The following is a 144,179-nucleotide window of genomic DNA, read 5'->3' on the forward strand; positions in this document are numbered from 1 at the left end:
ATTAATTCTGTACTCGTATTTTTATCAGGAGCAGATCCAGATCAGGATTCACAGTGTCTGAACTACGTATGAAAACTGGGGTCTCCAAACCTCTTGAAGTCTCATGGCAGGAGAAAAAAAATAGTTTCTAAGCTTCACACACTCATTTTACATGCTGTGAGAAGCAGATGTCTACCCTCACCTACCTGCTTTCCAGGCCATCACTGTCAAGGATTTTTTGTAGCTCATGATATGTAAGAAACTGGTACTGCTAAAGCATCATACCTGGTTAACCCTGGTGGCCCAGATACCTGTATCAGGGCCCTCTGGAGAAAGACTTCACACTCAACTAGCAAGGTGCTAGCACTGGGTTTGTGGTGAGACAATTTCACTATGCAGTCAGTGGACTTCTCACCCTGCACTTGCTACACGCAGTTTTTTTACTGCTTATCTCTCTTGATTTTGGAACACACTTTAAATCCATGTTCTCAGTAACAACATTTAATACAGAATCTGGAAGTCAGTAAACATCAAGCTGGCCAGAATGTTCTCAGGTCCTTCTGGCATTGTCTGTTGCCATAGATATCACTGGTGTGATGTTCATACACTGTACTTTGTCTTGGCTGTTCATATCTGCTGAGCAAGAGCTAATGAGATCCCTTCGGGCTGTCTGCCCTGGGACACACACAGTTATCTATGGTCCTCATCACCCCTTTGGGTTGAAGGTGAAAGAAAGCAAAAATGAACACTGCCTTTTGTTGCCTCATAAGGCTCTAGAGCCAAATCCAAATCCAAATCATACATTTTTCCCCAAACAGTAACATTTGTTTTGACAAAATTCTGCTCTACTGACTTGCTTTTCTTGACAAGTACAGCTGTATTCTTCTGAATTTTCATCTTCTTCTTTCATTTTCAAAATGACCTGGTTGTTACAGCCTCTCACCATGCTGCAGCACTGTAACAGTGAATGGGAGAGGAAGAGATTGGTGAGAGGTCTGTCTACCTGCTTTGCTGTAAACCATCACTCCGAATACACTGTAAAGCACTTTACCCAATTTTACACTACTCCACCCTATTTTCTTTATCTATTTGTATCAACAGTGACCCATTCACATACTTTGAATGTGTAGCCAGGGGAAAATGAGTTTTGCAAAAGCCATTTTTCCAAAGGCACTCACGTGTGCCTGTAATTTGATGTATGACTTTGTGAAAGCTGTCACAGAGGTATTCTACATGCACCAGCACTGATGGATCAGCATACTGGCATGATGACACAAATACAGTCTTTCACCATTGTCAGCGCCTTTTGACTCTACATTTTAAAGCTGGACAATTTTCCATTAGCCCCTCACATACCCTTTGCCTGTGCTAGAACAGACTTAGAAGTATGAGTCATATACCAAAAGTCCAAAATTTTGCTTACAAAATGGCTAATGGGGTGGTTCTGCATCACATAGTGACATGTTTTAGGATTACAGGCAAGGAAAGGACTTCTGCTTCTATATCACTCATATAAGACATAAGGACATAAGACTTTCTTAAATACTTCTGCCCTAGAAACAGAGAGCAGTTGTGACAAGTGGTCAGTCTAAGGTGAAAGGAAAGCCCAATGAGGTTTTCCTGCAAGATGGAAAGCTCACCACTATGATCTCCTGTCTGGACTTTAACTCTGGCCACCATGTGTCACTCCGCCCTAGTTACTCAGATGTCTGGTGTGCACTGAAGTTGTATCCTTTGGCAGAAAGTTGACCTTCTTTTTAACCAAGGTGAAGCACAGCCCAGAGAAATGCCTCCTGCAAATGCACTATTGCAATAACATTCCCTCTGACCTGTCAGGCCTGGTCACTGCAAAGAAATTAATGTCCATGGAAACAGAAGTCTCCCCTAGAAGCTAGGGTGACTGTCCAGTCCAATAGCAAGACATGCTGTGGGCATAGTCAGCTCCTGCCCCGGTCCAGTGGGTGGCAAGTGGTATATTTTTAAATCAGAAACAGGACAAAGTACTGTCACAACAGCTGGTTGCAGATATCAGACACCAGACTGCTCTGAGGAAAAAAAGAAACCCTTATTGCCAGTGAGCCTGTAGCCTGATAACTCAAAGTTGCACACAAGGCTTCTCGATATCAAATGCTATTACGACTTTCCAGCAGCACTGGCGCAGCAGTAAGAGATTCCCTTCATCTCAGACAGGCTTTGCCACCTCATCAAAGGAGCCACAATTTCTCCCCTCTTTTCCCGACACATGCTTCTTCCTTTTTTTGTCCATTTACTTCAAACAGTGCAGCAGGTTGGGGCAGCGTAAACAAAATGAAAACTGCCAGTCAAGTTACCAAATAAAACCAGAGTGCATACACATGAATAAATTCACCTTCCCAAAATACATTTGCAACAAAATAAACAAGAAACAAAAATCTGCTGGAACTCTTCACCAGGGTTAAACAGATATCACCATGGAGTAAACCTATCCCTGTTCAATGTCAGCTGTATGCCAGGGCCTGTATCCAGACCACAGCTCTGCAGCTGGCTCCCAATGGAGTAAGCACTTAGGAGCTCCTCAAAAATGCAACACTGCCTGCACTATCTCTAAATCAAGATGTCTTCCCCTTAAATTAGGCTCAGCAGTTTGATATTACTGTTACAGAGCCTGATCACAGCAGGATCTGCAGCCATTGTCAGCCCCCCCATGCCTGCTGCAGGAGTTGGTGGCACTGCAAGGAAAGGCATCAGGCAGATGCCAGCAAAAGCCAAGGTAATGTTGCAACCCTGCAAATAGCACAAGTGTCACCTCTCATGGGGAAACAGAATAATCCCAAATCAGTGTCTGATGATTGCATTGCCTTGAAGGTGAAAAATACTACAACACACTTATAACACTGCTGAGCAGCCAATTTGTGACTGGTGGAGTTTCAACACCAGTGGTACAGATCTGTATGGTTCCTGGAAAAGCAAGGGCAATGTTCTAGTGGTACTCTGTGAAGCAACAATTATAACAGCATGACAAATAAAATATTAAAGGAACAGGTGTTTTGCAATGTTACCAAGGAGAATTTAGTGCTAAGACAGTGCTGTGGGCTGACACAGAGGGAGGTCATTGTTCATAGCATGTGTATTTTCAGAAGAGGATGGGCTCAGTGTCTTCTTTGCTACATGCATTTGGCCTTTGTTCTTTTTTAAAGGCAGACAGATCATAGGATCATAGTTGGAAGGGATCTTAAAGATCATCTTCTTTCAGCCCCCCTGCTATGGGCAGGGAGACCTTTCACTAGACCTGATTGCTCAAAGCTACATCCAACCTGGCCTTGAACACTTCCAGGGAGGGAAGAAAAAGGTTTTAACAGGCTCAAGTGCTAGTGGCTGTCAAATCCTCCTGCTAATGGGTTAATGCTGACCACCTTAAGGGGTTATCACTGACTGAGAAGAGGCTTGGGACATAGTACTGCAAACTTGACAGAGAGCCCTTATTCCTTTCTTTTGTGTCTAAAGCTAGTGGTGGGATCATTGAAAATGCTTTCTGGTCCTACTGGCCTGGGCCAGACTGGTTGAAAATTTCATTTTCTTCTTCTGTTATGTCGTTTCTCCGTTAGGTTCAGAATTAGGTACTGGAGTTACTGCCTGGCATCACTACTGGAACTGCTTTAAATTCAGCACAGGACTGGGATTACACTATATTTGACTTGTGAGAGACTCAGAAGGTATTTTTGGTTGCCCTGGCTTCTTCATGCTGTGACAACTCTGCTCAGTACTAACAGCTGAAGGATGAGACAAAGATAATGTTACCTATGTCAACTGAGATGGGCTTGGATCCCGAGCTCAAAACTAATTTCTGGTTCATTCTGCCCACATACCTCATTACAGTGTGGTGCCAAAGTAATGTGATGGGTGTTCAAATATCATGGTATATTGCCTGTGCAAAACACAGCCAAAAGCAGGAAAGGGAAGGAAATGAGTCAAGAGGATACACATGAGAGAGCTGAAAAATGTATGCATGTAAAGTCTAAAATAGTCATGGAGAAAAGAAGGCTTCAGAATGACCTAATTGTGGCCCTCCTGTACCTGAAGGGAGTCTACAAGAAAGGTGGAGAGAGACTATTTACAAAAGCATATAGTGACAGGAGGGGGGGCAATGGCTTCAAACTGAAAGAAAGCATGTTTAAATTAGATATTAGGAAGAAATTCTTTAGTGTGAGGGTGGTGAGGCGTGGGAACAGGTTGCCCAGAGAAGCTGTGGATGACCCAGCCCTGGAAGTGTTCAAGGCAGGGTTGGATGGGGCTTTGAGCAACCTGGTCTAGTGTAAAGGTGTCCCAGTCCACGGTAGAGGGGTTGGACCTAGATGATCTTTAAGGCTCCTTCCAGCCCAAACCATTCTGCGGTTCTATTATAAACATGGATTCAAAGAATGAGAAAATTCAAAAGCAACGTGTTTCAAACTTCTGCCAGTTATAAATGAAACTATTCACAAAGTTTCACTAAGTTTGACATGAGCAGTTCTTAGTATGAATTCTCACCACAGAAATCCACCACTAGGGTGGATAGAAATTATTTAACACTAATTTTCATTATGGTATTAATTTACAATGCAGCTAATTATTTTGTTTGAATCATTACATGCAAACCGTTGGTTTAAGAGAATGACAAATATAAGGACTTTTCTCTACATTTTTTCTTGCTATTGCAAGCTCAGTTTGTCATTAGAAAATCCTGGTTAATTAAAAAGTTTCAAGAAGTTTGGTTCACAAGCATCCTTTTCAAATGGAGGGCAGAGCCAATCCCAGAGGGTTTTGGCTCTCAGTCCACAACACCATCACTGAACAGCCAGAGAGCACAACTCTTAATAAGAGATACAATGCCTCCAGCATTCCTACAGGTTACTTAGTAACTCCCTGTGAATAATGAAGGTATCCAGAGAGAATAAAGGTCACTTTGCAAATGCAATTAACAAAAGGAGGCTGAAATTTCTCATGAACATATTTGGGAGTGACAGGTTGGAGAAGGGCAGCAAGCAACAAAATTATTGTTAATTAGACAGAGCGCAGGCTTTGCAAATGAGCTGAAATGAAACACAATGAGATGGTTAATGGTAGATGAGTGGGATGTTTAAACAAAACTTGATGTAGAGGACTTTTGAAGTGCAGTCCTAAAACACACAAAGCATTAAGGAATCTTTTTTAGATCTATAAAACAGCAGCTGATTATGGATAGATGAAAGTTAATGAACTGATATGAGCTGAAGTGTCTTCTTTTCTAGATACGGCTCTGTAACTTCCATTAGCATCCACAGACTCTTAAATACACAAACACATTAGTCATGCATTGGATCACACCATACATTTTGTTAAGTATCCAAAGACTGAAGTGACTCATACGATCAAAATTTCTTTTCCCGTGTGAATCAGATGCAGTGCTTGACAAATCTCCACTGAAAAAGGATGGTGTCTTTTGAGCAGAATTTTTAGAGCACCTAACTTCTTTAGGATCCTGCCTGCAGAGTGGTCACATCAGTTACAAAACTGGGTTTTAAAAAGTGTATGAAAAAACACATCAAAACATCAGAAAGCAGTTGTCAGTGACAGAAATGAAGTCCTACTCAGAGTTGCCTGGCCCACGTGTAGCCAATTTGCTCCACTAAACACGAATGCCTGATGTTACCAAACAGAGACGGCCTTGTTTTGCAATCACATTGTGGAGCATTAATGAAATTTTATCAAAGGCTAGAATTAAAACTGTCCTCGTCCTTTCGCTAAGAGCCTGCTTTTCCAACATTTTTCCTTCAAAACCTCCCTTTGGTTTCCAGGTTGGGAATGAGTCATGTCACGACTCCCAAGGAATTAAACAAATCAACGCATTCTATGGTGATTCACTGACAGTAGTTTTGCCATCTTCTGCATATGTCGTAACTCCAAGCAGCGACAATCGTCAGAGGATTTGTGTTTGGCTTTTGTAATTCCTAATTCTCTTCCCCCCTCCCCCCAAGCTTCTCAATCTGTTTTTAATTAAAATCAGACCCAGACAAATGTGGAATAATATGAAAAAAATCACCACACGCACACCATGTAAGAGCTGCAGAATCTGGCAGCCTTCAAGTGTGTCACTCTCTTTTAAAAAAGGCAACTGGCCTCCCTGTGTGCATACGTCACATTCTTTGAGGAGTTTTATTTTTTCTGGGTAAACATGGCCTGTTAATGACTTCACTGGGAGAGTGGCTGCAGGCACCTTCTGGAAACACGTCCAGAAAGTTCACGTGGGGCTCTGTAAAGCACAGCCATGCTGGCACCACTGGATGCAGTCCAGCAGTGGGACTGCAAAAGGAGATGTGAACTGGGTTAAAGATCTCTACCCCTAGGGTGCTCCTCAATTGCCAGGCTGAGCTCTGGGGAGCTCAAGGGGTTTTACCCCTGTGAACAGAACTTGCTCTGTGGCTGCACTCAATCTTTCTGGATCTGGGGGAGACAGCTGATATATTTTCACAGCTGAAAATCCATTCAACCTGCCTTCCCGCCTATCTGCTTGCAGCCATCTCTCTTCTATGACAGGCAATAAAAGCCACAGAGCTGGCCTGGCAGGCACAGGGGCTGTGTTTTCACTGTGAAAGAGGTGGTTCTTTACACTAAGCACAACATGTGTGCATACAGAAAGCTATCTGGTTGTACAAGAGCCATGTAAAGCAATCAGAGTTCATACTCATGAGTTCTCCTTGGAGCTGACCCATAGACCCACAAATGAAGGAACGGAGAAAAGCTGTTTCCGGAGAGAGAGGAAGGTGAACCTCAATTCAAAATTCTTTAAATGTGGGGATTTCATATAAAGATGGAGGAGCAGGAGCATGTCAAAAAAAGATGATACAAGAAGCTGGAAAGAGAAGTATAGTTGTGTTGAAGAGGGCAGAGACAAAGCAACACAAGACAGGGAAATGTCTTGATTTTGCTAAGGCATGAAGGAGACCACTGTCTTTCTTGCTCCATAGCCTGTCCTTGGCTGCCCAGTGTGGAAAGTGAGAGCTACAGCTGCTGAGGAACATACAGCAAAGCAGACAGAACCACTGATTAAACGGAAGAATACAAATTTGTCCAAGCGAATGAGTATTACTACCCTGGCTGCCACTTCTGCTCCAACTAGGCATTTCTGCTAGCTGTTTAACCTAGGCTTAGCTGCTTTGGCTTAAGCAGCTTGATGTTTCTGGGTCTTTAAGGTTTAATGCCAAAGGTAGAGGCTTTCTATCTGAAACACCCCACATGATGGAGGAGGTCTCAGTATTTCCTTCTGTTCTGGCTGAGTTATAAGAGACCTCCTTGTCTGCTTTTCTTTGTCTTTCTCATCTCCTGCTACAATCAAATTGTTAGTTCAATTTATCTTTGGATTGAACCTTGCCTGAAAGCAGTTACTAACCAGTGTGCCAGGGACTGACATCAGTCTCTACCTGACTGCAGCACTTTCTTTCACTGCTCACATTACAGGTTACCCAGTTTGAATATTCACACTGACTTCCACTTCTCCAAGCATGAAGGTCCTCAGGCTGTGAGAAGATGAAATGAGGTTTCTCTTTTGAGCAAATTGCTTTTCCTTTTTCCAGTGTGAAAAGCTGTGTACAGTAACTCCCCTTGCAGTTCCCCACTTCTCACTCTTCATGCAGACAGCAAGCAGATAATAAAAATTCTCTCCACACCTCCATAGCCTCTGCTTCAGAAAACATCTTCACTTGTTCTCAAATGCCCCATAAAGGTTTGTGTGCTCTGCAACCACTGCTGAACTTTGTGGCATCTCAGAGAGCTGATGGGTGAAAGATTTGGCTTCACATTCCTTCTCAGTTTTCCTTTATAAGATGACTCAAAGGTCACTTCAACTCTTTATTGGCCAGCTGCATTTCAGTTTCTTGAGATATGAAGATCTGGTCAAAATAGGCTCTTTTGTCAAGCTACATCCACACAGCATGACACTAAGTCAGTTCTGACCATGCTGCTCAAAGGCAACAGAAACAGTAGGCAGGCATGTTCAAGCACAGCCTTGATAGAAAGCACCTTTGTCACTCTGCTTACACTAGGAAGCTCCCATGTCAGGTTTGTCTGCTAGGGTAGAGACAGAGCTTGAAGTCAGCTGACAGGGCTCCAAGGTATTGCTGTGGAAATCTGGGGGCCAGTTTACCTACTTTTTGTCCTGGCCTCTGCATTGCTCCATTCCTCCATGGCCAGCCACATGGACCAGTTCAAGGAGCAAGTGCCGTGAACGTCCCAGTGCCCAGACATAAAAGCGAATCTCTTAGCTGTTAATCCTCAGGCCCAGCTTGGGTGCACAGAGACTTGTGTGGGTGTTTGCTTTCCACTGAGCAGCCTGTGGATGCGCTCAGCTGCAGTGGAATCCTGAGGAATGTAGAAAATTTCTGCAATAAAATTGCTAATGGTCATGGCAGGAGAGTATGTCACTTCCAAGGGAAGTAATGACAGAATGGGCTGCAAGTATAGAGCTAGAATCAAAACGAAATTTTTCTGTTTATTTCTTCAATATTTTTTCCCCGCCGTGTGGCTGAGTGAAAGGCTTCATCAAATTAGAGGAAAGGGGTGATGGGACTGGAGCCTGAAAGCTTGAGCCTGCCTCGGAAGGGCAAGAGCTGCTGGAAAACCCTCTTTACTCACCCACTCTCCATTCCCACCTCCGCCTATCGATCGTATTTTTTCCTTTCATTTGAGTGTTTTGAAACACTTTGGAGTGGGAAAGCGCAGGTCTGCGAGGACGGACAGAAATGACCGAGAGCAGCCCCTTCCTTTCCCAGCCCCCCGGGCATTCCCTGGTTACCCGGGCGGCGGGGGCTCCGCGCTGGCCAAGGGCGCCCTCCCGTGGTGGCCGAGGGAAGCACTGCCGCCAGCCTCCGGGATCTCTCCCGCACGGTCCCGCTGGAGCCCGGGACACCCGCGGCAGGGCCGGGAGCCCGCCTGTGAGCCGAGGGAATGACCGGCGTGGCAAAGGCGCTGGGCACCGTCGGCCACTACGCAAAAATCCAAACCAAACCAAACGAGCAAACAAACAAAAAAAAACCAAAAACCACAAAAAACCTCCTCCAAACAAAACAAAACAAAACAAAACAAAACAAAACAAAACAAAAAAGTGAGCCAGAAAAAAGTAAAGGGAAAGCAAGAAAATCTGAAATCACTTTGATTCTGAAAGGATGAAAAGATTTAACAGTGCATGAAAAAAAAAAGGTGGTAAATTTATATCGGCCAAAAGAAAAATGTACTAGGGCAAACAGCCTTTGCTTTGGAGTGAGACTACTTTTGAGAAGTGTTTTTATTCAAGTCTTCCAATGAATGCAATTTGTCTTGCCTAAACTTCAATGGCATATATATTTCATTTAGCTAGTAATTGGCTCCCTCCACCTTTATGCAGAGACCCAGGAATGCTGACAAAGATCCCTCCCTGAAGTGTGCAGTGGCAACCACCCAGCTCCCGGGCACTGCTTCAGCCCTTTATCTCTTGGCAAGCCCATCGGGACACACCACCTGCTCCTGGGCCCGGCGGGGAGGACCTGTCATCCCAGTCCATGGGTTGCAGTAAGAAAGGTGGCAAGTGTTGGAGCTCGGAAAAGAAGAGAATCTCCACGACTGTGCCCCTGACAGGGGGTTGCATGACCTTGTGGATACAAAGTGCCAAATGTGGCAGACAGCTGCTCTTAAACCCACTTAAGTGCCCATCCTCATCTCTGAGAATATAAAACTGCCATTGATAAGCACATTTGAAGCATGAGTGACACTTAAAAAGATATTCCAAAATAAATACAAAATGGTTCCTAACAACCAAGACTTGTTAAGAAGACAGATGAAAAGAGTTAGGCTGACTGGGATATATGGTAGCAAAGGGAACCGCAAAGAATCTGATTTTTTTAATGTATAGTTTAATAATCTGAAAAGCCTAACTAAGACTGGAGTTAAGCTTTATTACAAGACTCTTTTCATCTGCATTTGGAAGTTATATAACCCACACTCACAGGCTGCAGCAGGTCGGTAGCTGTCTACATCAGAATGCTTTACCGTGCTGCTGGAGCTCTGAGCTCAGATGTTCCTCCTTGGTTTACCTAGAACATGGCAGCTGCTTTGCTAGGAGTGTGTATTAAAAGACCAAAAGACACACTCATGCTGGCTCTGCTGTGGCCAGCTGCCCTGAAGGGATGCACACAGCTTTGCCACAAAGCAGTGCCCAACATTTCCAGGACCAGCAACACTCATTATAGTTTTAATGAAGCAAAACTGGTCATTGACTTCAACTCCATTGCATGGCCATGACTCAGAGTATGGTTTTAGCTTTCCTGTGCACAAACAGAAACACAGCAAGGATAGGAGGAAGGACCTATAGGGCACCGAGACAGGTAAACATGTCACTGACTTTGAAGTTGCTTTTCCAAACCTGAATGGCAGCATTCATGATTCAAAGTGGTACTGCTACTGAAGAGGCTTCATCTTCAATTGGCCTCTATGTATTTTTAGTATTTTTCATTGTTCTTGACTAAAGATCAAGAATCTTAGGGACAAGAGAGCTCTTGTTTCGCCTCAAAGCCTAATGTGTCCCTGGAACCGCTGGAAACTCATTTAAGGTGGCAACTGAATTTTTGTTTTGGATAAGATTAGAAATACATTTATTACAAAAAAATGAATTGTGTCATCCTGTATCTCTGTGTTTTCTTCTTGTGTCTTTTGGGTTAAATTGTCAATAGCTTTGAATATTTAGGATTAATTGATTCCCATTAACTGGGTGAAAAACTGGCTAGGTTACTGTACACACTCACAGGACATGGATATCTTCATCATCCAGCACACTTGTCTCCCTTGGACTTCTATGTCCACACTGGCTCGCAGCAAGTTCAGTTACACAGGGATGTCATCATAATGTAGACAAGAGTTTCCACATGTGGCAAAGAACTGTGACTTTCTACATAGCACTTTGTGTCTCTGCTATGAACTAATTTACAATTACCATCCTGAACCAAGCCTTGGTCCCACAGAAGCTTGTACAAGCTTTGCCATGAACTTCAAGAGGTAACTGAACTACAGGAATTCAGTCTGTAATTCTTAGCACAAATATACCCTACAAATCAGTGTAGGCAAGTACTCTGTACTATTACAGGAAGAGATAACAAAGTGATTAAATACAAGAAGGGCCTGGGGCCCGGAATGCAATTTATTACAGAACTGATTTGCTATGTATAGGTTCTTCTATTGATTGTCTCTGCCATGGCACATGATGCTTTCCAAGACTGCTTTGATTTATCACCTAATATTTGTTTTATAGTGCTTCTGGAGCACCTGAATTTATGGCTATGAATAAAGAAAAAAAAAATCACCATCTCTGGGCTGGAAATTCTTAAATACAAACAGACAAAAAGTACTGACAGCACAAAAAATGGAGCCTCATAATTGACTAAATTTTATAAACTGTGACATTTGGGAAATCCAATGTTCTGGCCTTGAGATGGGATGGACCGCCTTTAACAATGAATCACTGCTCTGGTATTCCCTGCAGAAGTTGACTGTAAAACTGCCTGAGAAGTGGATCTGGAATTGGAATGAATATCCTTCTCTTTGGAGATTACCTTAACAGTTAAGTAAACTCCATTTTCTTATTGTAACAGTACTTGAAATCAGTTAAGTGAAGTTAAACTGCATTAAGGAGTGAAGAAATTATGACAATTTCAAAGCTATGTTACCAAATCTTTCTCTTACTCTGTCACTGTGGTAAACACAGGGAGGCTGTGAGAATGCCCATGGAAAAAGAACTGGCTGATGAACACAATATGCACTCTAAAAAGAAAAAGAAAGATTCCTCTGAGTGTCTTCCAGATAGACATGACAATAATTGTTCAAACTCTGCAGGGAATAATTGTTCAAACTCTGCAGGGATGGTTTTACTTACACTAGGGGCTGTTCCTGCTTCCCCTGCTGCACAAAGGAGCGACTTCAGGAAACAAAAATGACAGGTCCCATCTCTCCCAATTTGTGGCTTGACTTCTTCAGAGAGCCTATTCCTTCAGATATTCCTCCTGCGAGTGCTTCAGTTGTTACTCAAGCTAAAGAAAGCCACGGTACTTTGCACCTCACATTGGCCATGAAGAACCAAGCATGATTTTGAGCAAGGCAGGGCAGAGAAACTTCAGAACAGCACTTAGCAGTTGCTTAATAAACCCACTGGTAGGCTGTGGGAGGTTATCTGTGATATCAGACAGGGGCTTCCAGCTGGAAAGCATTCAGGTCTCTGCCTTAGCTTACCTGGATGCACTTTTACGTTCTGATTTTTATTTTGCAGCTCTTTTGTTGATGAACAATAAAAACAAAATAGATCAAACAGCAGATCCTAATCTGGGTGTTGTGAATGTTTTTGACAAGAAATCAAAATCTGACAAAATCTGCTATAAATAAGGCTGTGGGGAAAAGAATTCCTGAAACCGTCCAAATTTGTATCACACAGGACACTTCAGTGTCTCAGCAAAAGCAAGACTAACAAACACAGTTTATAGTTCTTACGTGGTAGGAATCTGATCTGGATATCACATATAATTTTGTCTGTTTTTTCAAAACAAAACCTCTCGTACACAAAAAAGTAAACACTCTTTTGGTTCTGGCTAGCTTCCAGAATTTTACTGAAAGCAATAAGTAATACAGTTTTGAATACCTAGTTGCTAATTTTCCAGTTTCAAATGGATTTATTGGGATGCTTTGTGCCTAAGTCAGAGTCAGGGGCTTTACTTTTTTCAGTCTGAACTAACCTAGTTGTGATTTTAAAGAAAACATCATTGTTTGGCTATTACAAGGTACATCTGAAATTGCTATTTTTCTGACACCCACTGAGTGTTAGAGCCCCGCACTGCCAGCTCCCCATGGAGACAGAGCATGAACTCTAGTATGAAAGCAAAGTGAATATTGGAGTAAAATGAGGGTGGTGTCTGTAAAAGGAGTCTGGGATTAGATAACAGAGAGCTCGAGGTCCTTCTGATCAGCAGCTGAGGTCCTTCTGATCCTCTACAGAACATGTCAGCAACAGTTCCCATGTCAAGCACAATGTTTCTGCCTGCACCAGGGCATCACCACCCTTTGAATGGCTACAAAGTTTGACGTAAGTATTCCCACTGGCAGTGAATCCACCACATGCCTTGGGAATCTGGAATAATAACTATTGCTTTAAAAATGCTCCATATTGCCACTACAGACAGCTTCAGTTCAGTTCCCAGTCAGTGCCTGCTATCACTATGATGGCTGTGCTGTCCCCAGGAGTAACAATGAGCTAGGAAAAGCGCTCTCTCCTGCTGAAGCTCGTCTGCCATGAAATGTGCCTTGTGGAGCCATGGCTGGGCAGTGCTTTCTGCCTCACAGCAGCTCTGGCAACAGGTCCCTGCAGTAAGGTCAGGCAGGGCACAGCCTGTGCTGTTGCCCTCTGCAACCACTGCCTCCTACATTCAGGAACATTTCATTCAGCTGCTTTAGTTAATACTGAATCCATCTGTTTCCCTGTGAGCTGGAAGGTGGCAACTTTTTTCACACTGTTTTTTTCTTTTAAAGTTAATCAAACATTTTTCTGCTTATTCCTAGTAGTAGTAAAACAAAGGTAGAAAATTTTTTAACGCTCTATGCTGGCAATAGGGAGCCTTGGTGAAAAGTAGAACTTCCATCTCTGACACGCAGTTTAAGAAAACAGTGATAACATCTGACCCTTTACCAGTGACTCCTGGAAGGCAGTGAAGGTTATCATATAGAGTAATACAACATAATTGCTTCTTGCAAGATGTAGAGGGGACAGGTACAGAACTCTCAGAGAAGCTGAGGTGAAGTGAAGCTGCTGACAGAGGAGCTCTCTGCACAGAAGTCAAACACAACAGGGAGTGAGAAAAATCATGGTGATAACTTCTTAAGAGGTTGTCTTCCTTATATGATCATTAGTTTTGTTGATTGTTGATTGCAGTGCAGCAACTTCACTGAAATATCAGTGAAGTTACTTAGCTTGCTGGTGACTTTGCTTGTCTGCTTACACATTAGAATAAATGGTATGCTGCCTGGGAACTTCTATGAGACTTCCTGTAGGAATAGATAAGTTTCCAGAAGAATTTGTAACAGAAAGTTAGAACTCGGTTTTCACTAGGAAGGCTTTCTGCCTAAATGGTAACTCTTTCTCAAAGGCAGTTTCAATGCTTTCTGCCCCTCCTGGCCCGCATAGCAAGAGAAGTTCTCAGCCTTTCTCTCTGGTATGCAGAGAGATAACATGTTGGTAGACATGTACAAAGCCTCCTTGGGCCAGAGAGGGTGGGGGAGGAGAGAGGGAAGATACAAAAAGCCTTGGAGGAGGCAGAGAATTGCCTTTTGCTCCTGGAGGCCTGATGCGTGCAACATTGTAAAGAAGTGGTCTTGTATCTGAAATAAACCTTTTTTTTAATCCTTCCACTGCCTTGGTATTCTTGGGAAGAATACCTGCATATGTTTATCTTACACTTCCTTACTTAATATTTGACAAGATTTCACAGAATCATAGAATAGCCTGGGTTGGAAGGGACCTTAAAGATCATAGAGTTCCAAACTCCCTGCCACGGGCAGGGACACCTTTCATGAGACCAGTCTGCTCAGACCTCCATCCAACCCGGCCTTGAACACTTCCAGGGATGGGGCATCCACAGCTTCTCTGGGCAATCTGTTCCAGTGCCTCACCACCCTCATAGTAAAGAACTTTCTCCTAATATCCAAGCTAAACCTAGATTTCTAGGTTGCAACAAAGAATTTAAAAAGTAACATAATTGCTTATGAAATATGGTCTGGATTCTAAAAAGCTTGGGCTTTTTGAGCAATAACCAACAAATAAATGACTACTGTTAAGTTTCCTATGTTTATGTAGGATGAATCAACAGCAACACGTACACACACACATAGTTCAAAACCAAGAGAATGTAAGGGTAAGCAATTTACAGCAAGCTGATATTTGTAAAAGCCTGTGCTATTACAGCAATGAAGACCGGCAGCAGGAACAGAATTGCAGTTACAGGTAAGATTTGGTGTGGTTTGCTGTAGCAGAGACACGCTCATACTTTGACACCAAAATCCTTATGACACCAAAATCAGCTGTGACCCGAAGAGTCAACTGTTTCTTAGATGTCTAGTATCCAAACAACGCTGGACAAAAGACCTGTCTCTAAACCTACTATTTATATCAGGTCTGGGCCCCAAACAGATGTTCTTATTCTTGGAATGGATTATTGTCTGCTAAGGAAATTATTCAAGACCATCTTATTTGAATGTGAAGTACATATTCACATATTACATTCAGTCAGCAAAACCAACACTCTTGCCTGCTAAGCCACACAGTCCACATTAAGTATTTGTTCTAATTGTGCAAATACTGAATTGCTCCAAGTCATCCGAGTCAGCTAATACCGTTTGTAAAGCCAGCACTGCCCCCATTCAGATGTTTTAAGTTGCCAGAAATTAATGACTTTTGAAACTTTCCTTTGAAGCTGACAAAAGAGATGGGTGCACTGCAGGTCTCTCCATATTCATGTCCCTTCACAAAGACAGGCTTGTCCAGATGCCAAGGGAAAGCATGGAGAGGCATCTCAAAGGGGGATTCATCCAGAGAACAAAAAGCTCCAACCTTTGCCCTTACTGAAGTGCCAAGAGGTTTGCTGGTTTTGTTGTATTTTGTTTTTTAATCACTCCTTCAACAGATGGGCAGCAGTCACACAGAAAAGTTCACCCAACAGGACGGTCAAACTTCCAGCAGCCTCTGGTACAGCATAGACAAAAAGCTGTTTCTCCAGAATAAAGCCCTGCTCTTGGGGCAATTCCTTAGGTCATTCAAATTCAAACAGTGCCATGGTCAAGCTCAAGCATGTACAGTTCTGGTGGGCCCAGCTGGCCACATACTGAGCATAAACCCCACTAATAGCTAAAGGTCTGTAGCACAGCAGGCTTACAGTACTGCAGGCCTGGTACTGCTCCAACACACAGCTTTCAATTCTATTTTTCTGAAAAAGTTTTGATATTCAGAGTAATTTGAATGGCAAGAATGCATTCCTTTCATGGCATTGTATTTTTCTTGTACCTCAAATACTGCCACTGCACAGTTAATTATAAAGATGGTATTAGTATTATTTTCTATGGATTTAGTTAATTTCCCGTGCTTTATTTTCTTTGCAATGTTACTGAATCAAGGAACACCTCTTAGACATAAGAAAGCAATGTGTTGAAATAGAAAGTTTAGGTAATAAAATTAGTTAATTGACAGTTGAAGGCACATGGTCTCTCTATCAGTGTAAACCAACCTAAAATTAAACTGCTGATAAAAAGGTGTTCATTCTCACTCTCTCCCTGGTGTCAGAGATGGTACAAGACCTAAACTACTACAGGTGATCATTTTCAATCAGACCAAGAAGCCTCTTAGGTATGCAGCATCTTGAGGGAGGCGGTGGGAAGGTGTGAGCAGGGCAGAAGGGGAAGATAGGCCTTCCCCTTGTGAGCAGGAGCACAGCCTTATTTTAGCTTAAATTGACCAGGGAACTGAAATGATACCCTGTTGTCTGACTCCATTTGTATTTAAATGTACTGGTATGGACTTCACAGCAGTGAGCGCTCTGTCATCCCTGTGCAGCAGTGGCACCCAACTAAAAGGTTTTAAAGGTCAGGGATGTTTTGTTGATATGAGTTCAGCTGCTTGCTATGAGCTAACCACACTGGGATAAACCCCTGCCTATAACACAGCATGGCTAGGATAATCTTGTCAGGACCCCATTCTTTTTTGAAATGCAATGTGCAGTTTTTGCTCACACAAACTTAATTGCTACATGAAGAACATTTTTATAGTTTAAAATTTTGTCTTTGATAAAGAAAATAAGAAGGAAGAAGGAAAAAGAGTCTAACTGGCTTTTGAACTCTGATATACAGCACAGTTTGTGTTCAGCGCACACAAACACACACACACACACACATATATATATATATCACACATAGCAAATCAAAACCAGTTTAGACTCAATTTTTCTGCAGCTTCTTCCTTCAATACCTTTCCAGGATTACTAATGACCAGATGTCAAATACTTGAGTACAGCCTTAAATCTGGGATGCAAAGAGCCTGATCTCCTTATTGCCCTGGGACCTCATGTGCAAATTGAATTTAAGCATCACTATTGATTTGCTAACATTTTGTGTCCCTCTGCCCTTTAACCTGTTGTAGTTAATGATACAAAGGAGAACAAGGTCCAACCATATAAATACCTTCCTCTCTAACATTTTTCACCAAAGCTTCTAACCAGCGTTCAGCAATGAGCAGGATTCCAACTAAAGACTTGTAGCTACAACATAAGAGTAGAGAAAATGATGAGAAAAAAAAATTTTGAATTTAGATCTTTATTATACAGGCCCAAAGCTGTGGTCACCATGCAGTTACACTGTAATGGGAATGATCTTGCTGAAAAGATCTCACTAAACAAATGTAAAGAGACCACAGACGACAGCATTCCAAATAACTGACACTTTAATTTGTGTGAGAGCAGAAATAAATAAAGGAATGGCAAGTATGTCCTTTTCACATATGATGGGACATATACATATTCCTTCTTTTCTATAGCTATTCAAGAGACAAAATCAGCAAATACTGCCCGAAAACACAGACCTTTCAGGTGATGGTTCAGCTAACTTTTAGCTGTTTATCTCCCCTTGGCTATTAGATCAAGCACACATTTAGACAGGTGCATATGCCAAAAAAAGGAACACAATGTGGGTTTTTTATATTTTATTTCTACTTCCTGCCCTTTCCTTCTCCTTTTATGACAATAACAGGAAGTAATTGGAGACACCTAGTCAGATAAAAGCCCTGGAATTTTTCCCTTCTAGTTTTTCATTATACTCTCATAATTTAAGGATTCATCACAAATTTTAAAAAGTTGAGGTGCCTTATAAGGAATTCATCATCTCTGGGATATAGATAGCCACAGTGAAGAGCTGCACATAGACTGCACACATAGTGTTATGTAAAAGTGGTTATCTTTAAAAAACAAAACTTTTTTAAAAATTTTTAGATCAAAACAAAGCATGTCTTATTCCCTACAGGATTTTCTTGCAACCTGTTCTTCAGTTTTTTGCACTAGGAGATGCTATAAATGGTATTAGTTACAATATACAGTCCACAGTCATCTTCTGGTCCAGCAGAAGAACCTGTCTCTCCGATGGATGCAAAACTGTTCATCTGAGCAGATCATCCTCAACAGCACAAATATGCTCTAGAAACTCATAGAGTTTATGGTTTTAATTTATAAAATTAAACCTGCCTCAGACAGGTAATATTGGTATGTAATACTGCCGTCCCTGGGTTCTGTCAAAAACGGGGTACTGAGGGTGCTCAGAGCCGTCTCAGTCTGCAGCGCTGGGATCCTTCTGGCACTCCAGACCCAAGAAGCGATGTGGTGCATGCTAGAACATGGGTGCACTTCTCACTTAACTCTGCAGAGCCCAGGACATGGTAAGCTGCCAGAACTTCCTTCATCTTGCCTGTTAACAAAAGGAACAATAACTAGTCATCACCGTTGCTGGAGCGTAATTCCAATTTTAAAAAAAGCCCTATAAATGAGACCTTTCTATTGTTTTTTTTTTTTTAGTCATGCAAATGTTTCATTAAGAAAAGATTTGGGATAAATTTTACAGTTTCTCTGTTAGCCACACAATGATTATAAGGGAGAAAGGTCTTTTACTGCATGGTTCCCAAAACATTATCCAGGATTAAACATACTATTATTTTAAAAATAAGTGTCCAGTAGCTTAGTACTTTAAAATCTTCATTAAAATATTATCCCTGTAAAGAGTAATTTTTTATAGCAGATTTTCTGGCTTAAAGAGCTATATTGTCTCTCACACACACTGTACATAAGATACAGAGTAAACAATTTAGAGGACTAACAAACAATAAATAAGAATCCAACATATTAGTAAGTGGCTTATGTAAATTTGGTGTACAACTATCTCTAATACATATTAGTCATGTCCATTACGTATTTATAACACCTATAAATCCTTCATAAATGACATACTGAATGGGCTTCACAGAACCAAGGCTCAGAACAGACCACACTACATTATGCACTCCGATTTTCTGCCAATTATAATTTTCCCACATAGTGCTCTGTGAAGTCTAGGCATTTTCGTTCTCAGAAAATCAAGGCTTTTGGTATCTCAGACTGAGAATAAGAAAGACCAAGATTACACCTCCGATACATAGTTGCTGCAGAATACGTAGAAGAAGAGGCAAAGGTACCTCTGGGAGGGTGATTCACCCATTCCCTAGGTAATCTCAAGATGGTGTACATCTTTTTTCCATGGACTCTAAGTAGAATAAAGACCAAAATTTCTTACAACTATGAATGCTTTATATCCTACCACAGGCACCTGACTGTGTTCTCCTCTTTACTCCACAAAGATCATTCATAAAGCCATCAGACCCTAGCAATTTTAATCAGTACTGACATGGGCAAAATTAGAAAAAGTATCATTGCTTCAATCTAATGTGAATACAGAGGCCATGTAATAAATTCCAGAATTAATGCTAAGTTTTCTGTTACATACCCTGGAATTTTGTGGAGCCATCCAAAGTAGTTTTTGTATGTATAATTATTATCCTTATCATAATCATATAAAAAGAAATCACTAAGGAGTAGGGTTAGCAGATGATTTGAGAGATTGACTCACCCATTCCTGACCAATGTCATACCTGCTGATGTTTGTCTAATCTATTTTTAAATATCTGCAAGGTTGAAAATTCCATTAATTCCCCCTACACAACCTATTCCAGGGTTCCACTTTTCCTTGACACTTACATTTTTTCCCGATGCTGATACTAAACCATCATCGTTGAAATCTAACCTATTACTGCTTTCTTCTACTGATAGCATACATGGCAGCTAAAACCCTTCCTCTTTAGAGTCGCTCATTGCTACAAGAAGGTGGCTACCACATCTTCCTTTCATCCTCTCATGACTGAACAACCCCTCAATCTTTCCTTGAAGGTATATGTGCTTTAGATCATTGAGCACAGATTGCTTTCTTCTTGGATCCTACCTGAGCTACAGTTCCTGCAAGTGGGTGAAGCTCTTCCACTGAGGCCTCATCAGTGCTGACTAAAGTGAAATAATCCCATTTGATGCTTTGTTACTCCCCTTCCAGTAGCCTGACCTTGTTTGAAGTAGCACTTCAGCTTGAGATCCGATCTTTTCTGCAGAACTGCTTAGCCAGTTGTTACCCATCTATATTTATGTGCAGCTGATTATGTTGAGCTCTATGCACAATTCTGCATTTGCCCTAATTTAACTGCTGGAAACCCACTGTTTCCTAGACTGCTCTGCTACTTTATCAAGATCATTTTCAATCTCTTCGCTTCCAACGTGCTTGTTCTGCTCTATGAATTTATTAAGTGTACATTCTAACCTTTCATCCAAGCTGTCAGTGAGAATACTGAATAGTACCAGAACAAGGAAAAACACTTGAAGAACCACACTTAATAGTGTATCATTGAGAACTACCCTCTGCATATGGTTTTCAAATAATTTATGCACTCACATAATAATAATTTATTCTAGCCTGGTTTCCCTACATATAAGAATAATAACAACTGAAATATTTTGCCATACAGTCTTGTTCAAAACAAGCAGATAATACTCACAAATATCTTTTAAAATTAAGAATTGTATAGACTTTCAAAATGAAAGCATTATGGAGAAAAGATTTAAAGTGATAACACAGTCTTGTTGAAAATGGATTTTACATCTATATGGCTACTTTTATGAAGTATGTCCTCTACTGAAATATTGTTCACTTTAGACTTAATGGAAGTCTTCTATAGCCTCTTAAAATTGAGTTTTGTTCAATGAAAAGCTCCCCTGAGAAAGGAACAAACATATACAACTACAGTATCTCCTTTGAAACAAATCAGTTGCACAGCTTCACAAAACTCCAAGCTGCAAAATTACTGTTTACTATTTATCTTGTATAAGTTCTTGATCAGAAACATACTAAACAAGGACTGTTAACACAAACAGGATTGGTCATATTGAGCCTTGCAAAGAAAAGATTACCATTTACATTAATCTTTATGGAAATACAAGCCAACTCCATAAATACAGGAAGCACAGATCACTCTTCTTACCTAATTTGGGTTATTTGGTAGGCCTTTTCTACTTTTCACTCTATGATATATTTTGTTTGTGCCACCTGTGTTACTCCCAAAAGTGAAATAATTTGCTTCCTGACATGGAGACAGAGTCCCCACCTGCTTCTGGACTGGAAGAATGGAGGCCAGTAGAAGATGAAATACAACACAAACAACACCTTCATACAAAATTTGGTTTGATTTGCTATTTAGGATTACATCCCCTTGGATTCCCAGTGAAGAGTGAAACTGCCTTTGCTCTGAAAAATACATGGTTACAGAGAGCAGCATAAAGAGTACACACAAACACTTTTGACTTTTGCCAGCAGAAAAGAAAGAGATAGGGTAAAGAAGGATGGGCGAGCCAGCCTGACCCAGGACTGCTCATGACATGCAGCCCGCAGTCGGACTGCCAAGGCAGAGAGGGGCTCCCACAAAAAACTCGCTTGTTACAGGAAGTCAAAAGTCCTGAAAGTCAAAAGTCAGAGAAAGAAGTGATCACAAGGGGGACTGCACTGTCCCACTCGGTGGTTGACCTGTCCCGTCTCTGTGTGGATATCTTTATGATACAGGAAGGGGTGGCATGTGCTTTGAAGAGCTCTAACACATGGATAGGATACTGCTTTGTTCCTTAAAGGCCACTGAATATTCTATATGAGGTCACCTGAGTGAGTTTCCCAACCAAGAAACATGGATCTGATTACATCCCTGTGAGGAAAATGGAGTGAAAGGACAGGTGCTGGCCTGTTAGCACTGAGTGGGTCCTGCCACCACAGTGGGATGTGTCGCAAAGGCTCAAGGGTTGGCCAGGCTGGGTGCAGCCAAAGCCTGAGACACATGGGGCAAAGGTGGGCACATGACGTCAGAGGTGCACCCTACCTGTAGGAAAAAGAAACCAGGTGGATGGATTGATATTACAGTGACCTGAAATCACCTAGGCTGAAAATAAAGATAATTCTGCAGTTGTCCAAAACTGTTTTATAATACTGCTGCATGTTTTAGAAACATCCAGTGCATTTTTTTCAGAATGACTGCTGCTTTTCCACCACAGCGGCTGAAGTTGCGCACAGATACAGTTCCAATGCACACAAAATCTCTTTTTATGCCTCAGACAACTTCTAGGGAAGCCACTTCAGCCATGTGGAATGGGGTGGAGGGTCAGTCACATAACCTGAGTTGAGTGCCCAAGGAGGAGAATCAGTTATCTGTGTTAGGGTCTAGTGCCTTTTCAGATGGCCTAAAGGTTTCCTGGCTCACTAGCATGAGAACCATCAGGACATCTTTAATGGCACTACACACCTACTGTTCAGGCAAGCAAAACCATGAAAAACGTCAGTACCCAACCACTACTATCTGGAGCCAGTCAGTGATGGCAGCAGAATTTGTCCCATGCTCGCCTAAGTGCCTACCACAAGTGTCAGGAGCACAAGAGAGGCGTGTGGGTGTCCCTCCTCCACTATACAGCACTCGTTCTATACTATAGAGACAAAACAGTCAGCCTGGCAGTGTAAATGTATTGCAAGAGTAAAGTGAGATGAGTCCCACGCCTTTTTTCCAAAAGGAGAAACAGAAGCCTGTATTTAAACAGTGCAACATTAGTGTGTTGGCTGACAAGGGGAAGATTACCAACACTCAGTGTAATTAAGACTAAGGTTATGAAATAGACATTAATAGAAGTGCAAAACTTCCTCATGTTAGCAAGCACCATAAAACCTACATAATTTAACTGACTTTAAATTTCATTGAAAGTTTATGGGTAGACTGGACTACTGAAAATGCAATACCTCAATCTTTGTGTCTTGGTATCATAAAGACACCAGGGATATAAGGCTGAAGTGAAGTTACAATGTGCTAAATTCAAATTATACTTAATTACAATGGATAACAAAGTCTCTAAACTTTTAGATGATTTATTTAAAAATATATTTTTAAATTAACAAGAATCAGCCAGTTTAACAGTCACATGAAATAGTTTTGAAAAGTAGAGTATATTATAATGTAAAACAATTTAACATTATTAGAAAAAAATCCTATGTGACATGATTTAAAAATCTGACTAACTTCCAAAGCTTTTCTGAATTGAATATGGTGGTGTATGTGATATCAGTTAGAAATGAACAGTCCAGTGGCACACTACATTCTGTAGTTAAGATCTGATCAGGGTACCAAGCAATAATACAGTTGCCAGTCCTCCAAAATACAGGCTGGGACTAGATAACTTTTTATGGGAGTGGGTGAGTTCTGAGCTGGAGGGGGAATTTCACAGCCTTGCAGCAGTTTTCCTGGTGTGTGACTGAAAATGCTTGTACTGCAGTGCACAAGACAACAACTGTAGCCCCTCTGACCTCTTTACTTTCTTCTCCTTCTTTCAGATAATATATACACCTATTTTTTTTACTCCATATGTATCTTCTCTCAGTAAAAATTCTGTAATCCAAACTATAACCTTATTGCAGCTGTGCAAATTTTGGCCAAATTCAGTCCTTGGCTTTATCAAATCCAGTGTTGTCAGCTCCGGAGAGTTTCTCGTGAGCTCCACAATGTGATGTTTTCCTGTAAAGCTTCTTCTGAAAAGTGCAGCTCATGTGAGAATATGAGTTTCTGTATTTCTGTTAATTTTTCTATGTTCATAGATACACAGAAAAGGTGCAAAATGTGATTTTTAGGTGCTCATAAGCTCAGAAGAGTCTGAGAAAAACAGAAGGCAAAACAAAAGGGATTTTTAGAGCCTTAATCTTAAGATTTCAACACTTTAAAGCCAGCCTCATAATTTTTGAAGGCACAATTCTTGAATGTTTGGCATTTGCAAAACAAGAAACATCCAAATCTGCTACCTCCCAGCTTTGCAGGCTGAAGCAGTTATCCTGCTCTGCCTTGCTGTGAAGGAGAGAAAGATTTGTTTGGGGGTATGTCTACACAGTTACATGACTGAAACTTGGCCATGAGCCAAATCTTGACATACTTGCTAGAACACTTCATCTACATTCAGCCCAAACAGTGCTCATTGGTGTGGCTATGGTATGGCAGACAGTGTGAGCTGGGAACTGCAAACAACACTTCAAGGTGTTAATGAAGAGCAGCCTTAATCTCTCCTCAGCTGAGCTTGACTGTGGGAATGCTTCTGGTTTGCTTCAAGGCAAAAGCATATCCATAAACACAGCAGGGGCAGTTCAAGCAAACCCTTCTGGTATGCACTGAAGCAGTGAGGACAGGCTCAGAGTCGGGTGGTGCTGAGAGCTGGTATTCACAGCAGAAGCATCCCCATCACGCCCACACATCCTGTGGGAGAGCTGGGAGCTGACAGTGTGACTGCTCCTGTGCTGCATCAGTCCTGCAGAACAGGCCTTAAACTCATCAGGACCTCCATGCCTTGCAGGAACTGGGTCAGCCTACAGGTATCTGACTGATTTAGGGAGCTGTTTGCTGCCAGGGTCCCAGTGAATGTAATTTGTCCCAAAATACTGCTTTCCCCTGGCATTAGCCAGAAGGAGGGGGAGTGCTCAGCAGCAGCACCTCTCTCACTCAAGAGGTAGGTTGGCTGTCGCTGCCTCCCAGTTGTGGGGCCGATGCATTCCTGTAACTGGTCACACTGGGACAAAGTAAATAAAAAGTCACTGCACAAACACTGAATATCATCTAGAATTGGCTAAGAAATTGTTTGCCAGCAGCACATAGCAGCTCCCTGTACTGTCTCAAAGCAGTAACTGATGGTTGTGCTTCCAGTAACATGGAGGAAGCCAGCTGAAACTCACATCAGCATCCCTACTCTGAAATGGACTTGAAGCTCTTAGACCTCTCTGAGCATTTGTCAGGGCTGTATCACACCGATGGCTTGTGGCAATCCTGAGACAACCAACGACCCTAGATTTTTCTTCTCTCTCACAGCTGAAGTCTCTTCTTCAGTTTTTAGTGTTGTGTCTCACCTCACTAAATACCTATGAGCAACTGTTCCTGAAAGCAAACTCTGGAGCATACAAAACAGTTCATAGCCCTTTAATATGTGGAATAGGAGGGGTACAAAGTAGAGGAACAAGAGACAGAAAGGTCACAGAGTGCAGGCTTCTATTCCTTTGCAATAACTGGCCAAGCTCTATCCTATAATTTATTTTCTGTTTAATTTTTAACATCTTTTTGCTTACTCTTTCAGTAGTTCATTGCTCCAATGACTAGAATTTACAGCTTACATTTATTCATGATCAGCTTATAACCTGAGGACCTACAGGCCTGTTAGCCTGACCTTAGTGCCAGGGCAGGTCATAGAGCAGATCATTTTGTGTGCCATCACACGGCATGTACAGGACAACCAGGGGATCACGCCCAGTCAGTGGGTTTTGTGAAAGGCAAGTCCTGCTTGACCGACTTGATCTCCTTCTGTGACAAGGTGACCCACTTAGTGGATGAGGGAAAGTCTGTGCATAGTATCTACCTGGACTTCAATAAAGCCTTTGACATCATTTCCCACAGCATTCTCCTGAAGAAACTGGCTGTTCATGGCTTGGACAGGTACACTCTTTGCTGGGTAAAAAACTGGCTGGATGGCTGAGCCCAGAGAGTGGTGGCGAACGGAGTTATATCCAGCTGGTGGATGGTCATGAGTGGGGTTCCCCAGGGATCATATTGGGACCAGTCTTGTTTAATATCTTTACTGATGATCTGGATGACAGAATTGAGCACTCCCTCCATCAGTTTGCAGATGACACCAGTTTGGGTGGGAGTGTTGATCTGCTGGAGGGTAGGAAGGCTCTGCAGAGGGATTTGGACAGGCTGGATCCAGGCTGCGTGAGGCCAATTGTATGAGCTTCAACAAGGCAAAGTGCCAGGTCCTGCACTTGGGTCACAACAACCCCATGCAGCGCTACAGGCTTGGGGAAGAGTGTCTGGAAAGCTGCCTGGCAGAAAAGGACCTGGGGGTGTTGGTCAACAGCTCCTTGAACGTGAGCCAGCAATGTGCCCAGGTGGCCAAGAAGGCCAATGGCATCCTGGCCTGTATCGTGAATAGCGTGGCCAGCAGGACCAGGGCAGTGATTGTCCCCCTGTACTTGGCACTGGTGAGGCTGCACCTCAAATGCTGCATTCAGTTTTGGGCCTCTCACTACAAGAAGGACACTGAGGTGCTGCAGTGTATCCAGAGAAAGGCAACAGAGCCGGTGAAGAGTCTGGAGTGCAAGTCTTGTCAGGAGCAGTTAAGGGAGCTGAGGTTGTTTAGACTGTAGGAAAGGAGGGTCGGGGGGACCTCATTGTAGCAAGGTGGGGTCAGTCTCTTCTCCCAGAGGAAATGGTCTCAAGTTGCACCAGGGAAGCTTTAGATTGGATCTTAGGAAAAATATTCTTCATCAAAAGGGTTGTCAAGCACCGGAACAGGTTGCATAGGGGAAGTGGTAGAGTCACCATCCCTGGAGGTATTTAAAAGAGGAGTGATGTGGTGCTTAGGGATACGATTTAGTGGTGTACTTGGCAGTGTTGGGTTAATGGTTGGTGTTGACGAAGTTAAAGGTCTTTTTCCAACCTAAATGATTCTATGACTCTATGATAAAGACACTGATAACTGTACTACCTCTGCTGGAGTTACCTTGCTTGATAGGTCCTAAGATAGCATTTCCTTTTCTTTTTTTTTCACACAGTTGTATTGCACTGATGGCTCAGAGATATTTCAGTTAATAAAAATACTTATTTTTCTCCTTCATTTTGCTGTCTCCAAAAAGTAATTGCAGAAATTATGTTTATTTCATTGAATGACTGACTTTATATTTGTACTACCAAATTTTATCCCAGTCTTGCAGCATCTCCTTTGGATGAAAGGTACCCATCTGTAGTTGCCTGCTAGGGTTTTATCCATCTGCAGAATCAATGTGTTTGCTGCGTCCACATGCCCTCTGCTGTCTAATAATAGTCTTCTCTCTAGGTTTAGCTATCCAGTGAAGACCATCAGCCTCCTTCCCACACGCCCTTCATAGTTCCCTCTTTGCAGGGGAAATACTCTTTCCAATAGCTGCAGTGCAGGAATTATGTCCCTAGTGAATTAGAAGTGTATGAATAGCCATGAAAGGTGAACTGTACAACCTGGAGTTTCTCTTATAGGTCCTAAAAACCGCTTGAAAATATCAGTCTACATTTTAATGCAATTACATATATTTAGCTTTATTATTTCCTTAAATAATTTTATTTTAGGTGCAAGTTATGATCTTACTTGTGGTATCTCTGTGACCTGAGCTGCTATTGATCAGAAAGCCAATAATTCCAGTGGTGATTCTGTCTTGTTGTGCCTGGCATTAAAAATATTTTGGCACCTTTACTTAAAATTTATAAGTTATGTAAACAGAATGCCTCTTACTTCCATGCTCTTATTATTCCATAAATGTCTCCGTATTGATGGCAGATCAGTCCAGCACTAAATAAGCAGAAGATAATCTTTCTGTAGGTCATTTTGTTTCAGATCATTACCTCCATTTTCTAGTCAGCTGTTCCTCTGCAAATTCTAAAAGCATTGACTGAATCTACATTGCTGTAACCACTCATCCATTTCAGTTATTCAATCAAATGCCACAACATGTAAAAATTGCATCAGATAATCATTATGGGACAACAGAGCTCCAGAGAATACTCAAAGCTCTTGCACCTGTTGAAGGCTACTGGCTGCTATTATGCCAGCTATGGTCTCCCAATGATTTACTATTAAATCAGTCCTGGAGGTTTAATTGGATGAACTGTTAAATACATTTTGTTTCTACACTCCCTCATATTACATTTTAGACATTTTGGCAGGCTTAAATCTAGCTCCTAAAAAAAAAATAAATCTTTAATGTCCTTGTTAACAAAAATCAATTGAAATAGCTCTGTATAAATGATTATAATTGGCAAAAATAGAATTTATTATTTTACCAGCTACTGATCCCACCTTTCTTTTCTGAAATACACAACCAGGTACTCTTCATGTCAACAAACATCTCCATCACCGATACTCTTCTCCGTTAACTCTGACAAAGACTCTGATCTGTTTCTAACAGTAGTGGTTGCATTCTCTGGATACCACTGCTCTTAAAATTATCTCTTTTGCACATGCCTACTTCTAAAATATTGTGAAGTTTCATAGTTATCAGGCAGTCAATATTAGGTCCTTCAAAATTCTTAGCTTTTTCAAGCACACTACTGTCAGTAGACACTATTTTTTTTTAAGAAATGGGAAAATTAAAGTAAAATTCAACTTCAGTTGTGAATAGACATTTTTTTTTTCTAAAAAAAGACAATCACTAGAGTTACAGTCTTTGCTCCTCAGCTCCATCACAGACCACACAATCTACAAAAAGTTATCCATCAGCTTCAGTCAGCCGAGGAATGCAGCCTGCTCTGGATGCTGAGGATCTCCAGAGAGCAACATAGCCAAATTCATATAATTCCTGTTCACCAAGGGATTTAAATCAGAAATATTCTTGCTAATTACTATAATATCTTCTTACTGTAACTACCACCAGTATTTCTGAAGAGATCTGATATTATAGAAAGCATGAAAATATATTAACAAGTTATTTGAGAGAGGAAGATAAAGAAACTTTAGAGGGTGTTTGGTTTTTAATCAGATTCAACTGTCAAGAATATTAAATTAAAAAATAAACTGAAGACCCTTGAAAGCCCTTCAAGTTACCTTGAACACATATTCTGTTTCTTGTTTTGAACAAAAATTCAGCACAAAGGAAAATTCTTTTACTATAAGCAAAGCTTTTAGTAAGTAACAGCAGGAATTGCAATAGAAGGTGTTTAAGATGTACTAAAAAGAGCAATCCTTTTCAATGCCAAGATAGCATTAAAAAAACCCAAACATAAGTAAAATATGGTAAGTAATTTAGTACCTGTTAGGTTGTGCTCTTTGGCTCAGATCACTAACAAAAGTCTTGCTAATCATTAGTAATTCTACTATTATAAAATGAACAAGGAAACTTTTTTCTCTAGTTGTAGAACATATTTCTTCAGTGATATAAATACTTGGAAAAACATATGTAGTATAGAGAACAAACACATCTGACCAGAAGTAAAAAGGTGCAATAAAATGGAGATAATGGAGTGAGAAGGTTTAATCAATCCAAAGAAAACTTCATGCCCACAGTTACTTTAATTATTGAATTCCTACATATGTCAGTATAAGATTGTTTAAATATATTAGCCTAAATTATATACTTATTATATTTCTTGTACAGTTACAACCTAGGAAAATTGAGTCTGGTGGCTTTAAATACAACTTCTTTGGAGATTCCTAAGAATGTAGAGGACTTTCCAAAAATGTAAAGTTTTGGGGTTTTTTTTGCAAGTGCAGTGCTGCCAAATATTTTTGCCACTAAATAAATGCTATTTCAGCTGCATTTGAGCAGTAAGAGTGGTAGCTAATGGCCTATTCAGTTAATCATAGTTATTCGCTCCCTGGAAATGTCTCAGAATATAATAAATGCTTTGTTTTCGTTGTGGAGTGTTAAATTACAGGCATTACATAATACCCATGATATATAACCTATCCGTACGAATACAAACTGAATCCAAAACCATTCCCCTAAAATAATTGTAATACTTGGAGCCTCCAAAGAAAGAAAAATGCTGTTGTTACCCACAGAGCTACTGAAATAGCTCTGATAGCAGGGTAAGAAATGGCTATAACGAAAGTTCTGTTTTAACAAAACGTGCCTATTTGTCATCCATTTACAAAGGTCTGAATTAACTATTACGGAATATTTTTCAAACAAAGAAAACAAGAAACATGCTCAAATAGCTGAACCACATACATCCTTTCCTAAAGGAAAAAAGGGTTGCAGATGTAGGGTTGTAAGCTGCCCCATAAGAGACAGATCAAGCACTCTGAGACCAATGCTCTCATTGGGTGTTGTATCAATAGAGGATTTACACTGTTCACCTCTTTTTTTTATATTTATATAGGTTGTAGAAGTCTCTGTCAGTCTTAGCTATGTTTTGTTTGCTGCTCAGAGAAGATTATATTTATTATGCTGCATGTTGACAACCTGTCACGAGGGTAAGGCAAGATACAGTACATCATATTTATATGATATAACAGCTGGTTATATGTCATCTCTTTGCGGTTGCCATTATACTGATGAGACAAGGAACCCTTTGTAGTTTCTTCAGGAATTGTCTTCCAGAGGTATTTTTAAACGCTGGAGTTTGTTTTAAAACAATATTCGGCTTCTGAGGTCAGAGCAAACTGTGTTTTTTAGTTGCAATTGCTTTGCAGAAAGGATTAGATTAGTAGGTCATAAGAATATGCCCTTGGCTACTTCAAGGAGTGAAGACAACCTTTGAAACAGTCTTCTGTTTGGCTTCCCAGATGAAAGAACTCCTCCATGAAAGCATACAAAAATTCAAAAGGCTTCTAAAATTAGAATATGGATGAAGTTTGGTATCACACATCTCTTTTATTTCTCCTGGAGGAAAAGATACTTAAGTATTTGCTGAAGAAGTAATTTGGCAGGCCATAAAGTGATAAAAGATATATGAGGGTGTTCTAGTTTTAACTTTAGTTTTGTAGAAGAACTATTAAGAATTTACTGATGAAAAGGAAATCAAACCAAAGTGATTAGAGAATGAGAGATTTCATGATTCCTAGGAAATGAAGAGCAGACCAGTGCTAGGCAAGCACAGAGAATGAAGCTGCAGCCAGCTCCAGAGACTAACCAAGGACACCCCCAGGCAAAGGCAGTCCAAGGGGGGAAAGAGTTTAAATGAGAGGACAAGTTTACAGAAGGTCAGCACTAAAGCACAGCAGCAAATTAACCCAGTGCAGAGAAAGCGAACAGTATGTATACCAGGAGATATTTAATTACCTTAGAGCCCCAGAGGAGTAATTTAAAAGGTATTGTTAAGTACACCTGCTGGGAGAACTGCAAAGAATTCACCATGCAAACATACAGGGAAAAGAAAGATAGTGAAATACAAGAAAAAAACCCTGCAAACATGTTTGAAAAAGAAATTCAGCACTGAACAACCTTGCTAGTTCAAACTAACCTCTGCCTGAGACAATACTGCTGCTGTCACCTGTAGCTCTGAAGAGACTTATTTAGCATCTGAGCATTGCCTTTGGTGGCCAAAATGTCAGTAATTTCGGGTTGTTGTACGCTGGCACAGTGACAGGCAGAGACAAATCTGACTACATCCTACAACATAACTTCTGTTTGCTATCAATCAGACAAAGACCTTTCATTAGGTTTCTCAAAACAAACTAGTTTTAATTCTGATGCCTTCTGTATCTGACAATCTTGTACTATGGTGATGGAAGAGATTTGTAAAATCTGATGTGATATAAAACTGTGTGAGGTTGCAAGCAGCTTACAAGTTTGGATTAGAATTCACCATAATTGCAGTAACTTGGATAAATGTTCTGAAATGAATGCATTAGATCCACAAAGAGAAGAGTAAATTACCATAGAAAGATCTGCAGGGGAGTTACAGTAGTCTATAAGCACATCATCAGTCAGGATGATATCCAGTTGCAGAAAAAGGCAGCCTGCTATACAGTCAGAGCAATACTGTAAGCAAATCAAGTAATTATTTTCCCCTACCGGCAGCGGCAAGGCCCTGACTGCAGTACAACTCTGCCTCCTGGGCTGTCGAAGGAAGAAGACTATTGGAGGGAGTCCAAGCAAAAGCCACAAAAAATTGGTAACAGATGTAGAAGAAGAGAAGGTTGAAAGAAATGGATTGTTTAGTCTAGAAAAAGTGAAGACTAAGAGAAGACATGATAACATATTTAAAATATGTAAAAGTTTGTTCTGAGAAGGGGATGATGACTAATTGTTCTCCATGTTTATCATGCAGAAGACAAGACATAGTATGCAGTTCTGGAGAAAAGCTTTCTAACACAAGGACAATCAGTCAGGTAGCAGGCTATCTACAGGTATCACATGTAATGCTGTCCCAAGAAGCAATGAGAGCAGTTGAGACAAACACCTGTCAAGATGAGGAGAGGTATGCTTGATCCTCCCTGAAAGCAGGTGAACAGCCCAGGTGATCCTGTGTGAGATCCTGTCCAGCCTCATGCTTGGCCACAGAAACACAGCACAGACCAGAGCCTTCCATCAAAGAGACTGAATACTATGATACGAACGACTGTCATTTGTCTCTAGATCCTTGCCAGGAAGGACAGAGCCTGCAGGACAAGGGATGAATCTCCCAAATCCATTTAGTTGACTAATTCAATTGGCTGGAAGTAGCAGAGAGCACCCACTCAGTAATCACTGCATTTACTTGTCTAACATGCTCATGGCTCAGTCGTACCTTTACTCCACTTTTGCTGCCAACAGCTCTTTTCAGTGGTGTGTAGGGACTGATACGGAGTATTTAAGTACACAATGCTGAGAGGCCACTGGAGGAATGAGTTAGTAAATGACTTAGAATGAGTTGAACAGGCTATAAAAGCAATAGGCAGGGCCAAGGCTGTAGCGATACCTGGCAGGGACCAGGCTGGTCATGAAGGCTGTATCTAGAGAAGGCAATCGGCATATAGAGGAAAAGGGGTGACATGCCAACAGCTTGCACCATGGAGACTGCCACTATGGGGGCACAGCTGGCAACCACCAGTGCCAAATCTCTGCCAGCAAGAGTAAGCTCCCTGGCTGTGCAAGGCCAGTGTGCTGCAGGGGCCACCCATTCTAGCCACCGGTGGGGCTGTTGTTCCCAGTTGTTGAGAAAATCATATCAGAAACCTCAGTATGACACGGAAAGGGGAGGGCAGCCTTCCTCGCGGGAACACTGAGTGAAAGTTTTGCTGCATTTAGAAGAGTCTCAGGAGTAAAGATAGGGAAAGAGACTGTGAAAGGTCCAATCCCTCACAGAAGGGCAAGCCTGAGTGTGCAGACCCTCAGAGTGGCTTCGCCGTGTACACTGGTGGATTTGCAACAGGTCTCTTACTAATTTTTTTTCTGTTAAGAAGCATAGAATTGAACTGACGTTAACTGGAATTAAAAAAAAATCATTATGTAAACTGGCAAGTGGGCTCATTGATTCACAGAGGGAGAGACTGCATGGCCAGCAGGTGCTGTTGGGGTATGTGTGCATGTGTCTTGCACAGTGCTTCCAGGCCCCTCCATAGGTTTTCCCCTGTACTACAGTCACACACCCTGTGCTTGACTAGAGCAACCCTGGAATAAGGTGCCCTGCCTCCATTTGAAGCCTTCCAGTGGAGCAAACTCATTTTCCAAACAGCATGCACAGAGTGTAGAGCGAAACATTTCCACTTCTCTTGTCAGTATTTTAACCTTAAAAAAAATTATCTATAAAAACAAACTACTCTCCATTAAAAAAAAAAATGGAGAGCAAGGGAAACATAGTCAAAGGTCTGTTCTTATGCTTCATCACTTGTAAAGACCAGATAATGTACTGTTGGAACTTTCTTCTTGCATGACAATGCAGACCATAGTATAGCTCTCGCCCTGGTAAAATCAAAACCATTGATAAATGGGATTAAACAGATCCTGTCAATAACTCAGTTGTTCTTTCTACCTTCCTGTTAAGCCTAATAGCTTTCTGAAAAACTTCCTCAGGTTAGAATAAAAAAAAAGATCATACTTCAAACATTTGTAATGATGATTTACACAATTTTCCTGGTATGATGTCAAAATTACTGCATATTACATTAACTTTTACTTATAATTGTAGACAACTAATGAGACTGTACACTTCACATAAATTCAGGTTTGATTTTTTTAATGGTCCCTGCAAGGAAAAAAAATGTAAAAGAAACAGTACAATACTTATACAGAAATGTTTGTAATGCAACATCCTGATTACTCTCTATTACTTTGATCGCCTAATACCCTTTGAAAGTAATTTAAAATTAACAGCTGTTTTCACCCTTAACTGTGTCTGGAGGGTGCACCTGTAATTACAGAAAGGACCAAGAAAGAAAACACTCAAAAGAATTATTTTCTCCTTTGATTTCACAGTCACTCCAGAGTCTCTGCAGACAGCATTTGCGTGGGTAATGATGACTCCTTAAGTAGAATAAGACTAAAGGTGACTTCTCTATAAAATGATGTAACTAAGTGGGATGTCATCAATTTCTCAGAAAATGCTTGCTTTCTTTCATTTTGTAAGATTGCCCTATTGGGGATCTACTTTACTGTCACCACCGAATGCCAGCACCAGGTAAGTGCTATGAATGTAGTAAATATTCCTCTTTCTGCTAAGCATCATGTCATCTTTAGATTGCTGCAAGTTGAACAATTATTGCAGATATTTATGGTGGCATAAACACTGAAGAAACTATGCTAACAAGGGACTGAGGATACAGAGAATAATAATAAGTCTCCAAAGACAGAAGAGTTTTCTGTAACTTCCTAAATTACATGAAAGTGTCCTTGTCTTTCTTAAACAATTTAGACAAAATCCCCCTGAAAGCATACAGGTTGTTAAATGAGAAGGCATCACAAAATTTCCCATTACCAGTAGGGGCAGTAAAGCCCAAGTCTGTTCCTAGCACTTCTGTTATGAAACCTAACACATACACGCACAAAAGTTCCTCAGCTAACAGATCACACTCAAAATGGATAAAAGCAAGAATTGGAAAAAAAAAAAGGAAATTCTGTCCTTTATCATAAATGGAAAATCGAGACTCCAAGACATAAAGCAGTTTGCCCAGTATCACACTGAAAGCCTACAGTAAGCCACATGAGATCTTAACTTCAGAGCACTCAATCCAACTTGCATTAAACTATAATTCATATAATGGATCATATCTCTACGAATTAGTGATTTATATAAGACAGGGTGTCAACACAGATAGGAATTCCTGATTCCCCCGACTTTTCTGAAATCGTATAATTGGTGTGTTTAAATGAGAGCCCCAGATGCTCTCCAACAAGAAATAAAGCGGGGACACTTCTCATCTGAAATGAGGAATGCATAGCATGGAAATGGGCATGTTAGTCAAAATGCTCAGGTGATTAGATACAATAAGGAGAAAAATAAAGTTGCAATGAGGGATCAAGGTTTATGGAAGCTAATATTGTATTTTTCTCTGATCTTTGGAAAAGAAGCAGAAGGAAAAACAAATTTACAGAAAATCAGCGGGTACAATAACCATCACCATAAATTTCTGTATTTTGTGACTTTACTGTTTTATTTTACAAATATCCTTGCACAAGGTCTTGAAGGATAAAACAGCACATCTTTGTAAATGACCATGATTCAAAAAGAATACAGCCTTTTTTAGTATTGTACTTCATCTACATCAAGTCCAAAAATCTTTGGACACAAAGTTAAGTCCTGGCTTAAGTGCCTTGAGAAATAAGGTGATGGTGGGCAGGAGCTGGGCAGTTCTAGAATAAATGAATGCTTGAACATAATAGACATCACACTTTGTTTGGAAGAGACAAGAGAATCCAACATGAAAGACTATGGAAGTGCATATTTACAGGTACCCACAGAATGCTTATTCGGAGTTAATCTAATCCTAGGTAGGCTGATTTCAGCACAACTACCAGGAACTACTGAACATTTTGATTCAAAATCTGCTTTACTTCCTAGGTGCAATTCTGTTGGGATTTACACCCACCTACTGTGGAACAGTATTTGTGTCTTTGAAAACTTGTGCTTTTATACTGTGCACTGTATCATGCTCAGGGTGAACAGATCCTCAAAGGAAGGGAATTATGGACATGGGAAACCTCTGAGACTGAAATTATTATTTTACTTTTAGTACCAAAGGCCAGATTGCTGTGTCTTGTAATTGATTACTTTCCACAGTTATACAATGATAAGCTAAAAAGATCCAATAAAGTTAGAAGCATTTGTTTCCTGTGCTGAAAAGAAGATTTTTCAAGAACAAACTGGCACTTTCATTTCCTGCAAAGCAAAAACAATCTACTAAGGTAGAGCAGACTTTTTTTAACGTGATGACACTGATTTTTGGATGCAACTACAAGACAGTTTTATTTTGTATAGCAACTTCCATACAAAACATGTCTTTGTTTGAGCCTTCTTATGTTTAAACAGTGCAGTAATTCAATAATACAGTTTCAATGTTCATATAAAATAAAAGCAGATACAGAGACAAAATAAGGATGCATAGCTATTTACATCTGTATCCTGATTGTCCAACAGGCACTTAAAACTGCTGTAAATTTTAGTCTGTTTAAAAGAATCAAGCTAAATATCATACTGGACTAAAAGCAGTCAGATACCTGGAAGACTGCAATTAAAACTTCAAGGATCTTGGTGATAAGGTATTTACTCATATCCAGGCTTAAGGACACTCATTTGTAGGTACTGAAATATTATTTAATATATAGAAATAAAACTAAAAATCTGTCTCAGCTAAAATGTTGCAGCCTGGGAAACTTGCTTCATGAAAACCTAATTAAAAGCCAAAGATGCACAGTGCTAATGAAAAGCTACCTTCTGCTTCTATCAAAAATATAAGTGCCATTGAAAGCAGACAGGAGGAAGAATAATCTCAATTAAATGATTTGTGAAAGATACTGGAGAGAGTATTTCAGAGGATTAAACTCCTTCATGTGAAATATTTTGAAAGTCACCAAAGGTAACTCCATCAAGTAAGAGCTTGCTGCTAGGAGGGTAGATTCCATATAACATTTTCCTAACTTTTAATATGAAACTTTGAAAAATCAACTCAGTTTCAAGAAATGTAAGGTTTTTAAAAATATCTGAATAACATTTCACATTCTAGGATAGAAAAAAATGTTTCCATTAGAAAAACAAAACAATCTCATCACAAGCTCATTCTACACTGAACCATAATGTTAGGAATTCAGAAAACTAGAAACATGAACTAAGCAAAAGGACAAACCAGTGGTGTGTTTTAACATATCAGACTTTAAAACTTGTCACTGCTTTATCAATCATGCTTACAACTAAGGAAGTAAATGATAAAGTTTACATAAGTGTTGTTACATTATTTTCTGTTTCTTTATATTTGCCTTATTTGCTCCTTTTCCTTTAGGCACTATTGCAATGATACTCACGCGTGTTTTAAATGTAAGCACATCCAGTTGTTCTAATCAGACTAGTCATATTTTATGTGCTTTGCTGGATCAGTATCTAGATTCTTAAATTTCATATTATCCATAAAAAGAAGTGGTAAATCAAGGGAGGAAGCAGTTCAATCCCCTTTTTGAAGTGTTAATCAAAAATCAAAAGCATTTATTATTATAACAGCTAGAGCACTGCTGAGTGACTAAATGAGCACTCTCACAGCTTCACAGAGATTATCACAGAATATTCTGAGTTGGAAGGAACCCATAAGGATCACCAAATCCAACTCTTAAGTGAATTGCCTGTACAGGGATCAAACCTACTACCTTGGCGTTATTAGCACCATGCTCTAACCAAGTGCCTGATTATGTTTCTAACAGATATATTCCAGTGGATTATTTTTATGCTATCTCTTTTTGGCAGTGTTGCCCTTCAACCTCGTCAAATGTGTTTTGATCCTGAAGACTGTCAAGGATGAAATAAAAGGGTAGAAAAGAAGGCAGGAGAGCTTTACATTACATATCATATTCAAGTAACGTTTAATTATTGCTTTCAGATAGTCACTATTGAGAACTTAGATACACAAAGCAAATGTGCAATCAATGGCTACCTAAACAGCATCCATCCTATCCACTTACACAGAAGGCACTAGGAAAAAAACATGCTCTCTGCTCTGTAATAGTAGCATAAATTGAACTGTCAGGAACTGGTCATAAATTTTCTTAAGTCGACCTGCCCCCTGACAAGGAACTGTCTAATACTTTTGAAACCATCTTTACTAGGGGAGAATCTAATCTAACTGTAAATACTTAATTTGGACTAAATTCTACCATAAGACTATTTTCCTATCTATGTGTTTATATAATTGAGCAGCGTATTTTTTTATTATTAAAACTAACTTCATACTCTTTTGAAACAAATATGGATGGGTACTGATTATGAGTCAGAGCTGACTTCTTGGACTCAGCTCTCTGGTCAGTTTGAGGGGTGCCTTCCTCACCCTCTCAGGGAGCTGGCTGAACACGATGAGCATCTGCTCCTGACACCAGAACTGACGGTCCCATGTGTCACACTAAATTACCAAGTGCTTCATTTGACATCAAGCAGGAATTTGGGAAACAGGTGAGGTAGACATCTTGCCAGTCCAGGGACAACTTTTATCGTAACTAAGCCTTCCTCTTCACAGTGGTCTCTGACTTAATGTAAGTTAGTGTCTCTAGTTGTGTCAGCATTAAATATTTCAATACGTTTTAGAATAACAAATTCCTTTTTAGGGATATGGAACATGCCTGGATCAATGATGGGGAACCATGATGCCTTGATAACCACAAAAACCTCAGTAGTGCAGACCCTTTTCTGTGTCAGTTCTTTCCATACACCAAAGCTTAAATTTTCAGAATAACAGTGCAAATTAGGAACATTTAACAGAAGACATGCACAGCTCCTGCTCTCAAAATCTTTTCCCATTTCTAGGCAGTAAAAAGTTTGCAACGTTGGAGGTTGAGAATTGGATACTACAATGAGTAATTTTGTTGACTTCTTCCAAATGATACTATGATTTCTCCTGGGCCTCTCAAGATTTTTATGAGCATCGTAAAAGAAAGCAAGGAGGGCTGTAAAATAAAATGAGAAGAAGCAGTTTTTTCAAGATTTGTCAAGTTGCCCAAAGAGCTGTTTCTCAGCAGGATGAGTCTGAGATTTTGTTTCAAGCAACTCCTTTGGGAGACATCACCTTGCCTTGTTACAGGCATGTCCACTGGTGGACGAGCAACAATAAGGTTGGTGGCCCAAAACCGAATGACATGAGCATGTGAAAAAGGGTATTTTCTTGATACTTGAAGTATCTTTAAGAAATCTGACCTTTCAAAACTGAGAATATTCACCCAGCAGTGTACTCTCCCCTGGAAAATCCCAAGGAAAGCTTGCACTTTGCTCTGACAGGAATGAGTTTTCTGCACTGACAATTACTTGGCCAGCAAAGAGATGGATAGACAACTTCTTGTTCCTTCCCACCCCACCACTACAGCAACTTGCATTTTCCCAGGACAGCCCATGTACCAAACAAGGGTGACAGACCTGCTGAGCAGCCATATCCACAGCATGGGCACATGGAACCTCAAGCTGAGCATTTACAGTGGCAGTGTAAAAGATGCAAACATAAAATTACCTTTGGAAAGACTTTTAAGTTGAAATTATTTTTTGTTAAAGTTTTTTGTTGTTTAAATTGGAGAAAAAAGAGTATTTGGATAATATATTTAATCTAGTTTTTAATTTGCAATTTTTGTTGTTTGTTTGTTTTGGTTTTTTTCCTGCAGTTAGGTTTACTCTTACTAAAATGAATTAAATAGAACCATTATACTTTTTGTTGAGAGGATATAGTATATCATATTTGTTTAGCAATGATATAGTTTAATACATATTCAGATCTTGATTTCTTATAAAAGAATTATAGATATTATGTATCTTATTTTCAAGGTGATAATTTTTAGTTATCTTCAATTCTCACCCTTTGAATCTATATGTAGTCATTATTTGTAAACAGTATCTGAAGACCTAATCAATTTTTTTGCTTTGTAGTCACTTAAGCAATTAAGTTTGTTTTACACAGGCAACACAATTTTCTTTGGTATGCCCACAAATATTCCTTCACCTGCCATGATAAGAACTGCAAAAATGCCTCTTTCCTACTACTTGGGACAAATTAGGTTTTCTCTTAACAGACAAAATGAAAAAAATCTACTAGCTTGGTTTTTTTTTTAACAACAGCTTTAAGAAACAATTTATTGAACTTGTGTTTGATGAAACGTCATGTCTACGTAAAAACTTAAAGTGTATTTATACTGTAAAAGCCCAAAGAGGTATAAAACAAAATTCTCCTTTATGTCTTTCCTCTAATTCCCAGTAAAGAACATAACGTAATCCATATTCTGTAGCTGTAGGGAATGCTATCATCACATTGTTCTTGAATACAGTGAAGAGATATTCACTATAGTATTGGAGGGGGGAAAGCAGGAATTAAAACTTCTGAAAGATCTGAATAAAGAAATTAATAAAAACTTAGTCACTCACAAAGGTTATTACATGAAAATCTCTAGTTTTCTGGCATTTTCTTTCACATTTCAACATTTTAAGAGTAAAATCATGGTTTGCTCTTAATGCACCGAGTACAAATCAATGTGAAAAAACTAAGATACAAAATCCAGCTACTATTCCAATGTATTAAAGGTAATTCTGGACTAAGGAAACCAATGTAGATTCAATGCCCTCATGAAGGCAAACCTCATCTGACCCAAACTGTACTCAAACTAAAATTACTAAAAATGAGATTAAACATTTTAGGAAAGCAAAGTAGAGCTCAAATCATGTGGTTCTTTCGATGCAAGTCTTCTTTCATCACCTTCAGTCACTGGAAGCCAGCATAAATGAGACTGATGGTAAGTGGGTACAAATAATGTCACACTTCAAACCTATTGTATGAGCAACCAGATGTTGCATTTCCCCACAGAAAACACGTTGTTCTATAAAAACAATCCCCAGAGTCAGAGACATCACAGGCTTTAGCTACCTCACTGGCATCTGAGCATTCCTTGAGGCAGAAGCTGTGTTTATCTGGAAAAGAAAGAATTGCTGGAATCATACACATAATAAGCTGTTTAAGTAATTGTTTTCCAGACTGTGTTCCAAGATGCCAATGGACTATGGTTTAGAGTGATGAAAGAAGTACCTAAGGAAAGCAAACTCCAACACAAGGAGGTGAACTCTTAACATTAATGTGACCTATAAGCTTTAAAACATTTTGAGGGATCTCAGCAGGCTGAAGAAGCTTCAGAATTTGAGTCTACACCAGTTACCTAAATCTAAATGTTTTTTCTAGGACTGGTTTGACATTTTTCTACCTCTACAAGAACAATAACCTGGGAGGTGAGAGGAAGAGCATATATATATAACAAAAGGTTTTCAGGGCAACTGCAGTTTTGCGTTTCTGTTTTCACATAAAAAGTACAAAAATAAGACTCAATTGGAATGATGAAAGTTTGTTCTTACAAGCAATAATACGAAGACATTTTTTTAAAGCTTTGAGATCCAACATAAGACATTTCATTACAGTGTACCTCAGCCAGAAATGAACTCAATTTGCTAGAAATAAGCAAAAATCAAGTTGTATTTGATATAATGATCGTGATTCCAAGAAGATGCCAGAAAAACAAGATGTTTTTGAAAAGAGGAACAAACAGAAATAAATTACAAAGCAGAAACATGTTAACAGGAAACAGAGCTAATTAGTGTATTTCAGTGATTTAGGGAAGGCTAGTTCACAGAACTAGGCACTTATTCCAATCAAGCATTAGAAACTCAGCAACCCAGCCACAAATGTAAAATTAAGCACAGAAGTGCTTCACTGTGGGACCAAAGAATCCTTCAAAGTGGTATTATGCAACTGTATCACACTGATGATACATTTACATTAACATATTCACATTTACATTGTGAAACTAAACTACAGATTGTTTTTTCCCTCCTTTCCTTAAGATAATTTTACAGAAATTAAATTAGGGTCACTTGGGTGCCACAGTTGTATGAACCTACATGTTAAACTTACAAAGATGCCTTTTATGTCCTAGAAAATAGTACCTGTGGCGTATTTTACCTGAAGCTAATGAAACTATATATAAAATGGACTCATGTTTTCAATATACTCCAAGTACTGAATGCTGTTATTAAATACTAATACATATATAAATAATTTCATGTTTTATGACATATTTACTATCACAATGAATTTATTGTCAAAATAGTATATAAAAACAATGATTTCATTAAGAAATCTCTCAGATGAGTGTAGCAAAATAAATACTACCCATTTTGAGCAAATGCATAAGTGATTAAAGCCAAAGGACCGTCTTATTCATTAGATTCCATCATATAAATAACTACATACTATGAAAAAATTTTAAAACATTCATAGTATTTCTCACAGGACTGATTAGTTAGAGACTGGTTTGTCTTTGAAAATGTAGGATTAAAGCTATTTTCCCGTTTCTGAATGGTTGCAACTGGTAGGATATGCAGATGGACATCAAAACCAACACATAAATGGGATGCATAAAGAAGCGTTGCAACAACTGTCAAGGAATAGTGAGACATCTGCAGCCCTGCCAAGAGGCAGGAGATGGCAGCCAGGGGAAGGAGAATCCCTGTGAGAGAGACAGGATTTGGATTTCTTCATGTGAAAAAAAATATATTCTAAAGATAATCCAGGAGTTGGACTCTATAATCCTTGTGGGTCCCTTCCAACTATGAATATTTGAAGATCCTGTAATTTTCTATAATGCAAAGCAGATTCCCTGAACTACCTTTCTTAACCATTCTCTGATGAATAAAATAGAAAGTGTTTCAGGATTAAGCAGAGCAGAAGCACTCTTGCAAAAAAGAGCCCAGGACTTCTAAAAAAGAACAAACATTCAAAAGTTATCTAAGTCTTTGAACTATTTTGTAATTGGCCAGATAAGACAGAAGTGGGGGTTAGTAGGCAACACTTGCTGGTGAGAGAGGGAAGGGAGGGTGGCAGCCATTAGCAGGGTCTGCATATTAAGACAGGTTAGTGTCAGGAGTGTTTTTGTTATTATCAGTCAAAAATGCGCAGAAGTATACAAGCATCCACTTTCTTTGACCTTTCTCATAAAATATCATGGCAATAAACAACTAAGATTCACAAACATTTCTTAGAGCAGGCTTCAGTCTGTAAAAACGACGACTGTGTAATCCCTGTTAATTATAGCAAGTGTTTAAAGTGTAGGAAGTTGTACATTAACCCGAGCCTCCCATACAAGAGGGGGAAAACTACCCCTAGTGAGCATGTACACACATGAACTGAATGGAACAGTGCACTGAAGCACAAGAGTGAATTATCCTGAGAATCCAACTCCAGATACACAGTACTTCACCTGAACAGGGCTTAAAACAGCAGCTCTCTGGTTTCCACAGTGGGCTGTGAAGAAACAGCCACGACTACACATATCCTGTGCACCCTCTACTGGTTTCACAGCAGCAAGCCACGGGGCTTGGGAAATAAATTTAATGAAGTAAAAGCACAATCCAGGAAAGGACAGCCATCTTAACTACAAGTAATAGTAAAAGGAAATGTCGAAATTACTTTCAAAAACTAAAAGAAATGAATACCTGTGAAACCTTTTAAATTTGAAACTGCGAAAAGAAAATTAATTACTTATAGTGACCCTTGCTCAAAGGTATTCATTGCAGGTTGCAAATTACAGGCCCTATGTTTCTATAGAAGTTTCTTAACAGTTGCTTAAGTCTGCCTGCAGTTTTCAAAAAGACTTTAAAATCACCATTTGTTAGATTTCAGTCTTCTGTTCTTTTTCAAGAGGACAAGTCGCATAGACTAAACTCAGAGATCTTAGCAAAGAAACTGAAGTCAGTGAATATTTTTTTTTTCTTTAAAAAGTAAGCCAAATATTTTCCTACCATCTGTTTCAGCTGTTTCTTGTTATAGTTTCTATCAAACTAAGAAAGACGCTATTCTCATAAACATAGCATTCAGCATTTCTTGTTTTCAGAATCACTTTTTTCCCTTTAAGGTAACTTTCATAAATATCATGGCTAACAATAACAATTTCTTCTTAGTTTACAAGACTCCTCATGACTGTTGACAGGATTACATGTGAAGCTCCATGGTCTGCAATGGTGACATAACTAAAACTCCTGCATGTTTGAAATTATCAAAACCAAAATCAAAACAAAATGCCAAAGTATAACAGTATTAACCCTCAACAGGATCCAGCTACTTTGGCATCAATCATACATTATAACCAAGTGAACACACATATAAACCCCAGAAAATTCACTTAATATCTCTCACAAATCCTTCAATTTCACAATTCATCAAAACTACAGTAACCTCCCTTTGGTCACTAATACCTAAACACTAAAGAAAGAAATATCAAATCATCGAAAAAAAAAAAAAAATCAAAGGTTTGTTGCATCAGTAACAAAATCAGAAAGTGTTTAGAAAATTTTTCACAACATGCAACATTTTGCACCTTTGTGAGCTCCTCTACCATTTAATTTTAATTTTCACAAAACCAGAATATCTTGAAAGAAAAATCCCATGAAACTCCGCTACTTGACAACTTGCTACTGCTTATGGATTTGGTTACAAAAGTGTTCACGATTTTAAAGTGTAGAATAAAATACTACATGGATAACCACATGTAAGGTGACTGAGTTTCAAAGATCTCTCCTGTTCTTGCATACAATTCACTCCTCAGTCCCGCCAGAACTGACTTCCCAGTTCTTGTGCTATTCTGCTGTTGCTTGGCTGCTCATTTTTGCATCCTCCTCTAAGTCCATTAGGTTGTGATACACTCAGATGGAAATAAACACAGAAAACACAATTTTTTTAGAGAATGAAGTTAACAAAGTACTAATGTATTTTTTTCAAGAACACTGTACATAGAACCAATGTACAGGGATACAGGATACAAAGAAAAAAGAAGAAACTAATTCAAGTTTCTTATACTGCAGTCTGTACAGGCAGAAAATATGTGTTCATTTAAAGAAATAGCATGATCTAAGAAATATCTGTTAAATTTGTTAAATTTTTCGTCAGTTGAAAACAACAAATTTAATGGCACTGATGTATAGCACAGGAACCTCACAGGGGCTTTGAACTCCTCTCACCACTTTTCACTTCATCTAGCTCAATTTTATGCAGGAGAGAATTAAATAGTGGAAGAGTAATAGTGTTTTGTTTTTGAAGAAGCAACTGAAAAAGGCACATGTGAAAGGGAGCATTTCCCACATGTCCCAGACAAGACCTGGCAGTGCCCAGTATCTGCGTACCGCACCGGTGCTAGGAGGGCTTAGAGCTTTGCTTGGTATTTCAAGTGTTTGGAAAAAACACATCAGAACTCACCACACTTCACAAAAGGGATAACCAGATCCTGGCTTTGTAGTTCAGACAAGGTCCCTGCACCCCAGTACTGATGATAGTTAACAAGGAGAGCAACTCAGTCAGCTGCTATTCTCCTCTTCCTATATCCTGGAGCTTGCTGCAAAGAAGGGTTCAAACACTGGATAAGGTATCCTGGAAAGGCAGGTTCATTCTTTTTGCATGCTCCTCTTGCTGCACATAACCTGAGAAGCTGCTCTTTGCAGAAAGCATCAGTATGTTTTGGGAACACACTGGACTTTTCCCTCTTAATAAGGTGAGAGCAGGCTGCAGTGGCTGGCTGGACACCACTGCTTTTTGTAGGTGGGAAAAGCATAAAGGGATAGTAAGAGTACAAGGAAACTGTTCCTTCAAACCCCACCAATGTTTCACTTTCAGACTAAAGACACAGAAAACCATGATATAGTAATCAGCTTTGAAATGCTCACTGCAAACAGCTTTTGACAAAGAAAAGACATGAGGGTGAAAATATAAGCTGGAGAAGTATTTTGTCACTCCAGTAGAGTGCAACTTTGTACCTAAAAAAACAAAACCGAATTTCCTATTTCAAACTCTTTAGAAATGGAGAACAATGGCATCTGAAGGATTCCACAGGCCACTCCAGGAGACCTACAAACATCCTGGTTAGTAACCATGATGACAATAAGATGTGTCATTTGTGCCAGCTACTACAAAGCATGGTCAAGGCCACATGAGGAATGGGAAAGCAGATACAAATGAATGGTGTATTTGAGGTATCAGCCTACCAACAGTATTTCAGAAGGTCAGAACCCTGAAAAGTTTCAGAATTTAACTCTTGGCCTTTTCCAAGCAAGTGAGACCTTGAAGCAGCCATCACATGTCTATACTATCTTCAGACACAAATCTATTTTGGAACAATTGAAAAAGGTACCTACAGTGGTTTAATCATCTCTCATCTTTCTTGCTTGTAACTGGGTTCCCTTCAAGTATAGGACCTGGTTCCAAATCTGGTTTGCTAGCAATTATTATTTTGAGAAATTATTAACTTTAAATACCTCTTCTATTTGTCACATATCAACTATGTGACAAAGTTCAGTATAAAAAGACTATTCTGTTGCCTCCTGTACTAATACCATTATTGTGATTCAGGTAGAAAAGACAATCTTGATCCTGGGTGAGCAGGAGCCTTGTGTCTACATGGCTCAAGACTAACCCCTCCCCTCAAGGTGGGCCTCTGCACTGACAAGGCACACCAGTTTGCCTGGACACATTTGCACTCTCTGTGTTACTTCATAGCCCGAGATGAAAAGCTGAGGTAGATGTTTTTCCAGCCAAGTGCTAGGGTACTTCAGGTTTTCTCTGTCACAGTTCACCAGCGCATTGTTTTCTATAGTATAAAACTGGGAACCTTATATTCTCATATAACAAAATCAATCACCAACAAGCCTGAACCTTTCCTATATATGCAGTAATATTTTGTTCCACTTACTTTTTAAAAAATAAGATCCTAACCACCAATTAGTTTAAAAAAATCTGGTGCAATCAACCAGATGTTTCACAGCAAGCTAAATTTAGAACCCCGACTTCATACTTAGATTTTTAAATATTAAACCGATTTTTATCAACTGAAGATGATGTGCACTTAAATCTGTATGTGAACACCCCTATATCTAACTTTGACTCCTTCGACACAGCAAGGGTGGAAGATAAACCAAAGATGCGTCAGCTGCAGGAACACCGTTGAGTGTAACATGTATGGCAAAGTTCCTACTGAAGTTTGTGTTTCCTTTCATACACTCTAGACTGTAAATACTGTAGCTAAGCTTTCCAGAAGCTTCTGTAAAATGTATATATACACATAAGTTAATAGTTCAACAACAATAAATTTTAACGTATTGTGTGTCTTGTGGTTTGGAGCTCAAGTCAATGCTAGACCGTTACTGTAGGACAAGATGTATAACTTCAGAGCTGCATTAGAAGATGCTTAATAGGTCCCAGTTTAGAAAAAATTAGTGAGACAAAAGAACAACAAAATTTCTTGAGAAGGGCCTCTAAGTAAATGTAATTGTCAAATAGATGGTTTTTTAAAAAAAGCCAATCAGATGGTAAAACAACCCATGAATTAAAACCTTCCCAGTTCTTTAGCAGACTTCCTACCCTTAAAATGCTAAAAATACTTAGGAAGTTGCTTTCACATATTTGTTCCTCTTGGATTTAAGTTTGTTTGCTTTAATGTATCAAGATGAGAGACATTTAGAACAAATTCTCCAAGTTGGGAAAAGTGAAATTCTTCATAACTTTCAGACAAGTTTTTGGTTAAATTTCTTCATTCTGAATAAGAAAAATTAGAGTATGTGTTGACAAGGCGGGGAATGGAGACAAAATATGCAAGACCTTGTCATTCATTACTGCATGTAAGCATTGCATGGGACAACTCCTGAGGCTGCTCTAGTTTGTGATAACTTTTCAAGTTTCACATTAGAGAGTATAAACTGCTAGAAGGTGTGAAAACTGTTGTTTCAGTTACATTCTTGAACATGCTAGAACCAGAGTATCATGACAGATATATGTGACTTTGAATAAAAATTTTATTTCCTTTTTTTTTTTACATGTTATCCATTATTTCTATTCTGGTTAATACAGAAATATAAGAACTTTTGGTTTGAGAAGAAAATATATTGAGGAGAGTTAGGCAGCACATTCTAAAATGAAGTAAGAAAACTTTATTAACCTAGTGCATTAATTTTTCTTTAAATCCTTTTAAGAAAAAAGTGCTATTTAAATAAAACATACCCTTTCAAAAAAAGCAGTATGCAGATGAACAAAAGTAAACTGGAGGACATCATGGATTCTGAACAAAAAACAGTGACTGTATATTAAGGGGCTGCTCTAAAGTGCTGCAGTGAAAAGATCTACTTAGAGAGTACAATAATTTTGGGAGAGCCAGAAGGTAAGACCAATGCATTTAACTAGTTTTAATTTGCTTACCTTCCTTCACTCCATGAATTTCCTAGCACAGGACTAAACAAGTATAATGCTGCAATTTTTTTCAGACATTTCATACCACCTATTTCACCATACTCTTAGAATCCCAATACAATCCTTATTAGGGTTGCTTGCTCATAAATACTTATACAGAGGAACAGAATTTGAAAGGAAAAAAGTTATCCCCTAAAAGGCTTTGGCCTTAAAAGCAGCTGAAAAATCAAAGAAACTAGAACTAGATAATCTTCTGCCTCCTGCTCTTCTAAAGGTTGCTGAAAAAGAAACTGAGACACCCAAGACAAAAAGTTTGAAATGCTGGATCTAATGAAACAGCCATGTCCCACTGGTAAACAAGTGAGGCCAGGTATCACACACTGATTTAGACTGTTCTTCAAGAACCTTATAATCTCACAAATATTTACGTCTTCCTGAGTTTCGCTGAGTGTTTTTTTGTTGTCGTTGTTTGGGGGGGCTTGTGTATTCGTTTTTAATTAAGGTACGAGCCATATTTTTTCCTTGATCAACTGAAGTGACAACGATAGAGCTTCCTTTAACTAGACAAAGGTGGATGCATTTTTAGAAAGGACTTTACACAATGAGATTATTTCTACTTAATTTGTGCTGTTGTCAAGAAAAAGCTATATTATTTATAATATGATCTCTCCTTTAGTGTGGAAGTGACATTCAGATCTGAAGTCCCTGCAACTATGGTTTACGTGAATCCTACCAATCTACATCCGAGTTAGCAATTCTGTATCCATTTAATACTCTTCACCTATTAAGGATATTTTGCACTGGCTTGCAGACAATTATAATGCTTCAGCACAATTATAATGTTCTAGTACACAAATCAATATGGCTATGAAGTTTACACTAGTTTCAGAAACACGTCAAGTCATCTACCTTAAAGAATCTCGCAATTTCCATGCATTTCAACAGAAAGCTTGGTACATACTAATGCGAACATGTATCCATTACGACACAGATATGTATACAGAATATCTTTCAAGAAGAAAATTGCAGTATTAAAGTATTAAATTAGGGAGGAAAAAATGTTCAACTAACCTATTTACAAGTTAAAATACTCTCTGACCAGATTATTTTCTTTTCAAAGCACAAAACAGTTCCTTGTCTGAGGGCATTAGTATGCTTTTATCCGACAAGAAGAGAAAATTTAAAATTAGCACTAGTGAGCTAACTTTAAAAGAAAAATGACAAAGTACAGACTAAGATTAGTAAACCAATGACACCACTGCTATCACTGTTACTATGCAAGTGCTGATGTGCATTATAAACTCTTCAAGAGACCAGACACGTTCATCTTCAACTGCACAACATAAAAACCTCTTGATTTTAAGAGTGCTCAGACCACTAGCCCCATCCTCCCTCTAATGTTTGGTAGCAGAACATCTAAAAGATACTAAGAGTAGGATATTCAATGAGACTACCCTTTTTCATTGAGTTTGTGCAAGATAGAAGGGACTACAAAAATTATGGCAAATACAATGTTACAGCTTACCAACTTCAACAAAAACTCTATTAACAGACTTTCATTATTGAAAAGAATCACTTTTCATATCCTATATGGAAGTTATTAAAGAGATGTCATGCATTTTGCTTTCAGTAGCTCTACTTGACTTTTCTTGACTATGAAATATCATGTAGATACATTACTAAAATTATGTTTATTGCATATCCAAAGAACTTGTACAGACTAAGTGGAGCAAACAACATCACTAAGAAAACCCTTCAAGGGAAAATATAAGACTAGTTACAATTAAGTCTTGCAATACAACAGTCTTTTTGCCACTGTAAAGTTTCTGCTGATGCAAAATTACTAGTAAAGCAAAATGGTGGGAAGATGCTTTTGTCATCCTTGTTCAAATAAGTAGTTTCAAATTAAAAAAGAACATCCTGTTTTCATACCTTTTAAATCAGTATCTTAACTATATCAGTACATGGTTTCACAGCACATGCTTACTTGAGAAAGCTCAATACTTAGGAAAATGTGCCTACTACAAAATTCAAATGAATCAGCAGATGTCACAACGGGGAAAGAAAGATCATTTCATTACCTGAATCAACAATAACAAAAAAGGGAAAGAAAGGTTTTTTAATAATGTGAATTAACAATAACAAAATATTGCCATAGTTACTCTTGATGACTCCTGATACTCCGAATAGGTTTTAAAATTATAAAGTTGGAGTATGACATTTTACAAGGGCATGTAATGACAGGACAAGGGGCAATGGGTTTTAAAAGAAAGCAAGTTTAGATTAGATAGCAGGAAGAAATTCTTCACTGTGAGGGTGATGAAGCCCTGGAACAAGCTGCTCAAAGAAGTTGCAGATGCCGCATCACTAGAAGTGTTCATGGCCAGGTTGGATGGGGTTTTGAACAACCTGGTCTAGTGGAAGATGGCAGGGGGGTTGGAACTACATGATCTTTAAGGTCCCTTCAAACTCAAACCATTCTATGACTCTGTCTGTTCAGCTCCCACTATCAAGTGATGAAAAAGTCATCCTCATTATTATCATATTATTTTCAAACACATGAAAAGAAAGAGAATGAAATTTAGGAACCATTTATATCAGTTTCAAATCAATTACCCAAAGATTTGAATTCAGAGAATATGAGTCAAGAAACTGAGTGCTTTCAGTGTTGACCAACATAACATATCTTGCACATGTTCAAAACCGCTGAAACCATATTTTGAGAGACTTCTGCAATAAATTGGCTCATCTCATAAATACCTTCTATAGGTAGTTTATTTGATAATTTTCCAAATGTGCTTAAGTTATGTCTGCGCATGCTACACTTCAGGCTTGATTACAGTACTCCCATCTTGACTTATTCAGGCTAAGATTAAATCACTGAACTAGCTCTAAGTATGGTATAGTGTTCTACTGAAGCAAAGGAATCTAACAGAATCTATTGCCTCAAGTCTGTAATAAAAGGAAGCACTACATATAAAAAAGAAAGTGTACCGATATTTTACAGAAAAAGGCTTCAGCAAAGAAGTGATGTCCTTATAACAAATGAAGGCTAAGTTTCATCTTTACAGACGTAGCATTCCACTTAAATGCAGTACAATGAAAGATCAGGATCACAGCCTGTTTTAAATGGTAAATACATCAAACAACCTCCTGATGCATAAGGTTTTCAAGAAAATGTGCAAGCCTAAATAATACACTGTGCTGCCTGCAAAGCTACCTGAAATATTTTTAATTATGTTTGTTATTTATGTGAATCATAAATGAAATTCTTCATTTGCTAGAATAAGAAACCTTTCATCACTACAAGATAGCTTTTACCAGGTATAAGCCAGAACAGCTGCCCAAATGCCTGGCCCTCATCTTCTTTCTGTCCCATTCTCACTCTTTCCTTTGCATCAGCAGAAATTACATGTCACTCCCATGAATGACATCAAAGAATTGGTCTGGACCTCAGGACAGTTCCTTTCAGTGCATGTGTTGGCTTACAATGGCTTAAATCTACAGTGAAAAATGAAAGTCTTCACTCCAGCTCTGACAGATTTAAAAAACTTCCTACTGGCAAGATAAAGAGACTATACTGTTCTGCTAATAAAAAGTCCCTTCGGAGTTTCTAAATATGGCTGGTTTTGATAATATTCGTTTGCATGATACATTAATAAGAATAGAACAGTTCTAGCTGTGAACGTGATGCAACCGAAAACTGTACAACAAACTTTTATTCTAAAAAAAAAAGTTGTTAAAAATTGATGGTGTAACACATATTTACAGTAGCCAATTTATTAATGTTTGAAAGATATTAACAGAAATCATAGACTCATTAAATACATTGTTCTATACCACTACCAACCAAATTGTTCAGCATCTCTCACCTGGTAATTTACCTAAATCATACTATGAGCAACTTGGCATACTGCCAGTCCCAGTTCAGAAGAACAACAACAGATTAACTTTTAGTTTTACAGAGGTATTTAGCAAATTGTTTAAAAAGTAAAGCTACTGCCAATATGTGTTTGATTTTGAGTATTTACCTCTGTGGTCTATGACTGAAGCCTTTTCAAACTGCACACATTAAAATTAAATATAATCCCTTAAGTTCATAAAATATCCTTAGAGCTATTTTAAGCTTTTGGACTCTGACACAATCATATCTGCCTGACCAGAATACTACCAGCAGGTGGTGCAGCAACATTGGTCAAGGTCTTTGAGCCAGAGTCTGCCCATGAAGGTACATTTACCTTAAACATTGTTCATCTCAACTCCCGAGACACGTTCTGGTAATAAACACATCAGCAAGGTTCATTACAAAGCAATAGTTATTTAATGCATACCTAATGACTACTACTTGCACAATAGATAATTATTCATTCAAGTCTACTCTTTTAAAGGGCTACCTTCATTAAGCTGGTTGAATAAAAGTCTCTAATTGAAAAACTGAACCATGACATAGCATGAAAAATACCCCACCTCCCAGAGGAAGAGGACAACGCACACATGTGTAACTTGCTTCTAGGTTCAAAGGCATGTGCTAATGCTTTACACTCACATGATGTTTTCATACTTTCATCCCTTTGAGGGAAGCAGAAGGGGAATTAAAACTTGTATGTTAATGCTTTAATGTTAAAAATCAAAATTCAAATCTCAGCTAAAAATGTTTCTACTACCAAAGGGGCATTTACGTAACAGAACCTACCCCTGGATCTTATTATGCAAGAGAAAAACAACTTTCTTAAAACTGAGTGAAAGGATGCTTTCAGACACAGAATCGTAACAAGTTACGTTGAAAGAAGTTGGTGAAATGCACTTGAATGGAATAAATTGAAAATCTGACATCATCCTACAGTCAAATCTTTCACCACCAATTGAAAAAGGATATACAAGCAGCAAAGTAGGTGAAACAGGAGAGAATAGCACTACTAATTTACCTAAGGAACCAATTCATCTCAGCAATTTAAAAGAGGTTCAACTTCAATGTTATTTCATCAAAACACAAAGCCCTCCTTATTTCTATTAGAAACATGTAGGGTTTTTAGACCAACAACAGCTTTTTACTTTTTGTGCAACATTTCTGGACTTTGAGTCACTAAAAACAAATAACCACAAAGTACTCGAACACTACCACTATCTATCCAGAACACCAAATACATTACAAAATAAGACAATGCAAATACTTGCTTAAGTTTTGGCTTCATGCATATCTGCATTTTAAAAAGCTAAAATCCTACTGTATATTCTTACAGTATATAATGTTCCACCTTCTAGAAGTAGTAAGAACATTGTAACAATGAGCATGAGCAGGTAAATACAAGCTTGACATTACTGCAGTGAGATAAGTTTTATCTTACTACCTAAAGAAGGTGAAAGGAAAATTTTCACAACCTAGTTTCATTTCAATTTTATTGAATTGCCTACAACATTCTGTGAGTGCTTGCACATACACAGGCACGCACAGAAAAAGTGGTATCTACAAACAGTTTACACAGATATTTACATACATATATTATTTACATAAACTAATATGACTGCATGATTTCTGATGTAAAAACCATATGCTTCTTGCACATATAACTGTTGCACTGGTTTTACAAAGGTAATATAAACCTTTTGCAACAACTAGCTAAGCACATATCATAGCTGATTCCAAGTTTTTAGAGCTTGCAGATTTTTAAAAAAATACAATACCTAGAACACTGTTATCAAACAAATATGCTTTATTGGCATCTAAAAACAAAATGCACCCAACATTAAAATGTACTTTTTTCATTTTTTTAAACCCACTGCAGTACGAGGAACAAATCACAAACACTTAATTTAGAGAAAACAGAGACTATAGTGTAGATTTTACAAAATCACTTTTAATCTCTGTGTTATGCTCCTGAAATAACATGGGCCATTTCTTTTTCTGCCGAATTGTAGGAACATAAAATATCACAGCTTTGTCTATACTTTAAAATTCTGCAGCAGCCTAAGAACACAGACAAGATACACCAGCACCTGTTTTCAAGTATAACAATTTCGATAGCCAACCTAAGGGTAGTATCTAAAAAATTCCATTTTCTTCCATAGGAAGTCTTTGTTTGACAAGCTGTTAATTACCTTTGTGAAATTAAAAGCAAGTGGGGGCAAGTTTATGCTTTACCATAAAATAAAATTAAAAAAAAAACAAAAACAAAAACAAAACCAAAAAAACCATTTACCTACCATGTTCAAATTAAGAACAGTGTTCTATACAAGTCAGTTGTACAGTTATTTAAGTGAAAGATGAACATGAACATCGGATTAACTTAATTCTGGCAGACAAAAGTGAACTGCTACGGTCCAGTCAGCCATTTATCTATTACAGAGAGATGACAACTTTACAAAAGGTATCTTTTACCTACTGAGTGATGATTATGTCCCCTCAGTTTCTGTGCTTTCTACCACTGGTTCACTCTCTATATCAGCTTCTGTGTCACTCTTCTCTTTTTTTATCTCGACGGAAGATGTCAGTTTTTCATAAAGTTCTGGATCATCCTGCACCTGTGCAGTTGGTGGCTGACTTTCTGTCTCTGTATTTTCACCATTTACCTGGGGCATACTATCAGCTTTGCGTTGAGAAGTGGCCCCATCAAAATATTCAAAAACCCGTGGATGTGGAGGGGGGATCCAGTTGTTTGACACTCTGTCTCTTCCAAACCTGTTCCCATTAATTTCTCTGCAAAAATTAAAATCTCTGTCATCCCTATCCCTCTGTCTTTCCCAGGGTCTTCTGCGGTCATCAAAATCTCTGTGAGCATCTTGTTCAAATCCTCTATTCCAACTGGGACCACTTCTACTATCAAACCTGTAGTTTACATGCCGAAACCTCTCTCTGTCTTCATGGAAGCCTTTAGGGCCACCATAAATAGGGAAGGCATGGTGCTCTCTTTCATCATAATCTCCTCTCTGTCCCCAGTGCTTGTCTGAATTGAAACCAAAATGCTCTCTTCGGCCAAGGTTATCCATACCTGGTCTTCCAAAATTTTCTCTCATGTCTATATGTGGTCTTGGAAAGTGTTCTCTTCCATCTACTGGAGGCCTTCCTATACCCTCTCTTGGATCAACTGGTGGTCGTCCAACAGAATCTCTGACATCCACTGGAGATGGTCTGTTAAGATTATCTCTGTTTTCTACTGGAGGAAAGCGATAATCTCTGTCTCCCTCCTGTTGAATGTTATCACCTCCAAGTGGTAGTCTTTTCTCTGCATTAGAAATGTTATCAATATTTTGTCTTCCCGGTGTTGCAAAAGGTCTTTCTGTTTGACTAAAAATATCTCCTGGAGGAAAAGGACCTCGAGGTGGTGGGTGAAGAGATGGATCAAGGATTGCAGGAGGAGGAATAGTACGCTGTGGTGGCATTCCTGGTTGCATTAATGGAAACCTTGGTCCAGGAGAATGGGGCATTAGGCCTGGACGGATATCTATAAGAGGCATTCCTGGCATCCTTTGACTACTAATATTTAAATGAGGCATGTTTTGCACCGCAGCTGGATGCTGCATTGCCAGAAGTCCAGAACTACTTGAAATATTTGGTGGTGGCACTCCCATAAGTCCAGAACTACTTGAAACATTGGGTGGTGGCATTATGAGAAGCCCAGAGTTGCTTGAAACACTCGGTGGCTGTACTCCTGCCAGAACTCCTGAGCTGCTTGAGACACTGGGTGGCTGCATTCCTGTTAGAAGGCCAGGGCTGCTTGAGACACTGGGTGGATGCACTCCAGCTAGAAGCCCTGAGCTACTTGAGACATTTGGTGGTTGCACTCCAGCCATAAGTCCAGAGCTATTTGAGACGTTAGTTGGCTGAACCCCGCCAGCAAGAGAAGCGCTACTGGAGACAGCAGGTAGCTGCACTCCTCCTGCAAGACCAGAACTGCTAGAAACAGTTGGTGGTTGCACTCCTCCTACAAGTCCAGAGCTGCTTGAAACATTCGGTGGCTGTACTCCCCCTGCAAGTCCAGAGCTACTTGAGACAGCGGGTGGTTGCCCTTCTCCAGTAAGCCCAGAATTGCTTGAGGCACTGGGTGGTTGCACTCCTCCAACAAGTCCAGAGCTACTCGAGACATCACCTTGCACTAAAATGCAGCAACAAGAAGGAACAGTTAACAGAAAGTACCAGTGTAACACAGAGCATTCAAAACAAAATGCAGCTTAATCCATGTTTGGCTAATGCATGCAGTGATGATATTGCTGACAAGGTCTGTCTCAGTTTCTATAATGACCATATTATTTTAATCACATTGGTGATACACAGACATTATGCCAAAGAAATGAACGTAAAGTATGTACAGTAGCTTAAAACTGAAAACCCCCACAACCATCACCCAATATGTGCAATGAAAATATTAAAATCTTTGACATAATTCTATAAATATTATACTATCCTACCCTCACCTGCTCCTTTCCATTGCCACTTGTGTAATAAAAATGCACTTTTAAGAAGTTGTCTAAGGGGTTCCCAGTTTCAGCTTTCCTTCGAGACTATGAAGAAAAACATTCTTGAGCATAAACTACTAGAAATCAATGATTAGATGATGACAAAGATGGTTCCCACCACTTCTCCAAATTAAATTCAGAATGATACCCTACCCAGCCCAAAACTTCCTATTCTGTAGTTATTATTGCAATGGACTAAGATTTGCAAAAACTCTCAAAAGTATGATGCATCCTGTATGTAACTGTATCAGACAACAAAGGTATTTCTTACCAGATCTATTGTTTTCACTGGAAGAAATCTGAAGGTCTGTAAGATGTGATCCTTTTTCATCTGGTTCTGGTTTGTTGATTGGCAGAGGATTAAAAACATTTCCAGCTGACAGTGTTGGAGTAGCTAGATTGCTGGTAACTGTGCCAACTGGCAGAACAAGGCTAGTAAAAGGAACATCCTTCATTGTCTCTTGTGCAATTGGTAATGGAGGCTGTACTAAAGCTGTAGAGAAATAACAGAAGTGTATCAGAGTGATCATATATTCAAGCCTTCAAGATTAATTTGGTAGAAGTCAGGCTGATAAATCAAAGAAGTGAAATTAATTTCCTTAGTGTTACATTTTTTGTTAATAATTTCTTATCCTCAACCATATTTAGGGGTTTTTGTAGAGATCATAAGCTGTGGCAACCTAAGCAACCAGTACTGCGACATATTTTTAAATGTTAAATGCAGACAGTCAGAGCGCTAAGTATTACAGATTATTCAGTGACTTACACCAAATAGCTCCAGTGACAGATACACTTGTTAGAAAGGTTCAAATATTGAACTATGCATATAAATGATAAACAATTGGCCATAATTGTTTCAGTAACTCCACGTTAAATATAATTTTTCAGTCAACTTTATAAACTCTGTAAATCTTTTTCTCAACGCCTGCTTAAACCAGCTAAACAATAACTTCTGTGTTGCTATTTTCCATTACACAGGAATAACGTGCTTTTGATTAAATAACGAGTATATCAAACAATTAAACTTCTCACAATACACAAAATATTAGAAGAATCAAACTTACGTGTTGGAACAACTGGTGGGACAACAGGTGGCGGGACAACAGGTGGTGGAACCACAGGTGGAACTGGGGGAGGCATATAACCTATGTGGAAAAACATGACAAACAATTACATGGAAATCAAAGAGACTTATGCAGTAAAAGATTGCCAAGATTATGTATACTGAAAAGTTGCACCACTGAAGACTAGTAAACAAATTAATGGGAAGAGGCAACTGTGGTTATTGTTTTCAAAATCAACCCCACATTCACTACAGATGACCTGCATGTGCATCTTTAAAAGTGATTTCTGCCAATAATATCCAAAGAAGAATATTAAGAGCTTCAAAATTTTAAAAACCAAGGAGACTGATTTTAAGTACTTTTAAATTTAAATTTTTAGCAAAGTTAAAAAAAAAATCTACTATGATTCCTATTCTTAACACAACACACTGGTAAAAATAATACCAAGACAGATATAAATAATTTTAATCTAATATGAAATTTAAGATTCAAAGGTCAACTCAAACAGTAACTAGTAGCTGATGGAAAACTATGATGTACACAGAGGCACACAAACTGCATATGCTCATTACATACTCAGTTTCATTTTTACTAACTTACCTGGAGGTGGCTGTGAAGGGTTGAAACTCGCTCTCAAGAAGGGTGGAGGAGGAATTGGGCTATAACCAGGAGGAGGGACAGACATTGTGACAGGAAAGGCAGGTGGAACCAAGCTAACAGCAGGCACAGCTGGAGCTACTGGAATCTTTTTTCATGGAAAGAAAAAACAAGCAGCTTCAATACTTAACAGACATTCAAGGACATTAAAAAAGGGATAAACTGATTCAGCTGCAATTCACACTAAGCATTAAACTTAACAAAGGTTTTGTATATATTCTGAACACCCTGAAGAATTAGAGTGCATTCTGAAATGGTACCTACACTACAGGCAAACAAGGACACTGGATGAATCTTATATTATCTTTATTCTCAGATGTCCAGAAAAATACACAGTTAAACACTGTACCTATTCAAGGATAAAATTTTACCTATGGGAGACGAGTGAATGCAGAAACGCAGAGAAAAGGAAAATGCAGACAGTGTGGCAATTTGAGAGCACTTAGAAAACAGTGATTCTAGTGTCATTAGAAACATTTACGTATTTTAGAACAGTATTGGAAAATTGAATTTAGTGTATGTAATTATAAGGCTAATAATCCCAATGAAATTCTGAAAATTACTTAATATTTATCAAACATCTGTTTCAGCTATGTGTTTTGTTATAGTTGTGTATATTTACAATTAATTAACAGCAGAATAAATGCAATATATACATGTATATTTAAATATATACAGATTACAGTGTACATTAGGAGACAGTTGAAATAAGAAGACAATTTTTTTGAAAAGAAAAGAGTTCAAAATTCAACACAAGTACATGCAAATATATTAACATTCAAATAATTTTATGTTAGTTCAAGCACTGAAAATGTCTATATGCATTAGGAAAGATGAAACAGAAATAATATAAATACAAACTTTCTGTAATAAACAACTGCAGAAAACTAAAGATTATGCTCAACCACGGCAACCAATTCTACTCGAAAATATTTCAGAGATAATGGATGCAGGACTTAAATCAAAAACATTTAAACACTTCAACTCAGCTTAAAGTTTACTGGAACTGAATAAAAGGTTTGTCCTCCAGTTTTGTGGGCCTTTTGCAACCTCAGACCAATACCAACCTGCAGCATAGTGACTGGTTGTGTGTAAGCTTCTGTCTGTGTTGTAATAACAGTACTCTTATCAACTGCAGCACTTTGCGTAGTTTGAGTATTTTCTTTAGCAGCTTCTGAGCTTCTGGCTGTTTCCCATTCTTTAAAAAAGGATGCATTTTAATATAAAAAGATAATTAATGTGTTACTTTTGTTTAAATACTAAAAAATCCTCTTCCTTCTTAAACAATAAATTTTATCTGGCATCTACATAGAATCATTACAAATAAGCTTCAAACTTATTACAAAAAGAGCCAAGTGCAATTATTTATTATTATGTATTTTAAACAACATAAAGTATCTTTAACTACCTGCAATGCTCTTTAATTATATGCCTGTATACAAACTGATTTTTCAAAACTTGTCAAGTTTTTTTCACCAATCATTCTGTTCCTAATACAGAGTATGCTCCAGTTTTCTCAAACTGCTGTTGCCAATATGTCTGTGCTATCAGCTGGCTACCATACAATAAGAAAGAATCCTCATGTAAAAACAAACCTCACACCAACACCCATTCCTTACTTCTGCTGCTTCCTCAAAAAGTTTAGTATTTCAAGTGTAACATAGTGAATATATTTCAGTAATGTTCCATGTTTTAATTTTTCTGTCATTTACACTCAATTTTTACTCAAAGCAAGACTGTATTTTGACCTGAAGAACTACTGTTGCTCCTACAAAACAGTCTTAATCTAGTGTTTACTTGAGTATAGTCCAATCATTTGATGCTAGATCTGTTTCAAGAAAATACAGTACAAGTAAATCTTCCACAAACCTAACAAACCTCTCAACTGGTTTCAGAATAGGTCTAACTTTACTCGTTTTCATGTCTCTCTGACTTTATTGAAGAAATATTGGAAGCTGTGCCTATCTGGACAAGTTCTAACTCCAACTCCAGTCTTATACCTGAATATATAAGACTTTTCAGAAGCACAAGCAGATCATAATTTCTACACAAATTAATATTTTACGTACCTGGAAATGAGTGCGCAACAAATCTGTAACTCTCAAAAAACGCTAACCTTTATTAACTTGCCTAAATTAATTCCCCTTTGTCACCAGTTCCTCACTATCATGACAATCAACTAGTTACTAATCTAAAAAGACAATCTAGATTACAGTGCCATTTATACTGCAAACAGATAGCCAGAAAAATTTTTGGAAATTAAAAAAGAGTATGTATTTCCCAAACAATATATTATCTGAGGATTTGCAATTACAAAAATAAACACATTTTCTAGCTATCAGAATTGTCAGAATGTCTGTACCGGTATTTACTGTTTCCTGGTCAATCATGCCACCTTCAGCAAAGCCCTCCAAATCATCCAATTTTACTTTCTCCCATGGGATATAGGAAACTCCCAGGTCCACATCCCAGAATTGCTTGTATTCTGTCTTCACACCTTTATTCAAAGCCCAGGCAATCTGAAAATAAACCCAAACCAGACAATGTGGTTTAATCATATAACCTGGGAATGGAATATTTCAGATTATTTCCTTCAATTTCTGTCACTGCAGATCAATCTTCAATGTCTATTTATTTTCCAAGTATCCAGTCATAATGTCATTTTACTATCTTCCGTATCACCTGTTAAAAGCTGCATTTTTACACAGAAAGACAGCAATTTACACTTTACTGCTTCCTTCTTCTTCTCCATATTCTACATTTGAACAAACAGCTGTTAAATGACAAATCATCATATTAAAACTGTACTGTACTTGAAATGGACAGCATCCTTTGATTAAAATCAACTTACCTTAATAATTTTAGATCCAATTTTATAAGACCCAGAACTAAGTTTCTGAAGAGCACGATATGCATCTTGTCTATGTACCATACAGACATAAGCACAACCTCTTGGGGGAATCATCTATGGAAAAACAGCAGTGGTCTTAAAAAGTGGGAAAATCAATACTTTGGATTACACAACTACAGTAAGCAAATACTAATACTATAAAAGGCAAGGCTTACACTGTAAACAGCTGTTACCTCAATCAGCAATATTAAGAATTTTGAGCATCAGAAAAACTTATGAGTGATACAGTTTTAACATTTACAAGAAGTAGGGGTAAGTTGAAGAATGGGTACTAAAAATGACATAAAAGATCTGAACAATATGGAACAGGTAAAAACTGGGACCTATATTGTGACAACTTCAGAAAAGCAGAGGTTGCTACCTCTTCTTAAGCTCCAAATTCTCTGAGCTGAGCAACCACCTTTCACAAAGGTGCAAACTAGTGATTAAAAGTATCTTGCAGTTTTTAAGGGCAGAGTCCTCATTCCTGAAATGTGATTTCCATTACCATGTTTAATTTATTGCATGACATGGCATGTAATCTTTGCTATTTTTTATGAGCTATTTACAGTGTGGTTTGTCTTTGAAATATAACAGGCACTGGGACATTTATGGTTGTTACATTACTTTCCTTTTAGTTTTCTTAATTGCTAGTCCCTGCAAATCAAAATAAGGCTTAAATGTCTGGCTATGGGGTTGATTTTTTTTGACTTGTGAAGCTTTTTAAAAGATTCTGTAATGCCACAAAAAGTATTCCTTCTTAATTACATATTTGAATATATTAACATGGCAGGAAAATAGTAAAAATATTATCTGAAATGAATGAAACTGCATTAGATGCATTTTAAAATTGTTGAAGCAAGAAGAAACCCCCAATTTTCTCTCATGTAGATACGTTATTTTAGGAGAAAAATACTTTCTCTTGAAGCTGAATTATAGGCAACACTGAAGTACTGCTCTAAACACCTAAATCCAAATTAAATAATGAGATTTGTATCTCCTGAACATAAGCATCTCTTTAACTGTCACATTTTAGAACAAACATTTGTTTACAGTAAAATTTCTTTTCTTCTAAATGTTTTTTTCAGAATAAAACTTAAGTAACTCTCTGTTGGAATGTAACCAAGAACAATGTGGATACACATCAGTTTATGTCTATTAGCCCAAGGAAAAATGATACCTGCTCCATGCCACATCACAAAAAGAGACAACTTTTGTGTTAAGACCTGGGTTTAAAAAATGTATAAATTGTCAGAGCTTAGGAAAAGCCTAATTTTTAGAGTGAAGTGTACCGTCTTTAGTGCTTCAAAATAGAGTAGATGGAAATCAAGAGGCAATATCATAGCTGCAGTTTTTAAACTGTGATAAAATCTCCTAAATATAAGCTTAAGTGGCTAAAAGGAATTCAGAAGTGTAAGCATGCCTAAGTTGCTAGTCTGTAATTCCTGAAAAAGAGAAACAACGCGCTTACTTACATTAATTGACTCTATTTGTCCAAATTCTTCAAACAAGTTGGTTAAATCTTGCTGTGTGGCCTTCTTGTCTACTTGACCTACCCAAAGAGTAGTACTGCAAACTGTCAAGAGACACATTCACATCAATCAAAATACCAGAATGTTAGCTTAAATGCTCTACAGCACGAATACAAAAGGCTTTATAATTACACAGAAACCACTGATCAAAAAAGCAAGAATAGTGAATCTGTTACTTACTATAAAGAGATTAAGTACATTAACAAAAATGTTTAAGGGTTAAACATCACCAAACATACTCACTACAAGTGTTCACTCTTCTTGTTTCATTTTCTTTTAAGGGAAATAGTTGTTTCAACAGAAATGAAAAACTAAAATTCTGTGGATTATCAGCTAAGGTACACTGCATTATAAATTACTTCTGGGAAAAAAAAACATTTCTATTCTATTTTCCATTAAAAAAACATGCCTCTAGGATTTGAAGTCAAATTAACGAAGTAAGACTAAGTTCTAACTGGCTTGAAGTGTATTACAGAAGGAACTTAATACTGCAAGATTATGCACTACATTTTCACCTGAATGAAATAAAAACTATACTACTAATTTACCTTGGGGAACACCCCAGAAAGAAAACTTAGCTAAGGCCCACTGAGCTGAAGACGTCCACAATATATCTGATTCTTGTCAATCCCATCACAAGCCCAGATCCCTGCAACTGCCTTCCAAATGCCTACCTGTCCTCACCGCCAAACAAACACTTACTGACATGTGAGCTAAAACCTCCTTCTCCCATATATACATGATTCCAATTCCTTTGTCTCCCAAATATTAACCGACTTATGTGAGCAAGCCTTCCTGTACCAATCCTGGTGAAATAAACTGGAAAGCAGAGTTGTGTATTCCTCTATCAACTATCATTTTCAACTGACATCAGTACTCTGCAGTACTGAGAATGACTAGTGATAAGATTTCTCTTGTTCCTCATGGGCTTGTAGATGGCCCTGTTGTATCTCATGGTGTTAAGCTCTATGAAACAATTCTTCAGATCTCAGCAAGTGATGATAGTGGCTGTCACTGAAAAAATTTCATTAAGTAGAATGCTTGTTGGGTGAATTACCTACTTATTTATTCATTTACCTCCCTCCAAAGTTTTCCACTCTTCACTTAGCCTTCTTAATATCTCCTTTACACTTCACAGGACATCAAATGCTGCTACTGTTCATCAGGTTACTTAACATCTATGTCTCTCATCTCCCTGCTTTGTGGACTACTGGGAAAAATATACACCATAAAACCGATTTGTCTTTTTTCACACGTCGGAGAAGGAAAAAAAAAGCATCTAAACTGTAGCACAGTCCCGAGTTTAAAGTCAGTTTGGAATGACGTAAAATATTACTGTGAAGAGAACAGAACACTCTTTCCTTTGCAAAAATGAGTTTTGAGTTGCTTATCTTGTCAGATAAACAATATAGGTTTAACACACAAGACAGACACAAAACTATATCAGAAACTGTGTATAATCTATCTAAACAAATTCTCAAAATATATTTTCTTTAAGTAGCTATGCAGATAAGCTATTTTTCTCCTTACTACCTTCCTTTTTTTTAGTATCTAAATTCTCTGTAGAAATGATAGCAGTGCACAGCAACACTCTGCAGAGGCTGAAATCCATTTGATTTTTTAATACTTTCTTAAGATACAATCATGATGGTCTGTTTTCTGATAGCAAATTCCACCTGCTTTGGCTCTACATTCCTTAGAAAGGACTTTATAAAGCATTGTAAAAATTTTAAAACATCAAAGTGTTCAAAGTGTGTACCACAAATTTTAATATCAGCATAACAATTTTCAGATGAAGTGCTGAACATCTTCAAATGCTCCATTAAAGACAGCATTAAAGAGAAAGCAGACTGTAAACTGGGGACAGCCCCTGCTGCACCCTGTTTAGAAATAAAATCATTAGTGCAACAGTGTGAGTAAAAGCATCAGTAGAACAGTATGATACTTGCTTTCCTCTGAGATGACATGATGTACCTGTTTAAGTTGCATGAAACATCAGAAATGAAACTTACAAATAAGAATATGGTTACTGTATTTTGTGACAATACTTAGGATAAATCTTGTTCTTTCAGTGAAAACAAAGCCTTTTTTCCCTTTAATTCTACGTTATTAAAACACTAAGCAGTTGCCACTTACCACTTAGTGTTTTTGACCGTATAGGAGGCAATCCCTTTTTCTGACGTTCTTTTTCCCTTTCCCTAGCCCTTCTTTCACTGGAGTATGACCGAGATGACTTTCTCTTCCTTTCCCTTGATCTTGAGCGTGAACGTTTTCTGTGTTTACGCTTACGAGAACCAGACCGTGATCTAGACCTTCGTTTTCTTGGTGACCTACAAGATACTTAATTTTAGTATGTTGAGTTAAAAAAAAATATTCTAACTTAGCTGTCTTTTAACTACTAACTTTAAGCACTATGCAGACATTTCCACTCACTCAATAATTTCCAGACACTCAAATTGCTTCAGGAGATAAACTGAATACCATTCAGGTGAAAAATAGAATATACACCCTTAAAGAAACCCAAACCAAATCAAACACATTCAAAATGTTCTATTTCACTGGCACAGGAAGCCTGTCCAGGTGGCTAGTGTTTGTTATTTCTGTTACCTGAACAAGTCTTAAAAAATTTCAGGTAAAGCACAGATACAGCAAATGACCTGTCATACAGAAAGTCTGCATCTAGCACACAAATGTTAAATGAACACTTCTTTTCATTGCCAAAAACTGCTCACGACCATTTTGGAAGATATGTAACTGAGACTGACAATCAGAAATTGGAACTTATTTTCAGAAAACATTTGTTTACTTAATTCAAGCTAATTATGAAACCTTGAACGAGATCTTGAACGAGTTCTTGATCTTGAACGAACAGTTGATTTCTTTTCTTCTTGTTCAAATATCTCTTCTTCAGCAATATCCTGAGCTTCATCTATATCCATGTCCTGAGGTCAGACATAAAAGATGTTCACTAACATATAATAAATACACTCACAACATATATGACTTGAAATCATGTTAATATGTGTCTTCCTTTCAACTTCTGTAATCAAATTTTAAATAGTTTTACCTGTTGTTGAATATCCATTGAATCATCTACATTTGTTTCCACTTCTAAAAACTGCTGTTGACTACTCCCTTGTGATGGTGATGCAGAGTGCTCTGAACCAAAATTTCCTTCTTGATTCTCCTCAGGGCTTGCCTACATAACAGATAATATATCATAAAACTCCTCATATTTAAAAGTACTTCCTGTGTCAAAATGTAATACTACATGGAAATATTACTACTGTAATACTATTGCTACTCTGAAAAACTGTTTATCAAGTTTGTCTTATTTTCCCACTTCCCATTAATATGAAAGCTGAGCTGGATGTCACTCCATTACTTTTACTGTATCCTCCTTAAATACAAACCCTTCAAATCACTAATATTCCTGATTATAAAAAAGATTAGTACCTATTTGCTGAATCAAAAAATGCAGTACAAAGTACATGATTAAATTTGTTGCTTAATTCAGCTGATTTCAAAGCAAATATTCACAGACCAAATGTGGCTGTATGTACAGTGACCTTGAAAGATACCCACCTGTCACCCATGTACATGCATTAATAAATTTTATTTTGATCCTAATATCATACAAATATTTGCAACACCAACTGAATTAGTTAAAAAAAATTCACTAGTCCAAACTTTCTTACAGCGCATGATTTAAGACAGGTACTTACTAAAAGATAAGGGAGGCTGTTACATCATTTATGTCAATATGTCAATTACAAGACACCTAACAAAACAAGCAGTTCTGAAAAACCACCAAAATTAAAAAAAATGTAGAATACTATATGCATTGTTGATTTGCTAGAGAAAAAACTATAATGGCCTGTACATTGCCTGAAAGTAGAGATTTGGAACAAATATCTCTAAGACATGAAATAAATTCAAGAACTAGAATAAATGAAATTAAAATACTCAGAAATGCTATCAGGATAATTTTGAAAAGTCATTTTAAATCTATAATCCAATATTGCAGGTAAATATTTCAGTGATCCACATTATAACTAAGCTTTTAATTAAACAAATGCTAGGTGTTCTATCTGTCAAGAGAATGACAGAAAGTTAGCAGAATGAGTTGTAAAAATTTTATTTAATCTTCATATTTTTTAAACTGCTTATAAGGAGTTAGTAAAAAAAAATTCCACCATAATTCAGTATGTTTTGTCTCATTTTCCTTATATTTAATTTTTCTTCAACAATCTGTTTCCTGTTATCAACTCCTACATTTGTTGTTGCTCCTTCTATCCTCTCCCTCTGCTCCTCATCAGATGCTTAATAATTTTGTTTTATGCTTTATCTTTCCTTCTCTTTCCCTTAATCTTTCTCAATGAAACTTGCACACAGATTAAAGAAAATATTCCTCATAACATGCTGCAGTCATTACAAAGTAGTTCCAGCAGAAGCTTCTATCTTTTAGCTGCTATTAAGATGAAAATAAAACTTTCTCTCCATACTGACTAGATAAAAAGCTGAGTGGATCTGAAGGGAAAAAAACTTCAAGACTTGCAATAGAAAATCAAATAGTAAGAGGTGAGTCAAGTAAATATTCTACCCATAAATGTATTGTAACTTAATTTCATAGATGCAATTAATTTCAAGTCTGATTTTGCTTATTTTACAGTAAGTTAGGTATTCAACATTTTTATTTTCAAATTAGACAGTTACTTTTAGATCTGTCACATCAAAAGCTCCTCAAACAGATGCACTCTCTAAAGTTTTATTACTTTACAACATTTTTCAGTGTTTAAAGACAAATTGCTAGGTATCTACCAACATGCAAAACTATTTAGCCTGTAGCTATGTTGTATATTCCCTCATTTACCACATTTAAATGAGAAATGAAAATAAACCAGTAATATAAAGCAGTAGATTAAGGTAAAAAATAAACTATTAAAGTCACAAATTCAAAATTCAAATTACATTCTTGACCGTAAGCTGGGTGACTGGCTCAGGCACTGGAACAGGTTGCCCAGGGAGGTGGTGAAATTGCCATCCCTGGAGAAAAGTTTGAGAGGCATCGGGATCTGTGCTGGGTGATGTGGTTTAGTGATCCAGGGGTTGCAGTGGTAGTGCTAGGTTGATGGTTGGACTTGAATGATCTTAAAGGTCTCTTCCAACCTTGATGCTTCTATGACTGCACCTCTGCACAGCTTAAACCAAAATCCCCAACAGGTGTTTGTGAAGTTTGTGGTCACTTGGCTTTTCTATTTTACTATGAAACCAGACCCAAATACTTCACAGAAAGCCCACTTTCAAGACAGAATACTTGTGGATTTTTTTTCTAATGGGATCAGGAGGGGAAAAGAACAGCTGAATACTGAGGACTAACCTCAGTAGAAATAAATCAAGTTATTTCAGTGTAGAATAGAGATGACACAATTCACACAGTTAAGAAGGAACCTTGGGTTGTCTCAAGAATCAGTTCTTAATGAATAATTTCTCAGGAAATATGTGACTCTGAAGAAGAGTCAGATTCTTTGACACAATGAGACAGTTATTAGTCAAGACATAAAACCTGGGGAGGAAAATCAAGTTATCCACAATCTTTATTCTGTCTTCCCTTTAAGAGACGAGAGCACAATCACTTCAGTGGTCACCTAATTCTTTCTGAAAGCAGAGGAAAACTTTTTTTTCCCCCATATAAAGAACTGAACAGCCAAAGCTCAATCACTCTGAGCTAAAGAGTACTCTTTCCTAAAAGAAGTAAAATGTACACCCTACACATTTCATTGTGGGTTTTTTTCTGCTTTTAGCACTGTCCTAGTTAGGACAGCTGAGATCAGTTCATCATGGTGGGTGTAACCCAAAACTGTATTCTATAGCCTTCCATGTCATTTCCCAGAAACTAGACTATTGTTGTCAATAGACTATTCGCACCCTCTGCCCATAGAGCCTGACTCCTCAGGCTATAAACTAGGTGTTAAGAGGCCTGTGAGATAGAAGGATGTTTCTGTCCTCACACCCTTTGTGAACTCCCCGCCCTGAGGGGAGTACCAAGCATTCCTGCCTGAACTGGAGGATATATAATCTTGGAGTTTTGGAACATTTTTTCAACCCACTCGTGGGATCCAGAGGACGGCTGCATCTCATCGCTCTCAACCAGACTTAGACCACCACTGGACTGCGATCACCAGTTCTGGCCAGACTGCAGCAGCTCTCCCACCAGCAGGTTCTTCCCCTCTCCCTTTACTTTGGACTCAAACAGGGCCCAAGGAACACCACTTTGTTCAGGCCCCAGGGTACTGGGTTATACATTTGGGTTTTTGTGGGTTGAGACCAATTGTTTGTTTGTATTATTGTACTTACTGTATTATTTTAATAAATTGTTATTCTGACTTATAATCTCTCCTTTGAGTTGGGTTCATTCCCCCTGCTGGTTAACTTTTAAACCAGCACATTTTGGCGCCCAACGTAGGGCAGAGAGAGAGAAGTCAGAATCACAATTTCATTTGAAGCATTTGTCTATTTGAATATAGAAACTCCCTGATCACCATGTTGTTTGATGCACTCACATGGATGTTGTATTTGAGCCTGTTCATATTTCCACAGATGGCGTATTATTTGCCTGTTTTGATGCTCTCTTTAAGACCAGGGAGAGGGATCCAAATTGTTTTATTAATATATTATGTTTATGTCATTCTAACATCAGAAGCAATGAGTTTCATTGTAAATGTGTATTCAGTCCTGTTTGCCTGTCCTGGTTTGGGTTGCTACCTCTGGGGCCTCATTAAAAATCGTACCCAGCTTTTTGGGGGAACAGGGGTGGATGGTTTCCAGCCTCCCACCTCCTTCTTCCCCTTCAGACCTGCTAAAACAGTTTTTGAAAATATTGAGTTCCCTTTTGATGTTAAGGACAGCATAATGTTATTGTTAGTGTTGCTCTGTCTGCTCTGTACTGTGTACACCATGTTTAGGGTCAGAAAAGTGCCTTTTAGGGAGGTTGGTTGGACACCTGCCCTGGGAGCAGATAATGCTGAATGGCACGGGAAGTGGGAGGCCATCAGCCAGTATTTGGAAAAGTTTTCTCCTCCAATGACCTGGAAATTCACCCCTGAACAACTGCAGGATCCTGTTAGCATGATAAGACTGGTGAAGGAAAAATGCTCTGGCAGCTCCAGAGATGGCCAGCTCACAGCAACCTGCTGGGCCCTGGCCACTGCCTACCGGGCACTGCTTGACATGATACAGCACTGTCAGGGCGAGGAGAGAAGGACCAAATCCGCAGACACCACGTCCACCCAAACCACAGCTGAGTCAGAGGGAGAAAGAAATGAACCAACCAGCACCGTGTCCACACAAACCATCGAGGAGCCAGAAGAACAAGCAAAACCAATAGCAGTCGCCCCTGTCCAGAAAAGGAAATCAAAGACTAAATCAGTTCGCATAGCAAATGATGACGAAGAGGCGGGACCTTCACATCCACCGGAGGAGACAGAGCCAGAAATAATCACTCGGTCCCTATCCCTGGGTGAGCTACGTGAGCTCCGGAGAGAGTTCACACGACAGGCGAACGAGTCCATTCTGACCTGGCTGCTCCGAATCTGGGATGCCGCAGCTAACGATACGATCCTAGATGGGAGTGAAGCCAGACAGCTGGGATCCCTGTCTCGAGATGTAGTCATTGATCAGGGGATTGGAAGGAGGCAGGAAACTCTCAGCCTCTGGCGGCGACTGTTGTCCAGTGTGAGGGAGAGATACCTTTGCAAGGAGGACCTCCACGTACAGCAAGGACAGTGGAACACGATGGAACAAGGTATCCGGTGCTTAAGGGAGTTAGCTGTACTGGAGATAATCTTTTCAGAGGATGAAAGATTCCCTAAGAGTCCAGATGGCGTACAGTGCACCTCCCAAATGTGGTTAAAGTTTGCACGACTCGGGCCAGAAATGTATTCCCGCTACTTAGCAACGCTGCAATGGAGGGAGGGAGAGGACAAGGTGGGAGCATTGGTTAGCAAACTCAGGATTTATGAAGACACTGTCACCGCCCCATTACGAGCCCACGTCTCATCTGTGGAAACCAAACTGGCTGAACACGTCCGAAACCTGGAAGAGAAAATTGAAGAGGGACACCAGAAGCTAAGAGAAGAGATTAAGGAAGGGATTTTCCATATCTCGCCAGGACGAACAAGAGTCTCTGCTATCAGGAGCCAGCGTCCCCCAGCTAAGGAGAGAAGGTACACTCCACGTGGCGATCTATGGTTTTACCTCCGTGAGCATGGAGAAGATATGAGGAAGTGGGATGGGAAACCCACCTCTTCCTTAGCAGCCCGGGTACGTGAACTGAAAAGAGGAACAAATACCATAAAGAACTCTTCAAGGGTAAACGTTGCTCCAGTCTCTCGTGGGCAAGACTCCAGACGGTACAGGAATGATGATACGTCTGATCCTCTTGAAGGGACCTCCAGGTCATACCCACAAGAAGAGCACAATGAGTACCATGACCAGGACTAGGGGTGCCCTGCCTCTAGCCAGGTAGAGGAGAGGGACAATCGAGTCTATTGGACTGTGTGGATTCGGTGGCCTGGCACATCAGAGCCACAAAGATATAAGGCTTTAGTGGACACTGGCGCACAATGTACATTAATGCCATCAAGATACGTAGGGGCAGAATCCATCTCTATTTCTGGGGTGACAGGGGGATCCCAACAGCTGACTGTACTGGAAGCTGAAGTGAGCCTGACTGGGAAGGAATGGCACAGACACCCCATCGTGACTGGTCCAGAGGCCCCGTGTATCCTTGGCATAGATTACCTGAGGAGTGGGTATTTCAAAGACCCAAAAGGACTTCGTTGGGCTTTTGGCATAGCTGCTGTGGAGACGGAGGAAATTAGACAGTTGAACACCTTGCCTGGTCTCTCAGAGGACCCCTCTGCTGTGGGACTGCTGAAGGTTGAAGAACAATTGGTACCGATAGCCACAGCAACAGTGCACCGTCGGCAATACCGCACCGACCGAGACTCTGTGACCCCTATACATAAGATGATCCGCGAACTGGAGACCCAGGGGGTGGTCAGCAAGACTCGCTCACCCTTTAATAGCCCTATATGGCCAGTGCGTAAGTCCAGCGGAGAGTGGAGGCTGACGGTGGATTACCGTGGACTCAATGAAGTCACACCACCCCTGAGTGCTGCTGTGCCGGACATGTTGGAGCTCCAGTACGAGCTGGAGTCCAAGGAAGCCAAGTGGTATGCCACCATTGACATAGCCAATGCTTTTTTCTCCATTCCTTTGGCAGCGGAGTGCAGGCCACAATTTGCTTTCACTTGGAGAGGTGTACAGTACACCTGGAATCGACTGCCTCAGGGGTGGAAACACAGTCCCAGCATTTGCCATGGACTGATCCAGACTGCACTGGAAAAGGGTGAGGCTCCAGAGCACCTACAGTACATTGATGACATCATTGTATGGGGGAACACAGCGGGTGAAGCCTCTATGGTATGGTGGACGGTGGTCAAAGTACAGGTATGGGGAAGCCTGGCAAGTTGACTACATCACACTCCCCAAAACCCGCCAAGGCAAGCACTACGTACTGACCATGGTAGAAGGAAGCACTGGATGGTTGGAGACATACCCCGTGCCTCATGCCACTGCCCGGAATACCATCCTGGGCCTTGAAAAACAAGTCCTGTGGCGACACGGCACCCCGGAGAGAATTGAGTCTGATAATGGGACCCATTTCAAGAATGGCCTTGTAGACACCTGGGCCAAAGAGCACGGCATTGAGTGGGTGTATCATATCCCCTACCATGCACCAGCTGCTGGAAAAGTTGAGCGGTGCAACGGACTGCTGAAAACCACTCTGAAGGCACTGTGTGGGGAGACTCTCAAACACTGGGAGCTGCATTTAGCAAAGGCCACCTGGTTGGTCAACACCCGAGGTTCCATCAATCGAGCTGGCCCTGCCCAATCAGAACTTTTGCATACTGTAGATGGAGATAAAGTCCCCGTGGTACATATGAGAGGAATGTTAGGGAAGACTGTTTGGATTAGTCCCACCTCAAGCAAAGGCAAACCCATCCGAGGGATTGTTTTTGCTCAGGGACCTGGTTCCACGTGGTGGGTAATGCAAAAAGATGGGGAGACACGTTGTGTACCACAAGGGGACCTAATTTTGAGTGAGAATGGTCTGTAATGTTTCATTGTATATAGATAGATAGATAGATAGATAGATAGATGTATATAGTTTTAAAGGGATATAGTTTTTAAAGAGGGTTAATTTGGGCATGACATGGATGGCATAGAATAAGGGGTGGATAATGTCCTAGTTAGGACAGCTGAGATCAGTTCATCATGGTGGGTGTAACCCAAAACTGTATTCTATAGCCTTCCATGTCATTTCCCAGAAACTAGACTATTGTTGTCAATAGACTATTCGCACCCTCTGCCCATAGAGCATGGTGGGTGTAACCCAAAACTGTATTCTATAGCCTTCCATGTCATTTCCCAGAAACTAGACTATTGTTGTCAATAGACTATTCGCACCCTCTACCCATAGAGCCTGACTCCTCAGGCTATAAACTAGGTGTTAAGAGGCCTGTGAGATAGAAGGATGTTTCTGTCCTCACACCCTTTGTGAACTCCCCGCCCTGAGGGGAGTACCAAGCATTCCTGCCTGAACTGGAGGATATATAATCTTGGAGTTTTGGAACATTTTTTCAACCCACTCGTGGGATCCAGAGGACGGCTGCATCTCATCGCTCTCAACCAGACTTAGACCACCACTGGACTGCGATCACCAGTTCTGGCCAGACTGCAGCAGCTCTCCCACCAGCAGGTTCTTCCCCTCTCCCTTTACTTTGGACTCAAACAGGGCCCAAGGAACACCACTTTGTTCAGGCCCCAGGGTACTGGGTTATACATTTGGGTTTTTGTGGGTTGAGACCAATTGTTTGTTTGTATTATTGTACTTACTGTATTATTTTAATAAATTGTTATTCTGACTTATAATCTCTCCTTTGAGTTGGGTTCATTCCCCCTGCTGGTTAACTTTTAAACCAGCACAAGCACTCTTTTCCACTTATTCCACAAGACTCTCTTAGATGGTCATCTAGAGACAAAGGCTTTCATTATAAGCGAAGTGTCAGTAACAAGACAATTTTTTTGTCCTGGAGTATGATTTTTTTATCAGTGGAGAACATAATTATTACAACAGCCACAAGATGGCGTTCTTACCTTTTGAGGCTGCTGCTGCTGCTCCAAAAGCTGTTGTCTAAGATGTTCTAAATTTTGTTGCTGTAGCTGTTCAGCTAGTTGGTGAAAAAGTGAGTTGTTCACAGATTCTGGTACTAAAGGCCTAAAATGAAATAATTTAAATAAATTTTTAAAAACCCAACACTACAGTTTTTCTCTTGGTTTAAAGAGTTAATAAATAGATCTTCACAACTGAGTTTCAAGTTTAAAATGTAAAATAATGAGGACAATGTAACTAATTCCACCTTCTATTATCATCATTATCACATTAACTCTATAACTAACAAAGCAAAGAATGTGCTAGCTTTAAGACAAAGTCATGAAAAGTTCTGTCACAGAGACTTACAATAAAATGTATATGTTTAATTTAGTAAACTGTCTTTCCCCTTTCTACTGTTTCAGTGTACTTATGCTCTGAATAAACATTTTCCTTATTTAACCCTGATGTTCAACTAGCGTCAGGTAAATTTTAGCATTTTCCATAAGAAACATAGCTTGGTCTTACAGTTGGGAAGTGGGAGTTTCCTTTTTAGGCTCTTCATTCTGTTCAGATTCTTCCCCAAAGTCAAACCTGTCCATCAGCTTCTAGGAGAAAGCAAAATAAACATTACTGAATATTTCTTATATGTCCCTTTATGCATGTTTACTTTTCAAAAGAAAAATTCTCTTACTTTTCAACTTAAGAGGAAAAAAAAAAAGTTTGGCAAATAACCTGAATAGAAAATTAAATGTCATATTGCTCTTGCTACCAAACTCTTGAACGCATGAAATATAAAATTTTGTCCCTGGCTTTATTGAGCTCTGCTTCTACAAATACAACCACATGTTCTTTCCATAGTAACTAACAGCTACTTTGGAGTAAAGCTAAATAAAGATTAATTTCATGTAACGGTACCTTTAATTAGAAGAAATTACTACAAAGAGGCCACCTATTCGATCCTTTGGCAATCAGTAAACTGCTCTGCTCATATCAACAGAAGACCTACACAGTTTGATTACTTCACAAAGAATTACTGTATTTTCACACACGTCATTTAGACAACCTGAATTCCTTCAAATACACTGCTCTTTGAAAATAACTTTTCACACAGTCTGCAAAAAAATCAAAGCAAACAGTTACCATGTAAGAGTTGAAAAAGCCTTCTGAGGAATATAAAGAAAGGTATCTGACAGAGAAAAATGCGGATAAACTTCCTGTTTTATCCACAAAGATGTCTACATTGGAGTTCTGCTGAATTAAAAAAGTTTGTCAATTAATTTTAAAAAGCCTAGAAGCATTTTAGTAAGGTTTACCTTCTTGAAGACAAAACTAAGGAACATGCATGAAGAAATACCACAAATATTATCTGTCAGTAAGATTGCCTTTTTTTCAGCAATTATTAATTGATATAGCTGTGCTATTAAAGCCATGTCCCTGGAAGTCTTCTGAAAAGCAGAGCTAATACAATACTACAAACCCACCATGACTTCTTCTCAAACCTTAATTTTAGAAGAAAAAAACAACAGGATGAGAACATAGGACAGTTACTTTGAAATACCAAGGCAAAAAACGGCTTCAGCAACAAGTCATGATGATCCTATAGACCATTTTCTTTCTCAAGATGCTCTACTCACTCTCAAGTAATGGAGTCCAGCAAGAAGAGCAGAGCATAAGCTAACTTGAAGACTGATCAATCAAGAGTTTTTAAAACTACTTTTCCCAATGTAATAATCTAGTGTTTATGAAAGCAGGACTGAATATGCCTCTGAGAAAACACAGCAGAAACACAGACCATCAAGCTTATGTGAGATGGGATGCTAAAATCCAGAACAACTTTCACCATATATATCTAATCCATTTAAAACAAAGTGACTGCCTTGTTGGTATAGTTGGAATATTTTCCAGTGAAGCACCTACAAAATGCTGCTGCTCTAAAAAAAAAACGTGTTTTAGAAAAACAATCAGTCTTGAACTTAAAATATTATTAATCATCATGTATCTTCCATCATGACAAAGTAAAAAGGAAAAAACCAGAATATGTACTATTTATACATCTGAGAAAAGAAATAAATGGAAAGTAGTCAATAGTTCATGATATGCAAAAGAAGCATTTAGATTAACTGAGGCCAGAGAAGACCAAAGAACTTCCAGCCAAGACATGTAAACGTGCACCATGACTTTTGCTTGCGTTTGTTTTAAGTAACATATTGAAAGGAAAAATCTGAACTGAAAAACCTTAATTTTTACATGGTTGTAAACAAATACTCTCTAAAATAAAGTAATGGTAATTAAACCAAATTAAATATTGGATCCAAGTTTAATGTACCACACACACGTGGTACAAAACTTAATGAATGTTACTTTAATTAGCTAAGAGGAAAGTATATTCAGAAAAACCTATAAAAATTATTAAAGACATGGAAAAAGGTTCTTGTTCAAAAAGAAACAAAATTCTTCTTAAGAATCAGGATATTCTCTTTGGAAATTAAAATAAAAGGGACAGCACAAATGCAGAGGAAATGTTGATCAAAAATCTTTCTTTCCCATAAAGCAAGGATATGGTTATGCAGCAAGTTCAGAAAACAGGCACTTCTGATGTTGCCAAAAGAATTTTTCACACAACACATAATAATGTGCACAACTTATTACCACAAGATGCTATAGACTAAAGAGCTTGAAAACAAAGGATTGAAAGGACTGCCAAATGTATTAAAAAAAGGGATTTTTTTTAAAAAGATGGATACTCACGCAGTCATCAGAAGTATCCTCCTGCGCTATTTATACTTGCTATCCAATTCACCAACGTTATATCACGGAATGAAAACTATGCTTCACAATTTCCTCTGGATTTAAATATTTACTCTTTATTTCTCATAAAAGCTGCTTTTTTATGGCTGTATATAAACATCTCATCAGAATGTGAATTCTTTCAATTTGCTTCAGCTAAGCTGTCCAATATTCAAGACAGCCACACGTACAAGTATACCTATTCATGTAAATGCTGGAATTGAAGTCTGAGGAATAATACCACATTCTTAATTACTTTTTATATGGCAGTCCCTATTAACTGATGCATTAAATTCCCTGGGATTATACTCTACTTGATGGTTACAGTTGTTATATAGGATGAGTACAGGTCATTTTCTTCCTGACTTATTTTTACAGCTGCATTACTTTCATTAGCAATGACAACTCTTAAACATAAGATAAATTGTCCTAAATCTTTAAACTGATTACTTGTCAGTCTGAGCAGCTAATTTCCTGAAAAGGAGACTATCTGAGTTAAGAAAAAAAAAGGTTTTTTGCTTTTCCAACTTCCTTATTCTTATTATTTATTCACTCCAGGACAATCCTACCAAGATTATCTGTAGGTTTATCTTGCAAACTGTTTCTTCAAAGACAATAGAACCAGGTTTATTTATTTATTAATCTTTGAGTAGAATTTCTTCTTTTTTTATTTTGCTGGTATCATACTACTATGACTGTAATTGCCTGCATGGTTAATTGCTACCTGGCATTCAATTATATTAGTTTTCTTAAATTCCAGCATTCTGGTTCTGCGGTTTGCTTGTAGTTTGTTTTGGGGTTTTGTTGTTTTTTGCAACACAAAGTTTCTTTACCTACAGGCTTGCTTTGTTTGGGTTTGTTTCATGTTCTGACATCCTTTAAAAAGTGTTGCAAGACTAGTCTTAACTATAGTCATGGACTTATTTATTCACTTACATCACTTTGTGGCTAAGATAGAAGTTTTCTTGGCATTTAATTTACAATGTTAGAAAATTACAAATCCAATCACTTTACTCTTCTGAGAAAACAGTGTATATTAATTTCTGCATATTACCCTTTTATTACCTTGTAAGAAACAATTCTCACTGCTGTGTGACAAAGGCTGAGGAAAAGTATGTAACAACAGTTTAATTTTGCTCAATCAAATCCATTACCATATTCGATGACTCTTATGGGTCCCTTTCAACTCCAGATATTCTGTGAAGTGCATTTAGCCCTAAACTCATATAAAAATATTTTAATTTACACTACTCTGTCTAGACATGTTTTGTATTTTTAAAATAGTTTTATAACTTTATAATATATTAATGTATTTTTAAAATCCCTGAAGTCAAACAATAAAATCCAAAAGAACTTTTCACTTACGTATACTTTATTAATAAATACTTCTTGAAATTTCTACTATTCTACTTCTACCTTATTAAAAGAGACACTCTGATCCAGTGGATTAAGTGTGTTAGCAGCAGCAGCTGCAGCTGTAAGTTGTGCTGTGAGGGCCTGTAACTGGACGACAAGACCAGCATCCAGGGCTTGAAGTAGCGATGGCTGAGGTTTCTGCTGCTGTATCTGCAGTGTCTGTATCAACTGCTGAAGCTAAAAGAGAAAAGATAACAAACACACTGAACAAAATTTTTTTTTTAAGCAGAGAAAGAAACAATAGACTTTTCCCCTTCCAATTAGTAAAACAAACCTCAGGAATGCAGTAGCATCTAACCTATGGCCATTATTTAGTCTAATTTGTTTTCTTTTACAGCAAATTTTTTCCCACTTACTGGCTAATTTGTTTTCTGGGGTTGATAAGACATGCAGATGCGTCTTCCTCCTAACTTGCTCTGACAGGTTGCATGATGACCAGTCACCACTCAGGATTTCCTGCTTTCTAGGGTTCCCCCTCTTCTGTTTCTCCAGTTTGATTCCTTCTGACCTGAAAAATATCTGTTAGCCTACTCCAGCTTCCTAAGGGCCCACCTATATTAGGAAACTCTGTACGTTGTAACGACATTTATATAGAAAAAATAACTGCACTGTGGCAAGCTCCACTTTAAGCTGATGTAACCTGCCTACAGGAAGAACTTGCACTGGTATCTCTGGATTAGTCACAAGTGAAATCTCATGCTGAAACTCAGATCTGGGCTCATAGGATGCAATTTCCTTGCTATGTTAACAAAACGTAAAAACCAAATGTACGATCCAATTACCTGTATCTTCATTTTCTTACTACAAATTCCTATCTGTAGCTAATCTTTTGGAGAAGTTATCCCAATGAGGAAATAAAGGCTTTTTCATGTGCAGATCAATTTCTCTGTTGAATAGGGATGCTTCCATAAAAATGTACACATTTACCTTAAGAAAAAAATACAAACTCTATGGAAAAAAGCTCTCCTAAAGCACTGTGGAACTACAGGAAGCAGTCCTTTGATGTTCCGTGCGGTAAATCCCTGAAGCCTTATCTTAAGTTATTTGTGGAAAAAAGGTTGAACAAATCCAGCTAGTTCAAACTATGCTGACGTTAGTCCCTAATAACCCTTACATTCATATTGCAACTCCTTATAGGGTTCTCCACTGAACTCTTGCAGGGTTCAATCCCTCCCTTCTTACTAGGCCTCACTTGAAACTGCATAAACTGATTAGGTTGAACTTCTTTTCCATAATGCATCAAAAATATGTGACCCTCTTTCAAGGTTGTTTTAGAGTTACCTTCTGATAATGTGAAGCAATTCTTCCTATTCTTTTAAAAACAGTTATAGAGATCCCTTATACAGCAGAGCCTCTGAAAATGCTTCAATTGTTGTTCTACCTCAGCAAGAGTTTTCATTGATTACTGCAATAGGTAAAGCTGAAGAGTTCCCCCTCCCATCTTGGCTGATCCACATGAGATGAGCAAATACAGCTGGTTCACCTTGTACATTGCTCCAAGTACGAAGGAATCAAACTGAAGAAGGAGAAATGGAAGCCCTAGAGTGGAAAAGTCCTGGGTGGTCACCATTCTTGCTGTTTTCACATTCTCGTTGGTCACATCTTTCTTAGTCTGCCCTCTCCTATGCCTAGACGCTCAATTTACCTGCATGCATCCTCACCCATAAAACACAATAGTAAGATTAAATCAAAGTCTTTGAAGCTGGGGAGCAGGGGGAGGCTGTGGCAGACAGAGTGTCTTAGAGAACAGGAAGAAAAGAGATGGGCAGGATGGAAGCAAATGTCATAGTTCCTCTACTAATCCTAGACATCTTCATGTACATATTTATTGTGTACCCAGTCTGTCTCCACATTTCTGCTTAAGACTACTTTAAGATAAATATCCAAATGTTATTTCTTTGTGATCTGCTGTCTTTAAAACCCTAATTCCCTTCTCATCTTCATTTTTTTATCTTGCTTCACAGTCTTCTCTTTTTTATGAATATTCTCTAGGGTATAATCTTTAAAATTACCTTACTGACTTTCCATGTATTTCCCATTCTCATTTCACATCCCTTCCTTGTTTATGAGCTATTCCACTATATTTCCTCCACATTTCACAGATTATCCCAAAAACTCATTTTGCTCTGCTTTTCAATGACTCATCAATTTCTTTCAGTGCAATCGGGTGAAAATACTCCCTCAACTTGACTTATGAACAATTACAGACAACTCTGCTTAGCTGAATACTATAAAATATGTCCACTAAGTTGTTATTGTCAACACCAGTTCACTGGTGACTGCTTCTCCTTCGTATGCATGGGATTTTTTTTTGGTAACCCAGCAGGTAAAACAACCCATTCCTCAGTCCCCATAAAAATCATAATGGCCAAGTTATGCGAGTACCATAGCTCTAGCATAGACTGAAAAATTATGGTCTACATTTTTACAGAAAGTCACTTGTGTGTGCGTGTGTGCGTGCTAAACTTATATAACTGTGGGTTAAGAGGACAAGCAGTCCTTGTGATGCTGGACATAAAGACAATTTTTTGGAGTTGAGCATTTAAAAACTGAGAAACACAGTCAATTCCAAGACCTTATCTTTGAATGCTGCAAAAAACCCCTTTTTTGCAGTTAAAAAAATGTTTAGCTGATAGAAAGATAAAAAATGAATCAACAAAGCATACATTTCCTGAATGAATTAATTTCCATTATATAATTTTGTACAACGTTTAGCTCTTCTTGGAGCATTCAGCAGTTAATATCCTTTAACTTACATTCCATTTTATACCTATATCCATGAAATCTTAATGCTGCTCTTGATTTAGCCATCTGCAATACTATATAGACAAGTATGTATTACAGACCATCTCAGCAAAAGTCATCTTCTGCGATACTTTTAAGGAACAAACAGGGTTGGTTACCAAAGGTAACAAAAAGTTTTAGTTGACCAGGAACTTTTTTGTGATGAACAACCTCACAGTATAGTTCATATGAATACTGGACACAAAACTAAGAGATACTCCTGAAAGCATTTCTTAAGTGTACTTTAAAGACACAAGGTATCACAGAGTCTATAGTGTAACAGTCTACAAAACAGTTACCTGTTGGCCTTGAGGACTCTGTAAAATTTGTGCAACTGCGGCAAGGGTATCTGTGTTAGCAATCTGAGATACCCAAGGATCAGGTAAACTCTGTGCCACGTTGGCTGGAGTAACTGGAGTCACAGGTGTTCCTAAAAAAAAAAGAAAATCCAGTATGTCAAAATATTTTGACATACAGACTTAAAAATAGTGTTAGAGAAGAAAAACATCAATTGAAACTATTTTTCTCACATACATATAGAGCTCACGAAAATAACACAACTCACATCAACATTCCTCGAGTAGCAGAATTAGTCTGTGTCAGTGTAGTTCACATCTCTTTCCACTACTGACCTATTGGGACTACTAACAAAAACACCGATGAAGGCCAAGTAAAAATGTTTCACACACTGTTCCAGAATGTTTAGTGGAAATTTTATATACCAAAAGGTAATTATTAGCAACCTTGTCTGCTAGTCCAAATCTTACTGGATTCACACTTTAACCACAGGGGGAGCCTTAAGGATTCTACTAAGAATTTCAACCTGCAACAGCTGGATAGATTCATGAGGATTGCTCATTTTATTCTTTTTTCTCAAGAGAAACACTGAGACAAAATCAGTAATCTGATAATTAGTTTCATGCCATAATGCAGAAGAATCCTCCATCCCTGCAAATACTTTTGCGCTTCTAGCTCAAAAGTAGAGATATGCTGATGAATGCTAAATATGACTAGATTACTGTTTTAAAAGTCAATTTGCATCAGAATTTAAGGAAACATTAAAGTAGTCCTACGATTTCAACAATTTAACATAGTCAAACTAATCAAAATAAAAAATACTGAGCTAGAAGATGCAGCAAGGCAATCCAATAGTTGAAACTTTCACATATTTACTTTTCCCATGAAAACTAAGTTGGATTTGTCCACCTCACTGCTTTTCAGCATGGGATCAGCAAAAGGTGGGTTACAAAGCAGGTCAAGAGCAGGTGCCAAAACTCAATTCCTATATGGACAATTTCCTGTACATCCCAACCTTGAATGAAAAAAATCTCCACAAAGTGAAAAAGTTGAAAATCCATTTCCCTGTCATCTACATACATAAGTAAGAAAGGTGCTTGGAGCACAAAATGATCCAAGTCTGCATTTATAATAATGTTTCCCCATTTCCCTGATGGTGGCTTTAGCAGACTTCTTTCTAGCATTCATTTGATTTATCTAAAGGAAATCAGTGAGATAATTCAGCACATTAACAGTCAACATACCAAAGCTGACAGAAGTGTTTGGATTCAAAGTATGACATCAATCTGTTTTTGTTTACCTGGTGTATTGTTGCTCATAGCAGCTGTAGTGCTGGGCAAGACAGGGGTCACAACGGGAGGAGGAATTCCTGCTGCCATATCCAAGAGAGGCTGAATAATTTCACTCTTGAACACATTATTCTTCTGCCATAAATTTAGCACTCTAACAATTTTACTCTAAAATGAAGAAAAGATAACAACAGACCTGAATCATGTTTATCTTTTGTCTTGTTATAGATTCTGGAATTCTTAACTGGCAATGTCAGCCTGTCTAGATCGAAGCACCTTTAGGTTTGCAAACAGTAAGAACTGTAAGAACACTTAGACTGGGTCACACCAAAGATGTCTCAACTACGAACCGGAGGCTGACCCTAGGCAACTGTGAAGACCCAGTACACACATAGTGACAACATTCTCTCAACCGAAAATGAAATCTCTCAAATGAAAACAATGGTATCTGGCTCTTTTGTACCTTTATTCTTGTTAGTCGATATGGAAGGAAAATGATTTTAAGAAAGCATTTTAAAGCATTACAAATAATTAAAATAGTGAATTATTAGTCTCCTAAATTTTTATAGTTAACATATATGAATGCAATTCTGATCTGCCTGTGAACCCAAATCATTTATAGCCACTGAAAAATGGGCATATACTAGTAAGATTGCTAAATATTTTTATTAGAAAAGCAGACTAATATTTTGCAAGGTCCCTTGATGAAGTGAGGAATTTAAAAGTTCAAACTGGAACACAATTTCTTGCCTGCTGAAAATACACAGTAATAGTTAAAAATGTGGATCATGGGGAAGGAAAAAAATAAATCAAAATTAAGACTTCATACAATTCCGCTAGCTATAACTCATTGTTCAGCTTGGATTTCTATTTCTTTCTATTACTATAACAATAGATGCATTCTATTACATCATAAACAGATCACTGTTTTGATCTGCTTACAAATGTTCTCTTTTTTAAGTTTCACTCCTATCAAAGGCAAGATTTTGCTTTATTTTGAGGGGAAATAAAGTCAGTTGTATTATAAAGAGCAGGAAATTCTTCATAGGATCTGGTGTTTGCTGTCACAAAGATGGTTTAATTACCTGAGTTCCATAAAACAGGAACACAGAGTACTTAACCACAGTGTTTGAACCAAAGAAGAAAGTCTGTTTGCCCCAAACTCCAAGAGGATACCTAACTGTAATAGAGAAGTGCTGAATTTTCACTACATGGAAGATGTAACTTAGATTTCCCTTAAACAAATCTCTGAAGGCTTCCACTCAGTATTACCGTACGTGAGCCTTCCTTCTTTGAAAGTTTGTTTTATAAGCAGTCCTTGACAAGTCCATCAGAGGCTCTAACTTACATCTTCTATCCAGAATAGAAGTATAAAAATCTTTCTGAGCCTCCATATCTGTCTCCCCCTTGCACTTTCTCTGGGCCAGACAAAGGAATCAGTGGGGTGGTTTTGTTGCTACTTTAAATGAAATATTACTGCACTTCTGCTTCATTAAAAAACAAATTCCACATTTGCTCATATAAAGAGAGCTGTTGTGTTTCTCCATTATGCCTTTTAATCAGATTAAATATCAAAATCACCAGGTGTATATATATATATACACCAGGTATAAACGTCAATATAAACCAGGTATGTATCTTGGTCTCTGACAGCACATTTTGCTGGGTGACATATAGGGTAACTGCTTTCTCAGGAGAAAGACCTTCCTGTAATACTGAATCCACATGTAGCACAGCAGCAAGACTTCATATTGCAAAACACATTTTCCCTTAACTGAGGTGAAAAATATCCTAGAAATGAACTTGACAGGACTTTTGTGGACCGTAAACAGACCATGTTTAACTATCCCTCTTCACATTAAACACCTCTAATACAATACATTAATTGTCATGCATTGAAATATCACAGGATACGTGGTGTTATATCTTACCCTACAATAAATTTACTATATATTTTTTAAAACCAGGCACAGACTGAGTACTTGCGCCCACCCTTGTTCCAATCTCTCCTTCTTCAATAAGTCAGGCTATTTCTGTACTAGCATACCTCCCAAAGTAGCAAGCTAAATGATTATACAAAACACACTAATACTGTTCAAGAAAGACAACTAAATGAATAAAAATATAAGTTAACTGTCATGCCTACATATACATAAAACACCATGAAATTGAAGCAGCATGAATTAATCATACAGATAACCTAAAACTAGACTAGGAAAATGCCATTCAACTTAAATAACCTTTTCAATAACACCTCAGAACTCAGCTGCAGAAGACAGACATCCTTAGCAGAGCTTTTTCAGTCAAGTAAAATTTGCAGATCCCAACACATTTTCCTGCAGAGGTCCTAACTATTCTAGAAAGGCAGGAATACTAAGACACCACAATGGTTGAATTTTCCTTAATCACCTTGCACGGATACTTTGGGTTTTCAGATCTTTTTTTGAAAAATACAGCATGAATTCATGCAACTATTCAAAAAATAACCTTTCTCTTCCTGTAGCATCCTGCCTCACTTTCGACTTCACTTAATGACTCTATTGCACAAATTTCTGTGAAGACAATGCCCTCAGCAGTCCCCATCTTTTTGCAGTTATTCAGTAAGAAGAAACACTAGCTAGTGTAAGATGAGTGACAAATATGAAGTAAGTTAAACTGCCTGCACTGTGCCACCCCCAGCCAATCTTTTAGAAACAGAGTTTGGTAGCTATCTTGACTACTGTGATTGGGAACAGTTGAATTATTGGGTCAAACTATTCAAGTTACACCTTATTTAGTTGTTGGTCGATCACAGAATCAAAGGAAAGATCACCTTTCCAAAAGTCTACTTAATCTCACTGGACGTGTCTCCCCCAATTCCTACACTCAGATAAGCAAAATTAAGAAACACATTTACATGTGCACGTCTCTAATTAGGTCCCCTCCAGCAAGCGGAAAGTGAGATCAAAATCTTTATAAGTAACACACTAAAGATTGTTCTAATTAGAAAAATCTGGAAGTGGTTTACCTTGTCATCACCAGGACACCGGTACAAGTTCTGGAAAGTGCTGATGATGTTATTGCTGAATCTTGGAGCGAATACATCCTTTTCTTGTCCAAACTGATGCCGGGACTGTCTCACAATGGAGTCAATGACATACAGACCAGGCACCTTGTATTCTGGTTTGCACTATAAAGAATGATAATGTAAAATAAACATATGTGAAAAATAACAGAACCCATTAATGGTAGAGTAAATACGAACAATCCTCTCTAATTTTTAAATGGGTCTAATTATCACTAAAATGTTCTCTACTTAATAAATTGTCCTGGAGAACAAAACTCTCAAAAATATCTAATCTTTAATGTTCAAATTATCACATCGATATGCAGATATGTAAATGGTGTAAAATCAACTTCCTACCACTAAAAAATTTAACTTTTTAAAATCTAGCTATTAAAAAGTTGAACACACAAACCACACACCCTTTTTAAATATAACTCAATAGACCAGTGAGTTAAGTGTCACAAAATGAAGAATGTCATGCGCGTTATTTCAACTGAAGTTTCAGTAACCTCATGAGATTAATTCTGAAGAAAGAAAATACTGGAGCTGTAAAGAATCAACAGTAAAATAATTGGCACTGACATCACTCTGGACAGGTCTATGGCAGATCTGAATGGAAAATTCAGTCTTGTTGAGCTTTAACTTGAAGTGATCGCTTTCAAAAAAAATACTGCTATTATCTTCCAAACACACAATTTAAGTCCTTACATATCAAATCGACTTTCATCTGTTCATCTCTCATTCTACTTAAGTAAGAAATTATTATTTAATGTTACTAGTAAGTTCCACGTTTCACTAAATTGTTCATGAAATACTGAAAAAACCCTCATCAAGACCACCAAAGAGAATCATTTAATCCAGAGTGATCATTAAAAAGGTAATCAATAAGAACATATATTTGCCTTCTCTAACCACCAATGAATAGTGCAGAACTCCCTCACTGAGTAGTACTGGACACTGAAGGCAAATGTGTAAAGATAACTCATACTCTCAGCAGCTCATGGAATGGTCACAAAAAACTAGTCCCAATCCTGACAAAGTGCCACTCTTTCATTCAGAGGGTAAAACTTCCCTCATGCCTTTGAATACTGAATCGCCAGTCAGAGCCACCACAACTAAAAAGCAGTATCTGGAATTCAGACAATTCTGAACTAATTTTAGAATGTGAAACTGCAAAGTGCTCCTGATCAGAGATGGATAAGATGTATACCTGCTCTCCCCCTTATGTGTTCATCTGTAGCATTAAACAGGGGTCAGAGGATATTGATCCCTTCTCTCAGAGGTGGAAGAAGTCAGAGGCAATGCCACAAAAGACAAGTGCTTGACAAAAAAGCAGCAGTGTTGGTATACTACTAGTCTTTACTATTGCCTTGAAACATACATATGACACCTTTTCCACATAGGACTGATGCACTAGTACCTAAGTCATTCACTCATGAATGGTTCTGAGACAGTTAAAAACACCAGGCTGAAGCAGAAACCTGTTTACACTGTCCAGCCACTGCCCAAGGGCACTGCAGAATTAACTGGGAACCAAGGAATAAAAGTTAATGAGGAAGACAGGTTATTGACACACAGTAATCTAGACTGCTTTATAAAAAGGATAACAGAAGGAAAATTGCATCCAACGTTACAGCACTAACAGCCTAACTTCTCTAGTTTGTTTGTCAAAACAAAAAGGCAATTTGATAATAATTTACACCTATTTACAAAAAGAGAACAAATTCAGTACCAAAATGACCAACTGAACAACCAAGTACAATGCAGACAAGCAGGGAAGGCTCACAAATTGGAATCCATGCATTTCCAACTGGAAACGAAATGCAGTTTTACAACCAAGAATAATTAACTGCTGCAAGAAAAGAAAGTGCTATAAAATTCTCTGTTATTCAAAACCCTTACATTAATACTACCATCTTCCCAAAAAGTAATTCTAGTCTAGCCATATAAATATTTTTTATTTTAAATTACTAGCAGGAACCACCAACTGAAAGGCTACATCTTCTGCTATAAAAAAGGATGAGGGTAAACGGTCATCTTCCCTTCAGCTTTAAAATCAATGGAAAAACCCGGCAGAAAATCAAAAGCAACTGTCACCAGCTAAACCACTATCAATTGTTTTGCTGTTAGCTGTTCACATGGGCTACACTGACAGACTCTTTTAACATTAAATGAATACATACAGTAGTCTTAAAACAGTACTCACAGTGATTCAGATCAAAGAATAAACTGAGAACAAAGTAACTGTCTTTCTGCATCGTGGGCTAGGATCAGCTGCTGATCACCAGCAGAACCTCAATGTGACTAAAACCAGAAATAAACTAGTATGTGCTAGAAATATTAATCCATATGGATATCTAAAACCCAACTGTGTCCAATACTTTCTAATCCAAAATGAGGACATTTTCTTTGTTAACACAAAACAGCCATGACTGACTCACCTTTTGAATGAATTTCTCAACACTCTGTACAACATGCTTGTAGAACTGAAAAATAAAACAGTACTTCAACAGAGGAGAAAATCTGAAGATGCATTACTTGTTATCTGAAGATGCAATTACTTGTTCAAGAATATTGATATCTTGATGGCAAAATCAGAGGAGGAATCTTTGGATTATTAAACAGCAATCCAATACCTACAGCTGAGTATGCAGTTGCAGTCTTCCTTGGAACAACATATAAAAGAGTTAATATAACTTTTTCTTGCCTTCTGAACATTTTTACACTGGATTTTTTGAATGATATGCCTTTATTTAGTGAGAACTAGGAGAATAATATAATTGTTCCTTCAAAAACATATGGTTATTTCACTGTACATGACTGAAGATGTTAGCTTAATGTTACTAAACATATCATTTCTCTGCATTTCATTTATTTTCCAAATGTTCACTTTAATAACCTAAAAACAGGACTGTAGGAGGACTGTAACATATACTGAGTACTTTTTCTTTAAAGTTGGCTTGTGATTTGTGCAGGTTTTTTTAAAATATCACATATAATCACAACGGCTCTGGATCATCTCAATAACCACTCTACACAATTAAACGTTGTTACTGAAATGGTAAGAGCGGAAGCAGGATTTCCGAGTTGAGTTCATGGTAAAATATTTTGGTATAATTTAAATGCTTAATTAATAGAACCATCTACTATCATTTACTACTTGTTTATGTTCAGTACAAATTTTTAGCATTTTCATTATAATGCAACACACAGGCTTTAACTTACATAGACATATTTAAAAGAAACCCGTGAATTTCACTCTTCTGACATTAAATTGCTCTCTCCCAATTACACAAAACACCAATATGGATTTCATTATCTGAAAATTTATCTCCATTCTCAGCAAAGGAACATAAATAGGAAGAGCAAAAGTTCAGTCTTTTTTCTTTTATATTAACTTCTTTTTCACTTCTCCAGCTTTCACTGAGTTTCCATTTGTTTTAACAGTTAACATTAGTGACATGTTTCTTTCCTTTATCATTTTTCAGTGACATTTTCTCCTGCTCCATTGCTGCTTGGCAATTACCTTTTGTGGTAGGAATAATCTTTAATGAGTGTACTAATGCTAAAATTTAAAAACTATTTGTACCCAAGCAACAAGAAAACTGAAATCTATGAACAATATCCAGGAAAAGGTTATGCAAGGAATTTAGAAAAAATGAACAGCTGTATTGATCCAAAGGCATGCATATATTACAGGGAGGCGGGGAGAGGAGAGGCAAGGGTGAACTGTAGTTTTCTATTTATTCATCTGTTCCCAGGCATGTCAGTGTTTCCTTTTTAAACTGAGGAAAAAGCCCTGTCTTTCAGATCTGATAAAGAGTCAAGTTGGTATAATTCTTTCTCACATATGACAACCAGTAAATAAAGTCACACCACAAATTAAGCCTTCTGTTGCACTCCTGAAAATCCCCTCGCTATCACATTTGATCATAACTTGGAAATTGTACACACAACAGGGGTGGAGGAAAAGTTTTGAAGGAAATTCTTTACATTATTCAAAAGAAATTATTTGGACATATATAAGAAACATAAAAGAGGTCAAAAGACTTCTTACCTTTATAGCCTTGATTGCTGCCTTGGTGATCTGTGTCATTTTAGCTTTAGAAATGGGTGGCTTATAATCATTCAGCGAGTACAACTGCCAACAAAAAAAAAGAAAAAGAGTTACCATAAATACATTCTGAAGTTGCAAGCAGTATAATTACGCATTATTTTTCCACAAGAAAATATCATTTTTAAATTTAATTGGATTTTATTTATTACACAAGAAAGGACATTTCCATTTAAGAAAGAATAAAAAAGCTCAATACAATAAAATATAAGATCCAAAAAGCCTAAAAGAGAGGAGGTTTTTCTTTGCAATGGTTCCTATATATACCTAGCTTTACTAGCACTAAATACTGCAGGCGTTGCAGGGTGAAGTTACAACACACAAACAGGGTAGCTTTCTAGGGAGAAGACATTAATATACTTGAGTACCTTTATGGAAGCTTAACAGAAGTTTAATTTAGTATATTCATCATCATATACCTGCTGAATCAAATCTTTTTATTTTCTGTTAGGAAAAAAAAATCAAGCTCAGTAAGAATGAGAATGTAGCAATTTTGCCACTTCAAACGAATTGAAAAAAGTATAGACTTCATTCCCTGCATTAACTCAGAAAAGTAATGTATCAGAAATATTACAAACACTTAAGCAAAAATCAAGTTGGGTTCTCAATTTTAAACACAGCTTCGTGACTTCATTAATATCTAACCACCGAAATGACCACAGTGCACAGGTACTGCAGTTCTGAAACACTGTTCTCCCTGGACTACTAACTCTGTTTTTACTAGTACATACATCTCCTAGCAGAAGCAATCCAGAATGACAGCTATTCATCAGAAATTTGCTACATAGTGAAACTTTACATGACCTAAATTCATGGCTATGATTAACAGGTGGTAATTGGAAACAACTCCTTCCTGCACACTGAATCTGGACTCCCTCATCCAAGGCTATTTACTTGCTTCAAAAACCTCCGATTATTCACAATATATAATTTTGAACAAAATGCCGCTCTTTTCTCCTTCAGCCCTAGGTGTTAGCAGAGAAAGGACTGGCTAGTATTTGCTACTTTCATACATAAAAAGACCAGATACAAAACACCAAAACAGACTTAAGGATATTCTTGACTTATATTGTATTTCTGTTTACAACACACGTTTAGAAGCATGTTCAGAAGTTCATTAGAACGTTTAGAAGTTCAAAAATAGAGTCCTGATAATAGGAATGATCATCCATAAAGAATTTTTTTATTTTCTTACTAAAATCAGGAAGAATTAAGAGTTCTTCCGTAAAACGGTCATTGAAACAGAAACAAAGCCAGAAGATCCCTCTCCTCTCCTGCTACACAGCCTGAAAATGCAATATATTGAACCAGATTAATATCCACACAGACAGTAACAGTATCCTTAACCTCCTAGTATTTGCTCAATTTGTGGCAAACTGCTAGATCAGAAAATGTAGTTCAGAATCTTTTACATTGAATAAAGTAAAATGTAACAGTAAACAGGATCAATCAGAGGAAAGGATTAGACAATCTTAAATATAGGTCACACTCCCCCCGTTGCCTATAATAATTTATCACTCTGAAGATAACAAGTAGATATTCTTCCATCATATTTGAATTTCCAAGAGACAAGGATTTCTTCTCTCTGCAAACACGAGATGCTTTTTTTCCTATCCTTTCCTGTCAAAACCAGTTTTAACTAAAACCTCCTAGAGCTGTCAAAAGACAAACTGAAAAAAAATTGGTTCGTCCAAGCACGTGTCTGTCTTCTCAGATTGAAAGGATTTCCATTAAAACTGTGAAATTATAACCAGTTCACAGCTAGACATCTACTTTTAAAACAACTGTTACTACTTTTCACTAATGCTAATTGCTGTTGCAAAATTTTCTGATTTATGTGCCGTTTATACAACAAAAAGCAATATACTTCTAGAGTGCAGACATGTAAATGCTCTTCATCACCAACTCTGGAAAGGGAAAAAAAGAGGCAGAAAATCAAATTCTCCAATCAGCTTATTCTCTGTTTTATACTCATAACTCACTCTTCAGTTTCCAGTTACTCACAGGTGACTACCAGACTGCGGGTCACTCATCCTGGCTACTGTTTGGCCGAATGATGTGCAACTACAGAAACATTTTGCTTACATTCTGTCTCTCGTAGAATCAGTTTGGGTATTCCCTCAGCACTCTCAAAGCCCAAAACACTAGTTAGTAAAAGCAATTCACAGATATGTGAGTGAACATGAAATGAGTCTGGATTCCAGAAGCCACCTTGCCAATCTGAAAACAGTCCCAGAAAAGATCGGCACAGTAGTTCCTTCACCTATGACATACACAGCTATCAGGAGGCTGTGTATTGACTCACACAGATGTCCCATTGACTCACACAGATGTACTGGCATCACACTTTGGACACTGAGCCATTAACTGCAACTCTTCAGATGCTGACATCCAGCCAGCTCCACATCCACCAACAGCCCATGCATCAAACCCATTTTCTCTACTGCTAGGCTGACTAGAGAAGCAAGACTTGGTTGCCTCTCTAGTAATGAAAATTTCAATTTTTCATGTAGCATAGATCATTTTTTTAAGACACTGGGCATTTGAAAAATAAGGACTTAAAGATACATATATTATTTTTAAAACCTATGCTTATATTCTAGCTCATTTTTCCTGTATGCCCTTTTGTACAGATGTTTAGCTAAAACAGTTTGCTCTCATTATTTCTTGATCTTAGTTTTGTAAGGCTTTTATGCTCGTTGGCAGAAGACAACTGCTTGCCCTCAGATAGAAGAAGCCTTTAAACAAACCAGGAAAAAAGGTAACACAGCTCAAAAGTAAAGTCAGGGAAACTATCTGAAGTAAAATGATACACTTGAGAAAATCAGTCGTAGTGTTCAAAGGGGATGGGGAGAAGTTCTTTTTGGCTGGTAATGTACATGTAAAAGACAATGCAATCAAGTTTGAGAAACAAACAGCACTTTTCAGAATAGAGAAGGAATAGTAGATCCATTAAAGTGCTTCTCCAGGACAACCAGCACATACAGAAGGATTCATAAGTGATAAAGCCCTACAGAAAAAGAACCCTCCCCTTCTCTTTTTTGATCTACACACTAAGGAAAAACCTGAGAGTCTTCCCGCAGCAGAATTCTCTTCTAGTGTGTTTACAAGAAGGTAAACAACAAGCTCACAACGTAAAAAATAATGAAGTACTAGAACAGAACTCAAGAATGAAGGACTTAGTAGCTGTGATTCATTAATTTTCATTTAAAACAGTCTCAATCTTGTAGCTCTAAGAGACAGGAAAAGCAACATGAATTTCTGACTAGGGTTCAAGGTGAAAATTAGTAAAAAATGGATCAGTTCGGTTAAATGTTTGTACCAGAAAAAAATTGTATAAATTACTCAAAATAAAAGAGTTACTGAGTACACAGATAATTCCATGCAGCTGTTGTAAGGAAAAGCCACATCTCAGTATACTGTCCTTCTCTGAAAGACTCAATGAGCACACTGAGAAATCACTGATATAAGACCACCTGGACTACCAAAACACATTTACCAAAGATTTCTCACAAAAGGCTCCAAAGAAACTAAGCTGTCCTAAACAGGCCCTTGCATGACCCAACCAATTACTCCTTAAATACAGCCAGCAAACAATTTAATGTGTGGTAAAGAGAATTCACAACAGAGCCCCACTTGAGCCTGTGCTGCCACCTATATTCTGGTTAAGACAAAGTCAGACTATCAAAAGCTGCAGAGGAACATCGGTGACACTCCTCAGTAATAAAAAGGCAGACAAATTAAGCACCAATTAGTGCACGTGAAGTAGTGGATGCTGGCTTTGAAGGTGGCTATTGCCATTCAGGACAGGGATCTGCTGATACATGAGGCATCCTGTTGAACATATCAACTCAAGAGTAAGCCAGAAAACTCTCAGTAGTAAATGCAGCAAACGGACTTCCAGAATCACACTATTTAGGTGGCTGTACTAACCTGCAGGGCACTCTCAGCCTCTCACTACTTCTGGAATTTCTGGCCTCACCCTCTAATCTCCAAAGCTGGCATGAAATCATTAGGGATAACCAAAATTATGGAAAAGCTTTAAAGTGAAGAACAAAGATGGTTTGGACTCTTCAGCCTGCAAACAGGATTACTAAGGAGATGGCACATGTCATTACAATCTGAGTCGTGAAGATTAACTGGGAAGGATGGGACTGGAGGAGCACACCACATGAGATGAGTAGGGAGTGAGCAAGAGACAGGCTGGTGGATGTGGCTTCAGACTGTCCAATGTGGTTGTCCTTAGCCTGGAAGGGCAGCTCTGGTGTGCCTCAGAGGGAACTGACTCACCACTGAACTGTTATCACCAACTTACTAACTCTGTACCCTGATACCATAATGAAACACACCCACTCTTTTAAATAACTGTATAAAACACAGTCAGTTATCTGTATGTTCATGTAAAATGTAGCTCTCCATTTGAAAGACCTTATTCAAATGAAGTTAAAGCTTTATCAAATCAGGCAGCTGTATTTTTTCCACAGCAGAAATACAGTTCATTTTAGAGGGTTGAAAGTGAAACGCTGTGCTCTTTAAGTGGCAGATAAAAACCAGGAAAAAATTCAGAGGTTTTGAAGAACGCTAGTCCCATTTACAACGCAACCTGGAAGAACAAAGCAAGGGAGCAAACATAGAAACTCTTATGAAAACTTAAAAAAACCCGTGCTTTAGAACTGAGTTACCATAGGATTCTGCGATTATAAAGAAAATTTGCCATTCAGTAGCTATTTACCTACTTTTCTGGATAAACATCAACTCATATGAAACACTTGCTCAAAAGGACAAAAATTGATCAGTATTTCTTTAGATGTCTGATTATTATCGAAAGGTATTTGAACACCAACTAAACCTATTTTTTCCAGTTATCTTCCTAAGTTCCCTGTTGGAAGGATTTGCACAGTGGCAGTAGTTTGCATCATTTCTTTTGTGAAAAATCAGTAAGTACAGAAATTTCCTGTTGAAATCTGAGGCACTGCTGTGTAAAGCAGTACAGTTTGTGGAGGCTCTTTTTAAAAGGTACACTAAGAATTTCTCCCCAAACACTGCACAGCTATCACCAGTTGATGATATATATATTTTGATTACATATCAAAATTTAATTTAAAAACCACCTTATACACTGGACCAATTTATTTTTCCTATTCATTCAGTAACTGATTTCGCACCAGAAAAAAGAATATGCTAATCTAAATAAAATCAAAATTTACCTCCCATCTATCCTAGTATCTAAGGGGGAGAAACGGTCTCCTGATATTTGCCTGGAAAAGAGTACTAATGCAGAGAGAGCTGTTCATCCAAGAGTCATTCTGACACAAGAGCTCTCCTGAGCAGTCACCACAACACAAATAAAACATTCGGGAGAATGCTTCAGGAAGACAGAGTGACTTGGAATAAACTGAAAAGTTAAGCCCTAATTAAAAAAACCCCAAAACTGTAAATATCCATTAAAAAAAATATACAAAGCTTTGTTTTGTACTGTCCATTCTTGAATCATGGCACATTACTCTGAAAAGTAAAGGTGAGACATTATCACACAAGGATAAGGAAGGAACAAAGACTAAACTTCTAGAGAATGGGGGCGTGGGGAGGGCAGCGGGCAATGAGGCAAGTGTAACACAATCAGTGACAAGTCACAAGGAGCGTGACTGTACTGGTAAGGGAAACCATTTTCAAACTGTTAGCTCAGGTTTTCAAAAAACAAGTGTTAAATAATTAAATTAGAAAGAGCATTAATGCATGATTCCCGTGCGACCTTTTGGGATTAGTTTTATTTTCCTCTGTGAGAAAAAGCATAGCCAAAGTAAAGAGAATACTTTCAAGTTACTGTAAAAAGTGCCAGTGTTTTTTTCAAGTCAGCACACTTAATAGCAGCATACATTTGATTTCAATGTCAATGAACAGTTTATTCTAGAAATCTGTGGGCAAGACTCTCTACTGCCTATCTCAAGTATTCTAGATAACTGAACATGCTCAACTCCAAACATATTGCCAATGATACGGAAAACTACAAAATACAAATTAACATTAATCTTCTCAAACCACTTATAGCTAAAGAAAACACAGATCAAATTTACAGTGAATTTGTGTGTGGGGAAGTTGTTTAACTACTTTCCTGTATGAGGATTCCATCCAGTCATGTGCTACACACACTGGTATTTTAATAATTAGGCATGGGACAATCAGTAAACCTTTGATAGAAGTGTGCATGTTTGATCAAATGCTGAATATAAATCACATGAAAACCTTAAAGGGAAGGCCAGAATTTGAATGGCACTTCAGGGACAAAATGAATCCACAAAGATACAGTTACTACAAATCCTAATCTGTCTCAATCAAAGCAATTCTCAGAGTCATGATCTTGCAAAGTAAGAATCAGATGCTGGCCAAATGTCCAAGTAAAGCATGTAACAGCTTAATACCATATAGCATTGAAAGTCTTAAACATGATCAAAGTAGTAGTGTTAACAGTTGATTCTCAGACTGTCTCTAAACCTGTTTTGTTACTGTCTGAATTGTAAAAATAAATGTTGCAATAAGTTTGTATGCTAACTCAACTGTACAGAAATGTAACAACAAGACACAGAGGGTCAAACTTGTATCAGATCTCCAATACTCCCAGTGATTCCTCCCCACGTCTCTTTAGTAGGGTGTATAACACCTACTCAATCCACCTTGAAGTCACACCTAAAAAGGTGAAGTCCCCTATTCATTCAACTATACTTCACTCTTCCATCTCAGCCCCGTGTCACAGCAAAACAGTCCACAGCATGACTTACTGAGACAGGAAAGTGAAAAACGCAGTGTAGGAGCTTATACTGTTAACCAAGTCTATTGCTCAACAGAAATGTAGTGTTGGAAAATTCTCAGTGGAGGACCTGAGACACAGAGGCTCAGGTATGCTTGTTGATCCTGACTCATGGCCATTACCTGGGAATGGTGGAAGACCTTCTCACTATACAGATAATAAATACCCTACATTCCTCTTCCATATCCTCCAAAATGTCCTGAAATTGCATATAGAGCCCCCTTTTTATTTACCTTCCACATCCGAAGCCTCACCAGTCTTGCTTGGTTCTTCTCAAACTTCATCCAGCCCTAGTCAGTTTGACTATTTCAAGTGTATGGAACAGCAGGAAGTCTGACAACAGAGATTTGGCAACTGTTCCAAGCTCCCTGTCTAGTCATGTCTCTGAGCTGAGACACAGCAGTCACTCCTACTTGGACAACACCAAAAAGGGATGGTTACTATCAGGACCACTTTTTTTCTGTTCCTTTCTACCTTCTCGTAATAATTTACATTCACCTTTTCATTTTTTTAGTTCTTGTTCACTTGGTTGTTGATTGTGGAGGGAGGTTTGTTGGGTTTTTTTTCCTCTCCTTACTGCTCCTCCTTCTCTTTGTGCTAGGGTATGGTAGAAAAATGTGTTACTTACTGATGAATGCTACTAGTTTAGAGAAAACTAACAAAAACAGCATTTGATAGATGATGTTTATGAAAGGTAACCTACGGTTGCCCTTTTAGAGATACATCCTTTGAATACTATTTTGGCTACCTGCAACCTATAGCTCAGTGATTCCCGAGACAGCAGCAACTGATCTTTGTCATAAAAACCTCTGAATTCCCACCATATAGGGAATTCATGTAAATCTTTAGCATATCCAACATCTTTCAGTAAAAGTGCATGGGGTAATCAAAATCGGTGCAAAGAAGAAACCCAGTTCTGCCAACACAGCCTTATGAGGTACAAACCAGACCGCACAAGGAACAAGATAAAATGGTCTCTATTTCTTTCCTAATAATTTCCAAGACTCTTAATTCCTGTTATGATTACTGAACTTCGAACAGACATTTCCATTTCAATTGCAAGGTTTTATCAATTAAGAAATCGTATCATTTCAATGCCTATCACTGTGTACATAAAGCCAGGGTTGCTCTTTTCATACTCTCTCCCCTACCTGCACTACCGCATTTAACTTTATGAAACTGTAGGCTGTCATCTCATAGTCAGTACAGCAATGCCCTTTTGCAATCCTTCATGGCCAGCCCTTCAGCACTAAGGCCCTGAAAAACTTAATACTGCCAACAAACTTCTTTGCCTCATTCTATCGCTCTTTCACAGCATTGAGAAATAAATTGAAATGCGCGGACTCTCAGAACAAACCCATATAACATTCCGTCATGAAAAAAGAGAACAATTTATTTCTGCACATGAACTTTTCCCCTATCACTCCTTTTAGCAGACATCTATCAATTAAGGATGCACTCTCCATAGCAATTCAATTTCTTTTCAAACTTTTGGGAATTGATCTTCTCAGTTACTTTTTGGAAATCCAAGTAAAAACACCTGGTTCTTCCCTGTCCACGTGCTTCTAATTTTCTCAAAGAACTCTCATACACACATTATTACATGACATTATTGTGTCACATAAAAGTCACAGCAATTCTTCCTTATTTTAACATATTCAGCTGTTTTAAACAAATTCAAATTCCTCATCACCTTCAACTGAGGTATCTTGTACGTTCTTACATTGGGGAAAAAAACAAAAGAAGCTCTAAGACTCAGTTTTTAATACCATATCCTAAAACAAGCATTTCTTACATACCTCCTTCAGAATTAACTGCTTCACGTGCAACAAGCTACACGGATTTACTACATAAATGTACATTTATGTAACATACCAAAGAAAAGACAAGGCTAGCAAATAAAGCCAATTATATTCACAATTCAGTATTTTCCTGTATCTGATTTAAAAAATAATGATTTGTACATCAAAAAGTAATAATACTGATAAGAAACTGCACAAAATGCAATATTCCAGTGTACATAAAAGTTAACAGTATTGTTAATACTCTTTTTCCCCAATATAATTTTAAGTAAGTACTATTTCCAAACTTTGGGGAAAAAAATACGGGCTTGCTCAAAGATTTTAATAAACTATAAAAATCGTACACTGGGATTGGGGGAAAATGCAAAGATCAGGTTGATGCTATATGTAATGCAGTGAATTTCTGACCTGTATGTTTTTTCAATTCTGTTAAGAAAAGTGGTCTTCAAGAGAGGGCTTACTGAAAGTCAAGGAATTTATCAGCATATTTCAAATTTTCATCATTCAGTAATGCAAACCACAGCTTTATCATTACAACATTAACCTAAAGTTAAATCCATTGTAAATACCTGCAAAAAGCAAACTCTATTGCAAATAGCTGTAATGTACAAGGCAGTACACTACATGATGCTAAGCTGCAGTCTAAAGCTTCTCAAGTGAAGAGCAGGCACCATGCACATGAACTTACATCCTCTGAGGATGGTCAGCTGCTTACAAAGCAAGTTATGACACATCTCCATGGAGGGCAATGGCTCACTACACTTCCACAAAGCACAGCACTTAATTTCAAGATCTTTCAGCATTCTCATTCAACAGGTAAAACAGCCAGACAGCTGTTCCCCTACCAGAATTCTAAATAAACAACATAACAAAATAGTAACTTTATTAAAATATAGCTTCATAAGTAATATGTCTTTTTTCATACCTCTGCCAAATCTTACAAACACAAGAGAAGAAAGGCTAGGAAATAATTTTTCATATAATTTTGCCACTAGAAGACTTGAAAGCTACGAAAAACTCCAGTCTCATGTGATCCAAAGGAACAGATATTTACATAAACAAATATTTGTAACACTGAAACAGCAGTTAAGGGAATAAACATCTTGATACTGATACTCCAGGACTCAGCCAATCTCTTAAGTATGAGATTTTGACCAGCATTGGGAATATCAGGTACACATCTCTCTACTGAAATATTTTTAAAGCTTTCTCTGTATGCTATCAGGACACAACACTAAAAAGACATCAAATAATGACATCACACTAAGGAGACATATATAATAGCAAGTATCTACAATCTCAGTGCAAAAAATATGAAGTAAATACTTAGTCAAGCCAAATACATATTAGCTTAACAAATTAGGTTAATTTCTTTTGTATTTCAACAGCATTAAAATAAATCAAATCCAACTGTATATACAGAAATAATCACTGAATTGCTTACCAAATATTAATATCACCACACTGCAAAGAACAAGGAAAGAGTACTGTTAGTTATTGCTTTAAAAAAGGACACTATCAACAAATTTCTATAATGCTACATTTTACATGCTCTCCTGAAATTTCATCTCTAGGAAAATTTATTTAAATTACATACTCCCATCTCTCAGTGAGTAGGATTTTTCCTTGATGCTGACTAGGACTCACTTGTGAGAACTGTTATTTAAACCCAGTCAGCACCTTGTTGCTCTTTGTGTTGCACAGAAGTGTTAAAATATATATATGCACGTAGGATGATTAAGAATGGTAGGTGCTCCATTCAGTATATTTCAATTTGGAGGGAAAAAAAAAAAGAAAAGTTCTTTTCTTCCCATAACTAACCAAGACAATATAAGTTGCCAAAATTCAACATTAAAAAAATGTAGAATGAGAAGGTTACAACTCAACAGCAACTACCTTAATACAACTGTTCTCAACCACTTAAAGGGTTTTAATGAACAAATATAAAATAATAGTCAATATGCTTGATACCCAAGTGCATGTGTTCCTTTTAACTTGTATTTCATTGATTCATTAAAAAAAATTGAAAAGCAACCAAGAACACTCACATGAAAAGCTCAGCTCCTGCATGTCAGCTGCATTTTACACCAATGTTTATGTTTAAAGAGGAGATCTAAATATTCATCCCAACTAATGTATTAGCAACTCATTGAAATAACATGCAAAGGTAATACAGCAGTCTCTCCAGCCCATCACATTTCAGTCCACAGAGAAGTCAGGTGTTACCACCACTGCCTTTGCACAGTCCTTCTCCTACCTCTTTTGAGAAAACAAAACTATGACTTTCAAATTTACTGAACAATTTGAGATGAAAAAACAGAATTCCGTTTTGGTTTTCATTTATTTGAGCCAACAGCCTATTTACAATTTTCTTTAAACCCTTGTAATTACTACTCTCAAAGAGAGCTTCTAAGTTCTGTTGGTACAGTCTGTTTTGTACAAATAGACTACAAACGCAAAATTGGAATTTAAAGAAATTCCCTAGATTCAACTCCAGTCTCCTGAAAGAACTGTGAAACATGCTTACTTCAGATGGTCTCTAGAACATACTCCATTTGCTCCTGGCCATTTATAAGCCATAAAATACAACTCCAATTTTTCTCTTCATAGTAACTCAAGATGTTTACAACTTGGGAACAAAAGGTTAGAAAAACCTTAGAGAAACCTAAATGGATCATATAAAATAGCCAGGTAAGAGTGAGCACTTTACTGATGTCCAAGCTTCAAAGAATGGAAAGACAGATCAAAAGATCCAGATAAAGGAGTATTAGACACAAAAACCAGGAATATAACAGGGATATTTCACTTTACGCCATTTTCTCATCTTTCCTGCCATATGGTTTATTTCCATCATTAACATTTTATCATTATTTTATAGCTAATTCTAGATCACCAAGAGGAAAATGGATCAGCTTCTGACACAATGTCAGTCTCCACGGATTTCCATATGTGAGCTTGGGGGCTGCCCACACTGAAGAAACACCCTTTGTCCTTGTTGCAACTAGTTTGGGAAAGTGTGGCAAAACATAAGAGTTAAAAGCATTAGAGAAGTCTAACTACAATCACATCTCTACAATTCTGAGACATGAAATATAGGAACAGATCTTAAACATTTTGAAAATCAGACTCACACATTTTCTCTGCCAACTGTTTGTAGAACTCATGACAAAAGCCGTTTTTGTCATGTTGATTTAAAAACATTTTTTCCCTGGGTATGGTTTACAACTCCCTGCATTCACAATGAAACTTTAAGATTTAAAATTTTCAAAAAACAATTGAAAAAAATAAATCACAGTTTATACTGGATGGGATTTTTCCAAGCCATATATTGGTTATATAAATGTTCTTCCTTTCCAGTTAAGTACGCCACTTCACTCTTCTGAAAATTAAGGTGGTTATTACTGAATTATTACCGAATATCTGATAACCAAGTCATGAAGATCAACATGTTATCTGAAGCTATTCCTTTTCACATGAACCAGTTTTGTTTTGTTAATATGTACAGGAGATTCGGTATTCTGAAAGACTTCAGTCTGATCAGGTCTTTCCACTGGCTTACAACAATCTGGTTAATACATTCTAAGCTCTTTGGACTTATCCTCTGGAAAAGCCAAAAACGTTTCAATGTACAATTATTTATCTTTTTAAAACTGCAATCACATCAATATCAAAATATTAGAATTGTATTTTTATCTATCATTCTAAATTATGCACTGAGAGCCCCATAAAGTCATGCCATGGTGCCAAAATGTTTAAACCATCAGTTTTCTAGTGAGTGAAATATATAGTACTCTGCACTTTTGAGAAGAAACAAGCTATGGAATAACAGGAGTGGAAAGCAAAGAATGCACATAATTAATTCTACTTTAGCTTTTGAAAATAACTAATAAGTACCAAAACCAGAGGAAAAAAAATAAGGAAACCTAAACGAAGCCATGCAAGATAATAGATCTTCTAAAATACCTTTTCCAGAAATGCATGCTATTTCAATAAGTTCCAATTCAAATATGTAAGACACCTGTTTACTTCCTTGCATAAAAACAGTGCACCTTGTTCAAGTCTCAAAGTTTTTATAAAATATTTACTCCAATCTTTCAACACTAATATTATAGACAGAATGTCACAATAAACAAGCTCGAGGCTACCAAAACAGGTGCTTCAATCTCTCAGCTGCTGTTACCCTACACTGTTTTACTGCTCAGCCACCATCCACCCAAACCACCATTCCTGGATATCAGATCTGCCACTCCACTTTGGGGCACATCTTCTTTTGTTCCTTCACTTCAAATGGGAACACTATACCAGCCCTCAAAACAGCAAACACAGTAACAAAGCTGATAAGCCTTACCTTCCACATATGTAGTTTATTATATTAAAACATGCATTATATTTCTGAATGTCAAAGCGTCAGAAAAATACCCATCAGCTACCTGTTCATATAACCACAAAGACAGGAGAAAAGAACTCCCACAACCTCATGCAATCAAAAACTGTATCTAGTAAAACCACCTAAGTTATGCAGGCAAACTCTTGAAAAAAAAAAAAAGTGGAAAGATAATGATAAATTGTATATCCACAGTACTCATTTTTGTACAAATGGTAGCTCAGTTGCCAAAAGCCTAACAGTACAAACAGCAGGCTATTACAAGAAATATGCTTTATCAAATACTTTCGTTCTGAATGTTGCAGGTTTTTTCCTGTAAGAAAGACATTTGGATTACCAGACTCCACTTTTACAACTGCCATAGGAAAGCAAACTGTTGATCATAGAATCATAGAATGGTTTGGGTTGGAAGGGAATTTAAAGACCATCTAGTTCCAACCCTGCTGCCATGGGCAGGGACATGTTCCACTGGATCAGGTTGCTCAGAGCCTCATCCAATCTGACCTGCAACACCTCAGGGGATGGGGCATAACTCAAATGATGGCAAACTCAAATAAGACTTGTTAGGATAATTTCAAGCACACTGTCAAAGATTATAGCCCCAGGCATGATCTTAGTAAGCAGTTGAAAATGAAAGGACCTGAAGTTATGAGAGTTCAGAAGTGCATTTGTTTTAAACTACAAAACAGTTCACTGCTGCCTAAATGAGTAGCAAGTAAGGTCAATGCTTATAACTAACCAGTTACAACAAAAGAGACTCAGCAGTATCTAGAGATCTACACAACCTCTCCAGACTCACAGGGATCTAATCCTGACCACAGTTTAAGAAGAAACTCAAAGTGTATGTATCTAAGGCAGAAAACTAATCAATGTCTGCCCTATACTACTTTACTAAAGGAATGAGGCTCTTGAGCAAAATAGGCACCAAAAACAATAAAAACAAGCCCTAACATTTTGGGCCTTTAACATGGCCTTGTGTGATCATGTCTTTACAAGGCCTGAAGTCAAGATCCTGTGGCTGGTGAAAGTCTGAGGTCAGATAAGTCTTTGAAAATGTGATATTAAAAGTGTAAATATTTATTCAGTATACATGGAGACACATTTAATCAGGTCAACACCAATCTAATATTTACTGTATCTTGAAGAGAAAAGGGTTTTCTCTCCCTACACCCTAAAAAAAAAAAGGAAAAAAAGTGTTGCAAGCCAGCAAAGTTCAACTCTTGCTGGAAAACAACAGAGTGAAATATGTTTCACTGATACTGCTCTTAATGTTTCTGACAGCAAACAGGAAGCTAACATATTTTGTTGTATCTTAAGGGAATTCATATAAAGATTCAGTGTTTTTTTCTGAAAAGCACTACACGATTATACGGTGAAATAAAAGGGAAGACATTTTTCCCATTCACTCCAGAGGTTAAGAATGAAAAAGAGAAACAACTTCTCAGTTGTATGAATGTCACATGCAGATCTAAGGATCACTGAGTTAACTCACAAGTATAAGTAAACCAAAAGCTTATATCCCAATTTGCTACAATAAAATTTACAGATATCAGATCATAAATGTGATACCAGATAAACAAAAAAGAAGAAAGCTTTAAACCTATCATAGTTGCCGAGTCCTTCAAACAGCAGAGGATATGAAAGAAGATCACACTTTTTTTATGAGTAGTAAAACATAGTGGCAGAGAAGAGGAACAGAGGTTTTCTCATTGTCTCAGCAGCTAGGGGGAAAAAAAAGCTCTGCAGACGTTTCAGGTGCTTCAGCCAACATGAAACATGCAGCAGAATCAAAAGGAGTAGCTTACATGTCTCTTCACCATTCCTCATACTTAACTGCTAGTATCTACTTCACTAATCAAAGCCCTGGCTCCTCATTTCAAAAAGCACCCCTTTTTTTCTAGCTTCCCCAGCTATTCAGCATTAATCTCTATTTAGTATTTTCATGAGGCATACCATTAAGCTTTTTTTAGCTTCAACTGGCATTCTTTCATGAAAAAGCCATCTCACTGACTTCCAATATGCCATTTAAATAAAGTAGTCTAAAACAGAATATTTGGTTTAGCCCTCTGTACTTTTATGCACCTGTACTTCAATGCTCAGTATTTAAAATGTGGGTCATTTCCAAGGGTCACATTTCTGAAATTGTAGTCCACTGAACTGTTCCTCACTGACATTTAAAACATATCTTCTAAAGAAATGTCATACGGGTGACCAACACATCATGAAATGCAAATAGAGTATACAGACAACAGCATTACTAATAAATGGTCTAATGTCTGCTATATCCTTACCACTGACAATTCCAGAATAACAAGTGAACCCAAAAGTAGTAATGTTTATGTACTTTTTATCATCCTACAGGACTCTCAAGACCATTATGCACACCAAAAGCTCAGGGACTCCACTTTCTGATGAACTATGCAAGGACAGCCACTTTCACATGAAAAGATCAGCACCCAACTCTACAGACAAGAGGAATTAAGCTCTTTATACAAAATATGCTCAAATGAACGACTGCCCTTTTCTCAATCGCCTTTCCGATGTCATAATACACTGTGCCTGACAAACACAAAACCAGCTCAAAGTTGTAGCATTGGAGGCTAACAACTACTGTGCATTGGATTCAACAATGTAAATTCCAAAACCAGGTATGCTATCAAACTGCCCTGAGTAGGTTTTACCATTCTAACCTTCTAAATGGCTGTAGACCAAAGTTGCGAGTGCCAGTCTCGGCAATTCAAAGTGAAAGTAATTTTCAGTGGTTTGACCAAAGTGTGCATAGTTTATACACGAGATGGTTTTGCTTTGTTTTTAATAAAGAGAATGCAAAAAAAAAAAAAAAAAGTATCATATCATGGACAGCAAGACATAATGAAGCTCCTCTATGAAGAGATGTGTGCCTGTATGTGATTAGATATTGATAAACTTGCAATTATTAGAAATGCTATGTTTAATTGAACTGGATCAGTGAATTACTATTGCAGTTTTTAAATTAGTATCTAAGTTGAATTTGCCCTTTAAATTTTAAATAAATGTTCTTTCGAGACTCCTATTACTTCATTCTTACAGGTACAATTAATATGGCTAAACAAAGTAAAACTTCAAATATCCAGTCTGTGTTGTACTTAAAAATGAAGTTGCAATCTCCATTTCCCCTAAAATAAATTACAGTCCTATGACTATTTACATGCCTGTAAAGCTATATACTATTATTCTACATATTCATATAGAAAGAAATTTAAAATTAATTAAATGTGTTTCAGAATTAAAGTATCCATCGGTCCCTTTTTTTCAAACTTGTCTGAACACAATCTTCACATTATAAAGTGAAAAATAATTTGGAAATACAAAGCTTGCCACTGCAAAAAAGACAAGTATTGCAAGGAAACTCTGGAGAGTGTAGCACCCAAAACCAACTTCAAGTACAGTACTTGAAATCTTTGTGACAATGGCTAGATTTGAAGCTGACAGCAAGACCTGTAACACTGAACTGACTATGTAACAAATACTGAGTGTTAATTATACATCTGCAATTAAATCATTATCATTGGAGTGCTGGAACTATGAGGATATGCATTTGCCTCTAGTCCATTTCAATTTCTTTTTTTAGAGCATATAAAGAATTTGAAACATTTCAGTAATTTTCTTCTGTCAAGAACCTGTTCTTGACTCTGATTTTGTGCTTTTCAGAAAAAACTCAGGGCCTGAACTGCAACCTGGAGGAAAAGGATTCTGCAATCATTAGCCTTCATCATGCCAGCTTAGCAAATGATAAACTGTATGGTATAAAACATTGCCAATTACCTCAACGGTATACTAAGTCAGTTGTATATTACCCTAATTTTCATTTGCCAAGCAGTTTTAATCAAAAGCAAAATGTCAACCATTACAAGAAAACAACACTGAGCATGTTTTATTTAGGAGTATGATTATTTCTCAGCTTTAAATATACCTTTTCCAAGACTTTAAATGTTAGGGTTAATTTGTATGTACTATTAGGTACAGCACTGACAATGCCACGTATCATCACTAGACGCTGAACAGCTTTCTGCAATAGCCAGCATTATTTCCTGTAGTCAGTCTTCAAATAAATGTGAAATATTTCCTCCTAATCAAATTAATGACAAGTCTACATTAATCACTTCAATCCTGACTGCTATATAGGATAGCTATAAAACAAGACACTACTCAGCTCACACACAAGTCTGGAGTAAGCTATACTACCTAGATGGACAGCTGCCTTAATTTTAGCTTCATTACAGAACACAAACACAACTCCTTCTTTAAAAAAAAAACCAAACAAACAAATGAAGTCCAGAAGTACCCAACCTACAGACTTAAGTGTTTAAATGTATTGGAATGTTTTTTCTTAAGCATCACCTTGTTTTCACCAGTAAGTTACATAAACTGCTATAAAATTATTAACCAAATGCAAACTGCATAAGAGAAAGTATGGTAAAAGTTTTGATATGATTTAGACTACTCCATCTGCTAGGAAATTTAATGTATATCTATTTTAAGACAAAAAACTCCAGATCAGCAGTCAGACACGATTTCTGGAGCATAACATGACCTTATAACATAAACAAAGTAAAGGATTTTTACAAGTGAAGTGCAAATATTTTCTAAGTTAATCAAAACTATTTGGGTACAGCAATCTACTGACTCATACATTTCAGCTACTTTAAATATTTAGTAATCATTTCAGTTCTAAAATGCAAAATATGTTTAGGTAACTTTGACCAGAGACAATGATGGAAAGTTAAATTAAAGTCATGTTCTGCACTGGGTACAGAAGTGTTAGAGTGGCTAGCAATGACACTTGGGATTCCCTAAACATAGCAAGTCTTGTACCATTTACTTCCAGGATCAGGGGTTTAGTCATGATATCTTTAAAAACTTCCAATCAGTGTAGCCCAGCATCCAAATACAGAGATACAGCTTAAACTACAGATGCTGTCTATTAATACTATAATAGTATTATAAAAGAGATAAGTTGGTTAAAAAGTCCGTCTGATATTCTGCATTTTCTTTTCCAACAACCCAAAGGGTACTGTTTTTCAAGCATTTAGAAAATGTAAAGCATTTTGTAAAGCTCTCCTCTTCAGTACAGTTGTCACCTTAAGTTTCAGACTTAATTATTTTTACAGTACTTATACCTGAGCACTCAGCAAGCCAGTCATAAGTTGTTTTTCAATACGAAAGTGAAGACTTCTGCTCATACTAGTAGGTATATAAGAAAAACAGTCTAAATACCCTATGTTCTTCTGTTCTTGTGACCAAATTCTTCCTTTTCCCATATACGCCAATCAAATAATAAAATTGGAAAAACAGAGTTTATTTTTCTTCTAGCGGCCACAATGTGTTTTCTTCTACTTAAGAATTCAAATTGCATGAAGTGCAACACCTAGAATTGCACATCAGTTAGGGCTGCATAACTGCTCCTGAGCTATTGGAGAGTACCTGCTTATTTTAAAACCTATCTTACTGCAGCTTCTAGAAACAACGTGTTCCACCACAGCTCAAATGGAACCATATCACTTAAAATTATTAAAATCATACTACATCCTCGCAGGGGTGGGTGAGAGAGCAACTCGGAGTTCCAGTATGTGAACAGTCTGTAGAAGTATATATTGTAATGAGAGATGATACTTTCTAAGGTCAATATAAGTAAAAATCTACTTTGTGACACGGATGACTCTGTAAGAAGAAAAATACGTATTCGTTTTCCTTGCTTTTACATTAACTTCAAAATATAAACACTACAAACTGACAATGAAAGGAACAAAGAGTTGCCACAAGAACCATCTTGCAATAAAATAAACATTAACTTTCGGCACAAAAGAGAAGCCAGGTGCCGTATCAATACCTCAGCCTGTAAGTATGTGTTCTGGAGTGCCCGCTCTCTGCACAGTACTTCGGTGCAGGATCTGAGCTCTGTGCAGCACGTAGGGAATGTCTGCTTCCATCTCGACCACTGCGAATATACTACGCTCAAACACGGAGACAAGCCTTCAAGGCCTTTGTATTCCCATCCCCAGATTTAAAACACAGCTCCACGAGGTGTTAAAAATGCGCGCTGGCGGGGTGCGGGCACACATGTAAGCAGCGAGGAGGAAGAGGGTGGCAGGAGAGGAGAGGGAAGGCGGGGAAGGGCACGGTCCCCCTGCCTGGCGGTCCTGGAGCCCCCCACGCCGCCCCGCGCAGCCTCCTCTGGCCGCTGCGTGAAGTTGGCCGGGCATCACCCGCCCCACTGCAGGCCAGGCGCAGGAGAGAGGCCTCCTCCTCTTCCTCCCGCGCCCTCCTCTCTCCCCAGTCCGCCGCCAGATCCATTCTTCCCCTCCAGCCGCCCCCAGCCTCACGGCGGAAGGAGTTGGGTGGAAGGGGGGGCGTCTCCATTACCCTCTCCACCCGCCCGCTTCCCAGGGACGGCGACAAGGGCCCTTTCCCGCCCGACGCGGGGGGGAGCCCCGGGCCGGCCTGCGGGAGCGCTCCCGCACCCCCGGGCCTCCCCGGCTCTCGCGCCCTCCCCGCGGGAAGGAGGGGGCAGGGAAGGCGCCGGGCCCTGGGGCCCCGCCCGCTCCCCGGCCCCGAGGAGGGAGAGCCGTGGAGAAAGGGCTACACACCTCGCTGTTAAAGGCTTTCACGGCCTCCATGTCGCGGCGGAGGCGGGGGCCGGGCGGCTTCTCTCCGCGGATGGCGGCCGGGCCGGGCCGGGCCGGGCGGGGGCAAGTCTCGGTCGGTGCGTGCGTGCGCTCCTCGCTCAGGGGCCGCCGGGCCTCCTCTCCATGGCGGCTGGCGCAGGGGGCGGGCGCGAGGAGACGGGGGGCCCCGCTCGTTTCCGTCTCCTCCTCGCCCCGCTTCCCGCCCGGCGGCGCCGGCGCTCCCCACCCTCCCTTCCCTCCCTCCCTCCCGTCCTCCCTCCCTGGCGCGCTGTGCTCCGGGCGGCCACGCCGGCAGGAGATGGGCGAACAACGCGCAGCGGCTGCGGCGCGGGCGCCAATATGGCGGACACGCGGGGGCTCCTCGCAGCGCAGCACCCGGAGCGGCGCAGAGCGGCCACAGCGCCCCCTGCCGGGCGGCACCCGCACACCGCCCGCGCCACGGGCGCTGCCGGGATGGCGGCGCGTCCGCCCCGCCCGGTCCCCTCCTCCTCCTCCTCCTGCGCTGCCGTGCTCCTCCTCCTCCGAGAGCGGGCGAGGAGGGAAGGGTTACGGGAGCGCGGTGTTGAACGCCTCTCTGTGTCGTCACCGGAGGCAAGTCCAGGAGTTCTCGGGACGCCGTTTTCGCGTTTCCGGGTCCCCGGACGGTTCGCGTTACCCTCCTCCCATCAAGGCCCGCCGGGGAATCCGGGAACGGCACGCAGGCTTGAAGAAAAGCAGCGGGAGAGAGAATCAGCGAGACGTAGGAGGGCAAATAACCCCCGACAATTAAATAAGCCCATTAGTAATCAATATTATTTATCGAGAGGAAAGAAGAAAACCCACAAAATCGTAATGCGAATCGATCACGAGACCCAGTGCACTTAATACATGAATATTATGACTTAACAATCCAACACCAAAAGGTTTCCAAGTTCATCCCTAGGCATTAAGGCATTTCTGTTTGACAACCCAGGGTGTGTTCCCAGGTTAAATTGTGGACAGGGTGCAGTTCCATGAACCCATACCTGCACCACCATGCCAGTCCAGCAGAGCGCCTGCCTCCCCCTGAAGAACAAACACCTTGCTCAGCTCAGAAATCCCAGCAGCAACAGCTCTGTCAAACAGGAAGACTTGCATCCAGGGCATAGGTGTTTGTTCCCTCAAACACAAAGCTGCCACATGACTCACCTTCATAAGGGAGAGCCTGAAGGAGCTCAGAACCACTGAGGATGAAACCTTAGGTTTGTCTTTAGCTGCTGTTTCCCCTTGCTTGGTTATGTTCTTTCAACTCTAGTGACACAGCAGACATATGACAGCATGAATTAGGCTCCCGTTTGAATTGTGTTTCATTATTTTCCAGTGACAACCCTAAGCCAGGCTCTGGATAGACTGTGCCTTCCTGCTCTCACAAGTACCCCTCAGACCAGAGCCATAAGGGCTCTTCATGGACAGTGAAGATCCCACTTCAGGCCTGAGCCACAGCCTTACAAACTGAAGTGAGTTTTACTCAAAAACAAGGTAAGTTATAAATTAAGATAAGCCCAGCATCTGAGGCAGACCTGGAATCCTACAGCTCCATTCTTATACAAACACAAGAGAAATTATTAAGTCGTTTTACGAACAGAATTGGAAGTTCCTCCTCCCTTAACCCCCAACCAGCTTACTTAGGGAAAAAGCCTATCTCTAACAACCACTGCTGTTGCAGTCTCAAGCCACCAAGAGGGCCAGGAGGCAAGAGCAAATGCCCTGTTATGAGAGAATGAGAGGACAGGGTATATTCAGACTGAAAAGAAAAATGGCCATGAGGTAGGGAGGGCACCCACTAGCAGCCAATACCTGCAAAACAAAATAACTGAATAAGGCTCATTAACATTTTTGATCATTTGTAAGCAATTGACTAAGACTTTTTGCAGACCTCCTACATAGCAGGAGGTCAAGAGGCACTGGTCTTCACTCAAAGCAGGAGAGGTTCTGACCTCTCAACTGAAGGAAAGCCTTTTCCATTGTGAAGATGGCCAAGCAGTGAATTAAGTTTTCCAGAAAAGCTGTGCAGTCTCTATCTCTTTCCAAGGTCCCATGGGATAAAGACCTTAGCAAGCTACTCAGAGCTTACAATTGACCTTGCTTTGAGCCAGAGGTTGGACCAGAGAGCTCCCCAGGTCCCTTCCAATCTGAGTAGCACTGATACTGTATGAACGGCATAGCTCAGTGCAACCGTCTGGCAAACCCTTTTCACAGATGATTTAAAAGAAGCACACTATGCTTACCAGAAGGGACAAGGCCTCTGTTCCTCTTGTTCCTCTTTTGTTCTTTTTTTTTCTTCCCGTGGGAATTAAGAGTAAATAAAATATGAAGAGATGATTCTGTTCAAATTATTGTGAAGGCTTTACATTATACTAATTGTATTACAAGAATAACTGCTAAAAATATTTACTTTGTACTCCTTTGGAAAACTTACTGAAATACTGAAGTTACAAACAACCCTCCAGCATCTGGTAGCTTTCCTTTTAGATGAAATTGAAGCAAGCCTAATTTTCCTTATTAAAATGGATAGAATACCATGCTGTAAAAACTTTCCAGAAAAAGTTTTGAAATTGGCTTCAAAGTGATCACAAAACTACCACACAATTGCTTTTCCAGAATATTTTTTCCAGAAGCATAAAAGTTATTCCAATAAAGGAGAAACCAGAGAAGGAGGGGTAGGATTTACACTTAGAGGTACATGCACAAAGCCTTGGCCTCAAAAGCAGAGTCTGAATTTGAAACTAAGTGATTTCCCTCCCCCCATATTCAACCTACTTGCTGTAGGTCTGTAACAGACATTTAAACAAATATTTTTACCACTTAAAGAGTTTGCAAAGCCTTTTAACACCCCTATTTAATTCCAGCAGTAGAAAGGAGAATGGGAGTACAGTACTTCTCTGATCTCATAAGGAGCTGGCTGTCATCCAAGAATGAGAAATAGGTAACAGAATGGATACTGTAATACATCTCCGATTGTACTTACATGTTCTAAGTTAAGCAAGCATACAAATGAAGTCATATGAAAACAGTATTAGTGCAGAAACACTGGCTTATTCTGATAGTGCAAGTCACTGAACTAGAAGCCTCGTGGGGCAAGGTGGCCTTGCCCCACAAGGCTTCTAGTTCAGTTGACTTGCACTATCACTGCTAACATACCAAAGCCAGGGGATTTCTCATTGTGCTGCACAGCAGAGTAAGTGTCAACTTGCTGTGCAGCACAAGCTTTCTGCAGTTCCAGTACTTGGCACTACTGCTGAAACTCTTACCAGAAGCTTTAGTTTTGCAAAGGAAGATCCCACTTGCTTTCCAACACATCAGTGTGGAATTTGCAATGATGGGGCACGCTTCCTGTGTGTATGCAAACACCTAGCTTTGCAATTAGAGAGAAAAGTAGGAGTGAATAGGTCTTTAATCTGCTGTTTAGTGCATTTTTTTCCCCACAAGAGAAGGTAAAATAGGTATGCCTGCCTTTTTCTTACTTCTTACAAGGACAAGTCCAAATATAGACTCAGTAGATCAAACAAGAGATCAAACTGGCAAATGCTCTTAAGAAATCCATCATCCAAGTGAGCAATACTCTTTTGTTTCCTCTTAGCAGAGGAAACTACATGCAAGTGTTAGATTCAAAACCACATGCAACTGTCAGGAGGGAGAACTGGTGTTCCAGTAGGCAGAGAACACAGGAAAGTAGATCTGTTATTCATCCCTTGTAGCTTCAGGTAAGAGGATGTTGCTCAGTTTTCTTCACAGTAACTCTCTCCACATTTTTTTTGAATGCACAGCTACAAGTCATCCTCCATGCACACTGCCTATCTCTACTTAATTTTTCAGTGCATTTTCAAAAAGTTGCTTACTTTTTTTACTGAGCTTTAGCACATTTCTCCCCTCTGTCCTTCTTCATTAACTCTACCTCATCTTCCTCTTTCATTTGCATTTTCAGTCCTCCTTCACTATAAACATTGTAAAAGCTTAAACTGTAACTAAAAGTAGAGAAATAAATTTTCTGTTGAACTTCTGTGTTTCTTACAGACATAGGTTCACATAAAGAGCTCTTTCTCAAGTACTTAAACATTTCAGAGGTTGTAAGAGAATTTTTGAACCATTTGTAACCACACATTACTCATGACAGCCTGATAATTTGGAACCCCAGTTAGTTTACTACACAGTTCCTGCTTGTCAAGCTTGACTGACCATGAATACCTTGCACTTGTCGTGGCATAATAGTGTCAGACTCAGCACACCGCCACGGAAACTACCTCAAGACTACTTTATTGAAAAAAGCATGTTCAAAAGCAATTGAAGGTTTAATTTACAGGCCAGCTATGGCTCTCAGAGGCACACACTATAAATCTGTGTTGATTTCAAAGTAAACTGCTTTAATCAGGAAAGGAGAGCAAAGTCTTGGAAATTACCTTTAAGTAACATTTGTCAGATTTGCCTGTAGAAGGTTTGGATAACTTGATGCAAAAATGTGCTGGAGTCACACCTACTGTGGCATTTACAACATTGCTAAGATACACTTAGCCAGAAAGCATTTATTAATGCTTTCTTATTCTGTGTGGGGTTCTAGTCCTGAAGATTGTGCCATCCTGTTTCTGATTGTAGTGTACAATTACAAGGTAGAGTGATCATTGTTTCCTACAGCTGCATAGTCATGTTTAGTTCTGCTCCTAACAAGACAATTCTTTTAAAATAAAGGTCAGACAATGCATTTGCAGTAACAATTATACCATGCTTGCATCATTTTAAATGTAACAGCAGAACTACAGGGATAGAACAATCTATGATTTCAGCTTGCAAATAATGTAAAAGACTTAAAAAATGTTTTATAGTCAATCCCAACTACAAACATATCCATTTTTTCTTTTGAGGGAAGCTCAAACTAAAACAAAGTCATAAATAATTTTTCAGTAGATATATCTATACATACATATATGTACTGAAATCACCTTGAAGAATTCAATTCCAGCACTAAAAAATAAAACTTTCTAAAATATACTCAAGTATTTCAAGGAAAATTCAAGGATGATTCATTAATAAATGTCAGACATTATAAACAGCAGAAGACTGCTTATTTGGGGTAGTGCTGTTTGTAGAGCAACAAGGTCAAAAGGATTGTAATAAGAACAATTGAGATGACGAACTGAGAACATTATCTTAATAAAAAAAAAAAAGGAAAAACAAGGAAAAGATATTTGCCTGATGCTTTTTACATGCAGGCTGACAGCATTGAGGGCAGACCTTAATCAGCAATTTGGATCATTCCTTCACAGTATGTTACTTTCTGTCTCCTGCCCATACATACCAAATTTTCAACTTCCAACAATAAGGCTGCAAAAGCAAAGTTATTTCTCCCACTCTGCTAACTCATTACAGACCATAATAAAAATGAGCACAATACACTAAGAGTCATTTCCATAGTTTCTCTTTACTATCTCAAGCAAATAACATAGAAAAATGAGTAGTTTTGGTTCAAGCTTTTTTATTTGCGTCAGTCTTAACAAATTAGATTTAGACCATCACATTCATCATCTTAAAAATCTGCATAGACATGAAATCAAAATTTTAGCCAATGCTTAAGATCACTTTTTCTATCAGAAGAATGTGCAATACCACAATAAAGACAATAAAATAAGTAGGCAGATCTCCTAAGCATAGACCTTTGCCACAGGTGTATATGGAACTGGAAAAATGTTTCTGCAGTGGTTGGTCCAGACTCACCCCACTCATCTGTACTCTGATAGCTACCAAAGTCTCAGTCTGCAGAGGACCAGAAATGCAGGAGTAGCCAAGGTTTATTTCACATTGATTAAATCTAACTGTCTTCAATGCCCAATCGACTACTGATAAAAAATCTTTTGAGGAAGAAATTCCACAGAGATGAAATATGCCTTCTTATCACCCTGACAGTTTTCTCATCACATTCAGCTGTTCAGCCTGATTTTCCAGTTTCAGAACTTCTTTTCTGTTAAGTTATGACCTCATTACAGTCATATAATTTGCATTTTTTTTGTCTAAAGAGATGGAATTCTTGTATCATCCACTGCCTTTCAGTAAACAGTAATTCCAGTTAGCAAAGTAAATTATTTCCTTATGCTTTCTTCTTCTGGTAGGTCTTGGACAGCCAAGCTCAGCTCATTAGCAATTCACACAGCAATAGCAGAAACACCAGAAGTCCATGGTGGCACAGACTACACAGAAAATCGTTTTTCTTTCCAAAAACATCCTTGTGCTTTACAAAAAACAGCTCAGTCAATGAAAGCTTTGCACTGGAAAAGTTGAATGGAAACAAGCAGAACAGAGATTGCATGTGCACACCAAGGTGTTAGCCCACATAAAAGTCCAAGGAATTTTAAATAGCCACCACCTTACCTGTAGTGATAAGGAAAATCCCAGGAGGAAAAAGGAAAATCCCAGGAGGAAAAAGAAAAAAAAAATCACTAGCTACTTGGGGCAGAGCACCAGAATTGTGAATCCTGGAAAGAACAACTTTAGGAGCAGTTCCGTCACAGCGGCAGCCCCCTCGGAATCGAGCGGAATGGAGAAGCAGCAATAATTCATGTTTTTTATTGTACGGGTTTTCCTTGGTCTCTGTAATTGCATGGTGCCCCCCCACTCAGCACCATATGGTCTCCCCTCTGCAAACGCAGACTCCGCCTCTGCACAAGCAGGATAGGCAGTCTTATCCACTCCTCCCCAATCCCTGGTTTTGTTACTGGACTGTGGTCCTTCTGTACCCCCCATTGGTTAGCAGAGCCCTCAAGCCACTCTCTTTCCCCCAGACCTGGGCCCAATCACGTTCTTCCTTCTAGCCCTCCCCCAGAGATGATATAAGCCACGGGACTTTTGAATAAAGGACTTTTCTCCTTGGAACTCAGAGAAGGAACTAGGTTGCTCTCTCCTCCTGCTAAGGAGGACCATGTGGCTGAGATTCCTCTGAGAAACCGCAAGTGAGGAGTCGGAGCAATCAGTTTCTGTTAATTGGCGCCCAACAGGAGAACCATGCGAAATTTTCTACTATGTAGAAAATTTTCTGCTGTGTAGAACATTTTTGGGCATCTCCAGGCTCAGGCGACGTAGCGCCCTTGGCTTCCCGCTCAAATGGATTTCTGCAACTCAGCGTTGGATTTCGACCTACCGAACACAGGAGGTAGGCCAGCAGTTGTATAGTTCTGGAACTCTATTTTATAATATTCATGGGGGCTCTATCTTCAAAGCAGGAGCGCAACACCTACGAACGCTTAAAAAGCCTCATTTATTTGCATGGACACCCGTTAGACAAGGACTCTTTAAAAGCACTGATTAAATGGATTTTAAAGAACAACTATGCGCTGCTCAGCACTATATCATACCATGAATGGGACACACTGGGACATAAATTATGGAGTGCTATACAAATGAATGACTCTTTTGCATCCCGGGCAGCAATTGCCTGGTGGTTAATATTAAGCATGCTACAGAAAAATGAGATTGTAAAATCAGTGGTTTGGGAGGAGGGAGCGGTGCGGGATCCCAATCGGGGTGCGACTGTGGTGTCAGGAACGGATTCGGGACAGGAAAATGTTTCCTCTTTATCGCCATCCTGCACACATCACGGAATGCTTGGCTCGCCCTCGTGGACCCGAAATGGTGGTGACCTTTTGTGTTCCCATTCCGATATGTTTACTGAAAACACATACTATAATGACAATGTTTGCTATTTACACTATTAACTGTGTTTTGAAATAGTATATGTTCCTGGCATGGCAGCTAGCTTTTTCTATAAACACGTAGATTTCTTTCCAGATGCCCTAGTAAAAAATATTTAATTCAATTAAAGCATATATGGTTGGGATAAAAAAAAGTAAAAAAAAAAATTGTGACCCTCTGAGTACAATGCTCAAATTCTACGTGAGGAAACAACAATCCTTCTTGAATGTTATTAGGCAACACTATCAGTATGCTTCAAGCAAGGCATGAGCACATGCCTACTAGTTTTAAGTAAGCCATTAGTTAGACCATCTGTAAGACTGGTAGATGAGAACTAAACCAAAGGAATGATGGCAAATCCCTTTCTTTCTCCTCCTCCAAGAATAAGACTTACCTATCCAAGCTCACAAAGACTTAATACAAACATTTAATAAATAATATTGCACAAGAGATATTAAAAAAAATCATGGGGTATGAAGGTCAACCAGGTGTCCTTCTCTTTTGAAAGTATAGGCAGAAGAGAGCTTGATGGAAATAAATATAGACACCACCAGTGTGACCAGAATACTTTATCAACTATACTCAAGTGGTTAATAATGTCTAGAAATACCTCTTAATCCTTCACCTACACAAAAGATTCAAGAGTCCACAAACACACACTCCTTACTCTTTGTTATTTCTTGGCCAATAACTCATCATCATGGCTAGGCTTCATGAACGAAGATTTGGGAAGGGCTCTACCTGCATTTGTTACAGGCGTGCTGGTGGCTAAAAAGGCCAATATGAGATAGACAAGTCCAGTTGCAAAAGGCACAGCAGAAGGACTCCTTGGGTGGTATATTCTGCAAGACACGATTCTTTCTGCATTGTCTTTTCTCCTCAAGAGTGATCCTGTGTGCTTTCTCAAAAGAAGCAGCAGCGTTATAGATGGTGTGTCTCCAGACCTCCTGATTGGAGGCCAGAGTAGACCAGTTGATCAATATGGCCAAGGCTGAGATGTTGTTTCAGGGAGTCCTTGTATCTTCTCTTTGGGGCTCCTCTCTTGCGGCAACCGGTGGCAAGTTCACCATAAAGCAGGATCTTAGGGAGGCAGTGGTCCTTCATCCTTGAGACGTGTCCTGCCCAGCGCAGCTGTGTTCTCAGCAACATGGCCTCAATACTTGTGACTGCTGCCTGTTCTAGAACAGACGTATTAGTCACATAATCTGACCAGTGGATGTTTAGGATCGTACGGAGGCAGCGTTGATGGAAGCGTTCTAGGAGATGCAGGTGGTGGCGGTAAATGACCCATGATTTGGATCCATATAAAAGAGCAGACAGCACAATGGCTCTGTAAACACTGATCTTTGTACTTTTCTTCAAGTGTTTATTTCGCCAGACTCTTATGGAGTTTTCTGAAAGCTCTGTATGCCTTTGCTAACCTGTTGTCTATCTCTCCATCAATCTTACCACCCGAGGAGATGAGGCTACCTAGGTAATTAAACTGCTGGTCTGGTTTGAGCTCTGATTGGCCAATGGTGATGTGGGGATGATGGAAGACTTCCTGAGATGCCGGTTGATAGAGAACTTCTGTCTTCTTTAAGCCGACTTCCAGCCCGAAGAGCTCAGCAGCGTCTGCAAAGCAGGATGTTAAACGCTGCAGAGCTGCTTCTGTGTGGGCGACAAGGGCAGCCTCGTCAGCATAAAGCAGCTCCCAGACAAGGTGATTTAAAGTCTTAGTGTGGGCCTTCAGTCACCTTAGGTTGAATAGGCTTCCATCAGTACAATATCAGATGTAGATACCGTCCTGATCCTCGAGGTCTGCCGTGGCCCTTTGGAGCATTATGCTGAAAAAGATTGTGAATAGGGTTAGTGCAAGAACGCAGTCTTGTTTCACACCACTGGTTATTAGAAAGGGCTCAGAAAGTGCATCATCATATCTGACTTGGCTGCACTGATCCTCATGAAGTGAGATGATAATTTTAAGGAACTTAGGGGGACATCCTTAACCTTCCAAAATCTGCCATAGACCTTTTCTGCTCACAGTATCAAAAGCCTTGGTGAGGTCAACAAAGGTTACATAGAGACCTTTGTTCTGTTCCCTACACTTCTCTTGCAGTTGTCTGAGAACAAATACCATGTCTGTGGTATTCCTGTTGGCTCTGAAACCACATCAGCTTTCAGGTAGAATTCCTTCTGCTATAGTGGGTATTAGTCTGTTCAAGAGTATTCTTGCCAGGATTTTGTCAGCAATGGAGAGCAGAGTGATACCATGGTAATTTGAACAGTCTGATTTATCTCCTTTCTTCCTATACAAAGTGATGATGACTGCATCACGAAGGTCTGATGGTTGCTCGCCTAGTTCCCAACAGCGCACCATAAACTCATGAAATTTATCATGGAGTGCAAGGTCCCCATGTTTCCAGACTTCAGGTGGAATTCCATCAACCCCAGCTGCCTTGCCAATTTTCACCTGCTGTATGGCCTTAAGGGTTTCTCCCAAAGTGGGGGCAATATCCAATTCATTCTTCACCGTTTGTTGTGGGATGGACTGAATTGCTGAGTCTTGAACTACATGGCTAGTACTGAAAAGAGTCTGAAAGTGTTCAGACCATCGATTCAGAGTGGAGGTTTTATCTGTCAGAAGCTTTTGACCATCTGCACTGAGTAGAGGGCTTTGGACCTGGTATGTAGGCCCATACGCTGTTTTCAAGGCCTCACAGAATCCTCTGTGATCCCCCGTGTCTGCGCATAGTTGAGTTTTTTCAGCTAGATTGATCCACCACTTGTTCTGGATGTCACGGAGTTTCTGTTGGAGCTTGCTGCATGCAAGGTGTGAAAGGCTGCTTTTCTTACATGACAGGATGGCAGTGCAAGGTGTGCTCGATGGGTGGTTCTCTTCTTCCTCAACAATTCCTGGATCTCTTGATTGTTTTCATCAAACCAGTTCTTGTTCTTCTTGAAGGAGAACCCCGAGGATTCTTCAGAGGACTGCAGGATGCTGTTTTTAATATGGTGCCAAAGTGTTTCAGGAGAGGGATCTATAGAATCTATAGAATGATTTTCAAGCCTAGTTTGAAGATTTGCCTGGAATCTGTCTTTCACTGTGGCTGATTGAAGATTGTTAACTTGGAGTCTCCTCCTTGGGATACCACCCCTTTTAGGTTTGAATTTAAGATTGAGGTTAAGTTTACAGCACACCAGTCGATGGTCTGTTTGGCGTTCTGCACTGGGCATCACACGGGTGTGATGGACATCGCGGACATCTCTCCGTCACACCAGGACATAATCAATGAGGTGCCAATGCTTAGATCTAGGATGCATCCAGGTTGTCTTCAGACTATTTTTCTGCTGAAAGATAGTATTAGTGATGGTGAGCTGTTGCTCTGCACAGAATTCTAGCAGAAGGTGACCATTATTGTTGCAGTTTCCAACACCACGCTTGCCTAATACTCCTTTCCAGGCTTCAAAGTTCTTTCCTACTCTGGCGTTGAAATCACCAAGGATAATGATCTTACCACCTGCAGGATCCTTTTGGGTAAGGTGGCATAGGTCAGTGTAAAAGTTATCTTTTTCAGCAGGGTCAATAACTAGCACAAAACAGTAATGTAGAAAAATTACTTGTAAACTCCATCCAGGCAGGGAAATGCTTGCCACTTGAGTATACTTAATTTTAACACTCTTGAATCCACAGTTTCCCAGTCCAAGACTGTGCTTGCCCAAACAGAAGCTGTATAGAAAACACCCATCTGGTTAACCCTGACAGTCACCTGCTTGGGAGCATTAAACTCAGGAATGCATAAAATAATATTTGGAACAGCACATTGGCTGCTGGTGCCTGAACTAGTGGAATTGCTGGGGATAAAGAGCAAAAGTTCATTACTGCCTCTGTAGGAACATTGATGTGGACTTCACAGTACAGTCCAAACCACTCTGTTTGCTTTAGCTTTGACACAGGACAACTTGTAATCCACCTAGCCTTTTTAAGTAAATACCTTTTGCTAACAAGGTATGCTTTGCCATGCTTGATATCCCTACATACGCTCCACCCTCAACTCTCAGGCTTTTAAAACTTAGACTTCTTAAGGGCATTTATAGCCTAAATGTAAATAATGAGAGGCATATGGCCTATATAGCCTTTCAATTCCATATAAAACTACAGATATACCGGTGTTATAAGAATGGAAACACTGAGAAACTTCGTATGCACTTATAATAAGATTCATTCTTAGTGTAAGCAAATATTTTATTTTTTTTTTTTACCAAGTAATAACAGGTAGATCTTACATTGGTTAGAACTTATAGAATAAGGTATTCAAAATCTCTTTGTCAGCTTTTTTAAGACTCTGTAGCTGTAAGATTTGGACTGTTAACTCTCAGAGGAAATCATCTTGTCTGGCAGAAATCATCTTGTTGAGTCTGATGTGTGTTACTGTGTTCACTCTCTTTAAGGGCAAGCCTTAGGAAAGTAATACTGGTATACTCTATTTTAACTGAAAGACTGTTTTGCCTAGGTAATAGTATTACTACAGGAACATGAACATTCAAGAACATTTTGTACCATCTGATCTGTCCTTGATGTGAATGCATGAGTCAAAAAATTGCTCCGATTAAGTCCAAATCACTCATAACTTGCTAAATGAGACATTCAGAAGCACAGTAGGGCACAACAGAGGAAAGCTTTGGATGTACTCATGCAACTTTCCAGCTCAACAGCAGTGATGTTACAAATCTTTAAGCACACCTCACCCAAATCGCCCCAGAACAAGATATAACAAGTAAAGATTATCTCTCCAGACTAGAGCCCAGCCACTGTTATGATCCAGGTGAGTCTTCTCAATCTTATGCTTACTTTGTGAAGTTCACAGAATGAGATTATATAATTTAAAAACTCTCACACAACCAGAAATATGGTATGTGCCCAACTAGCAAAAAAACCTTGACCAAATTGAGTATTCAGCTTCATATGCACCTATTCAGGTATAATTAAGCTGACAAGAACCTAACTTACAATTGGGAAAAATGTCACTCTTGACTGTCCAATCTAAAACCACTCTGGTGATGGTACAGAGATAAGTGAAATGCAAGAAGTTGACAAACAGTATAAAAAATTAAAAAAGTTTAATATATTAACTTTTGCCCAAGTTTTAAAAGTTTTCAAATGCAATCTTGTCTTGGTTTTGTTGTATTAAAATCCACATACAGATATGTACTAAGATTTATTCTTGTGTCCTTCATATAAGAGAGTTGCTTTTGATTAAAAGCTTTCTTTCTTTCCCTGAGCCACAGCTTTCCTGGCATGCTGACAATGTTCACTGAATGCTTTACAACTGCATCCCCAAAGGAAAATTTGCACCAGCACTTGTCACTTCATGGGTTAAATATCTGAAAATCCTCTACTGACTCCTGGTTCCTGACTTTTTGGGAACATAGTTTGTAGCCTCTTCTCAACTTCGTGTCATGCTTCCTTACCATCAAAATTTTTGTTCAAAAGCCTCATGAAGGAGAAACAATTCTGTGGATAAAGATGTCCTGAGCCATCAGTGCAGATCTCTCAGCCCGCACCCAGCCCTGGACCGCCATCCGCGACCGACAACTGAATAACGCTGAGGGCGGTTCTAAAAGTGGTAAAGATGCTGGTAAAACATTATTTTTTGCAGTTACAGTCCTGAAGGCTTCTCCCCCCTCCCCTCCTCGGAGAGCCTGTAAGCCAGCCCCGGTTACCCGTGGAGGCAAGCGCTGCAACCCCCGGCTGCGACCTCGGCGCTTGGCGTCTCCAACAGCGGCACACGTCGGGCCGCCCCGTTGCTCGTCGTTCCGGACGGTGCCTACGGCCGTCTGCCCAAGCCTCGGAGACGCTGCTGCCTTTTCCCATGCCCTCCCCGGGCAGGAGCACATCCCGCTCCCGGCGGCGCCGCCCGGCCCGCCTGCGGCACAATGGCGCCACCTGGTGTCCGCCTGGCGGCCCGGGCAGTGCCGGCTCGGCGAGGGAAGGAAGGCGCGTTCCCTCGGGCAGCCGGGGGGGTCTTCGCACCTCTTTGTTCTTCTGGAGCAAAACGCGGTTCCCTACCCTGCCCCCGTCATTCCTTCTTTCCGTGCCCAACCCCCCTCCTCCCAGCAGCCCCACGCGTACCACCGAGGGCAGTCTTGCCCGCAGTCAGGAATCAGCAGCTCTCCGCTGCGATGGCTCGAAGTACTTTGCAATACAAACCTGGGAGACTGGGACTCCCTGCTCACCCGCAGGTGCTGACCATCCTTCACTCTTGACCCTCCCAAAAATCTATGCATCCTTTCCAATAGCATGGTTTTAACAATGCAGCTGAAAAGAGGTGGTTGATTTAACATTAGCAGGCTAGCTAAGCGTGTTTCATTTCAGAAAGCCCTGCTATCTCCCCCTACCATTTCCCACTGGTGGAAGGGATTAATTAAAAAAAAAAACAAAAAAACACTATTTTGCTGACAATCTAGATTAATAAAAGATTGTCTTTACTTTTATGCTGCCGTGTTATGCTAATTATATGTGCCACATCAAAATCAAGCCTGATTATTAGCAAGAGATTTGCACTTCAGCTACAGTTTGGACTGATTTTTATTCCATTTAGGTATTTGTAGCCAGTGTGCCCTGCATGCTGAGGACTATAACTTGTGCACTCAGCTTTTGTCCATTAACCACTGTGTTCATACAGAGTTCTGCTGAAATAAATGCAAGTGGCGAACCACCTTTGCTGGATATATCCTGCATTATCTGCTCCTAGTCATTTATGAAGAAATTATACAAAGTATAAGTAGATACAAAATGAGAACAGTTCAAAACTGCTTTTAGAAACTCATTCTTTCTTAATTTTAGTGCTTAAGTTTCCTCTTCTTTAATTTTTTTCTCACATTCTGAGCTCTCTGGTTCAGTCACAAGCTACCTAAAAACTAGGGAAATGACTGCCTCTCACACAGCACACAGAGACAGGACTCCAGTCTTGCTTTTGACCTCTCAAAGCTCCTAGTTGTGAGTACCAGAGAATTTTCAGGCTTCTTTATACAACTCAACTCCTTGATGTAGCATCATGAAGGGCTGAACTTGTAATAACAAAGCTGAGGCTGTACATTAATAAAATGCTTTGTAAACCACAGGCATACAGTCTGTCAGTGTAGCACCTGTATTTACTTAATAGGTCTGACAATCCTGTAATTAAAATACTAATTCTAATGAAAGGAATCCAGGCACTATCATTTCTGCCTGGTGGCATCTCATGGCAGTGTGGCAAATGATGACCTGAGTACAACAAAAAAGCAAAACTCAAGTTCTGTGTATGTTCAAAACCCAACAAGTTTTAGTCGATGCTGGAAAACTGCCAGCAATAATAAAAATAACAAAAGAAGAATTGCTAGTAACAAGTCCTATGGTAGGCAACCATAAAAAGGAAACAAGCCTATTGCTCCTGTCCAAAAATAATTATGAGTTACATATTCTAGTTCATAAAGTAGTAAAACGATAATATATTGCATTTGAATCTTCTAGGCATGCTGAATACCTGCAAGTAATAATTACCTGATTTCTGAATCCTTAGTGGAATAAACTTTTGAAAGAGAAAAGGAAATACAATATATCTCTAGCTCAACATGCTTGTCTTGTACTGGAATGCTCTCTGGACAAAGAAAGGGGGGAAAAAAACAAAAAGAAAAAGCATTTAAAACAAAAATTTGGTCCTAATAAGTCAGTACAGTAATTCTTCTTAAATCTAACATTAATCGTCTGTTTGAATCTGTGGACCTGAGCAATCCTCTGATGTTTTACAGAAAGGAACAAAGTTGCATCCAATTATAGGATCAGACTATGCAGGACTGTAACTGATGTTGACAATTCCCCAGGACTTCAATTCTATTTGAGAAAAGATTGGCTGGACCTGGAACACAAGGAATCAGTCATGGGCAAAGCTAAATTTCATGCTTCTGTTGCTGGTGAGACTAAAACAAGCAACAACTGTTCCTCTAATAAGGAAGGTACAATAAATGCTATTGTATACAGTTTCTTTATCAAAACTTAAATGTAGTCCTTAAAATTTTGGTAAGTTGCCAGTGCAATCCTTCACACAGAGGTTACCTACCAAGAAATTAGGACTGAGTTTTTATCTACTGTGACTTACTACATGTTGTCCGTTCTGTAGTACCTGAACTGGATGTAGACTTTCAGATTTGAGGGAGAGCTGAAGAAAAGTGAAAAGAATAAAATCCTACAGTAGAAGAACAACTTCAGAAAGAAGGTTAATACTGGCTAGACTGTAGTTAAATACCAACCAAACCAATAAAAAAAATCATGGTATGCAGATCACTAATTCTGTATTGTTACCCTCCAGAGACCACTTCTATGCAAACTTCACAGCACCAAGTAAGGGGATAAAAATGGCTTGCATGCATTTTACAGTTATTATTAACACGGCTAAATTCAATTTTCTTGAAAGAGTCCTGCAACGTTTTTTTTTAAGCATCATTAATTGCCTTACAGTTCCTCTCCAAAAACTCAACTCCCAAAACCACAATGCAACATCCTACATTTCCAGGCTAGCAAAAGTCCTAATTGCGCTTCAAACTATACTGTTAATGCTAGGTTTTGTGGAGAAGAAAAATACAACATCAGTTTTTCCATGGAGGCACATATGATAATTTCATGGAGAAAAAAAAGAGATAGATTTAATCTGTTCATATGCAAGGAACGTAAGGAAGAGTTCTTCCTCCTGAGCAAAAAGCCAGGCAAAGTTAAGGTATACACAGTAAATGCTGCTTAAAGAAAAAAAGCATTGTTGTTTTAACAAAAGCCGTAATCAAAAGCTACACCTAAGATGTTAAGAACACACTACAGGATGATCACTGTGTTCCTGCTAGATGTTTATCCTTTTTCCTATTCTCTTCTCTTTCCAGCAGTTCCCTAAAAAGGCTGAGCACTTACCTGAAAAATAGCCTCTCCTAGCTAGGTAAGAAAATTAATGCCCTATACTAGCAGATTAACACCACTCTATGAAGAGCAGGATTTATTCTGTCACACAGCATTTCCCTCTGTCACAAATACAGCAGTATTTACCACGAAGTATGGGAAACCAGGAGAGGGTGTTCTGGTTGATCCAGAACAGAGGAACTGTAGTGCCCTAGTTCTAGAGAGGTAGACACTTGAAAAATTCCCATATAGCTTCATAATCATAAATACACTTTACATTAAAAAGAAAAATAACATGTAGAAAAACTTTCCCAGAACTGTTTTTGTATTTGAAAGCTTTGGTTATGATACCTCTAGTCAGGGCCTTTTTTTTATCCCTATCCTTTTGAATACAGCATCAGCTACATTTTTCTTCTTCCAGTCTATCACAATAGTACAAAGGCTTCCTTAGCAGAATGTAGAAAAAGAAAAAGAAGTGAGTCACAGCTTCCCTAGCCACGAGAGAGGAGCTTGCACTCTACCTGAGTTCCCATGAGAAAAAAATTCTGTATTTTTTTTCACTCTACATCATTTATGTTTATAGCAGCATCTACAGAAGACAAATATTTATGTCCTGCTATTTCTCAGGAGAGACCCCCCCCAAAAAACCCACTTAGATCACTACCTTGACACTCTGAGCAGATGCAGTGCTTTTTTTTACCTCAGACAGATGGATAACTAACAGCACCTGCTTTGCCCAAAGGACCTGAGGTACTTCAATCACTTCAGTGATGTCAGTCAGACACCTCATTGACTCATAAGCATGGGCAGACTTAACTCAGCAGAAATAATTCCATCCTGATTATTTGTCCCAGCCTTGGGGAAAGTACTACTGAGTCACAAATAAGCATCTTTTGGCCTAATAGTTTGTAACACTGCATATTAAATGCTGCCTGACCTTAGTATGGCAGATTGTAAGCCATAGCTCTTGGAGCCTGGCTTTACACAAAGTTCAGCTTTTCCTGCCAGAGGGCTGCAACCACTAGAAAAGGGCAAAGAGCAGAATTAAGTTGGTTTTCCATTTCAGTTCCATTTGTTTCTTTGAGTTTGTACATCTGTACTGGATGGTAAACCAGAAGAGTGCATTATGAATTCTGTAACAGCAGTAGAGCTCATAATAAAAGTATCAGTGCTTTGAAAGTTCTTTAAAGTTGAAGCACTTTAAACCATTAGCATATTTATATAGGCATATTACAGTAATTAAAATAGCAACTCATTTTTCATTCCAATCAAAATACATACCAAACATTTTATGGATTTATTCTAATGTACGTTACCCGTTTAGTATAGAGGGATCAAAACAGTATATTAGGTACATAAACTACTTTGATTTACTACTTGTCTTCTAAGTGGTAATATGAAAAAACCATCTTAAATAGCTAACTTAATCTGCTTGATGAGAAAAAAAGAGACAGGTGACAGAAACCTACTTAGTTCGTTGAGACGACATGGTTACTTATTTTAAAGGGTAAGGAAAAGGTTTGTTACCTCATGTAGGGAGGTTAGAGGTGCTTGTTTATTGTAGCGTGGGAGTGGGTTGATTTGTTTCTCTGTAGTTTTTCTCTTTTGCTAAAAATCAAAAGCCTGATTCTGAAGTTCTGCAGCTGAGGGGTTTTGATATGTATACTCCTCTTAATAAAAGATGTAGTTTGTCTACTTCTACTAGAAGGGTGTAGTTAGTTCAGAGGGCAGAGGAAAACATACCGTGACTGTATTTAAGAATATGTTAGTCTGTAAGTCTTATACAGAAAAAAATAAGACAGTAATGCTTGCAGCTAATGTATTATTGGCAGTCTTCCATGCTGTGCTGCTAGGTAGCCGTTTTGCTTGTCACTGAACAAGATGGATGCTCTCTCTCAAAGGCTCACATAAATGAATGAGGGGGCTTATAAAAATTGAGCTACGCAAGAAAAACGAACAAGGAAAGGGAAGTATTAAGATTGTCTAGGGAAAGAATTTTTATTCGAGGTACAAAAATAACAGAAACCCTTGAGCTATTTAGTTAGCCATCTTTTGTGTAGTTTAATCAGTATGTAGTTTAATCAGTATGTAGTTTGTGTGGCAACTAAAAAAATCTGGTTGGGACTTTCACTTCAGTTGTCTATAGGGACTTGATATGGTAGACCAGACGTTTATTGTAAGGTTCAGGGGGGTTTTTATTAGTTTGCATTGCTTAAGCTGTCTGTGTGCGCTCTCTATTTGTCATGTTCCATTATCTCTAAAAGCTGAGATGGGACTGTCTGAAGTTTTAAGTAATGAAACTTTAAACCCTGAAATTTATGATAACCTATGTGTTAAGAGGAGTAAAAGTTAACTGAAAAAAACTATTCCTCCCTGATGTAAAATAGAGCATCTCACATGGAATTTTTTATTGACCTATCTTCAAAGGCAATATTGTCTTCAACCTGAGTATTCCTGAATTCCATTACCTGTGAGGTAATACTTGCTAGGAGTATTTGGTTATTTTTTCCCTTTTCTTTGAAATCTCAGTGAAAATACTGAAAGTCTGATGTAGGAAATAATATTTTTATAGGGAATCGAGTTCATTACAACATAGGAGAAGTATAGAGAAACTAGCTTAATTCAAGCAAAACCCGATTTCTGTTAAAATAAAGGTATAATTCAGTTATGAAATGTAATCTTGGTAATAAAAAAAGAAGCTTATATAGTCCTTTTTTCAGTTACCTCCTTTTGGAACACAGCTGCAACTATACTATTAATTACATGGACAAACTCCTTGTAGAGTTTGAGCTTTGTATAGAGATTTGCAAAAGCAGTTACTTCCTTTTCACTGCAGATTTTATATATGCAGGTTTGTCATCTTGAGAGCTGGTTTCCTTTTCTCATGGAGAGTAAGCTGTCACTAAGGAGCAGTAGGATTGGACATTTAGTCACAATGCACTTTTCCTTTGCTGTGTAGCTCTCTCTGATGAGGACCAGGCAGCCCCTAGGACAGTGTTGGGTGCAGGTGTCAGACCTCTGCTGTCATAAGCTTCAGGCTGCCCTGGGGTAGGGACCAGCGCTCAGGAAAGAGGCAGAGATGGCTGCTCTGATTAGTTAGCCCTAAATAACTGAGTCTTTTTGCCAAAGTCCAGCTGTCAGTGAAAACTGCATCTAATGCCTGCCTTATTTTTTACTGTAGCCCTTGAGTCATAGCACCTACCCATCTATTTTTCTGTGTGTGCTGCTGGGGGTGAATTCAAGCAGCTTACACAGCGTAGGTCAGAATGGGGTTTCAGTCTGGAGGTCCTCATCCAATGACCCCAAAGACAGGGTGGCTTTTACACTTGTGAATTCAGTCCATTATTCTCAGTAAAACTTGTGTATTTATTCCCTCAAAGGGCCCGCATGTAACTTACATTCTGTTCCTTAAAATAAAACCAATAAAATCCTGCTGACCAGTGCTTATCTGATGGAGGAAAAGGCAAGAACAGAATGAATCTTGATATGCACATGGTAAAAATCTGTTATAGCCCCCAAAAGTGGTGCATGGGTGTGCTCTAGTTTGCTTTCACTCCTTCACCTTTGGAAGTGGATAACCTTTATTTCAGTACAATGTTACTGTGTTAGATGTGAAAAGGTCCCTTGACATCACATGGCTAATTGGGGCTCCTCAGTGAATAGGATCTGGCCTTTTAGCAGTATTCTGAATGCACTGTTGACTTGCTGACAGGAAGCCCTGTAGCGATAACAAAGGAAGAAATGATTCAGCAATCACCGGAAAGCCTCCCTTGATTTCACATCTGCTAGTCCATCTATTTCCATGCCAGTGGAGCTGCCTTCACATGAATGCAAAGTCTTTCATTGTTCAGCACTTGTTTCCTCTCTTTTTTCTTCTTTCTTTCTTGCTACTTTAAAATGTCACATTTTCCACAGGCAGTATCAAAACCAAAGTAAAACAACTGTTAGGGTGATGGAGTGTCAAAAAGTACTAAATTCTGCTAGCTGCAGCAGAAAATGGGTATGTGAAGACAAAGTGCTTCATTATGAATGGCAGGGTGATTTCCAAAATTAGCTTAAGAAAGTCCAAGGGATAAAGGTATTGTCTTACTGAACTGCAGCAGGCCATTATGTCTGTAGGGTGACTTGGCTCCAGCCCTTTAATAGCAAAATCCCAAATCCTGCTTTAGATAAGTTGGTTTTAGTTAGTTACTTTAACAAAGAGGCACCATTCAAAGTTTAAAATGCTTTTGCTTTGTCTTACAGAACTCAATGTACCTAAACAGCTAAGAAAATATTAGGAAATTATTTTATTTTTAAAAGAAAGCAATAAAGCCACTTTTTTTGTTGCCCCATGTTTCTTGTGAGAGTATAGTGTATGCCAGCATATTTAGCTTGACCGGGAAGATTCTTTTGCTGTATTTGGAAAACATATACACCAGCACATTTTTTACTTATCTGGATGAACTTAAAACATTAAGTGATGTGGTCCAGATATTGAAACACAGTCAAAATTAATAAATATGTTAGAAAGCTCATAAATAGTAACAGCTGTCTAATCCTGATATGTTTATTTTAAAGTATGTCACACACCATAAAGGTTACATGTCCTTGTTTTAATGCAGTTCATGGTATAGGAACCTACATTTACTATATGAAATCAAAGCAGAGGTCCATATACTTTGTCATTTCATCTCCTAATTAAAGCAACAAGTCTGAGGTATCCCTGAAGTTGTGTTCTTTGCCCTAATTAAATCAAAGGGAAAGTACAACTTGCGCTGCCTGCTGACATCGAATGTTCTCTTCTTCCTGAAGCAGCTTATCTTTTCCACATTGTCCTTTGACTAACTCCTTGCACTGCTCCTTCTCTTCCAGATCTTCTGTTTTTTCCAAGTGTCTTTATTTTCTGTAATGCTATATTGCTGAATGGTTTCTGAGGTTTTTGTCTTCTTAATTTAGGCCTCTGGATTAGTTTCCTTTCTGCGAGGGGGGGTAGGGGAGATAAGGATTGTTCGCTGAGTCATCCTTAGGATCTGGTGTGAGATCTTTCTGAAGGCTGGGGTAAAATCTTGGTATAATAACTCCTCCTGCAGAGGTGTTGAGGGTGCAGTTTTGTGTCAGACGCACTGGAGCCCAGCTAAGGCCTGGGAAATCTCAGGTCAGTCCTGTCTGGGTAGAATATAAAATGATTATATTTAAAATAATGAAAGTTAGACCTAACTTTAGGTCATATCTTTGGAAAACAAGCTATTCACTCACGACTGTAGGACTCTGCACATTAGGATGGGGGTGGCCTGGGGGAAGGTAGAAGACACAACACTTTCCTCCACGGCCTGAACAAGGTGTCAGTCTCTGCAAATTTTGTCAGAGTCAATACAGAATACAGTCTTAAACTGTTAATCTACAAGTGAAAACTGGACCCATATGGTCACTGCAGAGTGATTGTGTTTTCAGCAGCGTGACATCCAGTTGAGATCATCAATGCAATTTTTCTGGAGTGTGGTTATGGACCCAGAATTCAGGAGGCATTTCCTAGTGGTGCACTTTTGCTGTTCCCAGTAGGAGTCACATTATTTGTTGAGAAGTGTTGCTGGAGTGTTTCAGAAGTTCTACAAGTGTTTTATGGAGGAAAATGTGACTCAGGAACACAAGCTGGTAGCTGAAGGGAGTGTCAAGCTTTAATTATGGCTTTCTTGATGTGTATAAAAGGTCATTACCTTATGGAAAGCTGGGAATAAAAATAACCATAAAACCTTAGGAGAAGAGCACCAGAGGAGGGAGGGAAGAGGGAGAGAGCACACATTTATAAAGCAGGATGTTCCTTGTTGATCTGGAATTCAGTTGTGAAAGTGAAGTGGGGATGTAAAACACCATCTTCATTGTGTAGGGACCTTCATTTATCACAGATATGAGAATTGTTTGAATTATCAGTATTTCTTCATCAAGCCTAGCACTTTACCCTCATGCATTTATTGCTTTATTGTTTGTCTGCTGTGCTGATATCTACAAACGAGGACAAAATACCAATGGACTGTGTGGATGGAAATGTGCTTTTGTGTGGAATAAGTGTAAATATTTACTTGCAAAGTGGAATATATAGATATATTCACACACGCATATATAGAAATATAAAAATAAAAATACATATTTCTGTAGATGTATTCATAGAATGTATCTAGTTCTATGACTATATCTCTCTATAGACATAGTAATATAATATATCTAGATCTGTGAGCATATACATCTCCACATAGCCTTACCTATAGATATGATCCCAGGAAAGCCGTGGTACGACCTCGGAGCTGCCCTTTGGCCGAGGCGGGCGGACGGACAGACGGACGGACGGACGGACGGACGGACAGGCCTATGCGCAGCCGGGCGCCCGGCGCTGGGGGGCAGCGCTGTCCCGCAGCTGTCCAGCTGGAACATTTCCTGCTGGAAAAACTCGTGAGGTTTGAGTGCTGACACTGCGCCGAGCGGCTTCCTGCATCTAAAGCGCAGGCAAAGCCCTGGACAGATGCTTCGCCCCCTTTTTTATTTTAAATGCGAAATCCTGTTTTCCTGTGGCATCCCTCACGCACTCTAACCTGATAGTGGAGGAGAGGGAGCTTGCAAGCTCTGGCCTGGGCTATGAGCAATTGTGAGCCAAACCGTGTTCGCAGCCCATTTTTGCAGAGTGTTGTCTCTGCCAGAAGATCACGGGACCCGTGGAGGCACAGCAGTCCGGTCCCCCAGGCTCCCTAGAAGGCCTGGAGTGTGTGGATCGCACAGGCACCACAGAAAAGGAAAAGCCACGGTGTCAGTCTGCTTGTCCCAGGTTGCAAAAGCATTGCCTATGTCCAATTTTCTATAGGAAATATGTAATAAGACAGTGGTTAGTTTTATGCTTCTGCCTGCTTCATCTTTACATTTCGGGCAGCCTAGTAAGTGCTGAAGAGATCCATTATCTTCCACTGCATGTGACATAGTGGTCCTATTACAGGAAGCTGCATGTTATGCTTTCTCATGGAAACATTATTTTTTCCCCCATATGCTGCTATTATTTCCATTAATTCGTAGTAACTTGAAACTTATGTCTGTTCTCTGATTATGTGAAGTATTAGGCAATGTGACTGAAGATGCATCCCATATAAAGGAAATTTTTGATCACTGAAAGTCCATTCTAAAAAAGGCTAAATATTTATTGAATGCTGCTCCTAACATGAACCTTTTAGCTACCCTGGGACAAGAGGATAGTAAGCAGTAGTAGATGATTCTATAGAACTGTATATGGCATCCAGCTTAATTTCTGTCTCTGAGGAGGCTCAAATTCTTCAGAAAGCATCTCCCTTCCCCTCCGCCTCCCCTCCCCCTCTCCCTTCCTCTTCCCCTTCCCTTTCCCCTTTCCTGGGTTTCTTCATTGATGACTTTAGCTTGTGTCACTGGGAAATAATAATTTTCTCTTAGTTACTGTTAATGCCTTCTTTCTCTGGAGGGGAAGCAAATCCCTTGAGCTACCAAAGCACAGCGATTGCTTATGGACTTCTTTTGTATATGTAACGACTGCTGTGATCAAGCCCTTTCTGTGTGGATTTCTTACACTGTGATAAATACCATGTCTCTCACTCCTCTCAATTTATAAATGTAGTTCTTATTCCCATGTGGAAAAATAGTGCTGTGGACAAAGTGCATTTACTTGTTTTAGTTTCTGATGGAAGAGGTATATAGTCCTTATTTTTTATAGGATATTAAACCCACAAATTCAAGTGGTGAATGTTTTCTTTGATTTAGCAATAATGATAATACCTGTTTCCTATATCATGCTGTTGGATAATGTTATTTCCATTTCATATGTGGGGAACTGAGGCACAGCAAAGTAAAATGAATCCCTGGAAAACATCCCAGAAGCACATGGCAGAAGTTGGAAAACAATCAAGTATTCTCAGTACTTGTCATCTGCTTTGTGCACAATGGTTCTCCTTCATTAAAACTGGAAGGATTTTCTTGGGAATGAGGAGGTCAAACATTGTGTAAGAGGCATTTTAGCTCTAATGTAGCTCCAACTAGCTGGAAAAAAATGCAATATCTGCACTTTTGGAAATATAAATAACTTAAACATTTTACCAAAAGATAATTCTATGTAATGGAGGAATCATAGAATCATAGATCCATAGAATCAACTGGGTTGGAAAAGACCTCCGAGATCAAGTCCAACCCTTGATCCAACACCGCCATGGTTACCAGACCATGGCACTAAGTGCCACATCCAGTCTCATCTTAAAAACCTCCAGGGACAGTGAATCCACCGCTCCCTTGGCAGCCCATTCCGATGTCTGATTACTCTCTCCATAAAAAATTTCTTCCTAATATCCAACCTAAACCTTCCCTGGCAGAGCTTAAGATTGTGCCCTCTTGTCCTACTGCTGGTCGCCTGGGAGAAGAGACCTGGCTACATCCTCCTTTCAGGTAGTTGTAGAGAGTGATGAGGTCTCCCCTGAGCCTCCTCTTCTCCAGGCTAAACAACCCCAGCTCCCTCATTCTCTCCTCACAGGACTTGTGCTCAAGTCCCTTCACCAGCCTAGTTGTCCTTCTCTGGACCTGCTCCAGCACCTCAATATCCTTCCTGAACTGAGGGGCCCAGAACTGGACACAGTACTCCAGGTGTGGCCTCACCAGCGCTGAGTACAGGGGAAGAATCACTTCCCTGGTCCTGCTGGCCACACTGTTCCTGATCCAGGCCAGGATGCCATTGGCCTTCTTGGCCACCTGGACACACTGCTGGCTCATGTTCAGCTTCCTGTCAATCCAAACTCCCAGGTCCCTTTCTGCCTGGCTGCTCTCCAGTCACTCTGTCCCCAGCCTGTAGCACTGCAGGGGGTTGTTGTGGCCAAAGTGCAGGACCCGGCACTTGGCCTTGTTGAATTTCATCCTGTTGGAATCAGACCATCTCTCCAGCTTGTCCAGGTCCCTCTGAAGAGCCCTCCTGCTTTTCAGCTGATCGACACTCCCCCCCAACTTGGTGTCATCTGCAAATTTACTAATGGTACACTCAATCCCCTCATCCAGATCATCAATAAAGATATTAAACAGAACTAGGCCCAACACTGATCCCTGGGGGACACCACTAGTGACCAGCTGCCAACTGGATGCAGCCCCGTTCACCACCACTCTCCAGGCTTGGCCCTCCAGCCAGTTCCTAACCCAGCACAGAGTGCCCCTGTCCAAGCCGTGGGCTGCCAGCTTTTTCAGGAGAATGCTATGGGAGATGGTGTCAAAGGCTTTCCTGAAGTCCAGATAATCCACATCCACAGCCTTCCCCTCATCCACCAGGCAGGTCACCTGATCATAAAAGGAGATCAGGTTGGTCAGACAGGACCTGCCCCTCCTAAATCCATGCTGGCTGGGTCTGATCTCTTGTCCATCCTGTAGGTGCTGTGTGATTGCACTTAGGATGATCTGCTCCATAACCTTGCCAGGTATGAGGTCAGGCTGACGGGCCTGTAGTTTCCCAGGTCCTCCTTGTAGCCCTTTTTGTGGATTGGTGTGACATTCACCAACTTCCAATCATCTGGGACCTCCCCAGTGAGCCAGGACTGTTGGTTAGATGATGGAGAACAGCTTGGTGAGCTCTTCCGTCAGCTCCCTCATCACCCTTGGGTGGATCCCATCTGGTCCCATAGACTTGTGAGGATCCAAGTGGCTCAGCAGGTCGCTAACTGTTCCCTCCTGAATTACAGGAGGGCTATTCGGCTTCCTGTCTCTGTCTACCAGATCCAGAGGCCAGTTGTCCTGAGGACAATCTGTCTCACTGTTGAAAACTGAGGCAAAGAAGGTGTTAAGTACCTCAGCCTTTTCCTCATCTTTGGTGACTATGTTCCCCCCCATGTCCAACAGAGAATGTAGGTTTTCCTTGCCCCTTCTTTTGCTATTTGTAGAACCATTTTTTGTTATCCCTAACAGAAGTAGCTAGATTGAGTTCAAAGTGTGCCTTTGTCTCTCTAATTTTCTTTCTACATGACCTAACTATATTCCTCAACTCTTCATGAGTAGCCAGCCCTTTTTTCCATAGGAGGTAAGCTCTTTTTTTCCCCCTAATTTCCTCTAAAATCTCCCTGTTCAGCCAGGCTGGCCATCTTCCCTGCTGGCTTGCCTTTCGGCATACTGGGACAGCCTGCTCCTGTGCATTCAAGACTTGCTTCTTGAAGCATGTCCGTCCCTCCTGGACCCCTTTGTTTTTAAGGGCTGTTTCTCAAGGTACCCTCTGAACCAGTCTTTTGAGTAGGCTGAAATCTGCCCTGTGGGAGCCCAAGGTAGATGTTTTATTGATGGCCTTCTTTGTGTCTCTGAGTTCTGAAAACTCTATTATTTCATGGTCACTGTGCCCCAGACAGCCTCCAACCACTACATCTCCCACCAGCCCCTCTCTGTGAACAGCAGGTCTAGTGGGGCCCCGCCCCTGGTGGGCTCATGTAGCAGCTGAAGCAGGAAATTATCTTCTATAGGAATCTCCTAGGCTGCCTCCTCTGCTGTGTTGAGTTCCCAGCAGACATCCAGCAGGTTAAAGTCGTCCACAAGAACAAGGGCTGGCGATTTTGAGACATCCACCAGCTGCTTGCAGAATAATACATTACTCTCATCATCCTGATTTGGTGGTCTATAACAGTCTCCCACCAGGATATCAGCCTTGTTGGCCTTCCCCTTGATTCTGATCCACAGGCACTCAACCTTATCGTTCCTGACTTCAAGTTCTACAGAGTCAAGAGACTCCTTAACTTATAGAACCACCCCTTCACCTCTCCTACCTTACCTATCCCTTCTGAAGAGTCTGTAGTCTTCCATGGCAGCACTCCAGTAATGCGAGTCATCCCACCTCTTTTCCATGATGGTGACTACATCATAGCTTTCCTGCTGCACAATGGCTTCCAGCTCCTCTTGTTTGTTACTCATACTGCGGAAAAGGAGGACCAGAAGATGAAAAGTTAAGGGAAGGGAAGAAGAAAATATTAGTAAAGAAGTGAAAATTCTCTTATTGTGTTGCTGTAACTAAGCTGTTCTAAGGGTTTGTAACCTTAATAGAACTAACCTGTAAGGCTTCCTTGGCCTATTGAAAGAACGCAAAGCTCAGGCTAGAGTACATTTCATAGGTACCTGCAGTTCCAGATCCTCATTATTTTTTATTTCCATAGTAAACAGGAAGATGGCCTGTCCCATGTCTCCCTGCTGTAAGTGGTCCTTCAGCCACAGTGTGCTCTGAAAGGTGAAGAACTGTATTTACAGGACAGGTGCCATAAAGCACATCTTTATCAGCCATGACTGAATAATGCTTTTGATCCTGGCCAGTCACATTTTTCCTTTGAACCTACAAGCCAAGGAAACTGCCTTGTGATGTCGAAACCGCTTTTTACAAAACATCAAACCTCCCACTTTGGACATCAGAAAACAGACTTGCTCTTTCAGACTGATAACAGAAATCTCTCTTCTTCCATCATCTGCTTCTCTGATCTTGTGCCAATAGGTCACAGCAAGGGTGGTTGTCATTATGGTGCTGATGCATCCCACTTTTCTTGTCCTCCTCCCCTTGTGACTCGGTGTGGAGTATTCTCCAGGACCACTAGCCTATCCTTCTTTTAGCCCTGCAAGGAATTTTCAGGGGAGCTGTCATTCCCTAGACACTTCATACTTGTGTTAGCTTGGGCCACGCTTTTTGTCTACACAGAGCAGTCACGTACATCATGAGGTGCTTGCTCTGAGCATCCAGTGATCCCCATACTGTTGCAGGAGTAGACAGCCAGCTTTCAGCTAATGGAATTTCTGGCTTTCTGTAGGCTGATGCTTTGGTATAGGCAACCTGACCACCATAATAAGGGTCTGCAAAGATACTTATATTACTTCTTTTGAGAAAGAAGTGCACCTCCAAAGAAGCACCGACTTGAAGGCTGCTCTGGGACTACTATAAAATAATAGTACTTCTGTTGCATGATCATTCAGAAAGCAAAAAAATATGCCAGTCCCTGTAGAATTCAACAGTCAACTGATTAATAACTGTAACCTTGAAGAACACACAATGCCTATTCACTGAGAGAGCATGTGAAAGAAAAACTCTAATTTTATTTCCTTCTCATTGCTGATTAAATTTGGGAGGTATCCCTTGTTATATTAGGGGCTTCCAGTCCTTTCCTGTGATGAGTCATGTCATAAAAAAGACATGGTAAGTGGAAACTCTCCAGTATTCCATGATATTGCAAGATGATGCCCAAAGATGCATATGAAACACTGAAGGCAAGACTTCCTTGTGTGACAGGTCTTATCTATGCTGTTACAGCCCATGTGCAACACTGGCAAGACTAATGACAAATATTTTTCAAATGTACTCAGGTTGGAACATAGCTGATTGACTGGTTGTGCTCAGGCAACTAGGAAGTCTACTGGTTAATACTGGTATGCCTTAGTGACAGGGAAGGGGAAAAGGGCTGCCCTGTGGTCTTGCACACTGGAAATACATGGTAACACTTGTGAGTTACTAATTGGAAAGGTATGTGCTGCTTTTCCAGGCAAATTGAGCTATCTATTATAGTTATTTCTGGTGATCATACGAGTTTTCTGGTTTGTTTGCAATACATTATTATTTAAGAATGTAAAAAAGATGGCTGTTCTGGTCATTTTAAGAATAATTTGTTCTTTACAATTTCAGTGTTATATTTCCTATTAGCCTTTATTTTGGCAATAAAAGTGTAGTTGGAAAATTTATGTTAGTCCATTTCTTTTTCAATGCCTGGTTTGGGTTTTGAGTTTTAATAAAAGTCACAAACCTTTGGTTTTTCCAATGATTCAGCTCTAATAAAATCCTTTAATTTATAAATGTCTTTGAACAACAACTGCTGCATAGGAAAAAATTCTCTAAGTTCTTAAAGACACAGTTAAGGGGGGTGTATGAGGGTTGGCTGAATGACCTGTCTGATAGCAGCTTGAATGTGATTTTTTTAAAGTATAAACCAGTGTAAATGAAAGCATACTTGGTTTTAATTAATTAGTGTACATACAAAATGCTTAAAATCTTAGTCTTAATTCAATCAAAATACTGCAAACAGAGTTTTTAACTTAGGAAGGAAGGTTTTAAACCAGATTTTATGTAGGAAGAGGGACTGAAGGCTAGAGGTGAGAGAAAACACTGCAAAGAACGGAGTGGGAGTGGGGCAGGGTTGGGGGGGTGGTATGCCTGGCAGATGACAGTGAGGAGGACTTTGACATTCCCACTCAGAGTGGGAGGGTGCTCAGAGGCTTACTTTGTGTGTAGGTGCACTAACACATTGAGCCTGAGTGGCACAGAAGAAGGACTGAAGGTCTGCAGTGAATGAATTCAACTGAAGACAGACTTTTTCCAGGCAGAACTAATTCTGTTTTCCCTGTCAGGTCGTGGTCATCGAAAACTCCCGTAACACGTATCACATCGGGGTCACCAAATATAGACAATGAAGAAATGAGGCTGCACACACCATGATTTGGTTTTCAGGATTCTCCACTGAGCTCTCTCTGCATTTCCCCTTTATTAGGGTTCTCTTGGTAAACAGCACTTGCTGTTGTTATTCAGTTAACTAGAATTCCCAGGATTTTTTGTAAACTCAATGTTTTGATTCACACACTCCTTCTCAGGTCCAATGCTGAAACACTCCCTGCAGTCACTAGACTGCATATGGACATAATGTGCAGTGTCATGATAAGAGTACTTTAATGCCTCTGTGAAAACAGGTTTTTGAGCTGGCCAAAAGGTCCAAGACCTATCACTGTGCTGGGTCAGTCTGAGGAGGGAGAGGATGCAGGCATTGTTTCAAGCCTTTTCTCTCTAACTCAGCTTCCAGTACAGCACTGTTTAATCAGGCCAAAGAATCTACTGGATTTCATCCAGATTTCCCTTGTTCTTAGGGTTGGATTTGCTGCAGTTCAAATAACAATGAAATGTGAACTGATTTTGTCAATCTGCTTCTCTTTAGGTCTCAGACCCCTTTGTCTGTTTCTACTCCCATGACAAGCAGCCTTTTCCAAAAATGATACAACCACAGGTCTGGCAAGCCAGGACGCTGCTAAAACCAAGGCATGTAGGAATTAGATGTCAGAATGGCAAAACTGCTGGCTCATGGTCTGTGCTAAGGATTCAGCTGTGGAGGGTTGTGGTATTTTGCATTAATATCAAATGCTCTGGTTGTTGTTGGTCTACATGCTCAGACCTTTGCATCCAGAATCTTCCCTACAGTAGCCTTTGCTATTGGTGAGGTAGTAGCACAACCTAAATATATTCTGGCCCCCTCTTCTGGATTAGCTTGGCCAGAAAGCAATGAGAGTAATAACTCTGATCTTCAGCTCAAGGAAGGCTCCTTCTAAACAACACTAAGAAGCACAGCTCATTTAGAGTGCCAAAGAGCTTGTTAAAGCAACATTTCCTCATTTAGTTAGCATTGGATATGGCTGATGAAAAATGAAGTGATGAGGAATATCTACAGCCAAGGAATAGGAATAGCTTTTCTGTAGGAACATTTCCTGTATGAGGAAGAAAGAGCAAGTATAAAACTGGGCTGCTGCAGCAGAAGCACCACCATTTGTATTGTTTTATCTCATATTTAGCAGTTGTCCAGAATAAGAAATGATAGAATTGTGTGGGCTCCAAAACTATGTTCAAAATTTAAGCAAAAGACAAAGAATTGCTTTTTTTGCCTTTTTTGTGAAAGTAATATTGCTTTCCCAGTCACATGCTGGTGTGTATTTAACAATTCTTGTCTGCTCTTAAATTGGTTTGGGGCAAAGTGTGGGGTGGGGGTAAATAATCCTCAGTTGCTGGAGTGCTGGTTCTGGTATTCATGCACCAACAGAGAACTGTTCATAATCCTCTTCCCCAGCTCCCTCCCCCTTCAGCAGGGAGAGAAAGTCTCTAGACAACAGGTTCTGTATTCTGTAAACACATCAAAGGTCCTAAAAATATAAAATGCTAACATTAGCTCTGGCTTTTCAGCCTTCTACCTCCATTTGACCCCACTTATTGCATAAAAGGTGAATGAATAGTTTTCAACCTTAGCAGTGAGGAAAAAGTGAGTTTGGTCACTTCTGTAGTAGGACAAACATTTTCTCAGCAGGTGTTAACAGTCTTGGGGGGGGCTTTGTTTTCTTTTTTATGTTTGTCTGTCTTCCCAGCACTGAGGACAACCATAATAGGCTTCAGCCCAGAGTTTTACTTGAGTGGTCAGAAAAAGTCTTCAGTTACCTGTGATTAGATATGGTTGTTTTACCCCTTGATTAAGGTTTGCATACAGTGCTGTCTGGGGTCACTCACTTGACTACATAAGAGCCAAACATAGCAAGAATGGGGCATTTAGCAGAGTCTAAACTTTTACTGGCACAGGCCTGCCCTCTGCCACTCTGATAAGGTTTTATTCTGTAGAAGTAATGAAAGAAATTTGTGCTCTCTTTAAAATATTTGATGAACACTTTCAAGAGAGGCATTGTTACGTGTCAATAATTTGAAATCAGGCCTGCAAAACTGAGCTTTGTTTTTTTTTGTGTCATTTAGTGATTTCCAGGCTCTGTATATGTCTCTGTCAAGCCTGGCAAGGCAGTGAGGACATCTGTTTCTGTGAATGAGCAGAATGTGCTGGGCCTGGGAGCAGAAGGTGTGTTTCATGCTACGGCATCATGTTTTTGCTGTAAGAACTTCCAGGACACATAACTTCTGTGTGTTTAACGTTGGTGGTAAACAATGTGAAAAAGATGGAAGGCTATTCCTGCTGTTAAATTATCCCCTTCCCCTCCTCCTCTGTGTCTTATCTCTAAGAACAAGTAACGTGAAGGTTCTAACTTGCCCCAATCTATGTAAAAGGACTGAGAGTCCTATAACTTCACTGTAAGTTGATGTATCCAAATAGGCTGTTGGAGAGAGCTGCATTCAAAATTGAAAATTAGCATTTTAAACCCTTGATTTCAGTATCTTTTGCTTAGAAATATGTGATTCAACATCTACTCTTTTATATAGGATCAAAAGCTTTACCTTTTTTGTCTTACCTCTGCTCAGCTCTGAGTATGCCATCCTGACCCCATTGTAGTAAACAATAAAGCCCTTATTTGACATCACTAAGAGCAGGATTGGACTACCAGTGCTCTGTTTTTTGCTCACAGTGCACAGTCAGCTCCTCAGCTTTTTAAAAGATGTGTCTAATTAAAATAAATCCAAAAAGTCAACAGGCTTGGGGATCCCTTGCCTCAGCCAGGTACCTGGAGTCCCAGAGCCAAGGCTTAGGCAGTGGCTAATCTCCAAAGCTGCAGTCCAGGGGAATGCATTCCTCTGTGGGGCAGCAGCCAGGGCCTAGCCCAGGATGGGGAGGTCATCTCCAGACCATCTCCTTGAATGGAGCTGGGAAGCCTCGGGCACTCCAGAGCATGCAGGATGAGGATCGAGGTTGTCACCATCCAGACTGCTGCACTACTGGAGCTGGTGACATGGGCAGTAGTGTCACATTGCATGAGCACTTTTGCTGACAAACAGTGCAATTCTACCCAACTTGTGTATTACCTGTTCCTTTGGAGTCAGGGAGAAAAAATGTCTTTGCTTAGGCTGCCTTAACCCTTGCAGGATCTCATCCCTTTTATTTGGCCGTCCTCTTTTATAGGAGGCTTGCAGCCTCTTCCTAGTCCAGCTCTGTATCTCTGGCTTCCTTCTTAATTCTGCCTTTGCTTTTGGACTGACTTTAAATCCAGACCTGTGGATGCTGTTGTTATTTAGAGATGCAACTCCCCAGTCCCTTAAAAATTCTTTTAATTCTTTACTTTTGCACTAAAAGCAGTGACAACTTAGGAAGAAAAACAAAAAGAGAGTACTTCGTGTAATCCAAACTTCAGCTCCCCTGATCATTGGCTCCACTTTCGCAGCTTGTGGTGTCAACACAAGATTAAAAACACATATCAAGTTTCACTGGCTGGCTTGAAGTTACTGGGAATTGTTGTAGACCCTTTCTCCCTCTGCCAAATAAAATCTTAAGAAGTTTAATAAATAAAAAAATAAAGTCTGAAGAAGGTGAAGTCTTCTACTGAAATGAAATGGACATGGACCTCTGCAGCAGGGTGTACAGTCTTCTGGCCAGGATTTGTTAGCATACTACCTGACCTCCAACAGGAGTTCTGCTGCATCCCATGGTACTGTCACAGCTGTCATTCCCTGCTGCTTAGTCTAGACTTACACTTCAGCTGCTCTGGGTACTTGCCTAGCTGCTCTAGGTTTACACTTTCTCCAAAACTGGGATGTCCTCAAGAGTTTCTCTTCTCTGTTCTGTCTTCTCTCCAGACCATCAAATAAGAATATCCAACCCACTACTATGTTTCTCCTTGGCTACTCATGAGCTTTAATGTGACCTGTGACAGGACCCAAGGGAATGGCCTGAAGTTGTGTCAGGAGAGGTTTAGGTTGGTACTAGAAAAAGGTTCTTCACCCAGAGGGTGGCTGGGTACTGGAATAGGCTCCCCAGGGAAGTGGTCGCAGCACTAAGCCTGACAGAGTTCAAGAAGCATTTGGACAATACTCTCAGGCATATGACATGATTCTTGGGGATGGTCCTGTGCAGGGCCAGGAGTTAGACTTGATGATCCTTGTGGGTCCTTTCCAACTTGCATACTCTGTGATTCTTTAATGTTTTGAACTAATTGAGAGTGGGTGGAGAATTTGATTTCTTTAGAAATGAAGTAAGCCTAAATTTTTAAAGATCTGTAAATGCCATTGTGATTAAGTTTAATGTTGAATGGAAGCAGTGGTGTGGGTTTTTTCCTTGATGTGTTTGTATACATCCAACTCAAGAACTTAATTTTTTTTTCAAGGAAATTGCATTGTCAAAAGAGAAATTTTTTTTGGAGCCCTTATAGTGTGATGAAAAGCAGATCCAGTCTTTGCTCACATCTGCACACAGTTACACTGTGGTAAGCAAGTGAGGAAACTCAGTATGGGTGTTTTTTGATTGTGGTACCAAATCTTATATCTTTGCTATGCACTCACTACTAATCTCATACATTGCTTGTTATCTGCTTGCTCCCATACTCTAGGATAAAAATCATGCCTTTTTGGGATTAAAAAACATGACAGGAAGGACTAATTTTAAAAACAATTGGGATAGAGGCCCAGGGAGAAAGGGGTCCAGCTTCTGGGATGGGGTTCCTGCCTTCCCTCTTTGTAGAGGTACTGGCTGACACTAATGAAGTGGGCAGAGCCTTCATTCCCTGTTGTATTTGTATTAGATATGGCAGTAATTTCTGACTTAACCTTCCCAGGAGAGCAAACTTTCACTTCATTAACACTGGTGTCATTAGTGGGATGGGGTAATTCACCGTATGATCCAGACCCGGCTGTGACCTGCATGGAGCCATCCAGTGGCAGTGCTAA

At 39.2% G+C, this 144,179-nt stretch overlaps 2 protein-coding genes across 5 annotated transcripts; one reads left to right on the forward strand and one right to left on the reverse strand.

The window, feature by feature from the left end:
* Positions 1-17,329: 17,329 nt before the first annotated feature.
* Positions 17,330-109,327, reverse strand: SCAF8 (SR-related CTD associated factor 8). 4 transcript variants are annotated; one of them, XM_051801677.1, is made up of 21 exons: positions 109,183-109,327; positions 89,509-89,592; positions 87,893-87,937; positions 85,413-85,574; positions 82,417-82,573; positions 81,119-81,249; positions 78,036-78,212; positions 74,358-74,437; positions 73,835-73,955; positions 65,679-65,810; positions 65,441-65,553; positions 64,748-64,941; positions 62,555-62,655; positions 61,041-61,154; positions 60,552-60,708; positions 59,257-59,387; positions 58,133-58,277; positions 57,533-57,613; positions 56,740-56,961; positions 54,394-56,107; positions 17,330-18,474 (listed from the first exon to the last, which is right to left on the reverse strand). In XM_051801677.1, exons 1-20 carry the CDS (start codon positions 109,210-109,212, stop codon positions 54,408-54,410), a joined length of 4,077 nt encoding a protein of 1,358 aa, XP_051657637.1. In that variant the 5' UTR covers positions 109,213-109,327; the 3' UTR covers positions 17,330-18,474; positions 54,394-54,407. The 4 variants fall into 4 exon arrangements, with proteins under 4 accessions (XP_051657637.1, XP_051657638.1, XP_051657636.1 ...); XM_051801678.1 differs by lacking the exon at positions 17,330-18,474 and having other exon boundaries at positions 53,711-56,107; positions 74,358-74,434; XM_051801676.1 differs by lacking the exon at positions 17,330-18,474 and having other exon boundaries at positions 53,711-56,107.
* Positions 108,615-120,964, forward strand: LOC127477391 (uncharacterized). The gene is made up of 2 exons (XM_051801696.1): positions 108,615-110,718; positions 115,338-120,964. Exon 1 carries the CDS (start codon positions 109,345-109,347, stop codon positions 110,083-110,085), a length of 741 nt encoding a protein of 246 aa, XP_051657656.1. The 5' UTR covers positions 108,615-109,344; the 3' UTR covers positions 110,086-110,718; positions 115,338-120,964.
* Positions 120,965-144,179: the final 23,215 nt, after the last annotated feature.

The sequence above is a fragment of the Manacus candei genome, unplaced genomic scaffold (genome assembly GCF_025592945.1).
Source record: "Manacus candei isolate 608988 ecotype Guabito, Panama unplaced genomic scaffold, ASM2559294v1 h1tg000052l, whole genome shotgun sequence".
NCBI classification, from domain to species: Eukaryota; Metazoa; Chordata; class Aves; order Passeriformes; family Pipridae; genus Manacus; species Manacus candei.

Coding starts and splice junctions, on each gene's coding strand:
- SCAF8 (XM_051801677.1), bottom strand. CDS start 109,212: ATGGAGGCCGTGAAAGCCTTTAACAGCGAG. Junction 62,656..64,747: donor ACGGTCAAAAACACTAAGTG/GTAAGTGGCAAC, acceptor GTCTCTTGACAG/TTTGCAGTACTACTCTTTGG. Junction 61,155..62,554: donor GACAAATAGAGTCAATTAAT/GTAAGTAAGCGC, acceptor GTTTTTCCATAG/ATGATTCCCCCAAGAGGTTG.
- LOC127477391 (XM_051801696.1), top strand. CDS start 109,345: ATGGCGGCTGGCGCAGGGGGCGGGCGCGAGGAGACGGGGGGCCCCGCT.